A 144,179-nucleotide genomic window follows, 5' to 3' on the forward strand; every position below is an offset into this window, starting at 1 on the left:
ATCCTAGATGCCCCTCAACTGAAGAATGGATACAGAAAATGTGGTACATTTACACAACAGAGTACTACTCAGCAGAAAAAAAAAAAAAACAATGGAAACTTGAAATTCGAAGGCAAATGGATGGAACTAGAAGAAACCACCCTGAGTGAGGTAACCCAGTCACAAAAAGACAAACATGCTATGCACTCACTCATATATGGATTTTACACATAGAGCAAATAATCACCAGCCTACAATCTACACCACTAGAGAAGTTAGGCAACAAGGAGGACTCTAAGAGAGACATACATGGTTCCCCAGAGAAGGCGAGAGGGACAAGATCTCCTGAGTAAATTGGGAGCATGTGGGATGGGGGAGGGGGGAGGGAGCTAGGAGAATGAGAAGGAGAGGAGAGGAAGAGTGAGGAGGACATAAAGGAGCAGGAAGGTTGTGTAGAGGGAAGAATAGAGGAGAGCAAAATAAGAGATACCACCAGAGAGGGGGCCAGTATAGGTTTAAAGAGAAATCAGGTACTAGGGAAATGTCTGAAGATCTACAAGGATGACACCAACTAATCATCTAAGCAAAAGTGGAGAGGCTAACTTAAATGCCCTCCCCTGATAATGAGATTGATGACTACCTTCTATGCCATCCTAGAGTCTTCATCCAGCAACTGATGGAAGTAGAAGCAGATACCAGCAGCTAAACACTGAACTGAATTGGAATCCAGTTGCAGAGAAGGAGGAGTGATGAGCAAAGGGGTCAAGACCAGGCTGGTGAAACCCACATAAACAACTGACCTGAACAAGTGGGAGTTCTTGGCCCCCAGACTGATCACTGGGAAACCAGCACAGAACTGATCCAGACCCCATGAATGTGGGTGTCAGTGAGGAGGCCTCTGAAATCTATGGGGCCTTTTGTAGTAGATCAGTACTTATCTCTAGCATAGGAATGGACTTTGGGAGCCCATTCTACATAGAGGGATACTCCCTCAGCCTAGACACATGGGGGAGGGCCTAGGCCCTATTCCAAAGGATATGACAGACTCTGAAGACCACCCATGGAAGACCTCACTCTCCCTGGAGAGCAGAAATGGTATGGGGTAGGTAGGTAGGGTATTACGGGGAGGGGGCAGGTTTGAGGGGTGGGTGAGGGAACTGGGATTGACATGTAAAACAATCTTGTTTCTAATTTAAATAAAAAGTAAACATTCCTCCAACTTACTTCTGGCACCTTGGTGGCATTCTGGATCCACGTGAGATAAATTAAAGGACTGGCTTTTGGCAATATCAAGCAGATTGGTCATGCCACTAAATTTTCAAAAAGAGAATAAAGAGCAGAGAAAGAGAGAAAGTAAAAGAGGTTCCATGTGATTAGAGCCCTTTAGATGTATTAGGAACTTTTGAACTATTTGGTTGATCAAGGAGAAAGAAACATCATTTATAAAACCACAGCATGTTCAAACACCACCCTTTGTGAGTATATGACTCATTTCTAGCTGCAGGCATGACAAGGGGCTACTTAAGAGTTCTAGGTTCAAGATTTTTTAATTAGTCAACATTATAAAAGATAAAGTGAGAGCTGGTGATATTGCTCAGAAAGTAAGCACTTGCAGAGGATGCCTGGTGACCTGAGTTCTAACCCCGGAACCAGCATCAAGATGGGTGAAAAGACTTTACTAAATTGTCTTCTAAGTGCCGCATGCATTCATGCATGTGTGTGTGAACACACAAACAAACATTCACACATCACATCATGTACATAATGTGGGGGTCAGAAAGATGACTCAGTGGGTAAAAGTCGATGGAAACAACTAACTCCTGTAAGTTGTCCTCTGACCGACCAGCACACACATGCATAGAAAATAAGTATAGTTGTTAAAAAGGATAAAGTAAATCTGTGGCTGGGAAGAGTTATTAATGCAAGGAAACAAGCAAATGAACAAAAACAATGAACAATAAGATAGGGAAGGGTGCATAAAGGTTACTCACAAATCCGATTAAGACTTCACAGACAATAGAAATGTATTTCCATATCAGAATAAGGTATTCTAAGTTATAGTCTTATCCTTAAAACTCATCTTAAGTATCTCCATACTTAAGAAACTCCCCCATGGAAAGAAGGGCTTCAACAATGAGAGTTATTTGATAGGTGGAATCTAGATAATTACTGGATATTGAACTGTGCTCTCAAGACATAGAGTGAAAAAACTGTCAGGGGTAAGTAATGTTGGCAATTAATGTAACAGCACAAATATAATAAAGGGAAATGCAACCATGATGATAGGATAGCATGCATCTTGGCAATGGCAAAGCTACTTTACTCATTAGACTGACTGCAACTTCACATGAGAGAAAACCCAACTCAACATTATTTGGACAACAAGGAAAATTTATTGATTGTACAAAATGTCCCAGCAAAAGAGGACCCAGATCAACAATTTTTAATCTACTAGTTCAATAACATCTTGGGAAATTCAGTTGAGTTCTGTTTATCTTTCTGCTCTATCTTGTCCACACCATCCTTGTCTTCAGATCAGAGCACAGCTGAGAGATGCCAGATGTCAACAACCAGAAGAAAGGATGAATGGGGAAACATTCCTCAGAATTTCCCAACAACCATCCTCCCTCATTTCACAGGAACAAAATGGGGAGTTAGTTACCCATTCACCTACAAATCACTGGCAAGGAAATTTTGATTGTTATGAGTGGGTTAGCATAACATGTATGGAGTTATGTCCATTGTTCTAAAAATGGACAGCTAGATAAACTCAAAGTTCTTAAAGCAAGGCAGGGGAGTATTTGGTACATAGCCAACCATATTTGTTCTACCATCTGTTAATGAAGCTGAAGATGTTATGGGTAGCGTGATTCTGTTGTTGACAGACCATCTGATTATTTTTTTACAATCCAGGAATCTGGATGTTTATGCAAGATCTCACAATTTAAAAATTACTTCTTATAAACACAAAACAGTTTTTTTTTTTTTAAAGCACCGTGTGGTCAGCATTTTGATTGAGATCAAATAAAAACACATCTGTAATCCAAACCCTGCCTGTAAGTCAACAGATTGTAACTTCTGGTTTATGTTCATTTCTTTAACTGAAACATTCTTTATTTAAAAGGGGACGCTCACTTTAACCACATAAGTAATTAGCATACAAATAATCTGTGACTGCAGTTTTTAATAAAAACATTTTACTGTATTGTAGGAAATTCCCAAAATAGCAAGGTTAATAAAAGCTTCAGAAGAAAGGGTATCAAAGATATATTCAAAGGTGTTTGCATAATTTTTTTCTTAACTTGATATTCTGATTTGACAAATTAAAACAATCAACACTGCTACTTATTTAATAATGAATGTAATCACTTCCCAGTTCCTTATGATTTTGTTTTGTTACATTGTTTTAGAGGGAGCATCATCCCCTTCCAAATGAGGAAATTAAGGTCATCAAAATTATTTAAGCAGTCAATATCATGGTGAAACAAAGGGGTGAGGAATCCACTAATTAGAATTTTATAGTTTATATATTTCTTTAGCCATCTTCCTATGAGTATGTGACAGACTATTTAAATTATGACAAAGATTCTCAAAAGTGTATCTTTCTTGAAAGTTTTAATATTTTCAAAATACAGCACAAACTAGGCAATGTTAATCTCTCTGACTCTCAAGAGCAGTAGTAATAAGGAATGAGCGTATCTTTTTTCCATCGAACATATCCAGGTTTCCAATCTGATCATTCGATCATCAACCCTGGCTTAGCTGTTTCTTCAGACTTTTGTGTTTGAGTCCCTTAAAGAAAGAAAAACCTCTCAGATGATCAAAGCATCCTAAAAATTTAGGGATGTTGATAGATGTAATGTGAAGGTAATAAGAAAATTGAGAGCGTTCCCTGAAGCCTGCTCTCTACTTTTAAATTGTTTAACACATTAGCAATGAAGAATTCGGAGCAGCAGAAGGTCAAGACGGAAGGTGAGACAGCTCTCACTCTGGGATTCAAATGCCCGATAGGCAATTAGCATAAGGAGGCAGAGGCAGGAGAAATTATGGGCATAAGGCAGAAGATCATGGCTAGTAGCCTAGGGATGCAGAGGGAGTTATGATTGTAGGTGAAGGGTGTGTGGGATGTTGCATCCAGTCACACAGACCACTAGTATGCACTAGTGCACCATCCAGTGCACTCGTGTGAGCAAATGAGCAACTGAGGTCACCACAGCTTTGTAGCTGTGACTTTTCAGTCTCTGTTTTCTGGGTTATTGAAAAAACTCAATACACTTAGGTCAGTCCCTGCCCTAGAATAAACTCATTAGAAGACATGGTAGGGGCTTTTCTCTTTGGCACCAGAGACAATAATAGATCACTTAAGTGGGTGAAGAAGTGAGCTTATTTTGAAAATGGGAAAATGAAGTGATTCTGTGTCGCTAGGTTGAAACAGAAAAGTAAGGCAGCCAGTAGAGATGACATGTTTTCCCCACCATGCTTATTCCTTTCATGAAATTACTGCCTACATCCTCACTACTCTTTTAAGTGCTACCCAATTTCCTGGCGCCAGTTCATACTTCAAATACAAGGCTAAAGGTCTTCTGCTTCACCAACTCCATTTGCATTGACAGCACAATGACTTCTCATTAGCATCACACACTTTGATACAAGTAATATTTGAGGAGCTAGGCACCCCAGGCATGTATGTCTTGTTTGACCCACTAAAACTGAAACATTGTGACAAAAAGAACTTTGGCTTTTTCTCTTTTATATACATCAGAGGGCTAGGCATGAGGAACTAACAACTCATGAGTAGGTAGATTCTGATTTTTGCTTAAAAACTTAAAAACTTGATTTTTATTCCACCTTGCCTTCATGAGTGTTCATCCTCTATCTTTTACAAAAAAATAACAATCATTTCATAAATATCTAATTTTATATCCCCAAGAATGAGCATCAAGAAACAATTCCTTGGAAGACAGTTACCTTATGCATTAGATATATCAATGATTTCTCAACAGTTATAAAATAAAAGAACTGTTTTGTCCTAATAAATATTCAGTAGCCAAATGAGATCACTATAGAAGGAGGCCTTGGCTTTCCAGGACCTCCAGAACAAATGTGCTATGATGAGGTTAGATTAGCCTCGGGATTGCTGACAAAGACACTGTGGATTAGAGACATCTGACAGAAAATCCAGCATCTCATACTTACAAGGAAACAGGAATTGGTGGTGGTGGGAAATTTGGCTTTGTGGTTAGCTAGTAAGAAGATAAAAAGGGAAAATCAGCTTGCAATAGTTTCTTAAGACGTGTGTGCATACTGAATATGTTTAACTGATTTTCAGCAACAGAGACCTTGGAAACTTAACCATGGGAATGATTTTAAACCCATGTGTTTGACACTTTCATTTCGTTACCTGCATACAGACATAAGCACAGTGTCAACAGCTATGTGATGAGAATGGCTACCGTGGCCTTAATTTATGCATCCACACAAATCATATGTTAATGCCCTAATCCCCAGTGTGATTAGGTTAATTTGGGGCATTCACATCTTGGGGGTGGAACTGGATCAGAATTGGATCAATGAAGATACAAAGAAATGATTGTACCTCTCCTTTCCCTATTCTTGCTCCTCCCCTTTCCTATCCATACCCCCTTCCTTCCAGGAAGGAATTCTCACCAGACACCAAGAACTTCCAGATCTTCAATCTTAGAATTTCCAGTCTCAAGAATGGGCAGAAATAAATATTGTTTGATCTATATGGCCTATGCTATTTTTTGCTGCATAAACCTGAACTAAAAATAGATTCTATGGTGCAGATGAATTGTAATGGATGGTTTTGGGCAACTTAATACAAACCTAGATATATCTGGGAGGCGAAAATCTCTATTAAGAATGTGTCTCTTTAGATTGGCCTGTATCATCTGGATTAATAATTGATGGGGGAGGGCCCAACCCATTGTGGGTGGTGCCACCCTTGGGTGGGTAGTCTTGCATTGTATATGACAGTAGGCTGAGCAAGCCATGGAAAGAGATACAGATATCAGCACTCTCCCATGGCTTCTGCTCCATATCCTGCCCTGGCTTCCCTCAGTGATGAACTTAAGAAGCTATAAGCTGAAATAAATCACTTTCTCCAACTTCTTCTTGGTAATGATTTTTTAACTCAGCAATAGAAAGCCTAGCTAAGACATGAGTATTCTGCATAATCAGTTTCTACCTCCAGGTTCTTAATTTAAGGGATTAATTCAAGAGGAAAAATGTTGAGGCACATATTCCCATAATTTGCATTTAAAAGTTTTGCAGAAGAATTTATATTTTTCATTAATAAATATGCACACAAATCTCAATATTCTGAATCAACAGTTGAGTACTGTGGGTTATGTCTTTTGGGAGCATTTTCTTGAGGTTGGACTGGATTAAAGAGAAGAGAAGTTGCTAACTCACGACATAAGGTGGAGGCTCATTCTCTTCGGTGGGCATATCAGACACGTGGAGCTTCATCTGACTCATCTAAAATGAAGAAGTTAAATTTTACAATGAAACCATCAGGTCCCAAAGTGCAGCCAGCAGGTAAGTTACCCTTCACCAGCCTGCATGCTAAGGATGAAGCTGACACTGGGAGATAAGACAGGAGCAATCCTAGTTGCCCAGTTGTAACATTTATAGGATGATTTCCCCAGGGCTTGCCAGGACAACTTCTGTCTAAACCATCACCACTGATGCTGTGCTATCTACTTCAGCTCAAAGCCCTAAACACAGAAAACACGGAGAAGGCTGCAAATGTCATGCAAGTTATGTGCTACATGGTTGATCATACATATATACACATCACTTTTTTGCATAGAGAAATTTACCATGAGTAATAATTAACTTAGAGTCTGGGTGGACAGAGTGAGAGTGAGTTGGAGGGGTGGACAGAATAAGTGGAGAAAAGGGACAGGGAGGGGAAAAGAGAGAGGGGGGAGGAGGAGGAGAAGCTGTCAACATTTCTCCCCTTTATTCTCTTTGCGTTTCTGGAGCTCTTTCTGCAAGGGCTTTTATAAGATCCTTTTTTTTTTTTTTTTTTGGTTTTTCAAGACAGGGTTTCTCTGTGTAGATTTGGAGCCTATCCTGGCACTTGCTCTGGAGATCAGGCTGGCCTCGAACTCACAGAGATCCGCCTGCCTCTGCCTCCCAAGTGTTAGGATTAAAGGCGTGCGCCACCAATGCCCGGCATATAAGATTCTGTTTTGTATGTTAACAAAACACTAGGGGAAGTGGACTGCATATGTGGGCACAGATCTCACAGTCCATGCTTTTCGCTGACGTGGGGTAGATTTCTAGGCACTGCTGCACACAATAACAGACATATTGTCAGAATAATAAAAGAAGGGGGTAAATCATAAACTCAGGCATCACAAAATAACAGTCCAAACTTGAATTCACCTCCTGGGGTTGAACCGCCTTCACCTTTGGGGGTTTACACTTCTGCTTGTGTAACTTGGCATCCGTGGTGGACAATGGCCTATAAGTAAAAACATGTCCTGTGAGCTGAACAGCACCTTTCAGCATGCCAGGAAGACTCAACAGAGGATGGACAACTTCCTTTGCCTCCTGCATGATGCTCTGCTAGCAGTATTCCATCTGCTCTCAGAACACTCCTCAGCTTTTAGTTGCAAGTTATTCACCATTATTATCCTGTGGTTAATAACTAGACATTTTCTTTTTGTTTCTTGGCAGAACCCTGATCTATAATGACAATGAAGTTAAGCCAACTTTTATCTAAATCATGACATTTAGTGATTTTTAATTCAGTAAGTATTTCCCTGAGTCATTTTGTATGAAATAAGTTCCACCAAAATAATTCAGTCTTGGAAAGTGCTATAAAATAATCTTGTTTGTTAAGATGGTTTATAAGAAAAAGGATTTGAATGCCAATCAAGCCTCAACGTCTCACTTTGGAAGAATGCATAGGCCTTTGTTAACATTTCTGTCTCCTCTAAACTTGCTAAAAGTTAATTCCATAGCCTTAAGAGACCTAGAATTCATATTTCATCCAAAGAGTGGGAATACTGCAGCTGCTTCATGAAGTCCTCTCAAAGATGAAATGAGATGATAGAAAAGCCCCAGCACAAGGTCTACTAGACAACTATCTATCAATGTGCTCTTCTATTCTTATAATAAATGCAAAAGTATTTAATAATGAGGCCCAATTTCACTATTGTTATTAATTATAAAAATAGCCACTTCGAGGAGAAAAAGATGTGTATCTGGTTGTGAAAGTTTGTCCAGTCAAATGGCCACCTATTCTCTCACCTGTGGAAAACATGCCTGTGTGGTTTTCTCAATATTTGTAGTAAAATAAAATTAAACTTGAATGATTAAGTCATAGATTCCAATGTCTAATGAAGTAGGGGTTAAAGGGTCCCCAAAGCAGATGAAGGCTTACCTCTGCTGCTTCCTTCTGGCACTTTGGTGTCGGATCACTATAGCAACCACCACAAAGATGACTGCCAGGGGAAAGAGCACACCAACCACGATGGAGAAATCTACAAAGAAGAGCACAAGGACACCATTAAGACCGAGGAGCTCGTCTCACTCTAGTCTGTCTCTTTCCTTCCATCCTTCCTTTCATCCTTCCTTCCTTCATTCTACCCCTCCACCATTCCCTCCCTCATTTCTTCCTTCCCTCCCTTCTTTCCTCTATCTTTCACTCTCTCCCTTTCTTTTTTCCTCTTGTTTTCAGAAAGGATCTGACCATGTAGCCCAGGCTGCTCTCAAACTTGCCTCAAACTCCCATGTAACAGAATTACAATGGAATGCCATTGCATATGGCCTGACTATTTTATTTGCCTCAAATTTTATCTAGCTTTTAACAAATGAACCTGTCTGCCTGGAAAGTTATATATGATGGTTAACCTTTACTATCATCTTGTCTGTGAAAGAAGACATGGACTGGGTTCCCAGGCTCAATTGAAGAGGGTAACAAGCTGGAAAACCTATGGGTACTGCATTCATCTCTCTCTGCTTCCTGACTGCAGGTACAACATCACCTGTCACCTCTCTGTTCTCCCACTACTATGTGTTCCCTACCATAATGGGTTGTAATCTCAAAACTATAAGCCAAAGCAAACCCTTCCTTCCTTAAGACAATTTTATCCAGTATTTCATCAAGAAAAAGAAAACTAACATAGTTGGTAAAATGTAAACCATGTTGATCATGATTTGGGTGCTAACATTTATAAACAGAAAGTAAAAAAAATCCATAGGAGACCTTACATAGGAGGAGGATTAATGTCTTCTTACTGAAAATTCTTTGAAGGGAGCAAGGGTGGCTGCAGTAATTAGAGAGTGAAGGCTGGGAGGCTACAGGAGGATATGGAGCAAGGAGGATGGCAGAGCAGGAAAACTCCAGCTTTGGAATGGAAGGAGAAAGAGATGGTATTGCCCCCATTGTCAAATAAAGAGCAGAGACATGAGTAAAAAAAAATGAAAGGACATAATTCATGCTTTGTCTTTGTTCTTCACCCCTAGTCTAAGTAATACATTCAGCCTGGATCTTTTGCAATCTTGTGTTCATTTTGCTTGTAACCATCTGAAACCAACAGAAACCATGAAGCACACGCATCTGAAGGTCAGAGCAGCCACTGCTCTTTGTACATAGTCCTGTAGCAAGACTGACAGTTACAAAAATACAAGAAAATCTTGCAAGGGTGCAGACAAAACACAAAACCAAAGGCAGATGCCTTAGAAAGCAGAATTCAAGATAAAAATGACGTCTAATTCTATTCAGCTTCCATAAAATTATTGTTCAAGGAAATCAAAGAAAGACTAGGGGCTTGGCATTTCTGCTAGAAACAGCTAGTCTTCAGAATGGGGGTGAGTGGATGCATTGGAACTAATGTCAGAATAAGAAGCATTTTAAGAACACTGTATCAGAGTACTTGGAATACTGTCAGTGCTTACAAACACTCAAAATCTGAGAGAACAACGTTGTGGTTTGGGATAAAAAAATATTACTAACAGACAGTAAGTGTGCACTTCAAGATAGAAAAACAGTGAATGGCAAATCTAGTCTTTTCTATTGCTAGCAATGATGGTCTTGAACAGCATATAGCATGAAGCTTTTACAAAGCATCCTCCTCAATCCATGAAAATACTAAAAAAATAGAAGATTTTCTTTGTAGGCACTGATGAGGTAATAAAAATTTAGAAGAATGACCCCTAGTAGGTAAGCACATTCCAGGGCAGGCCTTACATCCACTCCCAAGAGTGGACTAGAAGAGGAAGAAGAGAAGAACAAGATGATGACAATGACTGGAAGCTGGATGGATAGGGAGGTGGATGGATAGGGTGAATCTGGGAGGAGTGGAAGAGAGGGGTAAATACTATCAGAATGCATTATACAGGATTCTCAGCGTATTAATAAAAATACAGTTTAAGAAAAGACAGAGCAGGAAATGAACCCAGGAAGAAGTTTCAGATAAACCTTGGTGGGAGAGTGCTTGACTAGTATACATAAGGTCCAGGTGCAGTCTCCAGGACTGACAACCAAAACTGAGAAACACGAGGAAGAAGGATTTGGGAACACAGAAAAGCAGAAAGAGCAGGAACTGTGCCTTCAATGACAATGGCGTCTCAATATGTGTTTATGGACTGTATGTAACTAATGCACCACTCTACAGTGGGGATGCAGGGTGCACCCGGCACACTATGCTCAATGTTGCTATGCATCTACAATTGCTTAAAAGTAATATCTAATTAATCAAATAAAGAAATGTAACATCTAATTAATCAAATAAAGAAATGTGGTAAACTTTGGACAACTAATAAAAGAATGAAAAATGCATACCCTCCAAATTCATAAAAGAAAAAAGGATTAACAAAATGGACAACTTGTGTATAATACTGCACAAATTTTTTTTAAAAAGTAAAAAGAAGCATAGGCGAGGAAAGACACATAGAAACTGCACAATATAATTGAGGGTTTGTATCCCAGCACATTAGTAGTTTGTTCTCCAAAAATTTTGAAAAATAAATCTAAACCCAAAGGTATGTGAGATAGCAAGGTTTTAAAAAATGCATTATTTTCTTAAAATGTTCAAGTTTCAGGAGGATTAAGAAAGGATGAATGTAAATGTGGAGATATTATAGCAACACAAACAGATGGAGCATTGTGGTTCAGACATCCTCATCTCCAGGAACTGTAGACTTTAAAAGACAAGAAGCAACAGAGATGCCTAGTTCCAGTTCATAACAATGACAGTGTTAGTCCACTGTGAAGAACTGACTATTCTAAATATGTATACGAATAACACCTTGATTTCTAATCAATTAGTCACTGACAGTACCAAATTGTAATGTCAAAATTAAGTCAAGGTTTACTTATTTTATTTTTATTTATATAGGTGTGTTTAATTGCATGTATGTATGTGCCCCTTGTGAATGGAGTTCTTAGATTCCCTAGAAATAGAGTTACAGATGGTTGTGACTCTTGAAGCTAGGAATCAAACCAGCATCCTCCATAAAAGCAGCAGGTACTCTTAACTGCTAAACCATCTCACCCACCCCTAATACACCTTTACAGTGGTTCTTTTTAAGATATCTATACAGTAACTGATAGAACAAAGAAAATAAACTAGTAGCTGGGTTTATATATGAACAATGGTACAGACCAGCTTTACACACAGAACACAAATAGGCAAAAGAGGACACAAGTGCATAGTTCATGTTACCATATTTTGATACACAGAAAACATGCACACATGATTATGTACTTAGCCATAAGGTAAGCTTCAATGAATTTCAGCATATGCTCCACATAAAATATTCTCTGATTACCATGCAATTATTCTAAATATTAACTAAATAATAACTAGGAAAATCCCCATTTTTCTCGCATGTTAAGAAGCAGATGGCAGGAGAGTAGTGGTGGGGAGAGCCAGGGATATGTAATAGTCAGCTACAAATGAGCTAGAGTATTACACACTAGGGATAGTATAGGTGGAAGCTCACTGTACAGTGGAAAAATCTGGTACAAGGATTTATGAGTACCTTTTACCATAAAAAAATGATGACTGTACTTTATCTGATAATGTATGTATGCAGCATGGTTACTGTTTTACACACATATTATGGCTCTTTTGATGTGTATAAGAAGTTGGTTTTACTCATGACTTTAGAGTCTATGATTAAGTCCCAAGGTAGAGAAGTTGAAACATGACAACCGTGTTTGTAAAGGAACTAGAGTCTTTTCAGAAACACGCCAGACCCTGACTTTTGCTAAGATGAGAATCCAATTAAAAACAGTGCTTTGCCTGTCACATATCTAACTCTTAAGAGTTACATGTCAAGCTGGAAAAATAATTGTACATTTATGTCTGCAAACCACACTGTTTTTGTGTCCTACTTGTGGACACAAAATGATTCATTAGAAAAAAAAATGTGTGTAGTAGAAACAAGGAAAAGTAACAGTGAATTATAAAACAAAACCGAATTTTCTCGGCCAAAATAAGTAATAAATGTTTGAAGAAGTGGTTGTGTTTATATTTACTTCAAAATTACATAATGTCAGCATGTACCAAACTATCTCATGATGTCCCATAAGCACACACACTTTAATGTTTTTCCCTGTCAATTAAGTAAGGATAAAATAAAAATGTGTCTATTCCAATATAGTTATGAAAGTAGAACTGACTTAAAAACCTAATCTTATTTCTGTGGATTCCATGGTAACATTTCTATTTATTTCTATATAAACAGAAATACTTAGTGACATAAATAAGTGCTCTTAAATACAATTTAGAAAGTTGCATCCAGACAAACTTCCTGAAAGATTACTCATAGGTTTAGAGAGTCTTACAGTCTTAAATTGTTTATTGGGTATGAATTTTACTACAAACATTACTTATATTAATGGTGAAGTGGCGTCGGAGAGTGTTGTGTCTTCTCCAAGCTGATAAGCCACCCCCCCCCAACTGAGTGGTGGCTCTTTTGGCCCCTTCCCAAGGCCAAAGTTCTTGTAGGCTGCTGATGTCAGCCCACATGGACTGGTTGGGTGATCCACTGAGTGTCAGTATTTCTTCTGAGCTTTATGGAATGGATCGATGAGGATAATGTCAAATTTGTACACGGAACCTTCACCAACCCAATAAGAGTTCAGAACTCTCCCAGTTTAATAGGTGAATAAAAATGAAGGTTTCAAGAAGAGCTAAGTCACAGTTTAAGGTTATTTTAGTGAAAATTGGAACCATCAAAGAGCTTTCTAATTAGATAGTTGATTCTGTCCTAAATGTACCCCACAACCCCACCCAAAGAATGATAAACTGCAGATAATAATATATTGTATCTAATAACCTTAAAAGGTAATGGAGTTTAGAATCTCCAGGAAGGTAGGAAGTAAAGGTCTTGGGCAAACAGAAGAAGTAAGTTGAAGCATAAACATTGAAAATAATTATTATTCTTTTCTTTGAAATGCCAGAAAGTATTTGAACTTAGGACAAACAGTTCATACAGGCCCACCCCTAACCACATCTCCATTCCCATCCTCTGTGTACACCGGACAATATTGTTTCATGATCCCTGGGACAAAATGCCAGCAATCTCTCCCTAGAGACACTGGGGCTTGGTACAGGAGTACACAAAGTTCACTGAATCTTGCTCCAGATGCCTATTCTGAACCATGCAGAGAAAGGAGTTCAAGGAGTGCACTCAAGAAAAACAGAAGGGAATTCATAAAGATCTTTCTCTCAGTTTAGAGTATTCTTTGTGATGGCAACCAAAAGCAAAGATTCCCATGCTGGTTCATTCCCTTCTTGATGACCTATAGGGTGGCCTGCTTCCTACTCAGTCTCATGTTCTACACAAAGAGTTATCAGTGAGAGGAACAAACTTTCCAAATGCAAAGAAAACCCATGTGGGCCAGTTTGAGTCATCTTATTTTCTGGTCTAACAAAGATCACACATGCGAAGGAAAAAAGAGTCAATGAAATGTGGACAGCATGGGAGTGAACGGGACAGCCCACCTACAGGCAGTATGTGGGTAAACAGGACAGCCCACCTGTAGGCAGTGTACGAGTGAACAGGACAGCCCACCTGCAGGCAGTGTATGAGTGAACAGGACAGCCCACCTGCAGGCAGTGTCTGAGTGAACAGGACAGCCCACCTATAGGCAGTGTATGGGTGAACTGGATAGCACCTGTAGGCAGTATTTGAATGAATAGAAGAGCATATCTCAAAATGAAGGAAAAACTCACAGAGCAGAACCCAGGCCTACCATCATCATCCAAGTCATGTTCTCAGAGTGGGTCATGAGTTAATATTACCTAATGTTGTTTCTACTGTGGAAATGGAAAAAATACAAAAAACAAGTAAGAAAATATGATTTTTGAAGTATTATTACAAATGAAAGTTTGACGATACCTTTTTGTATGACGATTGACAATGCAAGAGTGTTGAAAATATGATTTGAATGTTGCTAAAGAGACTTTGAGGATGAAAAGTATGTGTTCAATAGCTACAGAACAGGAGTTTGAAGAGGGTAGAAAAAAGACAGTGAAATATATATATACTAAGGTAAAATTCAATACTGTCAACCTGATGGATTTAGGATCATCTAGAAGACAAATTCTAGGAGTGGCTGTGAGTAAGTTTCAAGATTAAAATAAATGAGGTAGGAAAAACCTACCCTAAATGTTGGTGGAACCATTCCCTGGGCCAGAGACAGAGACCAGTTCTAAGTGGGATATCCTTATCAAACTCCCATCTCAAGGCTCAGGGATGCAGAAGAGGATGCAAGAAGACGGTCAGAGCCAGAGGTGATGGATGACTCCAAGGAAATGGAACCATCTAGACACATCAGGACTGATACAAATGAATTCACAGAAACTGTGACAGCATGCACAAGACCTGCCCAGGTTCAAACCAGACAGACTACTAGCAGGGGGAAGAAGGAGACAAAAGTCCCACCCTAACCAAGAAGCTTTGCAATTGATATCTGTTGGGAAAGGGAAAGTCCATTTCCTCAAGTGGAGCCTCACTGGGTATACCAATCACACTGCAGGACAAGCCCCGGGCAGACACAATATGGAATCCATGTGTTTCTGTGCAACTTTTGTGTTGCTGTTTTTCCTTTTTCTGTTTTTCTCTATTTTTTTAGTTTTGAGAGAGAGAGAGAGAGAGAGAGAGAGAGAGAGAGAGAGAGAGAACATAAAGTTGGAGCTAGTAGATTGGGGATCTGGACAGGTAGAAAGGATTTGGGAGAAGCTAATGAAGGGAAAAGAATATTCAAAATGCATTCCAAAAGCTAATTTTAATAAAATAATATTTTCAAAAAGAGAAGAGGCAGAGAGGTGAACACCAGCATTCGCCTGTTTCCTGACTGTGGAAGCGACGTGACAGCTGCCTCACGCCTCCCCTGCTACCGTGACTTCCCCACCATCACAGATGGCATCCTGTGATTCCAAGCAAGCCTCACATTTCTTGAGTCACAGAAGCAGGAAAGTGACTAACACAAACACAGAGGAAGAGCTTGGCAGAAGGGGACAAGTTCTCAGGCCAGAGATGCAGGGTTACCTACGGAAGACTGTGGCAGAATCCTCACAGTCAGGAGGGGCCCATCCTTCCTTGCACTGACACTGCAGCTCATGGTCACACACCTAGTGGAAGAAGGGATGCTGTGTCACCATGAGACTTAGAGCACCATTCAAGGCCCCGTTCTTTCACAGTGAAGGTGATTTCAGCATGAGAGGGAGCCCTGCTCTTCCTGCTTTCATCCCCTCAGGTGAAGTATTAATGACAAAAGATTTCAACAATGGGCACTCAGAGGCAGTATCCCATGCTATATACTCCTGAGTGTCAGGTAAATATTAGTAACTATGATCACCTAGCGCTGAAGGTATTGTTTCAGCTTCACGACAACAGAATTGGGAAATTTCATACGGCTTATCAAAGTGGGAATATCTGCTTTCCAAACTTACTGCATGGCCCCTGCACTTCGAGGAGCAGTTGTTTGATTTGTATGTCTTCTCCATGTCCACACACTCTGCATTAATGCACACCTGAAACAACGTGGAAACATGAACTTGATGGAACATTTCCAACAGTTCCATCTCTGTCAATGATGAGCTGGAATTGAGTCTTCAATTTTTCATCATTTCTATGTGATCAAACTCACCTTTTGAAATAACATTTTATTACTTCCTTGTTTCCTAAGAATTTCCTGCAACATGTTCTAATCATATTTACTCTCCCAGCTCTTTCCAAGTCCAGCCCCTACCTACCCAACTGGTGTCTTTAAGATAAAAAGAGCAGGACCAGTTTGTGCTGTAAAAATATTCTTGAATATGTGGCTTTCCACCAGAGTGTGGTCTGCTTTCCAGGGAATATACTTTTGAGGAAAACTGACACTCTTCCATTAGCCACAAATGCCAAGAATACCTCATATAGGAGTGGAGCCTTGAGTCCACCTTCCCCCTATTTGTTAGGATGTTGTCTGGCTTGAGATTACACTGGTCCTGTTCATCCTGTCACAGTATCTTTGAGTTCATATGTACAGATGTGCTCTTGTGTATATATAATATTTCTTCTTATTATTTTTATCTATGTATCTGTGAGTGAATGCTACAAGTATGCCAGTGGCTGCAAAGGCCAGAAAGGAGTGTGAGATCCCCTGGAACTGAAGTTATATGTAGTTGTGGACTATAATGGATTTGGGGAAACATACTTGGGTCCTATGGAATATCAGCATGTGCTATTAACCACTGAGTCATCTCCCAGCAACCAAACTCAACATTTTATTAAGAAAACACTTTAAGATGTCTTTGCTTTCTTTCTGATAGGCATCTCTTATCATCCAACAGCTCCTCACATTTGGAGCTATTCTTGATCACAGAATTAAGCATTGCTATAATTAACATCTGGAAGGAAGTGCTGGGATTACATTACACATGATACTACTACAGTAACGTTTGTGAGTGAGAAGTAAAGGCCATGCCACTCTTTTATGTATCATTACCAGAGGAGCTAGCATTGATTGAGCACCCACCAGTTTCAAAGCACTGAAATTGACAAAGCTTGCCTTTATGAGACTGAATTAACCTCACTAACAATAGTTTGTTTTAGTTCTATCCATTTACCTGCAAGTTTTGTGCTTTCATTTTTCTTTGCCCTCATATTACATTTTGTATGCATACTGCATCATTCTTATCCATTCATTTGTTGATGGACATCTAAGTTGATTCCATTTCCTAACTATTGTGCAGAGAGTGGCAATTAGCATGGGTATGTAAGTGTCTCTATAGTAGGATATAAATTTCCTTTGTATTTGTTTCCAGAAGCAGTACGGTTGTTTCAGTTTCCTGCACAAGGCTCACATAAGATCAAGCCAATCAACATTTATACATAGATGGAGTAGATGAATTCCAGGCCCAACCTTTTTTAAGGAACTATTGGCAACTGTTGGTTGCTGGAGAAAAGAGAATTGTTCTTCTCTGAGTGTGTGACAACTGGTAGATTTCATGATCCAGTGTATGGCTGTACACCCTTGCACATATGAGCAGCACTAATAATACTTAGCGGGTTATTAAAAGGAGATGGAGGAGGAAAATTATGAGGGTGGGGGAATAATAATGAAGTTATAAGGGAAATGTTGGAAAGGATACTAGGAGAGTTGGAAGGAAAAGTGGGAGTATATCTGATCGTATTTCACTGTATGTACATCTGAAACTACCAAAAAATTTGCAAAATTTGATAACATGATTCTAAGCACATGGTGGGCACTTATTAAACACTACCAAAGAGATGGGTGCAGACATGCATAAATCAGCGGAAAAAACATATTGTGAGCATGGAGTTCTGAGGAAGAAAGGAGGTGGCCAGAGGTGTTGAGTGTGGCTCTGTTCTCATTCTTTTCTTTCATTTAGTTTCCTTGTATGATTGCATTTGAATAAAATGCTCTCTTACAAGCAAATGGGAAACTTTCAACAGTAAAGATCCAAGTGTATTGAAGTTCAAGGGTCATTACTAATTTGAATTGTTAGACTATAGACACCTGACTTTATTAATAGGGTGGGTATCTATGTGCTTCCTGGGCTGACTGAGAACTTCCTTAGTCCTGTGAGTGAGCTTAAACAAACATTGGCCACTGTGGTACGTCCCTGTCCTTTTTCAGGTGCACTACCATCAATTGGGTGATAAAACTCTGGGCAATGGAAACTCATGTCACATTAGTGGTCATGATTATGCTTTAGGCCAAAATTTCTTCTTGTTAAGAAAAGATGTACAAAGGACAGACTTGTTTTTCCTGTTTCTGCAGGGCTGGATGATGAACATGGTGCATGAATGGGTAGAGTAGCACACTGCAGATGGCAGGAGGCAATGACAAACAGCTTTGGTCCTTGGTGGTGGCACTGCATCACCGAGTTTACAATGCAGGCTGTTGTATCTCTGAACCTACCATTGTCTTAGGTAATAACTGCCCTAATTATTTCAGTCTGTTAGTTTTTCTTCTGTTTCTCTACAGCCTGTATATCCTAGCAGCATGTGAACTGTGATTATAGAAATCATTAAAACCTTAGTGAGTTAAAAAGAATCCAGGTACATATGTTGGATGATGAATTGTGGATAACAATTTCAACTTGCCTTTTTATTTCCACACTTGGTTCCATTGGCCACCATGTCTATTCTTTGACTGGTGTCTTCAGGATCAAATAATTTACACGTCAGAAAAGATATTGTAAGTCCTTTCCATGGCAGATCATCTGACCCACCTTCACAGAACAACTTGCCACACATGGCATCTCTAAAAACAACAATGACAACAAAATTACAAACTATATCCCAGGATTCAAATTTCAGTCTTATGCAAATACAAACCAGCCTTTGCCTACTAATATTTAAAAATAATATTTCCCTTATAACAGCGACTTCTAGTTGTACCTGTGTACAATGTCCTTATTCTACATTAACACAATCATTGTGTAATAATAAAATGTATTGTTTCTCAAATACAGATCCCTTTACAACTAATTTTTGCCAGGTTTTTAAGTTATGGCTAATGGGAGTGGGGTAGAATCTTAAGTGTAAATTCTGAAGATGGCCTTGAATAAGGGAACATGCCCCATTCTGGGCATCTTTTTTTTTTTTCTCAGTTGAGATGATGCAATGTGTGCTACTTTTTGTTAACACAATCTGTAGTCACCTAAGAAGAGAACACCTTAATTAAGCAATTGTCCCCATTAGACTGGTTTGTGGGCATGTCTGTTTCTTGATTAATTATTGTTGTAGAGGGCCTAGCTTCACTGTGGACAGTGCTATCCCTGGGCAGGTAGTATTGGGATGTGTAAGAAAGCAAGGTGAGCAAACCATGAGGAATGGAGACAGTAATTAAAACTCCCCCAATGCCTCTGTATCAGTTCCTATCTTCAGTTCCTGTCTTTATTTCCCTCAGTGATGGACTGTAACATGGAAGTGTAAGTCACATAAATACTTTCTTACAAAAGTAGCTTTTGGTCAGAGAGTTTTATCACAGAAATAGAAGGCAAACTAGGACTGAATGTGATAGATGGAGCTGGTCAATCACTGAGAGAAGTTCCTGGGGCTGAAGTTAGAGGATATACAAAGGGCTGATCCCTGACCTTACAAAGGTGCCCCTAGTCATTAGTTTTTATCATTTACTTCCCTCAGATAAACTCTAGAAGAGAACAGCTTCAGTTTTCCACAAGAGTGGTCTGTCTACACAAAACATTAAGTGTAGCTCTCACAGTTCCCCTTCTGAATCAGTAGGTTAAACTGCTCAACACTCAGCGATGCCATTGCTGTCCACAAGCAAATTCAAGAAGAGTCAAAGCCAATAATGTCACAGTTAAGTGCTTTATGCAAAATTCCTAGGAAGCCTGTGGACAAGCAGTCTACAAGAGAGAGAGCGGGACTTTCCTGTTATGCTAGTGGTTAGGAAAAATATGGATGACAAACTTAGGAAGTCACAGCTCTTCCAAACTCTGCTGGATGCTTTTCAAGAATCAGAAGATGATTCGTGACAAGCCTATAAGCTGGGCACACGAAATGAGAGAGCTGCCCATCACAGGCAATGGCCACTAAGTAACAAGACAGTGTCTGGAAGAAGATGAAATGTCTGAGCATCGTGTTTCACTCATTATCCACTGTTAACACAGCTATAAAGGGTAATAGGATTCTCACAGGCTACAGGGGAGGGATGGACCAGCCCTAATACCTTCCCACTCCATGTATTGCTTTGTGGACCCCTGTATATTTCCTTTTCCATAGCTGTTTCATTTTTGAATTTGATTTGAGTTGCTATAAAGAAAAGGTCACACTACACAGTTTGTCCTTTAGGCTCAGATCCCCTCAATGTGTCTCTACAACCCAACTAATTCATTAATATTAATTGTCTAGCAATATCAGTGTTCAACAGGAAAGCTTTGAAAAGTGCTCCTGCTGTTCAAACTTTTGTTATAAGTTCTATCTACAAAATTTGGATGAGGCATCAAACATCTGATCCACCTTCGGGGACAGGGGAGACAATTATTTGTTAAGTGTTCTGCTGTTCTTTCACAGGATGAGAGCTCTCTTTCCAGCCGCACCGTTGTAACTCCAGCTCCAGGGCCTATGATGCCCTCTCCTAGCCTCTAGTGGCACCTGCACGCATGTAGCATCCACACACACAAACACACCTTAGTACACACAACTGCAATGAATTGTAAAGTAACATATTTAAGTTGAATTTTAAAGGTCATCCTAAAATGGCAGAGTAGAAATACATACAAAAACCTCAAGTTCATCTGGTATGATTTTTACCATTCAGGATATCGATTCTGAAAATAAAATGAGCACTTCAGGTGAATTGTTGACCACTTTTCTTAGAATAGTCTTTTTCATGCAAATGTCTTGACAAATTTAAAAGCATATATATATAATATATATATATATAAGCATATATTTGTATATATATAATATATATATATAAAAGCATATATTTGTATATATGTATACATGCATATACATATGTATATGCATATGTATGCATATACATAGTTGCTTCTCTGAGTAGATAAAAATTTCTACCAAGAAATTCATAATGAAAAGCACTAAATTGACAAAGTATCTTTTAAAATATATTCCTAGATGTATTTATTTTATTTTATTTGTGTGTGTGTGGTGTGTGTGGTGGTGTGTGTGTGTGTGTGTGTGTGTGTGTGTGTGTGTGTGTGTGTGTGTGCGTGCGCGTGTGACTGTCTGGCCTGAATGTGTATATGTGTGCCATTTGCATGAGGAAGTCAGTAGAGGGCTTTGGTTTCCCAGGAACTGTAGCAACAGATGGTTGGAAGCCTCCAAGTGGGAGCTGGAATTGAACCTAGGTAATAACAGCAAAAGCTCTTCACTTCTGAGCTAACACAAATGCCATTTTCTGTTGAATTACAATTGGCCAGCATATGTGGGAGGAAACATGCCATTGTCCCTGTGGGGGCTATGGGAGGAAATTCAAACAATCTGGCCACTTACTTCGCATTGCAGGGCATGTGTGTGCCATTCTCTAGGTGACAGTATCCATACTTAGACCCACCTTCATTATGCTGATAACATGACTTATCTGCAACCTTGGTTCCTGGATCAGGTACAGATGAAAGTCACATATGTGGAGAAAAAATAGATAAGAAATTAATAATATAGAGCATGAACAAAATACACAGCTAACATTAAAAGTACAGATTAGATAACCCTTATCCAAAATCCTTGAGGTTAGAAATGTTTTGGATTGCAATTTCTTATACTTTGAGATATTTTCATGTACACCATGAGATAGCTACAGAATGGGACCCATCCCCAAAATAAAATTCATTTACTGTTTCATACATACTTTAAACACACAGCTTCCAGTCATTTTACTTGTCTTTAGAGTGCCTGAAATTCAACCTGTTACATGAGGGTCATAGGTAGATATTGACATTCAAAATAATTCTGTATTTAAAGCATCTAGTATTCTGATTTTTGAGATCAGGGATATATATTTGTGCTATTTTTGGCATTCTTCTATTGAAAATTTGCAGACACACAAGCCTCAATAATTTAATATCAGAGAAGTTAGGGGAAATTTAAAAAGACCTTTTAAATATTGTGTTATAATTGTTACTTAGGTATTTGAAAATATCTATATGAACTGCTGAAGGTTAAAAATTTCATCCAAATAAAAGATTTAGGCGAGAGTTGTTGCCATTGCATCATTATGCTAGAGACCAATAAGCATTAATAATAGATACAAATGCAGCCACAACTAGTAGTTTTGTTTAATCAAATGTTTCCTGTGTGTCAAGTACAGTGCTAAGGATCACACCTTCCATTTTCCATGTAATCAGCCTCAGACAGCATAAGATGGGCACAAAGCTCAGCAATTAAGAGCTCAGGCTTTAAGCACAACTTAGAAACTACTTGAACTACTTAGAACTTAACTACTGAACTTGCTCATCTATAAAATGAGGGTGTGTGATATGGTCCAAAACCCATAGGTTTGATAAGATAATTAATTAAGTTGATATGTGTAAGCCTCTGAGAACAGGGCTTGTTCAGTAGTATGGGGGTGATAAATATTAGCTAGTCTTACTGCTGTTTTCAGGTTATCAATAAGGAAGAAGAGACTCAGCCCAAGTCACACAGGAAGATAAGAAGCCAGCTTCACCCATCTCTCCCCAAAATACAGCCTCAGGCCCTAACTCTAAGTTGCCCTACTTCGTGATGAACAACTCTTAAACTCTGGCAGGCTGAACATAAACCTATGAGGGATAATTAGCAAGAGTAAAACAAGCAGAAGTTTATGAAGTGAGTGTTATGTCTTCAAGAAAAATACATGATATTGATTTATAAACTTGAATCATTTTAATGAATATCATGTTTTACTATTCAGGATGGTAAAATCCTTTGTGACTTTATTTCTTGAATTATTTGGAGCTTAGTAACATACTAAGTCCTTATTATAACAATACAGATATATTCTGGGAAAATAATTTCTTCTATAAAGGAAATGTCATAACCAATATCCCTAACATAATCAATATCCTAAGTTACGGAATCTAATATTTTTCAAAGCATTGTTCATGTACCCACCTTTAGGACCTTTTTAAGTACCTTTCCCCAACCAGTTACATCCCTGTGGTTTCCCTAGACTTTAAACATCCTACAGTATGAAAGAAACACAGGACTGGAGAGATGGCTCAGTGGTTAAGAGCACTGGCTCCTCTTCCAGGGATCCTGTGTTCAATTCCCAGCACTCACATTGTGGTTCACAACCACCTATAGTGGAATCTGATGCCTTCTTCTAGCATAAGGTTGCACATGCAGATAGAGCACTTATACACATAAAATAAATAAGATAAATCTTAAAAAGAAGAACCATTGTTAGATTAATGCAGTATCATCTGTTTAATAGATCCTTATTCTTGGATTTTAATTCCTCTTCAATTATCATTGCCATAAAAAAACAATGCTGGAAGAAAAATTTTCATTGATAAACATTTCAGAGTTCAGCTGCTAGGGCAAAGGAGGAAAAAGCCATGTCTTTGACTGTGTGTGTGTAATTTTCCAAATCTTCGTCTCTGCAAACATTTCACTAATCCATGTTTTGCCAGCAGTGTGTTGTGGTAAGTGAACAATCTGTGCCATCTTTCCTAACACCTGTAGCCAGTCTTTGCTGGCTCATAAATGCAGAAGGTTAAGGGTTAACCTACATTCATTAATACTCTCTATAGAGCTATGGAGTGAAATAGTTTTAGTCTATTGGTTGAGCGTTCCCATTTCCTTACTAAAATGAAGTACCTGCTTATAGCATAATCATATTTTCAGTATTTTTAATTTTGACTTACAGAGATATCTTGAGGCTAAAAGTGTGATTTTTATTATTAATGCATGTTACAAATTTTTTCAGAGGCACTAAAAATAAATATGACCTTGTATGCATCACAAAACTTAGAATTTGAAGACATATCTGTTTTTCTAGTATTTTATGGTGGCTACCTTTGAATGAACAATTTAATGGTCTACTCCATCTAATACCTGATAAATAAGTTCAATATTAATTCAAAATTATCTAATTTTGACAAGGAAAGTCAGGAACTGAAAAAATATGGAGAACATATACTGTGTCCCTGGATGATGAGATAACAAGACCTGAGATGGAGCCAGACAATGGAGTCAGATAGAAGTTATTACTCAGCATAATTACACTCATTTATCACTAGGTAATAAAAGGACATGTTGAGATTCACTTATGCATGTAGGGATTTCTTTCCTTGAGTTTCTCTCTTCTAAGGAAGGATACCCAAGAGCAACCAGCCAGCAGATTCCCTGTATCATGTAAGTAGGAACCTGGAAGCATGCAGGCTATGACAATTTAATACATGGCAACATATACATGCCATCCAGGAAGTACAAATAATTGTATTCTTTTTAAATATTGCTTTTCTTTCATTTTGTAGAATTTTGTGATCTTTGACCAGTAGCTCCCTGTTTCTTCCGCATATCCCCACAAGCACTCTGCTGTTTACTTCCAGGGGTTCAACATCTTTATAGACTTCACATAGAATTGAGCACACTTGTACACTCTAATTAGAAAGGTGAATTTCCAATTAAGCTTTTGCATCCAGTTTAAATTTGGGCTTTCAGCTATCTTCAGATGACATTATATGTTAAAGCCTGTGCTATGATTTCCTTAGAGTGGTCACTAAGCTTTGAGTGAACAAAAATGGTCATTGAAATGTTCTCATGTTTCCTCACTGCTATTCTGCACTCCATGGGTCTTTATTTATTTGTTTCCTGCTTGAGCTCATTGCCTATCCCCCAACATTACTGTCATTCCTGTATGCACAGATGAATTTGATGATTAAAAACTGACTTTTGCCAAGTTTGTCTCAAACACTGTATGGTCAGACAGTTATTAAAACAATAAAAATGTCAATATAAACTTAAAATTTCACTAGAACACCCTTTTTATTTGCTACCTTTAAACTTTTGGTTTTTTTTAAATGCCCCCATCCAATTTGATTCCACTTTCCTGTGTCTGAATGTCCTCAGCAATATGGTTTTACCTTCAGGTTCTTGGAGACAACCAAAGCTATCGGCAAAGCATGTAATAATATGTAAGGGGGTGGTCTATGGAACACCCCTGAGCTATGACTCCGAGGGCCTTTTGCATTGCAAGTCAGTAGCATATTTGATAGATAGTCTATGGTTCCTGGGGGCAAGTATTATCACTCATTGTTACCCAATTGCACACACACACACTTTTGAGTTACATTATATACCATGTGTCTCTATGATCTACATTCCTATTCTCAGAAGTATCAGATGGTGCTTTGCAAGCTGCTAAGGGAGACTAGTTTTACACAGCTATTGTGCATTTAGCCACTACAATGAACAACCCAATAAGATTTCTCTAACAGTGGAATAGTGACACTTTTATCTTGGAGATATACAACAGCTATCTAACTAGACTTTAGCTCAATATGAGGGAATCCATGCCTGGTACTATCAATAATCCATGGCTTGAGAGGTCACAGATACTATTATACTATTATTACCATTTTTCTAACTCAGGACAGCTTCTACTTTTATTTTAAACATTATCCTTATGTACATAAATAACTACAGCTCTCACCCCCCTTATCAATGAAGCTTTTTAAAATGTATTTAACTTTTTTGCAGCAGGCAGAGGCCCCTCCGCAGATGACAATTTTCAGGAACCAATGGTTATGAAGGAAGGGAAAATCAGTTGTTTTCACCTATGTGTACCCTATAAATCCCAAGTGGTCAGCACTAAACACATGTATGTATGAGCAACACTAAATGGAGTCAGTAGTGTGTGTGCATGCGTGTGTGTGTGTGTGTGTGTGTGTGTGTGTGTGTGTGTGTGTGTGTGTTAGCAATAATAATTGTAGATAAAAAAAAGTCATGAGCCTGACAGTAAGTTGGGGGGAAGGAGGAGTTAAAAGAAGGGGTAGAATTGATGTAATTACAGTGCACTCATGTTTGAAACTCTCTAATTAAAAATTTAAAATATACTTATTTGTGACTTTGAAAAGTATCACCATTTCTAGAAAGAATGTGGTAGATTGGCCCTTTGGCCAGGGCCAAACACCATCACTGGAATGATATAGACATGGAGAGGAATTTGCTCCTGGGTTACTCATCTTCATTGCTAATTTGATGTGTGTTAGATTCACCACAGAAACATACTTCTGTGTATATCTGTAAGACCGTTTCCAGAAATGCTTAACTAAGGAGGGAAAGCCTGACTTTGGGGACAGCATTCCATGAGCAGTAGTCCTACACTGCATAAAAAGGAAAAACTGAAGGAGCACAGGCATTCATCTTCTGCTTCCCAACTGGGGATACAGTATAAGCAACTGCTTCCAACTCCTGAAGCCTCAACTTTCCCTGGAACTAAGAGACAAAATCAACCCCCTTTCCTTACGTGTCTTTCTTTATGTATTTTGTCATAGTAGCAAGCAAAGTAACTAACACAGGGTCTTACCTGGTCCCCACATCTCCATGCACTGCTGCTGCAGGGTGGGACACTTGCCTTTCAAGCAATAGCCATGCCCACTTTGGCAAGGGAAGCCATTGACTCTAAATCTGTCAACTGGGCAGTGGCTAGATTTACCATCACACATTTCAGGCAGATCACACTCATTTTTTGCTGTTCTGCACACAACTCCAGCCTTTTTAAGCTGCAAAAGAAAAGAAAAGAAAAGAAAAGAAAAGAAAATATGTGTCTCCCTGACCCTTGCCCTGACACCTCAGGGTAACACAGACAACCCATTTGTTCTTCCGGGCCATGGCATAATTCTAGTGTAATTTATTTTTGCACTACATCCATGCCATGTCACTAGTGTTGGTGTTGGCCAATACTTTGAGTCTTTAAGCAATTAATATTTTGAATTTGCAATACAAACACTAAAGAAACATAGTAAAATAAGAGGCACACCAGGCATGTCTCAGATGGAGAGTAGAGAGTTGTATCTCTCCTTTTGTTGAATGATTCTTTGTCATGATTTTTAAGATTTAAACCTGCAACTTCGGGATTTGCTAGTTAAGTGAACCTTCTGCTGGAAAAGCACACAGCTTTGCAAGTTCCAGATCTGCATATTTCAAGACTTTCCCAGGCATCAAGTTTCCTTGGTTCTTTTCATTACAGATTCAGGTATTTCTTGTCAAGTCTTGTAAAGGAATGTTTCTTTGTGAAGAAAGAAATAACCAAATATGCCCTTGCTATATGAACTCTGTTGCAATAGTACTGTAAATTTCACCCTTACTTCCTTGGAGAAACCTTGATTAAAAACAATTCCTCTGCCAATTCAACAAGTCAGAGGAGGCTCCTCCTTTGCTAGCTGTTTGAGTAGGCACAGACCATCACATTCAGGAAACAACTTACATTGTTTTAATAACAGTTACAGAACCAGACCTAAACTGCAGTTGAAGTTTACTAACTCTGCAAATATAAGTCCCACTGCTCCAAAAATATGTTCTCTTATACCAAACCATACCAAGTCCCTTCTTTGTTCCCTCTCTGGTCATCTAGATAGTCTTTTTTTAATGTCTACATCTAACTCTAAAATCATTTCATTTGTGTTTCCAGGTCATTAGAAATACCGCTTTTACATGAAGTGTCCTCTGACCTCTCCAATATAGATTTCTGCTCTTTTCTTCTTCCATGTAGTGTGGGTGAGCCCTTGTTGAATTTAGATTTAAATACTGTGGTTTTGAATTTGGGTCCTGATTTATGATATAAGAAGCCCCAATCAATTCAAAATACTTTTCTAACATGTGCATCAGTACAGGTAGGCTAAATCAGTTCATACAGGGCAGTTTAGCAAGGCCCTACAGTGTGAGAAGAAGCAGAATGGGGAACTCCCAATGGCCTTGGAGCTGGTCATATTTGCCCATGTTGGTTTTCCTACTAAATATTGACCATGTTATTTTTTATTTCTCAAAAAATATACTGTATGAACTTAAGATAAATAATGTGGCATTTTGGTGTTTGATTGTGTGTGTGTGTTTTTTTTTTGTGTGTGGTGTATGTATGTATGTATGTATGTATGTATGTATGTATGTATGTATGTATGTATGTTAAATCCATGTATTCCAGGCTGTCCCTGAACCAACCTTTCATGCAGCTAATGATAATTTTAAACTTCTGTTTCTGTTACCTCTACTTCCTGGATGCTGAGATTGAAGGCAAGACCCACCCCATACCTTATTTATGCTGTATTGGGGATTGAACCTGGGGCTTCATGCATGCTAGGCAGGCACTCTGCCAGCTAAATCACATGCCCAGTCCTACACTCAGCATTTTTAGAGTTGCATTTACAAGAGATCACACAGCCTCTGTCTCTCTGAGTCTTTCTCTCACTTGATAGAATGCCCTCGTGGATTACCCTGGATATCACAAGTAGGAGACATACTATTTTTGTACATTTTCTGCTCTAAGACCTCTTTCACTCAAAAGAAAAATGAGATAATATCTTCTGTGCATTGTTTGGAGACAGGTTGAATTTGAAAAGTACCCAAAGAGTGACTGAGTCATTATTTACTAGGAAGTAAAACACTGCTCTGCCTGATTAACTGAGCACATTCATTGAAGCATTAATAGAGAAAATGGTCATAATTACAAAATAGAATAAATGACTCTTACTTGGCATTTCTCACAGCATTCTCCCAGAGCACACTGGAAACCTGCTTTGATTTTGCAGGTCTTGGCATCACAGCATTTGTTGGTACATTCCTAGAAAATGTCAACCACAGATGAAAGTGCTATATAATTTTAGTATAATACATAATATAGTTTATTTGCTACATGTACACATTTCTGGGTATCATTTAATTTTTTCCTTTAGTAAAATAAAGGTAAACAGAGACTTATGAGTTTGAGAAGCTGGTGGCTTGCATTTATCTGATGTTTCACTTACATATGTTTTAGTGGACATATACTTTCTATCCTTTTGAACAAATGTATTTCCTTCAAGTCCTTCATATGAATATTCATAATTTCTATTTTTCTTGATAAAATATGAAGGAAAAGAATGATTTTTAGAAAAATCTAATGTAATTAATCCTACTCATTAGTTATTCTTCTATCCCATCTTCAATTTAATTCCATCTTCAATGTAGCTACTGAACATTATACATTAGTCTTCAACATACATATTCTGGCCATTAATTTATTTCTAGCACATATCACAGAATAAGTAGCAATGTGGTCCAACACATTTGTAGGTAACATCTTATTGCAATGGCAAATGGTTGGACACCCATGAAAACAATATAATTTCTTTGATCTTAGTTTTTTGTTTCTGACAGAGTCAAATCTGTTCTCTATAGGTGCTAGAGAACCTAGAATCTCTAGAAGTTTCCATTGTACCTGCCAAGATTCCTACTGAAAAATGAGACTTCAAGAGTTACAACATTTTTATAGTTAAAACTATTTTCCTAAATTGAAGTAAAAACATCATCAGAGGAAGACCATCCTTACAGATAGAGCAAATAAACCTTTAATCTTATTCTGAAGTCATTGCAAAGCCAGTCTCCAGAGGGAATCATGTATCACTTCTATTAAGTGTTAATAGATGGGGGTAGGATGGAACAGTATTTATAGAATTTTGGCCAGACTGTGAATAGGATAAGATCAAGATGGGGATCCGATTGTGATGCCAACAATCTCTGAGTCTTGACAGATATGGGATACGTGAAGTTGCAATCCATTCTGAAAGTGGGTGTGAAAGTCAATAAACAAGACCTGGGTCTAGATTTTGACTCTTGTTCAGACCAGGTCTGTGAGTTTGGGGAAGCAAATTATTTATATTGCCACACCTAAAGGGTTGCTCACTGGTCCACAGTTGCTTGAGCTACCTGAAAATTTTCAACCAGAATGCTAGGGATGAAGACCTTGTGAGGGGTGTTATAAAGTCAGGATGGAAAGGGATTTAGTAGGGAAGATAAAGATATATTAAGATCTGCACACTCATTGGCAGATTAGCCTGAAAACTACCTACCAATCCAAAGTCCCAAGAAACCTTCAATGGTTTTATTGTGGGTGGCATAATCTTGTATACTTTATGTTCTTAGCAATTGATAAATGAACTAAGTTGTTTTAGAAATGGCTAGAAGTACCTCGGGGGTGCCGCAGTCACAGTCTTCACTCACTTCTACTAACTGGTTCCCACAGACTGGGATTGATATGATATCTGAAGGCAATGGAGTATTAGAGAGGCAATGGGATAATTTGTCTTCAAGAAACTTTCCATAGTTAACACGGCTGCAGGAGCTGAAGTCTGTAGGCATATGGAACCTATGTAGATAAAGAAAGAGAAAAGGTAGTCCATCATGCTTTAAATGTGGGAAGTAATGGCTGGTATCAACTACAATGGCATTTACAAATTACCACAGATATCAAATCCAATGCACTAAGTACTAAGTTATACTTATGAGAACATCTTAATTTCTAAATTCACCCATTTGTGTAAACATAAATATCTCATCTAAGTGGGCAAACATGAACTTTCTCAAAGTGTAGTATGCTGACTTCTTTTAATGAAAACAAAATGCTTCTAGGACAGCTCATGTCATCTCTCTCATCCCTGGATCATATTTTATGCATAGACCTTATTCACTTAGATAAGTACCGCTGACATTCTTTTTATCTTATAAATAAAGGGGAAATAAATGTGCATATATATATATATATATGTGTGTGTGTGTGTGTGTGTGTGTGTGTGTGTGTGTGTGTGTGTGTGTGAGAGAGAGAGAGAGAGAGAGAGAGAGAGGGGGGGGGGAGAATATGAACTTCTTCAAGCTTGGAAATTATTTTCCAGCAAGTGAGGAATATAAATGCCTATTCCAATCTTTTACTGTGAGAAGCTCTTTTTTCCTTTTATTGAAAATAGATATTTTTCTCTCATTACATATCCTGATTATAGTTCATCTCTCTACTCTTCCCAGTTCTTCCCCACCTCTCTTCCCATCCAGATCCATGTCCTTTATGTTTCTAATCTTACAAATGAAGGTGGGGCTTAAACATGCAATAACATCTGAAAGAAATGACACTAACTTTGTAACTGGAGGAAATCCAGGTCCTTTGGGAAGGAAGGAGAATGAAAAAAATAACCTAATAACCTAATAATTAGTGTTGGCAGAAAGGTGAGAACAGATAATACTAAAATATAACAAAATATATACTATGACAAAGCAAAAACTATAGCACCAAAGTTGTACAAGACAAATCAACAGGAAAAGAGCCCCAGAGAAGGTACAAGAATCAGAGACCCACTTGTTTGCACACTCGGTGATCCCACAAAAACAGTCAACTGGAAGGCACAACATATATGCAGAGGACCTGATGCAGATCCTTGCAGGCCATGTGAAAACTGCCTCTGTCTCTCTGAGTTCATAGGAGCTTTGCTCATGTTGATTGACAGTGTCTTGTTTTCTTGGTGTCCTTCATCCCCTCTTGCTCTAACACTTTCTTCCCCATCTTCTGTGAGGAGGAATCAAGTGGAGTAGACACCCCATTTAAGGATGAAAGTTCCAAGGTTTCTCACTCTCTGTGTAATGTTTGTGTATGTTCCCATCTGCTGTAGGAAGCTGTTCTGATGATGGCAGATAATATTTGTCTTCCTGGGTCTGGGTTACCTCACTCAGGATATTTTTTTTCTAGTTCCATCCATTGACCTGCAAATTTCAGGATGTCTTTTTTTTTTAACAGCTGAGGAATACTTCATTATGAAAAATGCACCACATTTTGTTTATTTATTCTTCTGTTGAGGAACATCATCAGAATTTTCTTCAAAAACTCTTTCCCTGTGATCATTCACTCTGAGTTTATGGAAAATTTGACAAATACTTTACAAATTTTGGGCAAAATTTGTACAAAAAATTAACAAAAATAATTTTTCATGCCACGTACCATGTAGATAACATGAGCATAAAATGATGAGCTGACCCAACCCCAAAGAGAGAATGTGTTTCTAGTATGACAAGGTTTTAAAAAATATGTATAGGGGCTGGAGAGATGGCTCAGCAGTTAAGCACCAGCTGATCCTCTAAAGAACACTGGTTTGATTATAAGCACCTACATGGCAGTTCACAATTGTAACTCCAGTCTTAGGGGATATTATGCCCTCTTGTGGCTTCCAAGGGTATTATATATAAGTGGTGCACAAACACACATGCAGGCAAAATAACCATTATTTTAAATAATTTAAAAAATACATAGAGGTGCAGGTAAGCTGTTATGGCACAAGTTCACCAGTGAAGAATTCAAATATCAAATTGCTTATTAATTAAATGGAATTAAATGAAATAAATGAATTTTAGTACATTAATATTTGGAAGTCAATATGACTTAGCTTTATGATTTATTTATCTGCTGTTGCCTGTCCAGACTTCATGTCACCGAGGCTGGATGCACTGTGTCTGAGTCCTGAGCTGAAAGGCTCCATGAGCTGTGTATGTTGCTCCAGGACCACAGCTAGTGCCTCAGGGGGTTACACCGATCAATAATGGCTCCTGCAAACTTGGCTTATCCCTTGCTTTCTGATTATTCTCCCATACAAACCTCTATGTCTGAGACATTTTACCTTTGTTTATTATTGGGAGCTATATATAAAGATGTAAGCTTCATGATTTTTATTAAAATTCTTCTAGTTCTAAGATATCAAGTCTTTAACAAGTTGTTGACTGTGACTTTGAGGCTAGCACCAACCACAGTACATCAAAACCAGGGACACACAGCATGTCTCCAACACCCTCACCTTAGTGACTGCTCCATTACACAGACTTCAGATGGGCACTTGCAACTCAAGTAGTCATGGATCATGCCAAGGTTATGGCCCATTTCATGGGCCATTGTTCCTGCAACTCGAAGATGGTAGCTACTGTGGTCCTAGGGTAATAACAAGAAAATGACATGGTGACATACTCTTGAAGATCTCAGTCTCTCTCTCTCCCTCCCTTATCTCTCTCCTTCTCTCTGTCTGTCTCTCTGTCTCTGTCTCTGTCTGTCTCTGTCTGTCTCTCTGTCTGTCTCTCTGTCTGTCTCTCTGTCTGTCTCTCTGTCTCTCTCTGTCTCTCTCTCTGTCTCTGTCTCTCTCTCTCTCTCTCTCTCTCTCTCTCTCTCTCTCTCTCTCTCTCTCTCTCACACACACACACACACACAAATACCAAAAATACACAAGTAAGTATCATTCAAACAGCAATCCAAAAATGTTGGTGTAACCATTTCAACATGAGACAAAGTGGACACCAGAATAATCAAAGATCAAATAAATTGATAAACACCTATTGAAACTGGCCACAACAAAAAGAAAGGGCACATGTGATCAATATAATAATTTAGAATGAGCTTGTAAGTTAACTCCATATATAAAACTTTGTGGGGCTAGAGACATGGCTCAGTGGTGAAGAGCACTGGCTGCTCTTCCAGAGATCCTGTGTTCAGGTCCCAACAACAACATTATGGCTCACAACCATCCATAATGAGATTTTGAACCCTCTTCTGGCATGCAAGTATACATGCAGACAAAACACAATACACAATAATAAAAAAAAGATGGTAAGGGATATAATCAACCAATTCTTGCCCACTTAAATAAATGGACATATTTCCCCCTGAAAGATGAAACTATAAAGGTTGCTCAAATAAAGGTAATATGAACAGTCCAAAAGTTGACTGAATCAATAAAATTTGATTTCAAATTATTTCCATAAAAACCTACATTCCCACACATTTTACTGGTGGATTCTGTTAAACATTCTAGAAAAAACAATAGCAAGTCTACTCCAATAGTGCAGAAAATTAGAGCTGGAAATATATTCCAACTCCTTGAATATATTTATTCTAACAACAAAACCTTTACAAATCACATTATATGGAAATAAAACTCTAGGCTGATACCACCCTTGAGTCTAGAGGCAGAGCTCCTGAAGATGTATTAGTATTGTGAATTAAGACAACATTTTATGAATACTTCAGATTCATCTGAGAATGAAAGGTTAGGTCAACATTTTCTATTCAGTCATTCTATTTACCCAGAAACAGATAGTAGGACAGCCCTAACTATCTTCTCCATAGACAGGGTAGGAAAATTGGGGAGATGCACAGAACCAGCATTTGATTCTTCAAACAGACCTGAATGATGCCAACAGAATGATAAGGAGAACACATTGAAGACATGAAAGCGAGACCCACTGTTGATCCAGAAAAGTCTGTTGAACTATAAGGAAGAAAAGAATGGATTTTAAAATGAGAAAACTGTTTTTTAAAAAAAAATAAAAAATTCATTTAGAACTTTAAACAAGTACTAGAGAAATTCAAATTGCCAGCTGTCACTTAAGTAGTTTCTTGGGGTTTTGAAATCATAGAAAGAACTTTTCTACTACTGTCTTCCACAGAACTTGAAATTCAAGCATTTGGATATAAGAACATCAAATGTTTACCTCATATTCATGACTATTATAACTTTTCTAATTTTCCTTTCAATTTATAATTTATTCCTTGTCAAAGAAAGAAACTGGTTTTTGTTTGGTTGGCTTTTGTTTTCTTGTGGGGTGATTGTGGTTGTTTGCCTTTGTTCCTAAAATAGTGATTCCCTGTATCTAATATTTTGGTTATACGCTAAATGTCATGTTTTGTTTTAATATGTATCTTTCTTATACTTTATTTTAACCACTTATTCTTATGCTCTTTTTGTATTGTTTTTGCTATGTTAAGATTTTAGAAGTATTTATATTATTGAGTTATTTCTGCTACTGAACACAAGCAGGTTTAGACCAGTTGCATTTATTTGCTTATGGTTTTTAGCGAATTTAATTTTGCTTTTGAAGTTTCTTTATTTCTAGTTAGCAATGGTGCCAGTGCCTTCCTTTGCCTATGCTTTTTTGCTACCTACACAAGGCTTGGACCCTTGTTTATATAGTGGAATTTTAACCACTTGTCAAACTATAAATTCCCTAGTTGATTCAACTTGTGTTTTTCCACTAAAAATATCAAAGGAGTAAATTTGATTCTGACATGAAAGATAAGAAAATTAATAGAATCCCCCCTGTCCATTCCCTGTATATTTTATATTTTGACCTAATATGATTTTTCATACATGTTATTTAGAAATTATACTTCTGCATTTTGGCATGTTTAAAGATTTATCACATCAGTAACCAATTTAACTTTACATTATAGAAGATTTTATACTTGATTCTACATTTATATGGTATCAGTTCTCACCATTGACAACATTAACAAAAATAGCACCATCCTCAACTCTATTTTGGCTTCTCTTCTCCATGAGTAGAGTATATTTGGACTTTAACACTCTTATCTGGTTATCCTTGTGTATAGTTATCTTGTTAATCTGTCTAGTAGATGGTAAGACTTACAATTTATAAATGTATCAGTAAATCTTTCATCTAGGAAATTAGTGATTTTTTTCCTCTTTGCTCTGATCTCTTCAAGAAGTATCTTCTCAGGATACCATTAACATTTACCTACCCCTTTAAATCTTGCCTATGACTTTCATCTCTATTGCTTTGTAGTACATGAATATACAGCAATTTTACAGACTTGGGAGCCAGTATAGGAAGAGTTCAAATCACTTAGGTTTTCCAGCAACTGAGGCCATACCTCAGGAACTCATTAAGTTCCTCCTTAAAGAACAGACTCCACCCAAACTGTCTCTCAATCCAGAAGTCACTCTTCCAAACTAAGGAGTTGTGTCTGCTTTTCTCCAGCTGTGACCTTCAGTTAGTCATTCCTTTAGGACTCATAGACCAATGACCTCCTTTATCTTGGAAACTGGTGGGGCCTATGGTATGGGACTTTGGTTAAGATCATATAATCATTGTGGCGAAGAGCATATTTCCATTGTCATTAAGAGCATACATCAATTGTGGTTAAGATCATAATCCAATTGTGGCTAAGATCACACATCCATTGTGGTGTTGTGTGAACTTTAAGGCTAGATCACAGTAAGTCAAGATTTTTCTGGGCTTCATAGAATGCTGGTGTCAGAGAAGCCAAAACTGCTTAAGATCCTACTACATAGGATAATTCCAGCCATACCGGCCCAGGTGTGTGGTGTGTGTGTGTGTGTGTGCGTGTGTGTGTGTGTGTGTGTGTAATATATATGGGAATTAAGCTTATAGTAAACTCATAAGTTTTGAATTTATGTTATGATCAGTACACAACATAAATTGCATACAAATTATAAATTATATATGTATGTATTCATATATATGGGATTAAACTTAAGGTAAACCCATAAGTTTTGAATTGATTTTTTATGATCAGCACAAAATACAAATGAATTCTACAAGACATAAGTCATCCATTCCCATGTCATGCACTGTTCCCTGAGGAAGCAGAATCTTTAGCCATTTTAAATCCATGCTGGCAGCTTCCTCCCGTATGACATCACTGAAACTATTCACGTGTGTATAGGCACATTCTTGGTCTCATCTATCAAAGTCCAATGCAACTTTCATCCATTGTATTTATTTTAGCTCTGTTTTTAAATGGCCCTTCAGCAGAACAGTCTAAGTGTGGAGTTTTAATACAACACTCAATCTTACTTTAACTCTAGAAGTTTCTCCTAACTCATGGCTAAAGTGGATCAGTTCTTCTAAACACAGTCTAAATTTGTCCTTTTGAGCAGACACAATCAAACAGATTCTGATAAATGATAGATTGCCTTATCTTTATTTTTAAAAAAGCCAATACTTAGACCCAAAGTAAAACATATCCAACAAGGACCCATCTGAGTATTTTTAAATCCTTTCAATTCCCCTGTGTGTAACTTCTTACATCTTGCACATCCCCCAAGATATCACTTTAATTGCTGAAGCTCCAAAAATAGAGTCCATGCTTCATGCCTTATAAAGTGCAGGGAGGAAACCATACATACGAGATCAACTGGGCAATGTCATGATGCTTCCGTTTTAGCAAGTCATTCCCTCTCCACTTAGAGAAGTTATTCAGGGTAGTGTTGGCATGTGGGGTTATCTCTATTTTATCTTCATCGGTCCAGATTTCCATTCCAACTAAGGCCACATGGGCATCAAGCTTTTTGTAAAGCTGTTCAGAGAGAATGCATTACAAAGCAAACAGTTATAATAACAAAATTATGTTTTAATATTTTCACTGCACTTTATCCTTGTGTGTGTCATTCCCTTTACCACCATGAGCATAGCTGTACCTTTCCAGATAAAAGTGCTCATCTGAAAATTATATTAAGTAACATCTTGAGGGTCGTTTTCAAGATTGAGATAATGTGGGAGAGAAAGATACCACAGTTCCAGAGATTATGGGTCCATTTTGATTCTTGTTTACTTTAACTCCCTGGCATAATTTTCTATTGGGATTTGGTTATCAGCATTTCCTTAAGTAGATTCTGGGAAACAAAACCCTACCAAATAAAGCTTGTTATTTTTGATTCTAATATGCTAGAGGCCATGTCAGAGGAACTGCAGTCAGTAATGGGGCATATGGAATGCAGCCCAGTGGATGGCAAAGCTGCACTGCATACATCCTGGAGAGAGAAAGCCCTGTGAGCAATGTTTCCAGAGTGCTCTCTGCTTTTGCTGTGCTTCCTTCTGCCTGATGCTGCTGCTGTGGTCCTGTTGTTTCTACATGGTGTGATTACTATGTGAAATGATCCAACTGTATGAAGTATTGTGTGATTGTTTCTTGGGAAACCCCCAGTCCTCACGAGGCAACTTACTTGTAGATCATAATGAAAATGATGTTTTAAAGAGCAATAATGATTGGCTAGATCTGTGATTTAATTGGACTTTCTGAGTTAGCCCAAGAGATACAGATGGTTAGGACAGTTAGTAAAGATGATTAGGGAAATGGTTTAACTTATTCTGCCAATTGCTCCAATAAGAGATACAAAAAGAGCAAAAATAGGCTAGAAGTCACCTTCCCCTTTGTTAGATATGAGATTTTCAGAGGATGGAAAATAAGAACAAGGAAGTCTCATGCGTTATAGACCCATAGATTCTCCCTGTGGAAAACTCGGCTGATGACTAAAGAATGCAATTATGCCATAAGCCCAAGTTTAGGCCTGAGTTCCTTGGTCATGTTACTTACAGAATTAATCACAGGCCCCAGTATGCACCTTGAAAAAACAAAGTTGTGAAAGAATATTAAATGACCCTATTATGTGTAAATAAAATCAGATGACTAGCTGACCACTCGTTTAAAGTTTAAAGTTTCTCTAGAGTAGAATTGAGAATAGAAATCTGCTACACTGAAACTGCAAACAGCTGCCGGCTGGCACAAAAGTAACCGGCTGAAATGTGTTTGGCTTGCTTAAAACTTTGGTAATCAGTAATAAAAGAACTATTGCTTTGACATGAAGATGCGATGGTGGGGAAATCAATACAAACCTGTTTAACTACTTGCGGCTTCTAAGAAAAACACGTAAGTTGTGATCAGAATGTGATTTCTTATGTAAAGATTTTAATTTGTTTTCGGAAAATAAGTAACTTGTGGTTATGAGGTAACCTTTTCTTGCATAGAAATCATTGTCTTAGGTGGTATAAAAGGGATAAGGGAAAAATAAGAACAGAACAAGCTACGGGAAGAAAACTATAATGAAGAATTAAGTTTTGCCCCTCAGAAAAGTCTCCTGTGTGTGTGTGTGTGTGTGTGTGTGTGTGTGTGTGTGTGTGTGTGTGTGTGTGTGTGCAGTTGCACCAATGCTATACCTCCTTGCCAGCCTCTCTGGCCTGCTGGAAGCAGCCCTTCAAGCTACATTAAGGTCTCCTGAAATAGCACAATTAGTTGTCATTCTGCCATACCCCTTTCAGCCTTAGCTCAGATGACTTGGCTTCCCTTCCTGAATTCATGTTCATTCATAGAAACATTCAGGGATATATTTAACAAAGTGTTTAAAGTTACATTTAATGAAATATATCATACCATGTTGACGTAATTGGCCATCTCAAACACTCTTTTTCTTATTTCAGCAAGATTTTTATTGTACTTCTTAAACTAAAAGACAATGAGAAAACAGAAACAGGGGCTGATAGAAATTAATATAATTGGAAGATTTTTTAAAAGACAGTTCAACTCATTCCAGAATGATTATAATTATCAGTTATTAATATTTAAAATATAAAAGCAAATCAACCCATTTTTAACGGAAATTAAAACATTTGGAAAGAAACATTATGTTTTCTTCCTTGAAATAGCCATCGAGCATACAGCTCTTAAAAATTTCGCCATGCATGGTGGCACACCTATAATCTCAACTGTGAAAGGCTGAGGCAAGAGGACCTTGTGTAAGGGAAGGACAGCCTGGGCCACATACCAAGACTCTGTCTCAAGCAAAACTATGACACAATAGAGCAATGATTTAATTTAATGTAAGTTTCATGATTTCCTAACTGTGCAGAATCAGTGCAAAGCACAGCCAATCATTTTCTAAATTTATGCATAATAGTTGTATCCAATACAATGAGGCCAGAGATTGGGGATCTGGGCTAACTAATTTCCTGATAGCTTTGAAATCCAAGCAATTTCTTTTTGGCATTAAACACACTTGTTTAGAAACTCACAATCAGAAAATGTGTTCCCAGAAAATAAATTAAATGTTATCTATAACCAAAGGCTGACCTTCTCCAAAGAGGCTATCCACTGGACTTTAGTATTTATAACTGCTCCCTCCAGAATATAAATCCTACATTACATATTAACTACTTTATCAATGACAACATGATGAGGGAGTATAAATGGAAACTAAATTTGGATCTCTAGCCACAGTAAGAAAAGAGGTTTATAGAGCCAACAATGAGATTTACGTATATTTGTCAGTTGCTTATTTCTCAGAAGAAATATCTGTCAGTTTCATTATAAATATAAATTCAATAGACTTAGAATAATTTCTCTGTATGGTTCATAATCTTGATTTCTAAATAGATCTAGACATTTCTATTTCACACAATAAATTATGCACAAGAGATGCATTTATCTGATGTAATTACCTCACCGTTATCCAGGACCAGATAATATTCGATGTATTTCTTGGGTTCTTGAATCATCCCATCATTCAACTTGTGAAATAAAAGGAAAACCATGACTAAGACAATAGCTTTCTCTGTTGACCTTCTATTTAGCATGTCATCTTAGATTATATCTGACAATCAAGGCAGACAATATTACTGTTTTAACTCTACCACAGCATTCAGGCATGTAGGCAAAGATCAGAAATGCTTGTCTCTTATGTTTCTGTCATCAGAAACAAATCACTGAAGGCAAACTCTTAGATATTATCTGGTGAGATATATGTTTATCTCCCATTTTCTCTAGGAACAGAATATTTACTTCCAGTTTTGTAGGGAGTCACCCTAGCCCCGCCCAATAGTCCTGGGACTCGCCCAGAAGGGCGTGGTGAAGGAAAGCCGGGGTCATGTAAGGGAGCTTCTTAAGGGGCTGCACGTGGGGACCCTCGCTCTCTTTTGTTCTCTATAGTTCATTGACAGTTACATGTTTTAAAAAACAGAAAAAAAAATGTTGCTTTTTGTCAGAATACATGGAATGGAAAATTCGTAGGAGGGGGGAACATACAAAGTAGGGAGTACTAGCCAATCAGACAGACATCTGTAGCTCATGGCAGTGGTTTGAAATTTATGCTGAATGTGATTAATGGAAAGTCATCCAAGGGCTTTAACCTGATGCAGTTATAATGAAACATCACTGAACCTAGACCAGTGAGAGTAGATTCTGCTAAGGTGGTAAGAGACATAGAAAGGACAGATACAACTTGTTGTCATAGTGACCTTGGGACATTATCTGAGAGCCCAGTGAAGAACTGAAATATGTGAAGAGATGAGAAGACATGGATACTATGTAAGAAAAGCAAAGAGAAATCCACAATAATTCCCAGATACGGGCCACAACAAGTAATGAACAGTGGCAGTGTTTCATTGGGGTGGGGAAAATGAGAAAAATATATCATGTTTGGAACATAAAAATGAGTAGTAGTTCTATGTTACGAATTAATATAGTATCAGATATTTAAATGTCTACAAGACCGAATATACATTTTTAATAATAGTCAATACCTAGAGTGTCCAAAAAAAAAAAAAAGCAGGGACTATGTAGCCCAGGCTAGCTATACATTCACTACATATGAGCCTCTTGCCTCCAACTCCCAAGTGCTGGGATTACAGGCATATACCATTGCATCTGGCTTATGAAGTGCCTGGCTTGGACCCTAGGGCTCATGCTAGCAAGCATTATAACTGAGTTGCATATTAGCCATATGGAGTCCTGTTGAAGGAAAGAAGGTATGGAACAACATGAGATTGCCCAGGAAGAATTGACTGACAAAGCAAAAAGCAGGAGCCAAGGGCTTCTGATTTCAAGTGACCAACCAGAAGAGGGGTGACAGAAAGGTGCTCCTGAAAGCCAACACAACAGCAGGTTGGGAAAGCATGGTCATTTCTACATGGGCCCCAAAGAATCAAGATGGAAGAGCAGAGGCTGGTGCCAACCAGAACCAGAACAATAGGAGAGAAACGTGTAGCCAGGACTAGTTCTCCGGGTTCTTAAATAAAGTGGTGAAATTTCAATCCATAGCGAAGAGAACAACCTTGATTTTACTTAAAAGCAGTCTGCCTGTGTCTCAGAGATTCTGGGAACACTTGAAAGAGATCATCAAGCAATGAAAGTAAAAGGATAGGAACATTTTAGTGCACACCACACAGCTGGAAACATCTGGGTTTGTTTTTTCTTCTGTGGTCAAAACAGGATTCCATGAAAGAAAGATTATTATATGGGGCTGAAGAGATAGCTCATCAGATAAAAGGGCTAACTGCTCTTCCAGAGGTCCCGAGTTCAATTCCCAGCAACCACATGTGATTCACAACCATCTGTCATGAGATCTGACTCTTATACATTAAAAAAGACCAATTCTCAGAGAGAGAGAGAGAGAGAGAGAGAGAGAGAGAGAGAGAGAGAGAGAGACAGAGACAGAGACAGAGACACACAGAGAGATAATATTCTGTGTTCCTATGTTTATATTGTGAATGTTGTCTGGTCCTAGCTATCATATTTCAGATTTCTTTTTAGCCTTTGCATATGGCTAATGATAATAGTTTATCCACAGATTCTTATTAAGTAAATTAGTAATGAACAATAATGTTTTCCCATTAGTAAAACTATAAATTATTAGTTTCAGTGTGGCTGTAAAATGTGAATCAAGTGCACTGCTAAGATTAGAACTACAGTCTGGAAAGGTGGTGTGAGCAGATTAAACCCTCCCTGTGTAATGTGAGCCCTGAATTCAGATCCCCAAACCCACTGTGAAAGATCCCTTTGTGTGTGTGTGTGTGTGTGTGTGTGTGTGTGTGTGTGTGTGTGTGTGTGTGTGTGTGTGTGTGTGTCTGCCTGCCTTTAATCCAAGTACAGAATGGGCAGAAACAGGGAATTCCTAGATCAAGCTATCTAGGCAGACTATCAAAAACATCATGCTATCATGCTCTGGGTTCATCAAGAAACTGTGACTCAATACATAAGTTGGGATCATCTGAGGGAAACACAGACATCAAATAGGGATCTCCACAGACACACATAGGATAATATAAACTCATATGCATGCACATACATTTTGAAAAGAAAAGTGAAAGACTAGTACCCAAGTTGGACACAAAACAAAAGTACCATTAACATCAAACTCTACATACAATCATTCTGGTGGCAGGTAGGGCCACATTCTGGTGCAGCCTTCGTTGCCATAGTACATCATCCACGCCACAGCTGCTGTTAGCCTGGTCTTCATTGGGGTCATCCTTGAAGACTGCATGGGCGTGCTCATCCAGGCTCACAGAGTTCAACGGTTCAATAAAATACCTTTCATCTCCTTGACTGAAGTAGCCCCTGAGGAACATAAGCATTCAAGCTTCTTAACAAAATGATATTCCTTTGGAGTTGCACAAACAGAGTCCTCAAAGTCTTCATAACTTCCTAGCCAATGCCAAAGAAGTTTAACCTTATGGTAACAGAGGTTTCTGACCTATGGTTTCTGACACTGGAGATGTTTTTTTTTTTTAACTCAGTCTCCAGTTTTCATCCAGTTCCTATACTACAGGTGCCTTGAAATGACAGGACACTTTGGAGTTTTATAAGGGGTTAAAATTCTAGGCCTATCTCTGATTAACTAAGAATCCAGAGAAACATTCTTTGATTAAACAGCCTCATTTTTTTAGTCTGTAAAGAGTTACTGTGAGGAGAATGGTAGGGGTGGAAAGAGAGAGCAGGTGAAGCATGTGGCCAGGGAAGATTTGTACCTTCTTCATAAACCCTGAGACTGAAGTCTCAGCTGACTCACCGACCAGCCCTCTTGATTCCTCCCCCTAGTGGCTGATTGCTCACTGCATTGTTTTTAAGGCTCACAAGCTTTTGTGCAAGTGATGAGTAATTCCAGTTGTATTTTCATTCCTTAATCTGGAGTTCTGGTCTGCATCATATTTAATGAGACTATGAAGCACTGTACTAAAAGCAGGGAACAAAAGAGATCCACAGTCTCTTCCTCCATGATCCTTACATTCAAAATGAGGAAAATGGATATGGAGAAATAATAAAAAGTTTATATGCCATTATTTAGCAAAGGCATATATCTGTGCCTCTATCTGATTAGTATGGAGTAGAAATGTATGAGTATTCAGTGTCTAGAACTGGAAGACAGCAAGTGTGGGTGTTTGTTTCAAATGGATTAGTTGAAGTACTTAAGTAGGATGTTTCAGTAGAGACAGATGTTGTGAACAAACAGGAAATAACTAGGAGACATGATCACTGGAGCTTGAAAGGAAATGGAGGCTGGAAGGAAGAGGCAGAGAATCCTCAAAGACTTCAAGATGCCTGGCTGGCTAAGTTATTACTTGATTATTCCATCTGCGAGGTCGAGAACACCAGAAAACAATGATCTGTGAGACAACTGATATGGTCTGTTTAGAACACACTGAGATTTGAGTTCTTTAATGTGTCCAACTAGAAGTGCATAAAAGGAAATGGATCAGTTCTTGGTGTTGATGAGATACCATGGGGTAGACTGGTACAAGGTGTTCACTGACAGGCAGAAGAGTACAGAAGTGCTTAAGAAGGAACACTAGAGAGAAATAAGAGTGAGGAGAGAAAGTAGAGGAACCCCTACTCCATTATTGTCTGACTATAAAACTGAGTCTCAAAACCTTCACTTTTAAAAGAGAAAAAAGAAAACAGAAGGCAGAGACTCAGTTGTATAATTTTCATGCTTTAAAAATTGGAGTTTTGATGCACAATTTCAAAATTTGCAGCCTTTAGGAATCACACTTAACTATATTATATAACTACTTATACTTGAGGGTCTTCAGACTTAACAGACATGAACTCTATATCAGTGGGATGTGGAGATATTCCTGAAGTCTCACCTTAGACCTTGGCATGCGCTGATGCTGGCTTCAGAAGCTTTCTCATTTATGATGTGTCCTTGGTAGTAACAGTTATCCTAAGGGAAATAAAAGGTACTTTGTAAGGAAAGTCTTTAGATGTCTTAGAGTCCACGACCAATTACAATTTGAAATCCTAGAATGGGAACAATTTCCTGCTGCACAATCATTAAGTTAGAGACATTTTAAAAATTAAATATAAGCATTTTATGTGTTAAATCTTTCATGAAACTGACTCCCCAAATGCTTACAGTATGTAGTCTACATAGTATATATAGTACTGTAAATATATGCGCTACATAAAATTATATGCTATATAGTGTATTCTATATATTATAATATATTAGTGATGATTAAACAATACAAAATAGTTGAACACTATTTAGAAAAAATGGATTTAGTTATCTAAGTTTAAAAACTGAGTCTCCATTTAAACAACTAAACAACAGAGGAGAGGCTACCTTAAATGCTCTCCCCAGATAATGAGATTGATGAGCAACTTATATGCCATCCTATAGCCTTCATCCAGCAGCTGGTGGAAGTAGAAGCAGACACCCACAGCTAAACCTTGAACTGAACTGGAATCCAGTTGCAGAGAAGGAGGAGTGATGAGAAAAGGGGTCAAGACCAGGCTAGTGAAACCCACAGAAACAGCTGACCTGAACATGGAAGAGCTCTTGGTCCCCAGACTGTTAGCTGGGAAACCAGCATGGGACTGATCCAGACCCCCCCTGAATGTGGGTGTCAGAGAGGAGACCTCAGAAATCTATGGGGCCTTTTGTAGTAGATCAGTACTTATCCCTTGCATAGGAATGGACTTTGGGAGCCCATTTCACATAGAGGGATACTTCCTGAGCCTAGATACATGGGGGAGGGCCTAGGCCCTATCCCAAAGGATATGACAGATTCTGAAGATCCCCCTGGAAGTCCTCACTTTCCCTGGGGAGCAGAAAGCATATAGAGTAGGTAGGGTGTTAGTGGAGGGGAGGGGAGAAGGGGAGGGAGAGGGAATTGGGATTGACATGTAAAACAATCTTGTTTCTAATTTAAATTTTAAAATGAAAAAAAAAAAAAGAAGATGTATGCTCCTACTGCCTGCCTCCCATGAAATGGAAAAGGTTACTGGGGTCCTCCTGTATCATTCTTATGAAAATATAATAATGTTAGAAGATCAATTAAGCAATTACTTCTGTTGGAGAAAAAAAAACAGTACCAAGGCTATAAAAGCAGTTACAGCCCTATTTGCCTGACAAGGACACTGTATATATGCTTGCAGGGCACACTCTAATACCAAGGGACCTGGAAAGCTGTTTTACCATGATTTGTGGGCTTGTGGTGACCTCCTTTCCACTGGAATTATAGTATGTTTCTGAGTAGTCTGGCGATAGGAGCTTGCTGGAGAAAGAAAAAGGAAGAACATGTCAACTGTGAAAGTCCAGCAAACGAATAAGACTTCCCAGTCTGTGCAGACAAATTTCAACTCTTCAGCTTCTCCTATGCACCAGACAAGTCCACACAGGAAAGCACTGCTCACATTGGCCATGCAGGATGGGGCATGCGGTGGAGGCAGGTACATTCCAGAGGGCTGTGGAACGAGCCCCTCTCCACATGGGACTTGGTTGCTATTTTCAGGAGAAACTTGAGAAGAAGCAGAACTGAGGTCAAAGGTAGTAGAAATAAGTACTTGCAACAAGTATGGCACCAAGGTGTACAATACCCCCCCCCCCCCGCCAAGTCCTTGGACAACAGTGTGAGGCTTTCTCTCAAGCACACAGACAAACAAGCAAAACTTAATGCAAATTATATCCAGCACTTGGCAAAATAATCAAATCTGTCTTCCTGTACTTCACTGTTGTGTTTTACTTATAAAGTTTCAAAAGTCTAGTAAACTATTGTTTTCTGCAATGCATTTCTACTAATGTAAGAGAAGAGTATTCACTGTGGGTCAAGTGTTGGAAGCACTAAAGCTGACAATAGGCCCTGGCAGCACACTCTCACCACCTCAGCTTGTTGGGGGGGGGGGCAGCTGGACACATACTCACTTGGTCTTCTTCAAGTACAGCACCGCCACCTTCCCATTAACTGACATCTGGTACCTCAGCTCAGTTTCAAATGCTTCCTGCAAAAATGCAGCAATATGTTATATTTACTTATAATCAAAGAGTGGCAATTTCTGTGGATTTATTCCTCAGAAGGTAATGCTTGCTTTTCTCTAGCAGTGGACTGTGAGACTGTCCAACAGTCTATCTAGACCAGAAGTTCTCAACCTGTGGATCAGGACCCCTTGGGTGGGGTGTCAGATATCAGAGATGTACATTACGATTCGTAACGGTAGCAACATTACAATTAGGAAGTAGCAACATAAGGAACTTTATTAAAGGGTGGCAACATTAGCAAGGTTGAGAACCACTGGTCTCTACCCTGTGCACTAGATCAATCCACCAACTAAACAGACAATTAGTTCTCTCTGTGTGTGTCTCTGTCTGTCTGTCTGTCTGTCTGTTTGTTTGTCTGTCTGTCTGTCTCTGTCTGTCTCTCTCTGTGTCTCTCTCTGTGTCTCTGTCGCTCTCTGTCTCTCTCTGTCTCTGTCTCTGTCTCTCTCTCTCTCTCTCTCTCTCTCTCTCTCTCTCTCTCTCTCTCTCTCTCTCTCGTGTGTGTGTGTGTGTGTGTGTGTGTGTGTGTGTGTGTGTGTGTGTGCGTTTTGAGAATTAACCCCAGAATCTTGAAAATGCTGGCTAAGGACTCCACCACTCAGCCACATTCCAGGCTCCTTATTTGATGTCTTTATATGGTCTTGATATGCTTAGCAAGGTTTTATTTGGGTCACCAAGTGTTTGTGGAAACAAATATTTATATTCCAGAACATAGGTTAGGAGATAGAATGAGGGACAGTTGGGGAGTAAGGATATGCCAAAGGTATAGAAACTACCTTTAACTAGGGCCAGCTTAGTGGGTGGCTTAGTGGGTGAAGGTACTTGCTTGAGAACATTGAAAGCACAATACAACTCCTACCTTTCAACTCTGAGTTCCACATAAGCAGCATGCCATGAGAACTCCACACACATTTGCACTTACATGCATATCCATGCACTCATGCATGCACACACACACACACAGACACACACACACACACACACATACACACTAAAAAAATAACTAAATAAATAAATAGCTGTAATAAATATTTAAAATACACAAGCATGCAACTTCAAACTAGAGGGGAAGGTTGCATTTACTCTCATAGACACACGCAGACATACATCCAATATGTGTACACCACCCTCTATTTGTAAATTCAACATTTTTTTTTTAGAATCATGAACTAAATTGTGTAAGACAAGCCACAAATTGTAATTTCAGGAAATAATTCTGTTAATCTGCACATAAGTATGCCACAATGGCTTTACAGAAAACATAAGATGACCAAGAGAGAGAGGGAGGAAAATACAGTGTGTGTGTGTGTGTGTGTGTGTGTGTGTGTGTGTGTGTGTGTGTGTGTGTCCACACAAGCGCTTGTGTGTAAACATTTAAAGTAGCAGAGAACCCATAAGAAGGAGTATGGAGTCAGAAATAAGCGTTGGTGAGGAGAGGGAAAGACACCACCAACACTCACTGTCAAATAGCTGATGTTGCAAAGAAGTGAAAAGAGCCCATTCACAGGAAATGCTTGAAAATGAGTCATAATGCATATGTCACAACGGGTACCACAGGCAGAGGCAGCATAGCCCTGATCACAGAATATGTATTTTCAGCCTGCTTCACTTTGCATAAGTTAAATCTTCCATTTTCCAAACAGTATAAGCATCATCATTATTATGTGCACTTGAAGGCAGAGTTTCCCACAGAAAAATTAGCAAAGCTAAATGTGAGCACACATTCACCCTTTCCATTAGGTCACCAGGCTAATGTAAGTCTTGTGAGGCTGTTTAGAAATAATCAAGACAAGCAATGTGTCTGCAGTAAAACCAAGCACACCATGTCAAACACATCCCATTCCAAAATCACTCTAAAAATCCATATTGTGAGGCTGGAGAAATGGCTCATCTGTTAAGAACACATGCTTCTCTTTCAGAGGACCCCAGTTAGGCTCCTAACACCTAAGAAGGGTGGCTCACAAGCACCTGTAACTCCATCTCCAAGGGATCTGATGACCTTTTTGGCCTTTATAGGTAACTACCTGTGCTTGGACATAAATACACACATACACATGGCACATACACATAAATAATTTTAGAACTAATTGACTATCTATCACAGCCAGTAACTAATCTATGGTTTCATACCAAAATACAAATTTCAAATAAAAGCTAGATTTGTGAGAAAGTCATTTCACAGCTTTGATAAACTCACTTTATTTGTATTCAAATTTTTCTTAAAACACCCAGAGAAAATATAGCTGGCATTTTTGATACTGAAAGAAATTATTTGAAGAAAATTTCCTTGAAGAAGACTCTGATGCAGACGGATTACATCAGAGTTAGTAGGCTGTTTTCCTGAAAGATAATTTGAGAAAGATACTTTCAGAAATTACTTTTACTATGTAAAGATTTGTTTATGCTGTGGAACATTGCCTTAACCGTGTAAAGGTGTGTTACATTCATTTATGCTGCTTGTGTTTAATTATGAAAAGATGTGTTGCTGTTTCACCTTGCCCATCTAAGGCACCTGATTGGTCTAATAAAAGGCTGGATAGCCAATAGCTAGGCAGAGAAAGGATAGACAGCATTGATTGGCAGAGAGAATAAGTAGGAGGAGAAATCTAGTCTCAAGAGAAAGAGAAAAGATGGAGAAGAGAACAAGGGAGAAAGAGAGGGGCACACCCAGGGCCAGAAGCCAGGCAGTAGCAAAACAAACAGACACTAGAGGAAGCAGGAAAGTAAGACATACAGAAAGAAAGGAAGGTTTAAAAAAAAACAAGACAAAAGGTAGATAAACAAGTTAAGCTAAAAGAGCTAGCCAGAAAGGAGCCTAAACTAGACTGAATATTCAAAACTAATAAGAAGACTCTGTGTCATGATTTGGGAGTTGGCTGGTGGCTCAAAAGAAAAAGCCCGGTATACAGACTCTGCTAAGTATTCTACTAGCACCAACTGGAGTTGGAAGAAATTCCATGAAGAAATTTTCTAGTAGGGGGATATGTTCTCATAGCTAGTTACATTTTAGATTATTCTAGTTATCAGTTATGTCCCATTTATCTCTGTGTTTCTGACTCCCATCAAATGTTGCAGCAGGTGGGTAATTAGAATATTATTGTTGAATGGAACATCATATTTTACTTCGAAAATAGACCCTCTAATTATAGCTCAGGATGGCCTACAATTCACTATACAGCCCAGGCTGGCATCCAAGTCACAAGCATATAGACAAACCTCAGGAATTAGGGTTGTCTGTATATCCATGTGGAGATCTGTATGTCATGTCTTAGCTTTGCTCTTGTGACTAATTAAAAATCTGAGCTAGTGTTGTCTGACAATGTGTTATTTAATAACAATGTAAGAATTGTGCAAATTTTAATGCTTTCTACATAGAAAAAATACAAATTTCATAAAAAATCCTAATTCACAATCTTGTGCAATGTTTTATTTTATGATTCAAGGCAATAATGTGTGTGGATAGATGGTAGATAGATAAACAATAGAACAGGTATATTTCATATATAATTACTTGGAAACATGCAGCATAAATTACTATAAAATATCCAAGTCTGCTCTCTGTGACTAGGGACCACGCATTTCACTTCTTAGATCTTTGATGTATAAAATGAAGCTAGTAGAACTTTGGGCTGTAGTGAAGAATGAAAGCTTGAAAAACAAACTAATGTAATCATTAATATTGTTAGTCTCCAAAGCAATATATATGCATGTATGTGGACATGAATATATGTACATATATTCAGAAGTCATCGAAACACCAGAAGAGTTACCTGGAAAATAGCTCAGTTGATAAATCGCTTGGTGTGTAAGCATGAGGGCTTGAGTTCTGTACCCAGAACCCACCTATTTAAAAAGCCTGGCTTGGTGGCCCAGGCTTCTAATCCCAGTCAAGAAGACATGGAGACAGGTAGGTCCTCGGACTCACTGGCCAGCCTAGCTGTAGATGAGAGTGATCCAGTCCATTGAGAGACTCAATCTTGACAAACCAAATGGATACCATGACAAACAATGTAAGAATGACTGTGACCTACACATTGTCACATGTTTGCACATGTTCACAGGCATACACATAGGCTGCATGCACAAGAAAGAAGACAAGCACAGATTACTAACCTTTTTCTCTGGCTCTTTGACCTCTCTTTTACGCAGTGGATGAAGTCTTATGGGATAAACCACTTCATATTTCTTGGTCTTAGGTAGTTCTTTTGCTGTGTTTGCTGGGGGAGAAAGAAGGAAGAGAAGATGAAATGGCGGGACTGAATCAGTGGTTCAGCAGTGGCCGTCATGATGAGTGATGCCACACAGAGCCCTTCAGCGATTTGTGTCTAGCTGACAACACTAAAAACCCATTCCCCACCCCACCCCATCTTTAATATCTGTTTTTTAATGTTTCCCAGAGGTATTTCCAAGTGCCTTTCTGATGATGCTAATTTTTGTTACTTTTCCCTTTTCTGTTTGCTCTTCTGGATCTGAGCAGTGGCTCCCCAGCAGGAGAATGAGACAAGATAAAAATTTAAGCAGAATCCAGTTCTCCTGAAAGCTCATCATTCCCATGATAATGAAGTAGAAACACTCCAAGATCTCACTGCTATGAAAATGGAGTTGGATACACACCATTTCTGGTTGAAACACATATTCCTTTGAATTTTCAATAGTAATATTTAAAACATAGTCCCAATAAGAAAAGGCTCTGATGCTAGGCTCATAGAAAGGGTTGACATGAGCAATCTTGACAGGTCTTCATTTTTGGCATAAAAATATGAAAATTAGAAAAGCAGAGAATCTAAACAGAGGCACTGATCAGGGCAGGGCTGCCTGGAGGCTGGACTCACACTGGGAGGAAAGTGGAAAGTCACCTCAAACAACCAATTCACATCTCAGAGGCTCATGCCCAGGTCTTTTCCAGAAATCAGGCTGAAGTGAAATCCAGAGCTTTCCAATATTTTTAATTGTATTTTTAATTTTTCTTTCTGCTTTCCACATGGTCTGGCCTCTGCTCTCTGTAGTTAGCTCTGAAGGGAATATAAGTGGCCCCACTCTGATTGCTGCAGGTGACTAAAAGTCCACTTGGGATGAGTTCCACCCTGTGGAACTTGGAGATCAGAGGTAGAATGCTGGCAGCAGTGTCTAGAAAAGCTTTATTTTCTTCTCTTTATTTGGAGTTTCTCTGAAGGTAATCTTAGCTCTCAGACCAAGCACTTATGTTTATATAAGCCTGTACTACTGTGATCCACCCATTAGCAGACATAACTCGAGGCTCACCAAGCAGGATAGCACTTGACAGCTTAGCCCAATGATTTCCCAGAGAATAAAATATTTATTCCTTTTTATTTTATTTTTCTGAGAATCGAAGCAAAAAAATAAAATCTGATGATGTCAGTTTGAAATGGTTTTAAATCGAGTGATCGCACAACGACAATTTAACCCCGGGAGGTTACAAAAACTCATTAAGCTCTAAGTGTGCACTCAGAGTCAAAATGGCAATTAAGATAATGAAGGCAAGAACCTTTCTCTCCATGGCTTAGGCTTACTTTTAGAAAACATTTCAAAAACAAAGCTAAGGCCGAAGAGATGGATCAGAAGTTAAGGGCACTGGCTGTTCTTGCAGAAGACCAAGGTTCTATTGTCAGCACCCACATGATAAAAGAAATTCATAAATGTGGGTAACTCCTGTTAGGGAATCTGATGCCCTCTTGTGGCCTCCTTGGCCACCAGGCTTGCAAGTGCATTACAGAGATACATACAAGCAAAATAACCCTATTCATAAAATTGACACTATATAAATAAATAAAAACTTTTAAAGCCATGTACAGATACTACAATATCTTCAATTTAGATTTGGAAAATTTTGACTGCTTGAAAAATGGGGGCAGATTAAGCTGTCTCTAAGAAGTGTGCAGTAGTCTATAATGTGATACAAACAAACACAAACTATTACAATGTCTTCAAAAGGGCCGTGGTCTCATCAGCTGTGACAAATAAGTCATTGTCCTACTTCTGTAATAATAGTACAAAGTTTTTTTTTCATTTCTTTCTTTTTGTTTTTGTTTAGTTTTGTCCATTTTTATTTAAATTAGAAATAAGATTGTTTTACATGTCAGTCCCAGTTCCCTCTCTCTCTCCCTTCCCTCCATGACCCCCCCAATAACACCCTACCTATCTCATACCATTTCTGCGTCCCAGGGAGGGTGGAGCCTTCCATAGGGGGTCCTCAGAGTCTGTCATATCCTTTGTATTCCTCTATGTGGAATGGTCTCCCAAAGTTTATTCCTATGCTAGGGAGTACTGATCTACTACAAAAGGCCCCATAGATTTCTGAGACCTCCTCACTGACACCCATGTTCATGGGGTCTGGATCAGTCATTACACCAGTAGCACAGACACTGAAATCAATTAATAAATGGGACCTCTTTTTGTGTTTTGGTTTGTCCTTCATTTCACCAGGGCCCCACGAGGCTAGCCTCAAATTCATGATACTTATTCTTCCAAATCCCAAAGCCAGGCTTCTCTGCACGCATCCATTTCTAAGCCTAGTCCAAAAACCTCTTGAGTTTCCCATTTCTTGGAGTCATGATATAATCAATGTGCTCTTTATTTCTATGGGATTTAATATAACTTTACTAAATACATAAGCAATCCATTCTAATGTTGGTGGAGAAAAGTAATAGTATTGGTCACAAAACAACGTTTTAATTTTCTAAAATGGGGGATGGTCATTCTCTCCTGTTGAAACTTTGTGATTACATCAGAACAGTGAGATGCCAAGAGGTAAGAAACAGCTCTTGCCAGAAATGAGCTAATGGCATGCGGGCAATTCCCTGCAGCCTTCTTTAATTCACTGGCACCAAACAAACACACCATACGGTGCCAGCATGCTAGCTGGTGTATTATGGAGCCTAATCATCGCAATTAGCCCCATAAACATTGAGTTATGAAGCCATCACTCACTGATGATGTGGAGCCTCAACAATTCTTTTCTTTAAATGCCACGGCAGGGGAGGAGTGGGGCTGGGGAGATGGCTCAGTGGTTAAGAATGCTTCTGGCTCTTCCAGAGGATCCAAAATTCACTTCCTAACACATATTTTAGGTGGCTCACAACTGCCTGAAACTCCAGTTTTGGGGAATCTGACGCCCTCTTCTGGTTTGGACAGATGCCTGCACTCTGCACATAGGCACACACTCAGAAGCACTCACCCACAATTAAAAAGTAGAAATTATTCTTTTAAATGCCATATTCGAGGGATAGAGAAATGGTTCTTGCTTAAGTTACTCTTCCTAAGGATCCAGGTTCTATTCCTAACACCCACCTGGCAATGTACAATTTCTCTAAAATCCAACACCTTCTTCTAGCCTCTGCAATCAGATATACATACAGATAAAAGACCCATATGCATAAACCTTTTTTTTTAGTTTTTTTAATGACAAAAAGCCATATTGGTGGGGTTCATCTACAACATGTATGATTCTATCAGGAAATCAGTAGAAGTTTCCTTTGAGTCATAAAGTGATGACAATACCCACCTGACACTTCAGATAGAGAAAGAACAGGGTGACAGCCCCACTTCTCTTTCAGGAGAAAGTGAACAGGTAACTAGGTCACCCCATCCAAGATCAAACAGTTTTCTGTGCTGTACGTGTTAAACCACACTTTCAGTTATTCCAAAGCCTAATATTTCATGAAACCAAAAGTCACCAACTAATTGTTAACTATGGAGTCAAACATATAAACTACTTACAAAATTTATTTCCAACTCACTCTTTGGTGGGGAGGCACTTCCAAATAGAAACCAAAACAAACAAAAACATTTATTTTTAAAGTCTTTAGCAACCTCTCTTAGCTATACGAAATAAGTAAGTTTCCAGTCCATTCCAAACTCTTGCAACACAGTCAGTTCTCTAAAGAAAACAGATAGGATTTCTCTTAAAAGGCTCTGATTATCCTGAAAGGTAGAAGGCTCTAGAAATAGGATATCTGAGATGTAGGGGTTTCCACAGCATAGAAATCGTTGGAGTAGACACGGATATTGTTAGGCTCACACATCCTCTCTTCGATGGAGATGGGACAGCCTCCTCCCAGGTGAATAAAATCAAGTTAATTATTTAGAAGCCAGTGACACAAACAGAGCTAACTGCCATCCAGGGATTACACAAATCCAAACCGTAACACAATATGTTTCTATTAATTTATTTTAATGCTTGCTTGCTTTCTCTCTCCCACAGAACTCATGTGTTGGATTAGTTTTGACTAGAAAAAACTGGATCAAGATTATAGAAGATAGTTATTTGGTTAGAGTTAGAGATGTAACTGAGTGTGTGGTTGTGGGTTGGATTTTTCTTTAACTGTTCATTAGTTTGAAATAAAGCAAAGCTCATTAATGAGATTGACATAGCTGACCTCAGTCTAGAATGCTGTTCTATCTGGATTCATTCTGGGACATTTGTACATAATATTAGCATCTATAGTTTGCTCCAAATCTGTTAGAAATTGTTCCAGGGTTGTCTTTTCCAAATGAGGCACCAAACCTTCAGTGCAAGTTTATGCAATGACATTGGCTCTCTGAACCCTCAGACTCTTGTACTTTTAAATATTATTCAGTAAAAATGAATATGGGGGAAACTAGAACCCATATTCTAATGAAGTGTATTATTTGGTTTTATAAGTTAAATTGTGCATAGTGGCTTACTTTTTTCAGTCACCTTAGAAAGACCAGAAATAACTGTTAGTGTAGAATAAATGTATTTTTAAAGCCGCTGCATGCCTGGGCACACTCCTGAAACAGGAAAGCGACTCGACCTTTGTCAATGTACTGACTGACTTCCTCTACCCCCATCCATGTCTTCTTAAACATTTGTTTTTACTTTTCCTATGATGCAATCCCATGTCACTTTCCTCAGGGGATGGTGGAGCTCATTACAAGCATCTGGCCTGATTTTACATATTCCTCTTTTATTTCCAGTGAACCAGGTAAAGGTTATGGCCAGAGGGCACATGCATAGAGTATCCATGATGTGAAGGGAGAAATAAAGAGGAGGAGTTAAGAAAACAAATCTTTTTTTCCCTTGTATTCTGCCTGGAAAACCAATCCCTATGGGGAGTCTAGCAAGGGCACTTCAGTGGATTGGAGGGGGTGTTGAAAGGGTAACAGGGATGGTAAAGAAAGGCAGGGTGGCATCCTATTCACAATGAACATGTCCTCACTAGAGAGCAATCAGAACCACTGCTAGCACATCCTTGAGACGATGTCATACTTCTAAGCATGACTCTAAGGCTTTACATCTCCGGCTGCCATGTTCTGATGCAGCGCTGGAGGTTCAGTAATTGTTTGATTTCTGCTGATTTCTCCCTGATGTCACTGTAATGACAGTGGCATGCATGGGTCCCACCATTGCCCATGAGACTCTGTCACTGGATCTTCCTGATCTTTCTCCCCCTGAAAAGAGCTGGATCACAAGTAGTTCTCTTTTTACTGAGACTGGTGTCCTCATCAGTACTGGGGTCAGTGTTTTCAGAAAATGTGAGGAAAGAATTCCTAGAAACTTTTCAATTCTTGCAAATCAGAACTAGGAATTTAAAGTCAAGAGGATATATTAGTATCCTAACACCCTATTTAAGGGTGTTAAGTACAATTTTCACAAGTCTCAAAAATAAAGGAGAATCCATTTTTTCAGTAAGCAGATACAGAGAGGGTTAGGGAGGAGGACAACCTCTTCATGCTCAAAGCCTGCACTTTTGTCCATAATTCATTCATTCCTGGATCCCAGCAAACATTCTTTGTTCCAAGAAAACATTTGCCATTGAGGGTGAAGATTCAAGCTCCAGACACAGACACAAACTGGAGAAATGTGTCATCAGATCCCAGTCATTCAAACCTAAACTGAGAATTTATAAAATGGAGCCACCTACTTGCTACAACATGCTAGGAAGTGCTATTCAGCACATCTAAATTCTTTGGTGTTTGCTATAACCAGCGAAATGGAAGACTATCCACACACACTGAACTGAAACTCCTCCTCACTAAGAATATCACAATGCTTTAGAACTATAAATCCGAGCATGGCGCCCTGCCAATTAGCTGTATCTATTACCACTAAGCATAAAAATGTGCAATCCCAAATGACCAATCCTTGGTGGTCTTAACCAGTCAAACCTGTTGTTTTATTGAACTAAAAATTGACACAATTAGTTTTGATAAATTTTGTTTCTTGACTCAAAGATCACATTCATGGTTCAAATGTATAAGAGCTTCCCTTTCTCTTTTAAGGTACCGGAGCTGGCGTATAAATATTTCAAAAACCTCTATTTGCTCTCCTTCATGTCCCCCACAGCCCCCAAACCACAGATTAAAGCCAACCCAAATGTCTAGTAAAACTGGTAAAAGAGTAAGAAACAGCTAGCCAATGTATCATATACCATAAGACTAGGAGCAGATGGATACCATGAAGTTCCGTGACACATTCAACAGACCCAAGAAGGGTTAATGCCTACCTGGAACTGGAGAAAGGAGAAAAGAGACTACCAGAAGACTCCATTGCAACATGCTGTGGTCCCAGGAGCAGCGCCTGCCTCCGCTCACACCTGTAAGGCTGCTTCTGCCCCAGCCTCCTCTTAAGGGAGACAGAATGAAACTCCCGGCTTCATTGTGTACGCTTGAGCAAGTATTTACTGAAGGTGTTGCACAACTTGGGAGCTGTGGTCCTGCCGCAATGGCATGGCAGGCGGAAGTCCTGACCGCCTCTTGGCTGGCTCTAAAATTTCCTGCACTAGCAGCTATTATTTCCCTCTCTTTTTTCTCTGTGTTCCCCATTCAAAAGCAAAATAACAAGTTTCCAATGTATTGTTATAGCTCAGTAGGTCACAAGGAGGTAACTGCCTTGACATACCTTGATACATATGCCAGGTGTTATATTATATATGTATTTATATTTGGAACATGCACACGCTATATTGTGTGCACATGTTATATATAATATATTTAAATGTATGGATTTTCTATTTTCAGCTAAATAAAAAAGGTAAGAAGAATATTATTCTTCTACACATATATGTTTTATAAACAATTTCAAATTCCTTCTAATATCTATATGAAATTCTTATTTCCAATTACCCTGCATGGTATTCTCACACAATGATGTCCACAAGAAGCTTGGACTATCCTGAAATAAGATGCTTTTAAAGACGGGATTTCATAAATCCTAGGCTAAGCTCCAACAACTGTGTAGCACAGGAAGAGCTTGAACTCTCCACTCTCCTGCCACTAGCCCAAGTACTGGGATTGCAGGGCATACCTCCACCCTGGGTTTTTACATAGTGCTACAGAGCAAATATAGGGTTTCATGCATGCCTGGCAAGTGTTTTACCAACTGAGCTGCACCCATTCTCCTGAAATAAGAATTTTGACAACACAAGTACAAAGCTCTCCAGACCACCGTGGTGTTTGTACCGTAACTAATGACCTGGGTGAGATGACGTGAGGATGGAGGAGGAGCAGTTTGCGCTTATTACCTCTGTTGTGGGAATAAATTGGACATGTGCAGAAATCATACTCTAAAACTCAAAAACAGATGTATTTAGTTGCTTATTTAATTTTAGGTACCCTCCTAGTCTATTATTCTTGTTATATTAGTCCTACTGACAAATCTGTCTACCAAGAACCATTTTACCTCCATTTTGTATGTAAAAACTGGAGTTTAAGAACATAAATAGGTCTACAAGATTAAGATTCCATTGTCTGCATTATGCAGATTAAGAAGATTAGGCTGTTTGCTCACATTGCTCATGCAGGAACAGAAGGGGTGGAATTTGAACTCAATGCTGTCTGAGCTCTTGCTCACACACCTTCATGTTTCTTAGTTATATGACTCAACACACACAGCCTTATTTCTAATGATAAGATTCCTATGGAGTAGAAATGACCCTGAGAACAAATTGTGAATACATATGTTATAGCTAGGACACATGAGGTATACATCATCTTAATATAAAGCTCAGTTTAGGCTAGAGAAATGTTAGTAAAAAGGAGTGCCTTTCAGTGGCCATAAAAGCACCCCACAACCATAAGAGGATTGTAGATCTGATTGCACAGCATTGCAAAGTGAAGGTTGGGGGTCTACTACTAGTAGAGAGTTTGTCTCTTCAACCCATACTCTCTAGCTTTCCCTTTCCAGGCAATAGGGAGGCTATATTCACTTTTTATGTAGTTCTTTGAAATTTTCATACAATGAGTTTCAATCAAATTCACTCCTTCCCCAGATCCTCCCAGATCTGCTCCCTCCAGCCCAATCTAACTTTGTGTCCTCTTTTTTTTTTTTTAATTTGGTAACCTATCACTTCCAATATGTGACCATATCATCTTGGATGTGTGGCCTTCCATTAGTCTTGTTGAATTACCATGGAGCTACATTCACAAAGAAAATAGACTCCTTCTCCCACCATCTATCAATTGCCAATGACTCATCAGCTAAGGGTGAGACTTCCTGCTCACCTCTTTTGTCTATGATGGGATTTGACCTGGCTTGAGCTTGCCTAGGTCTTATGCATGCTGTCACAATTGCTATGAGTTCACATGAGCCTTGCTGAATCTGCAAGACATAGTTTCATTGCAGTTACTCACCACTTCTGGCTCTTACATTTTCCTCTGCCTCTTCCAAATTGATCCTTAAGCCTAGAGGTAGGAATCCCTGAGAATTCTTCAGTTTCTTATCCTCTGGGTATTCATCAGTTGTGGTCTCTGCTAATCACCATCTTCTGCAAAGGCAATGTGATGAGGCCTGAGAGATACATTGATCTTTGGACATGACAACACATCATTAGGAATTATTTTAATACTATGTTCATTTTATTTTATTTTTCTCCATTTTACTTGACATTAATTAGTACTTAATATGTGTCACACATTGAGGGCACAATTAAAAGACCCAATCACTGTTTTGAGATGCTTCTAGTCTGGTAAGAAAGACAAGCAAGACCACTTCCATGGAATTACAGAAAGTGAGTGTGATTATGTACCCTGTATCATTATAATGCCTCTTCTTTAGTTCTAGAATATACCTATAGTCAGAGTTCTTTATCTGGTGTGCAAGAAGAACTTCCTGGAAGCTAGAACAATGCAGTCTGTGAAAAATTAACTATAAGACACCCTGAAATGTACATATTACAATGTATTATTTTAGCATTGGTCATATTTTGGCATTGTTGGAGCAATGAGGACCTGGAGCAGGAGTCCTGCTAAGAATATAATGGTTCACATCGGATTTTTGCCCTGTGGGTAATAAAGACTATGGTTCTATTAGCTTGTGCATCTGCTTGGTTGTGTTGGAAGAACACCATGATGAAGTATGGTGATGTGGGAGCCACTTGAACTATCAATTGACCTTCAGGACTCTTCAGATTTCCTGTGATCAGCCATGCTTTTGACAAGACTTATTTCCAGCTATAATTCTCACAGTTCCAGGTTAATCTTAAGAGCCTAGTTATATTTATAAAGTCCTTTAATAGCAAAGAATTTTATGGATATCCAAATGAGTTTTGTTCTCCTCTTTGCCAGTTTTTGGCTAGAAGATGTACCAAGTAAGCATAATGAATGATGAGTGGATAAGTTTTCATGGCCAGCTTTGTTTTCCCCTTCTCCTTTTGTTAGTAGAAATAGTTGTTATTACATATTTTGTCATCTTTGTTGGTTAAATTCTGGAAAAATAAATTGAGGAAGAATACATTAAGAGCAGAGACATATTTATATGATCCAAAACACCAAAGTAGAGTAAGGAAAAGCATAAGTTTAACATCCAAGGTGTGAACATAAGAACAATCAGTTCACACCAGTACAGAATGGCTGAAGCTAGTCTACAGCAAAAAGAAAAAGAAAGGAAGAAAGAAAGGAAGGAAGGAAGGAAGGAAGGAACAAAAGAAAAAGAGGGAGAGGGGACCAGCTGCAAGTCAAAATGAAAGGAGCGTGGAAATGAGCAAAAGAAATGGCTGGAAAGGGATGTATTTAATAAATTCTTTAGGAGCAAAAGTAGTAAGAGTTAGCAACTAGGTGTAGTAGAGTGGAAATTAAGAAAAGACATAGTTTTTCTCAAAACACATACTTAGTGTCTACTGTGAACTTACTGCTGCAATCAGCATTAGCGATCGCATTTTGCACATAGAGTTAAAACCTCTGAAAATGTGAAAGCTTAGAATCTGGTTGGAACAAGAGAACAGGCAAAAGAAACAAGATAAGGTGATTCATCAGGGACCGCTTAGAATGTTCCTTTTGAGGGCAGGATATCCAGTGTACACCTTCCCGGGATCATTTTGTCTCTAGTAGCAACAGGGAAATGGAGACCAGGAATTTCCACCCCACTGTTGGTCATCTTTGTTCTCCTAGATCCTGCCACTTCTACATTCACACTTTATATTGAATGAGCAGTCATGAACTATTATTTTATACATGAAGAAGTGTTACTTCAGTTAAATTTCAACATCCCTGATTAAGATCAATACCCATTATTGGCCAATGTCTTATTTACTAAACATTTAAAAAAGATCCATCTACCTCCAACACTAGCACTCAGGAGCTTAAAACAGAAAGACTGCTACAAGTCTGAATCCAGTTTGGGTTGCATGGTGAGTTCTTAGCCATCTTGAGCTAAAGAATGAAGAAGATGATGAGGATGAGGATGATGAGGATGATGATGATGATAAGGAGAAAGAAGAGGAAAAGATGAGGAAGAGAAACAAAACTAAATTTTTATGAAATTTTTTTATCCATGAACCTACTTCAGAGACTGTAACTCTTATATGAAGAATGTGGAGTGAATCATAAATACAGAGGATTGGGAACTACTGCTTTCTTGGCTCAGTATACAGACCTCAGATATGAAGTCACAATTATATTTTGAAATGTGTCAAGCCATACAGAGAAGTAACATTCCCCAGCATTTCTCTGACACAGGACAAACTAGCTTTACTCAGAACAATGACAAAGTGTTCCACAGTGTAAGATGTTGTCAGAGTAGAGCTCCAGACCAAGATAAACTTACCATTTTATAAAAATACAGCGATGAATAAAAGTGAAGGGGGAAGAATAAGGACAGAACTTGTCAGAGTGGACCTTTGGGAGAGTTAAGAAGCACCAGAGCCCAGCATGGTGCTGCAAATGCAGTCTCCCTCCCACACCTCCCCAGAAATCAGAAGGTTGCAGAGGCAGATGTTGTGGCAGAAAGAAAAGGAACACATGCTCTCTTGAAAGGGAGTAAGGGGTTCAATTCCTCACTGTATTACTTTCCATGTTTCCCCGATTTACTTTGTCTTCAATCTCGATAGATAATAGTAAGTTCTAGACTTGCACAAAACATACAATGAGAAGTTGACTCAAAAGACTTTATGGGGAACAATGGCCTTGTACTTTGGGCAAGTATTTGTAAAATGACTGCATTATTCCCTATAAACACCAGCTTCTGTGAGTTAAAGGGCATCTGAACAAAGATCCCTGCAAGATGATCTGTTTTCAAGAATCACATTAAAAGCAGTGGGATGAAACTTGACCTGGATGCAAAGGTCATCAGTGTTTCAACCTCTGAGGCAATTGTACAGCTCCTTGTCTGCTATAATGTGTGGAAGAAATGCTGGGAAAGCCAATCCTTCAGTACGTGCCTAATACCATTTTGAGTAAACTTTTGTAATTTCACCAATTCCTTTTCTTTTTATGTGTGTTATGTTTGCCAGGTGTGTGCAGTGACCACTGATGCCAGAAGAGGGCATTAGATGTCCTGGGGGGTGGAGTTAAAGGAAGTTGTGCATACCCAGGTGCAGGTGTTTGGAACTCAGGTCCTCTTGCAAGAACAATAAGCATTCTTAACTGTGGAGCTAACTCTCCAGTCCCAGGTCACATGCTTGTGAAAGCTTTGTGATGTCAGAAAGCTCAGTGACATATGTGGAAACTGAGGCACTGTAGGAGTTTGAGGTACTTACCCCTGGGACTATCAAAAACTCTGGGCCCCGGCATTGAGGAGGAACAGTACACTGGGATGTCAGTGTGAGACAATCCTTCAGGGAATCTGGCTGAGATGTTCTCTTCTAACACCAAAAGGGAGATATAAATTGAGGTTGTGGATTCATTCTGCCATACCTAACCTAAGAAGCAGCATTTTTTTTGTGTTTTGAAAAGTAGGCTTGGAGCAGAGTCTCTACAGTAGGATACAATACCCCTTTAGGCCCCTTTCCTATTTCTGGTGACCATCTCAAGAAATAAATTGCTGGAGAAAGACCTAGAGATATGGAGAAAGGGTATCCAAGGTCTGCATTGTTTACTTTTCCTGATGTGACAAAAATCCCTGACAGAAACAACCCAAGGGATGGACATTCATTGTGGTTCATAGTTTAGAGTGTCCCGTTCATCCTAGTGGGAAAGGCAACATAACTGGAGCAGCCATGGCAATGAGATTGTAGTGTAGTTTGTTCACACCTTATTAGCTCATGTAATAGAGGGAGCTCAGGCTGAAAGTGGGACTGGCTATACCCCTCTAATATACACTTTGGGGCCCTGTGTCCTAAAGTTCCCCCAAGTTTCCAAATCAATGGCACAAGTTTGCAATCAAACACATGAGCCCGTATAGGTCACTTCACATTGACATAAAACAGGAGTTAAATGCATTGGATTTGTGGTAATCCCAAGAGCCTGGAAGTGGGAAGACTGATCCAAAGGAAAGACTGATCCAATTTGTGCTGACTTCTCATGACTTATAGATTAGCTCTGGCTCCATAAGCATATTGCTGTGCTGTGTTCTCTGTATGTTTACCTTTTTTAAGAGCTTAAGGGTGTTTTTCAAAAGTAATTATATAAGTGTTTAGATCATCTGTTCTCAACCTATGGGTTGCAACCCCTTTGGAGTTAAATGTCCCTTTCATAGGGGTTGTATATCAGAGATCCTACATATCACATATTAACATCACAATTCATAGCAGTAGCAAAATTACAGTTATGTAGCAGCAACAAAAGTAATTTTATGGTTGGGGGTCACCACAACATGAAGAACTGTATTAAAGGGTCTCAGCAATAGAAAGACTGAGAACCACTGGTTTAGATGAATGAAAAATCATGTCTTGACCTCTGACCAACTGCTTCATGACCTGAACCAGAAGAGATGAACCCCATTTTCCCTAAGACAGATGACAGGTGAAGGATTGCACAGCAGGGGATAACACCTCAATATCTTAGTATCCCATGTGTCCTGTTGGTGAGGATGAGATTCAGGAGACAACTGGACACATGACATTCTACAGACTGGCAGATGAGATTGACACAGTCCATGAGTCAACGGATAGTCTTACCTTCTAGAGAAGAGGACACCATGCCATGCAGGGCCACCCAACCTACTTGGAAATGCTGAACAATCAGCTGTGGGAAGAAGACTTTTGGCATCAGAAAGTGAGGTAAAGCCCAGTTCCTGTGACTGACTTACCTGAGTGGTTCTGTAGCTGGCACGGAACTGAATACCAGCCTTCATGAATGAGCAGGAACTGAGAAGAAGAGTTCTTTGACTAGAGAGCCACATTTGTGGGAACAGAGTGGGGATGGAGTACAGCTTGTGGTTAGGCCATCTTGGTCCCTTCCGGATTCAAAAGCACCAAGATACTCATAATATCATAGCTTAATTGTGTTTTTCTACCTTAAGAATGAAGGGAAAGAGCACAAATGTATCATAGCTCTGTGAATGGGCAGTATCTGCCCTCACTCTAGGTAGCAGTGTTTCACCAGGATGTCAGTGAGGTTTCGGCTTGATCACTCACAGAATCTCTGCTGATGATCTACTGAGGTTTAACCAGCATAGTATAAAGAAAGAAGCCTTGTCTTACTTCAGGGAACCCAATGGAACACAGCATAGTTAAATACTTAGCTTTGTAATCCAGGGCTTGAGGGCATGTTGGCTGATCATAAAATTAGAGCCTAAGCAAGAAAATATCAGCTTGTACAAACATAGGAAACTGAAAGCCTATAACAAAGTCTCATGGCTTTCTTTTGTAAAGATGTTTTTTCAAAGCTGAAAATCAAATAGTTTCTGGTTACTACAGGTGGAAACTATATTTGAACAAGAAATGGTAAGGCTCTAAATTGCTTTTGCTAATTCAAAGACTCACAGCCCCTTCCCTGTATTTCTTCTGAGACTCTTCAGCTCTTGACATGTGGCCTTTTGGTTCTACTTTGTTTTCCAATTATCCTTCTTTTAATCATACACCCAGCATGGAAACATTTGTTCCACGTGTACTCCATCCTATTCTCACTTGTTTATGGGTCATGTGTGTCTAGGTAGATACAGTCAATAAAGCTGGGAGAATTCAAATAGAAGAGTGGGCCATCCCCTTCTGATTTGTGTCTAGTTTCTCCAAAGTTGTTCAATGCACTCCTGTCGGTGTGTGATATTTATGTAAGCATTATGTATGGATGACAGAAATTCACATATTTGTAAGTTTATTCAGCTTAAATTGAGCAACAATAAAGCCATTTCTGAAAGTGTTTCAATAGTAGAGAAAATAGATGCAACCATATATTAAGAATTGAGAGAAAAGATCAAAAAATTAAAGTTTAGAATTTAATGCATGAAACTGTGGTGTTTAGTCTCATATATCAACTTGACTGAGTCTTGGTATTCAGATATTTGGTCAAATATTCTTCTGTATATTTCTGTGAAGATGTCTTAACATGAGATTAAGAATTAATTTAGTGGATTATTAACAGAGCAGATTATTCTCTTCATCGTTATTGAGCCTTGTCTAGTTAGCTGAAAGCCTCAACACAACAAAACTGACTTCCCTGAGTCAGGACCTCCTGTGTACCTAAATTAAAACCTTTCTTGAGTTTCCGGTCTCCTGCTAACTGTGAAAGATTTTATACTTAAGTATCTATAATTATCAAGTATGTAAATATCCATGCATCCCCATTAGTTGATTTTCTTTCTTTGAAGTATTTATTGATATAGAGTACATCATGAATATAACAGGCTCCTCTTTATACCACTTAAGATGAAAACCAGTTGTGCAGAATATTTTCACTAATATCCTCCCACCAGTCACATTTAGAAGTTTGTTGGGTGTGAAAATGAGCACACTGCAACAATACTCATGACAGCATCCAACAACTCAAATAATGCAATGAGAGGACACTGAGCCTTGAACGAAGACATAAAAAAGAAATAAGTCACCATGATAAGGAATTAGGGAGAGGGTCTGTAGAATAGACTTCCTATATAAACAGAGTGTTCAGCAGCACCAGAAATCTCCCAACAAATTAACTATAGAACCAGAAACTGAGCATGAGATGGGCACAGATTTCTTTCTCAAAGACAGTTTCCATGGAGAGCTAAAGGCACATTGAGCAGAGACTGGTCATGAATGGATGTGTTTGGAAAGCTGTGCTCTGAAGGGTGGGAGAAATATCAGGCTAATATTTCCCTCTAATTAAAAAATTATTATAGCCTGAACGATTCCAAGAAAGAAAGAGAGAAGAGAGAAAGTGGGAGCATGTAATGAAGAGAGGAGGGAGGAAGGGAGGAAGAGTCATTGCCTCCAGAACAGGAGGTTACAGCTTATCTTACTGGGTTTGAGCTGAACTGGGTAAAATTGTGTCATAAATGGCGTATCTTTCTCTAGCCCTCTTAGGAAAGTCAAAATTCTTGTTTTATAGAAGTTTTCAATATGTAATGCATACATATGACATAAAATACTGTATTTTAAAAGTAAGTTTAACTCTAACTCTTGCCTAGTGGCTGTTACCCCCTAAGAACAATTATTCTCTACCTTCTTAAAGATCATTTCAGAGACAATTCATAAAAATAAGAAAATTAACCGGGCATTGGTGGCGCACGCCTTTAATCCCAGCACTTGGGAGGCAGAAGCAGGTGGATCTCTGTGAGTTCGAGGCCAGCCTGGTCTCCAGAATGAGTGCCTGGGTAGGCTCCAAAGCTACACAGAGAAACCCTGTCTTGAAGAAAAACAAAAACAAAACAAACAAACAAAAAATAAGAAAATTAAAATATATTTAACTGAATTCTTTTCATACATTCATGCCCTTAGATTTGATTGTGACAATATTTAATCCATGTTAAATTTACTAAGTTGTACTTTTCTTTTTGCTATATTGTTCTTAACATTGTAATTTAAGTTTTTCCAACATATTTCTCCAACTTTTCAGGCAGATTTTCAGTAATGCAAACAGCTAGAAGAATTTTACCTGCTGCTTCAGAGATTTGACCATCAACATTTCTTTACAAATACTTGACCACACATATCCCCATCCTTCCATCATCAAGATGATACTGAGGCCAAATTCACTTCCCTAATAGAGCAGGCATCTATAATCAATGTTGTATTATGCATAGTTTGATGCATTGTAAAGTCATTGACAAAGATTTTGCTAGCATAGACCATCCCAACAATTTGGAAGAACTTGGCTTCCCATAGGAAACATGTGAAAATGGATGTTGGCTTCTGAGAGGAGCTTATAGCTAGATAATGATGAAGTCTCCTGATGTCACCCCACACTCCTGAGAGGAGGTCTTGTCCAGTGGGAGTACCCCTCATCACTGTTGCTGCTGCTGTTTAAGGGTTAAATTCCCTCTTTATCACAGTGCCTACCTCTCATCAGGAATGTTTCTGTGAGACTGGAATTTACCTTTCTGTGTTCTACTCCTGCCCTCTGGGGTTGAGATCCTGGCCCTGTTTTTTTTAGTGCCTATTAATACTATATTTGCTAACTCCTTCAATTTTTCCTACTCTTGAAGGCTCTGATGGCTTCTTTCCAGCACCTGAGATTATGTCTATAAAATCACAATGCCCCTAGACTGTGGATCTTATTTGTTGAGATCCACTGAGTATTCTGCTCCATTCTTCTGTGTTTCCTTCTAAGCCGACCCACATGGCCTGCAGAGATGGGCTTTGTTCCTGGCTTACAGGGAGTTGACCAAGGGAGGCAATAGTAGGGGATAGGAAGATGGTGTGAGAGATGATTTTCTATTGTACCTTCCATGCAAGGTCTCTATGAGCTGTCTGCTTCCTTTTCTGGAGACCCCACTGATGGGGAATGTCCTTCTGTGTATGTTTATCCTATTGGTTGTTGAATAAAGTACTGTTGGCCAATAGGGGAGCAAGATAGGTGGAACTAGGCATCAAGGGGGATTCTGGGAAATGTAGTAAAAATATCCAGGCAGGAAGTGACATAGCAGGCAAGCTCAGAATATAAGCAGGGACAAGAAGGAAATCATCCTCTTGCTCTTGCTCCTGCTCTCTGATCTCTTCTCTAAGGAGCCGCCATGTGATCTGGGGAAGAAGATGCCATGGAAGGCATCCTCGATAAGTCATAAAATATATTTATGATAATTAAGACTTAGCTATCATATAAGAAATGTTAGGAATTGGCCAGCAGCATTGTAAACTAATATAAGACTCTTGTGTATTTTGGGGGGGCCGTATATGGTGGGCGGAACTTGGGTGGAACTCGGGCAGCTAGCAGAAAGCACCCATGTGGCAGCAGGGCTCGAGCAGATGGAGTAAAGACTTATTGTTACACCCCACCTCTATGGGTGACTTTTCATTACCCTTCTCTGTGGCTCTCTGCAGTGAACCCTTCTCCTTCCTCATTGAGCTTATTGCATAGAAAGCTTCCATACTTTTACCAAACCATGTGTAGACTTTAGTTGCCTTAATCTCTGCCCATGCTTTTGCCTAAACTTCCCTTGTTAAACTCTTCAGATTTCCAAATGCCATCTGTTGCTTTTTATCCTAGAACTTTAACAGATATATCTGTTTCCTCTGGGTTCTCTTTATTAGTAGGTCTGTTTTCATGTGTCTACAACAAACATCAGACTTCCTTCTTGTCTCACAATTGTGTATAAGGTTAATGCATAAATACTGGAAGATACTAAATCCAATGCTTAAAGTTGTTCTCAAGAAGAAGAGGCAAAGAGACAAGGTGCATGGAGGACATATTCTCATTACCAAAGTGGGAAGCAGTGGTTTGCCTCTAACTTCCTGCTTATCTCTGCTGGGAAGAGTACACAGGGAAATAGAGATGCTGACAGACATCTGAATCTCAGCTGGGAATGCAGAATTTTAACGATTTTTTTTCCTTCTTCTTTAGATTGTTTCTGAAGAGGATGTGACTAACTATGATAATACTGAGAATGTGAAATTGAATGGGGTTAAAGGAAGAAGGCATCATTGACATGGATAAAATAGTATGGAGAGACCAGGAAATCAGAAGATTCAAGTTTGAACACAGTTCAGTTTCCCTTGATATCTGAGTAAGAAACAATGAGGTCTCCTTTGGTTCATAAAACACTTAGAAAATGAGAGGACTTCTGTGGACTTTATCCCATATAAATGCAAAACAGAAAAATAACAGGCTGCTTCATAGACTTCCACATGGGGAGTGCAATGGCCATGAAGGCCATCTGTGAACCCATCTCAACATCAACATTCTGAGGCTGTTGAGATAGATTAGTGGTTAAGGGCACACGCTGCTCTTCCTGAGGACCTGAGTTCAATTCCAGCACCCACATCAGGTGGCTCACAACTACCTGTACCCCAGCCCCAGAGGAGCTCATACCTCTGACCTCTGTGGGAGCTTGCATTTATGTGCACATACCCCCACACACATACACATAATTAAAATAATAAAAATAAATCTTAAAAATCAGTGTTCTGGAACACACTGACTCTGGGTATCAAAGGCAAGCTGTAACACAGGAGGCTGCTGCAACTGGCTTGTAGTTAATCTTACCCCTGCAAACCAGCCAGGAAGATACTAAGGGCTGGCTTCCAACAAGACTCCCACTCTGTTTCCTGTCAGCAAGATCCGCTAGGTCAGGGGTACTGGTCTTGGATCATTTCACCCATTTCCTAGAATGTCCTCTTTCTCAACTGCAGTTATTCAGTCATTTTCATAAGCCAGGTAGCTCCATACAGACAAAGAGAAAGTGAAGAAAGTGGGGTCAAATTCTGACTTGAAGATATGGAGTTCTGCTTCAGGTCAGTGACCCCAGAACTGCAGACACTTTACCTAACCTGTTTGTCCTAAAATTCTCTCTGGATACCAATACAGTGTCCTAAAATTCTCTCTGGACACCAATACAGTGTCCTAAAATTCTCTCTGGACACCAATACAGTCAGATGAAATGAATTTAAATCAGTTTTTTTTCTGAGTAAGTGACTCGCTTTATTTATAGTTTTGTGGTCTGAATGTGTCACACCCAGTTCCTCTTCCCTAAGGCATCCATTGTTATTTGTTTCTTTTAAACAAAGTTTTTTTAAAATATCTATTTTTGTGTATGATAGTTTTGTCTGAATGTTTGTCTGTGTACCACATGCATGCCTGGTGCCCACTAAGGTCGAATGATGGTATCAGAACATCTAGAATTGGAGTTACACAGTTGTGAGCTACCATTGAACCCAGGTCCTCTGCATGAACAAATGATTTTAAATGCTGAACTGTCCACAGCCTTAAGATGGCTTTAAGTTTTCCTTTTTGAATTGTGAATAACTCCAGAAGAGGCCAGTCCTGAGTCTGGAGGTCTCATAGGATTAACCAACAGGAGACGTAGCCAGTGTACTTTTTCATGAGCTTTTGTTATATTTTCTAAAGTGAATTTGAAGTTGGCACTAAATATTTTCAAAAACAGAAACAGCAATAGATACATTTACCTGTCACTCTTTTTTTCCTCTGCTAAGGCATCACATTTATTTTTTGGAAAATACATGCCATATCCAGCTAGAATGACTTCTTTGTCATGTCTCTCCCCATTTTTTGTTCTTGTTATAATGAATTCTGTTTTTTTTTTCTTTTTTCCCTCCTTACCTGTCACTCTTAAGGTGATAATAACTTAATAATGGCCCTCCTTATAAAGAAATATGTATATTACATCCACAGATGTGTACCTAGTGTGTATATGTACATATATGCATACAAAAATATTATATACACATTTAAAATATGTCAACTCTATGTCTTGAAGCCAGTGGCAACAGGATAAAATATTTTATCTCCTGAAAATGGAACAAAGCATGCCTCCTGGCACCAAGAAAGTGGCTGTCTGTATCAGAATTAAGTCATGCCCTGAGCTAATCCATATCACCTAATATATCTATGAATTACACATATTAGAAGGACCCTAAGATTTGCATAGCCATGCATCTTACAAAGCCTTATTGCTAGTTCTTCTTTTAAGTTGACTTAAGTTTGTAGAATGCATCCTTGACAGTAAATTCTAAATTTTGCTCTTCCTGTGTAAGCTAATGGAGGATGAAAATCAGAGAAAAGTCCTCATGCCTGGTCACTTCAATTCCTTTGCTGTCTTCTTTTTTTACTTTATTTCTTGCCTGATAAAATATTTCATATGGCTGGGCATTGGTGGCACATGTCTTTAATCCCAGCACTAGGGAGGCAGAAGCAGGCAGATCTCTGTGAGTCCAAGGCCAGCCTAGTCTACAGAGTGAGATCCAGGACAGGCTCCAAGCAATACAAAGAAACCCTGTCTTGAGAAAAAAAAACAAGTCTTTCATGTGTCCTGTGTAAGTCTAAGAAACAAAAATTCGAGGAGTCAATTCAAAACTTATACAAAATATACATTAAAATGAAGATTTGATTTTTTACATTTATTTATTTACTGTGTGTATGGAAGGTAGAGGAAAACTTTGGAGACTGGGTTCTTTCTCTCCACCATGTGGGTCCTGCTTATCTGTAAACACACCTGTACACTCGTGTGCAGTGTTCAGTGAATTGTAAAAGCCCGTGTAAGTCTTATTCTCACAGTGAGAAGAGAATGCCTGCTTATTGATGGGGCAGTTCATGTACTTATAGCATCACTCACATTAACGCAAGAGACTACTACATTTTCTGGACATTTTTAAGCATGTCTCTAGCATCAAGAGAAACCTATGAAAATGTGTGAAAAGCCAACTATGGAAACCACATGATTCCACAGGAATCTAGTTCCAAAATAAAATTGTACGTACCAGAATTTTCTCTTAAAACCTTCTCAGTAGTTAATTCTGGAACCTCGTAAGGAGATTTACAATGTCGGGTATTAGTCTTCCCTAAGGCTTCCTTGGCCTGGATACCTTTAATGTGTCTAAACTCTATTACTCACAGGCTTTTTCAGTACCACCTCCTATCACATTCCAAACAGCACATGACGCCATCGAACTATTTGGCCTGTTTTGAAGCTTCTCTTTTATTAACTAGTTGTTCCTAGAATCAGTGGTAATTGTGGAGTAGAATTACTCATTTCAAAAGGAAATTTAACTCATGATATTTTTGGAAGAAGGGATAATTAAATCAAAAGCAGGACTTGCCAATCATGAGGAAAATGGATAAGTACAAGAAAAGCATGGTGGAAACATACAGTAGGGTTTACGTATTGTATGAACTTCATTTTCTTCTTGTTAAGGCATCAATATTGTGTCTGAGCCTGGGAATAATGATTAAGTAAACAAAATCATTTCTGAACTCATTTATTCTATTAATAATTCTGCCTCCAGCCACTCAGTTTAGGGAAAATTACTTCAAAGTCACTAAATGTCTCTGTACTTTGGTGGCTGTTTTCTATGCTATCTCTGGGAAATGTGATAGAAAGCATAGAAATAAACACATCATAGGCCTTATTGAGGCTTCACATTTAAAAAAAAAATCAAAATATACAGTAAAAACTGGGTGTGATAGTACTGTAAAAGAAATATATACTGTATTAAATATTTCGCCTGCTTAGTTCCTTGCCAATTGTATGTCAGACAGTAGTCAATTAATGGCTTTATTCCTATGAACACAGTGCAAGAGAATGAAATTTTTCCTTGTAATTAATTTCATATTAATATTTATGCCATATTTATATTATTCTCAAAATAGTTTATATATATATATATATATATATATATATTGTATGTGTGTGTGTGTGTGTGTGTGTGTGTGTGTGTGTGTGTGTGTGTGTGTGTGTATACACACACACTACGGATTTCAGGTAGCTTCTAACATGTTGTTGGAAACAATGTTGGTCCATTCCCATCTAAAAAATTACACTCAACTAATTTCCTAAAGAAATGATAAACTAGTGATATAAATGTAAGGAACAAAGGATTGTTAAAAGAAATATTGAAAGTTTGAGCTATTAAGACCCCAACATCTTGCTAATCATGCTGAACCATATTACTCTAATCCTCCTTCTCAAATTCTCTTCAACTCTACTGTTAGCATACTGATTCCCAAGGCCCTGTAGCCACACCCGGTCCCCACTACTTTGAGCTACAGCACTTTCCCAGTGGGGAGAGTGGATGGGAGCAGCTGCTTTGCCACTTTGTGTACCCTCTGCCACTTGCTTACTTTTGATTTTCATGCTACTGTCTGATTTTGGAAGAACACCCTTGCAGCCCTATGCTTATAGAAGACCATTGGTTATTACTGAAATAACTTCTGTCATGGAGAATTTGAGAAACAGCCTTTAAAGACCCTGCTAAGGACCAACTGCTCAGTATTTATCTAGAGTCCAGAATCATCCTGGAGTTTTATTGTGTTTGGGTATTTAAACGACATCATTTACTGGAAATGAAGGAAGTTAAGGAGCAATTAATCTGAACTTCCAGTAAAAACTCAAATAAAGGGCAGTGGGAGTACATCACATGGTTATTTCACATGAACAATTGAGACAGTTACCAAGGCCAGTAATTCTCACTCCTGAGTGCACATTCTATTTGTCCAGAGAGCTCTTAAAAATATCAATGTCCAGACATCACCCATATTAACCACATCAGAAACCCCAGAGGTGAGGGCCACATTTGAATATGCAATTTAAAGCTCCCAGTGAGTTAAACACACAGCCCAATTTGAGGGTTCTTAATCTCAGCCTTTTGGCCCATCAGTCTACTTAGCTAAAGTATCCAGTTTTTGAAAATTTTATGATGATGGTTTTGCTTCTCTGCTTCTTCACCTCACTTTGTAAACACCCACGGCTCATGGAATCCATTGTCCTTGCTTCTCTGGTTCACACTGACACTCTGTAGAATCTACAGAGACGTGATTCTGAGGGTGAAATCCAATGAGAGCCTTCAACTTTAAACTTCCCTGGGAAAGTCACCCAAGTGGAAACTGAAAACTGATGTGTAAGGGCATCTGTCCTCGGGTACACAAAGACCAGGCTGTTTCACAAGAAACTTTTACTAACATTTTAAAGATTTAGAAAGCCTCAAGTCCTACCATCTGTCACTGATGTGACTATCCGGGTCACTAGGCTTGAGGCTATAGCACCAAGAGAGGACCAGCACAAATAAGCCAGATAGATAGGGCTTCCTGGTACTTGCAATGCTCTTTCTCACTTTAAGAAAGGCTGGTCCTTCTGAAAGGAGTTGAAACAATGGGAGATTTGTATGCAATTTTACTGAAAAATTAATGAAGTGACACTAATTTGATTCTTAAACAACAATCTCTTGTATGTATTTCTAGTCCACCCTGCTACCTGTTTAATGATTTATGTTTTCCCCCTACCAATGTGTTATGAGATAACACACACACTCATACAAGCACATCCTAGACTTTCCTACCCCAAGAAGCAAAAAGAGAGAAAGAAGGAGAGAGGGAGGGAAGGAGAAAGGAACGGAAAGGGAGGAAAAAGGAAAAAGCCCTCTAGAAATTTGTGCTAATGATTATTTATTAGCCTAGTTTGTAATTGTTTGCATAAAGTTAGAAGTCTTTCAAAAATCTACTGGATGTTTTTGGATCAATCTACCAGATTTGAGTCAGTTCCTCATTTTCTTCTATAAGAAGCTTCTATCAAAAGTGTATGCATATGTATATACATGTTTGTGAAGATCAGAAGACAACCTTGACTGTGAGGGCCTCTGGGGAGGAGACAGTGGGGATGAAGCCTGATAATTAAGTTAAGCTGGCTGGCCAGTGAGGCCAGGGATCCTCCTGTCTGCCTCCCAGTGCTGAGATCACAAGTGCAAGCCTCCACATCTGGCTTTTTATGTACCATGCTGAAGACTGAACTCAGGACCCTATGCTTGCACTGCAGGTGTTTTACTGAGGGAACCATTGACCCAGCACCCAACAAACTATATTTTACTAGTGGTTCAATTAACAGCAAGTAGAAATTGGAAGATACTTCTTATTTTTGGTTTTGCTTTGGGAAATAGGGACTCCACTCAGGAAGAACTTCACATCAGTCAGACAAGTGCTCAAGAGCAAAGCAAAGGCTTCAGGTCCAAGTCCTCGCTTTGGATTTTATTCTTTCTTTTTCTTCCAGATGACCTTTGATGAGTTTGTATTTGTTGTTTTTCACTAAAATATGTGTTTCCCTTCTTTTTATATTTAACAATAGAGTTCTGAGAGGGAAACAGTTCAGATAAATCTCCAGTTGCTCTCTGACAACTAGGAGCAGAAAAGGTAGCTTCCTGATACTTGGGGGAATTACAAAGAGTTGGAGAGTACCACCTCTGTAATTATCAGGGGTGGAGAGGAATCAGTAATGGCTTTGTGTCTGTTGACTCAAAAGGCAGAATATCCAGGGTGATTGTCTCTGGAACCGTGTGCTATGGCAATTCTGGAAATGTATGCCAGATTTCTTTCTGGAAAGGTGACATTACAGAGTGGATATCTAGTTGTGACAGGAGACAAGAACACAGTTGTAAGTAGAAAGAAATGTGGAAGTAACTCCCACAGTGACACACTCCATTCCTTCCCTTCCCTGATCCCACTTGGAACACTCTTCACATTCCCCTATGGCCACCTCAACCTCTTAGTTCACCTACTTGACAATATGTTTCTTTGACCCTTGGATGCCAGGAAAACTAGCATGACTATGCTATGCTTCATCACAATTCTGAAATTGTTTCACTTTTATACTTACATCAAGAAACTCCAGGAATCATACTGATTTTTACTACATTTTCTCTTATTTTTGAGATTATAATATAATAACATCTTTTCCTTTTCCCCATTCCTCATTCCAAACCCTCCACATACCCTTCCTTGCTCTCTTTTAAATTCACAGCCTCTTTTTCCATCAATTGTTGTATTGTGTATTGGATAATCAGTTGTGCTCTTCCTTGGACAAGAAATATCTCTCCTACTCTCAGTATTTCTTAATTGCCTGTAGTTTTTTGAGTAGAGCTCAGGCCTCTGGAGTTTTTATAGTCCACTTTGGCACATCTATTGTTGTCCTTGTTCTTCTCATATTGGGTAGTCATGTTGATGGAACATTATCAGTGTAGCTTCTGATATCACCAGGAGACAGAATTTCACAACAAATTCCTTGGTTCTCTGGTTGTTACAATCTTTCTGCCCCTTCTTCTGCTATGTTCCTGAGCCTGAGGTACAGAACTTGTTTTGAATCCATTGGGACTGAGTTCCACAACTCTGCATTTTGATTGGTTGTGGTTTCCTGTAATAGTCACCATCTGTCTCATTTCCTTGAGGAGGGGGTCCACATTTTCTTTATGCAGGGTGTTGATGAACACCTAAGCTGATTCCATACCTTGCATATTACAAATACTCTCTAGTAAACACATATGTGCAAATATCTCTGTAATGTGTAAACTTAGAGTCCTTCAGGTATGTACCCTGAACATGGGCTGTATGGAAGTTCAAATTTTAGCTTTTCTGAGGAACCTCCATTCTAATTCCATAGCTGTTAAATTAACTTATGTTCCTAACAGAAGTATATAAGGGTTCCCCTTTTCCCACCTCCATACTAGCATGTTTTGTTATGTTTGCTTTGTGATAGCCATTCTGACTATGGTGAGCTGGAATCTCAATGTAGTTTTAGTTTTGTATAGATATTTTTAAAAAGCTGAGTGTGTGCTGTTGGGAGGAGGTGACAAAGGAGACAGTCTGGAGACAGAAAGTAAACTAGTGGAAGAGAACAAAGCTTGAGAGGGAGATGAAAGGGGGGAGGCAGAGTGGGTGAACAAAGTCAAAGTATGTGATTCACTAACAATAATTGTCTTTACAAAAGAAATACTATGTGTTGTGAATATGCACCAATGAAAAGGATAATCTGTTGCAAATGTAAAAAGAAGTCAGAATCCTGAATTAATTTTATTTGAAAATTGAAAACTGAAAAAATTAAAATTAACTAAAAAGGTAACGCATGTTACCCAAACCTATTGCGTGAATTAAAGGACTGGGATAAACATCAACATGTTTTACTTCACATAGAAAGAAAACAGTATTATAGATGGTTCTTCCCACCAGTCTGGTCCCACAGCCATGTCTGCCCCAAAGAAACACACAGATGCCATGCTAATTATGAAACTATTAGTCGATGACTAAGGCTTCTTAATGGCTAGCTCTGTCTTAATTATTAACCCACTCCTATTAATCTATGTATTTTCCCATTGTCTTATCTTACCAGAGAAAGGTCCAGACCTCTTACTCCATCCTCTGCTACATGGCAACTGACTTCTGCCACCAGCCCCCAGAATTCTCCTTGTCTCCTAGCCCCACCTATCTTCTTGCCTGGCCAATCAGTCTTTAATCCTCAACCAATAAGAGAAACATATACAGAATAACACTACCCATCAAAAAGGGCTATCAGAAATAAGCCAAAAATTGAGTTGCATGAATATCTTCTCTTTCACTTGGCCATATTCATCTTTTACACCCATTATTTCTTTCTCTTTTGTTTTGTTTGTTTGTTTTGTGAAAAGTTCTTGCTATGTAACCCAAGTTAGTTTCAAACTCAATATCCTCCTGCCTCTGCTTCCCAAGTGCTGAGGTTACAGGCCATGCACCATCACCTTTGGTGAAATTAAACACTCACTTGTGTGCACACAGGCACACGTTTCTGTGTTTTCAGTGATGAGTATGAAATCTAGAGGATCATGCACACTAAGCAGGCACTCACAATGAACTATATCTCCAACCCTTTTAATTATATTTCAATAATGAATATGAAAGATCCTGGTTATGTGCTGTGGGCAAATATAAAATACAACATATATTTTTTTGTTTGTTTTGGAGGTTTGGGGTTGGTTGGTTGGTTGGTTGGTTGGTTTGATTTGTTTGTCTGTGAGGCAGAGTCTAGCTCTGGCTATCCTGGAACTCACTTTATAGACCAAGCTGGCCTCAAACTCACAGAGATCCTTCTGTACTTGCCTCCCAGGTAGGACTGAAAGTGTGTACCACCATGCCCAGCACAACTTTTAACTTATATTTATTAATCTGTCTATTTTCTGATGTCTTCTGTAATTTCTTTCTTTAGAGACTTGATAGGGATCAGTTAGTCACAGTAGGGGAAAACATTACTACTTCTGGATCCATATTCGATTATGTAGATTTACTTTTCTATTGTTGTAGCTAAGACAGTGTCTCACTATGTATCCCTTGCCTCTGCCTTCTGACTGATGGTATTAAAAACCTATACCACCATTCCTGGTCCAAGATTTATATTTCTTTTTATACCAAACCCCAAAGAGAATATAGAAGTGTTTATGGGGAGCTTGATATTTCTGCACAGTCACTCATAATTAACAATCTGTGTGTTGTTAATGAAATTTCCTGGGCACATTTCAGGCATGTGTTTACCCAAGTTCAAAATTATCTTATATTTTTAGTCTTTCAATTTTTATACCTCTGCAAATGTATATTTATATAGACATATATAATATGCATACCTATATATACTGTGTATATATTTAATACACAATGGGGTCCTGCAAAATATTAAAAGAAAATGTTAAATTTACCTAAATCAGATGGGAATATGAGGAAACTATACCTTGAAGACATGAAATACTGCAATTATTCATTTTTATAGTATAGTATAGTTTTTTAAGTCAAATATGATAAACAGGAAAAAAAGATATTTACCATTTTTAAGGAAACTATGGAGAAAAGTCTATGGGTCTGAAGAGATTGTTCAACACTTAAGAGCATCTGCTTCCAAAGGACTAGGTTTGATTCCCAGCACCCACATTGCTTTGTAGTTCACAACCATCTGTAACTCCAGTCCAGGTAATCTTACGATCTCTTCTGACCTCTGCAGGCACCAGGCATGCATGGACTACACAGTCATACATGCAAGCATAACACCCATACACATAAAATAAAATGATAATTTTAAAAGTTCTTTAAGGAGAAAAGACTGTAAGACAAGCTTTACATGGGCTGGGACAAGGACCTTTTGAATGCTGAAGTCTCATGTTTGATTCAACCAATCTGGTGAGGATTGCACTTTCATATGGCTCCAAAGCCTCCTGCAGCAAATAGCAAAACCACTCAGAGTCCACTCAGTTCTAACAACAGAGATGCCAACAAGTTGAAACAATACATGTTAGAAACCATTGCTTTTGTGGCAAAAGTTTTTGTGGGGAAAACATGTATATATGTTATTGTGTCAACTTTAAAACATTAGTCTCTTCAGGTGTTTAGAATGATCCAAGGAAGATATAGTAAGATAACGAAAACTCATGCTCTAAGCTTTCTGCTTACATCCAGTGCAGGACCCATAAAGAGCTGGCCTCAGGCTGAAGAGCAGGGAGATATTGATGTAAATTACCCTGGACCTGTACAAAACTCAAAGGGCCAAAAATATGTCTCAAGTCTTTTGGGCCCTGTAAGCCTATCCCTGGGTGCGGCAGGACCCAAGGGCACACTTTACTTATAAGTCAAATATTTACCAGAAACCCCCAGATCCTAGTTTCTCAAATGAGAATGAGTAACAGAATTTCTAGACACCTAAGAAAGGTATCTCCTTGGTCTCAATATGGTTTGTACTAAAGCTATAACCCTATATTAACCTCCCCAAGTGACCAGATGCACAACCAGGTAGAACCTAGCTTATTCCATGCAGATTTGCTATTTGAATTCACATGTTTCTGCCTCCTTTCTGGTAACACCTGGTGGACTTCCACAAAACACATTTTCCTAGAAATCTCCATCCTCAACTCTACTTCTCAGATCTCAGACTATCTGAGAAAGGGATTGTTTTTCTCATACATCATCTCAATAAGGCTAGACAAGGCTCTTCCTTTACTTTTTTCTATGTACCAAAGAGGAAAATGAGTAACTGGGTTAATAACCTTAAACATTAGGCTATGAAACAAAATTAAGTTAAAAAACAAACTATATAAAGAACAAATAAGGGGCTGGAAAAATGGCTCCATCAGAGATATTCCTCTCACTGATAAATGAGACCTGAGTTCAATTCTCAGCACACACATACCGAAACCAGATGTGGTGGTGCTTACTTGTAATCTCAGCTTGCAGTATGACTTTTCCTGGGCACCTGTGAACAAATATCTACTCATTGAAAATGGGGCAAAGTCCACCACAATCTTTCTTTTCTAACTAATCAGTTCGTCGGGTTACTTACAGGGGTGTGGGTGAAGGTTTCCTTACAGGGACATGGACAACTTAAAGGCAGTCCTAGGAAGGGGCAATTGTGTTTTCTGTCTCATAATCTACAACTATAAACTTCTCTGTAGGAGATGCCTATGTCTTGTACATTATTTAGCTGTGCCTCTTGCCTTCAACCCCTAGATGTCTGCACTACCATCATTCTCATTTGTGAACTCAACATAGATTCTACACATTGTTGATAAAAGAACAATATCCCTCTTGGGAAGTATTGCTGTAGACTTAGGACCTTATGAACAGTGGTTTTAGCTGTTAGCCTTCATATCTTAGGTTTCAGAAATCCCCTCTCCCAGACTTGAAAGTACCAAGAGATAAAGCCAATAGTGAGCAATAAGGCTCTTTCTCAGTGGATGCTCGCTTAGTGCTAGGGGTACTTGGAATTATGTCCTAGAAGGGCTCAAGTGAAGTCCTAGCTATTTTGATTGACCTGGAATGGATGTTGGCAGTGCTTCCATTCCCACTTAGTGGCTGTCTATGTGGAAGAAGGTAGCAGGACTACTCCAAGTTGAGAAAGTCATTGAGGACAGCAGGCTTAAGTGGATGCAGTGCTTTCTGGGAAGAAATGTTGTCTCTAAACCCATTAAAACCCATAGGATGCTCTACTGGAGCATCACTGCCCAGTGTGTCCTCTACAGTCCCTGAACAGATTGGGAATTATCTGTAAGGTACTTTTAGGGTTCTTCATAATTCAAGTAGTTTAAGATCAATTGTCTATTCAGTAATTATGTCCTTGGTGAACAGGCTTAGGTCCTCGTTAGTAAAACCTAGCATATTTGATATGGTTCCTCTTGAAATGTCCTGGTAATGAGGGAAAAAAAAACACATGTTTTTAAATTCCACTGAAAATGCAAAGAGGGAAGGTTATCTATGAGTGAGCAAACATGAAGAAGAAACAACTGGCGGGAAGTATTGGGAAACTCTGAAATCAGAGGCACAGGAAAGAGGGCACAGTTAGCTGACTTCTTTTGCTTAAGGTGTTCAGAGAATCCTTAGTGCCCTTATTCTAGCTTGTGACTTAGAAGGGATCAGTCCCTTGCATCTGTAAGAATGGCATCAGTGGCTCAAAGCTAGTCAGTAAATCCTACATCCTGCTTCTGGATGCTTTCAGGAGCAGCTGTAACATTTAGTTCAAACCACAAAGAAAAAATGAATCCCAAGATTTGTTTACTTCCTCCTTAAAACGAAGCTGCATCCACCCCCAAATGATACACTGAGCATGTATGTGATGAAATGAGAGTAAAACTGTGTTAAAGCAAAGATGATAGGCAGAAATAACTTCACCTGGAGCAGAGGAAGATGTCCACACTGCATGCAGTGGGGGAGAACATCCAGACTGAGCATCTTCTGAAATTTTATTTAGGAGCCACCACAGTTTCATTAATGTGAAAGCCAAGGTGGCCTGAATTTTCAGTACAACCTTTTGTGACAAAGAATATGACAAGGGTATGCCATGAAGGTCACTTGTGGAAACTTTACAAGTTTCTTTTTATAAGATATGGTCTCTGACAAAACAACTGGATTTGTTTTATTCAAAATAGAAATAAGACAATGTAATCCCAACACATGGGAGGCAGGGAGATTGTGAGTTGAGTTTGAGTTTTGGGGGTTTACAGAAAGTACTGTCTCAAAGACAAGAATCAAAACCTCTAAGAAACATCCTCCTTAAGAGCCCATGATAGAGCTATAAAAATAAATCAACAATGGGCAAGCATGCCATGTCAAATAGAAGTGTTCCATTCGATAATATGTTAAAACACCTGAAATTCCCAATGGCACACTGGCACTGCTGTTGAAGTGTTAGAGGGACTCTGAGGGCATCTGCCAGGAAGTGCATGCCCACTGACAGTAAGTACTGGGGTTGATAGCAGGGATTGGAAGATTGATAACCTGACTGCTTAGACAGAAGCAGCCACCTCCCCACCGCCAGTCAGATCTTCTTCACGTTGCTGCCACCTAGTGTGCAAATATTTACAAGAAAGAGAAATGTAAAAACTGCTAAATCATCTTTACTTTTATTTTTATGTGAGCACACCAAGTGGGGAAGGGGGATAGTGTACTGAATAACTGTTTACCTACATCACACATCTGGGTTCTTTGGAACATGCACAGATGCTACCCAAATAAAACTTGCAACTCATTGTTTTAATTTTTTTTAAGTGTACAGTATTAATAGCACAAAATTACTGTTTTTGCCTTACTTTGTAAGGGTTCTTATCAATACATGTAGGAATGACTCCCATCTGCCTATTGTACATTGGGGGTGGCAGTGAGCTTTGTGCTTAAGACAAATTACATTTGTAATCCTCAAGTCTCACTTTGAAGGAAGACATTATTGGGTTGGAGAAATGGCTCAGTAGTTAAGAGCACTTGCTGCTCTTCCAGGAGCCCAGCACCCAGGCCAGGTGGCTCACAACTGCCTGTAACCCCAGCTCAGGGAATCTGATGTCATCTTCCCTGACATCCAAGGACTTGCACATATGGCATTCACTCACAGAGACATATACGCACAAGTGAAAATAAGTCATTTTGTAAAGTAAGACATATTTACATTTTTAAGTGTGATAAAGTTTATTTTTCTGGAACTTTCTAAAGATAACACAAGGACTGACACACATGCAGACTCAAGTAAGTAGCTGAGTTCAAATTTGTAATATTTTGAACAATACTACTGTCTTAGGATTATTATTTCTGTGATGAAACACAGTGGCCAAAGCACCTTTCAGAGAAAGGGATTGTTTGGCTTACACTCCCACATCTCGGTTCATTATTGAAGGAAGTCAGATCAGGAACTCAAACAGGGCAGGAACCTGGAAGCAGGAGCTGATGCAGAGGCCATGGAGGGGTGTTGTTTACTCCCCATCGCTTTCTCATGTTGTTTTCTTACAGAACCCAGGACCTCCAGGCCAGAGATGGCACCACTCACAATGATCTGGGCCCTCCTCCATCAATCACTAATTCAGAAAATGCACTACAGCAAGATCTTGTGAAGGCATTTTCTCAATTGAAGTTCCCTCTTTTCTAGCTTGTGTCATGTTGCCATCGAAGTATCTAGCGCAACTACATTGGCAAATGTTTTAATAATTATAGATATTTTGTTTCAAACCCATCCTGTCTTCGACTTTAACTATGTTCATACTCCTTTCTTCACTAAACTGCAAGTTTTCATGTCTCCCCATTATACTTCATATGAATCTCATGGTAAATGCAGTAGGCATGCCACAGCCTGAATGCTACGCTGTCTTCAAATTTTCTTCACCAAACAATTTAGCCTGTTACTTTTTAATTGAGCTTCACTCGTGTTCCAAGACAAAAAGCAGGCTGAACTCATTAGAATAGAACATGAATGGCCTCTAGCCCAATCCTTCAGTCCTTCTACGAACAATTGTGCTAGCATTCTTGTTTTCAAAACTCCCACACACCTCAGGGACTTTGATGAATGTCAGTTCTATGTTCTTTATTCTTAACATCATAAGTTTATGAATAGAATCTTGGAAGATGTAAGTGTCCAAAACCCCAAAACTTGATAAAAATCATGAACGTTACCATCCAAAGATTAAGTTCGTTTTCAAGAACAAACTTTGAAAAAGCATAAGCTGTCAATCCAAGATAAAAGCTGAAATTGAATAAAAAGTTATTTTTAACTCATCATGTAGAAGGACTTGTTAATGAAATTATCCATTCATTTTTTCATCAAAACAGAAGAGACTGGAAGATGAGGCTAACACATCAAAAGTACTAAAAAAAAAACACCATCAATCAAGAATTCTGCATCTGAGAAATGCATCCAAAATGCATGAGAAACTAAAACATTCACAGGTAAGCAAAACCAGAATGTTTTCAATACTTGAAGTGATTTATAAGAAATGGGAAAGATGGTGTCTTGGCAAGATGTCTCAGAAGATAAGGGCACTTGCTACCAAGCCTGATGACCTGGGATTCATAGTTTGATATGTGAGATTTGTGGCTAAATGAGAGACCTGACTCCTTCAAGTTGATCTCTGGCTGGTGCACATACACAAACACATACATAGACAAGCCCACACAGACACACACAATGCAATCAAAATGAGAGTCCTAAAATCAAAGAGAACCAAGTAATTATTTACAAATTCATGTAGAATATCAATAAAATGACATATAAAGGAAATACAGAAATAGAACAGATGAGTGGGACAGGCCATGTTCATTCCCACAAGAGATTCCCTGGACAAAGCTGGAGCTGAAAGGGATCATTTTTGAAAGGAGATCCTAAGTGCCAGGATGCCTTCCATGACCATACCCTCCACCCATCCTTGTTCTCTGACATAAACTCTTTAGTTTTTTGTTCAGAATAATGTTTTATTGGATATTCCATGTTATAAATTGGATAGTCAAGATTACAAGTAAAGTAATACACAAATTACCACTGGAAATGACTGCAGCCAACAACTTTCCCACCAAGGAAGGTGGTAAAGTTTAAGATTTAATACATGGCATTTTCAGTACTGTTGACTAATTTTTAAAAGACAACATTTATTCACACAGTTAAGGGCTGGATGCTATGCATGGGCTGTTAAGGTTCCCTGTGACCTTCGATCCATTGAACATCAAGTTTTAGAGGTGGAGCACCTGTAAATTTGAGAGAATAAAAGCTAGAAATCCATAAGCATTTTAATGTAGACTACTTACTTCTCATAGTAGATCATCTAAACATAGGGTGACTGAAGAAAAGCCCCAAGATGGAAGGTTTTAGCTATTAAAATAATTTATCATTTGCACCCCAGAGATGAGGAGGCAAATTTTCCATGTGGCATAAAGACTTGGCCCCATGAGGGTATTTTCTTACTAATTTTGTCCTTCGGAATTATTTCTCTAGGATGGGATCCAATTATTAAACAGTTTTCTGAAACAGATTTCATAGGATATTCTCCGATTCACATTATGAGCTCTTGCTGCTTTCATAAAGAGTATCTACCAATTTTTATGTACAAGTATTATATAATTAAACTAGTTCTTAGGCCGGGCATTGGTAGCACACGCCTTTAATCCCAGCACTCAGGAGGCAGAGGCAGGCGGATCTCTGTGAGTTCGAGACCAGCCTGGTCTACAAGAGCTAGTTCCAGGACAGCCCTCAAAGTCACAGAGAAACCCTGTCTCGAAAAAACAAAAGAAAAAAGAAAAACAAACTGGTTCTTAACAGTCATCAAATTTCTTTTTTGTTGATATTGTTTGCTTTTTCAATCATTTGTTTGGTTTTTGTTTGTGACAAGATATCACTCTGTAATCTAGGATAGCCCTGTATGCACTATGCAGCTTAGGCTGTCCTTGAGCTACTGGCAGTCCTCCTGTGTCAGCCTCTGAACACTGAGATTGCAACCATGAGCTACCGCATTAAGCTCCAGTAATTTCTTGATTTTCCTGCTATATATATAATCTGTGTGGAATAATAACTAACTGTTCTCTTTTTAAATATTTAAATATCATTATATATTATATGTAATTTGTAAACATTTTCCCCTAGAAAATGCTTATTTGAAATGTATTTTAATTCCAAGTATACTAAAATATTTTTCATCTGTGAACACTGAGTTTTTTTCAAGTATCTTTCTAGAACCTTTGGGATGACCCTATTTGTGTTTCCTTTGGCCTAACTACAGTGTTAGACATGAACCAAAAACCTTCTACCACTGTTTTTTTTTTTTTTTTCCCTCAGTTTGGAGCACAGTATTTTTCCAAGACAAGTCAGGGGACTAAACTGCTGTAAGCAAATATCAGGAGATGACATGAATTGACACCTTCATGTCCTCAGCACTTCCTAGTGCTGAGCTGGGAGGAAACAGGGTGGGCAGAACAGTGTTTCCTGTCCTTGGTCCACTCCCATCCACTGCCAGAGGCATGTGAGCCAGGACACGAAATGAAAAGTGTAACCATGGCAACTAAAGCTGAGCAAGATATTGAAACTATGTTATCTGGGCACCATTGTGTGTGTGTGTGTGTGTGTGTGTGTGTGTGTGTGTGTGTGTGTGTGTGTGTGTGTGTGTACTCCCTCACTGGAAAAAAATTAGATCTATGTTCAGTCATAGGGATTAATTCCCTTCCACATTGCCTCTTACATGTCTGAGTGAACTTTGTTCCTGAAGGAGGCACATGAATAAGAATACAGGATGAATATTTTTTAGAGTTGCTTTTACATCTTATAAAGTTTGGATTTTGCTTCTTGGGTGTTCAGTACCTGGTAACAGATGCTGTCTTTATAGACTAGTACTGACCTGGAAGGCACAGTGCCATAGACATATGTACCTGGCAGAGAGATAGTATTCATAGAATAAACTCACTCACATTTGAATATAGTTTAGCAACACTTAACATTGTATAGCTAATAGTAAAATAGAACTATCTTCCAAAAATTATATGCTCATAGTAAAGGTTGAAACTTCAATAACAAATATAACCTTCCACCTTTCATGTGTCAAAAATAATATAAATGGATCTATTTTTTCTTGATATCACCATTTAGGGGAAGAAATGAATGGGTTTGGGCATCAGATTGTCAGTGTCTGAACATTCTTTTGCAGACTCTTCATGAAAGTTCATAGTCCAAAGCCCTTTCCTCCTCTTGTACACACAGCTCCACACTGTCAGGCCTAGACCTGCTCTGGTTTTGTTAAATGGCTTTATCAGACTCCCATACTCAATGGGCATCCAAAGCCTTCAAGGCTTTGGTCATGTCACATTGTCCTTTCTGTATAAAACCTGCCATTCCCCACCCTCTAAACAGCTATCAAACTCCAAGTAGCTGGATCTCAGCACTCAGGTACACTTCAGTGTCATCTGCTGTGCTGTGTGTATTGTGAGGAACTACATGGCCTTGTTTGAACTAGCTGCTGATATCATCCTGCCCACATCAAGTTTTCACGGTCAGCAGAAGCGTCTGTATAGCCATAAAGAATCAAAAGAATGAGCAAAGAGGGGACTCATAGTTCCTTTTACTGCTTCATTGTCTGTATCACTGATGATTGAAATGATATAAATTTCCTAAAGAATAATAGAAAAATTGATATCTAAATACCCATAAGGCAAAGTTATAAGAAGCATTTTAATTGGGTCTTAAGTAAAAAACAAAGATAACTAGGCCAGTGACTTTAAGCTGTTTTTCACAAAACCGTAGTGTTTTCCAAAGAGTTACCATGGCCTTTGGGAGAAAGCAATACAGACTAGCAGGGCAGGGCTCAGCCTCCTAAGCCCCAAGCCACAATGGCTGCACTGTCCATTGATGAAAGGAAAAAAAGAAAAAGACCCTTGCCTGATGAAAGCAGTGAAAAGCTTTAAAACCCCATTCATTTCAACGCTTTCCTGTTAAGAATTTAAGAATCTCTAGGGTCAGTGGGGACCAGTGGCTTGTTAGGTCTCACCCAGCTGGGTTATATTGGATGAGAGCGAAGACAAAACTCCAGGAAACATACAGAAACATTATTTCTCTGACAAGTACCTTGTGTCTCCTAAAACTGTGGGTAGTGCAGATTCTTATTTAAAAATGTAATCATTTGCCTTAACAATCTGAGTAGTTAGATTACCAAGAAAAATGTCTGTGCCTTCACCTCTCAGAAGGCTGGCAATCTATTTAAAAAATTGTGAACATTGTTTGGCATTTTCACATAAAATAATTTTGTTTTAAAGTATTGATCTATGGGACTGAAGAGATAACGCAGTGGTTAAAAGTGCATGTGCCTTTTGCGGGGACTCAAGTTTTGAGAACTGTAGTTATGGGGCTCACCACTGTCTGTACGGGCTGGCTCCTTCTGATGTCATCTGGCACCTATACTCATGTGTGCATAGCCCAAACAGGGACTCGGACACACACACATAAGTAAAATTAGAAACTAGACCTTAAAAACAAAAGTATTGATCTAGGACTAAGGATTTAACTCAGTTGATAATTGCCTAACACGTGCTTCTGGGTTCAGTCTCCATCGTCACTTAAACCTGGTGTGATGGCACAGTCCTAAATGCCTCCAGCTCCCTGGAGGTTGAGGGAGGAGAAGGTAGGAAATGAAGATGTAAAAACGATTTAGACAATTTTTGTCAATCTTTCCCCCTCAAAAGTAGCATGTTTTAGGAGAATAATTTGTCAGGTTCCCGCTACAGAGAGGATACCACTAGGGGGCAGCAGAGGTACTGCTTATAATCGTGTGGTGAAAGGAAGAGGCTGTGGTTGCAGTCACTGTAGAGGAAGTGGGTGGGAAGCCCAAGGTCTGGGAAAATGACCATAATAACAGTACCTAGTGTTTACATAGCACCTTTCTTCAATTAGCTCAGCGTGTTTGGATATGATTATTCAGCTGGGAGCTTCCAGTTGTGGGAAATGAGGCACAAGGCAAACACGTGGCCTAGATGGGACAGAGTGGAAGACTAATTCTTACAAATGCCCGTTCATTATTCTTACGCGGAAACGCTGATGTGTGGTCCTTCCTGGCCATTTCCTTAGAGACAATAAGGTTAGAAGTCAAGAGCCCCAAACTGAAACGGGTTAAATCGAAAGATTCCTAAATCCTACTCGCTAGGGGAGGGATCACCTGCGTCAGAGCCAAGAGAAAACTAAAATAGAACTGTATAAATTGTGTGTCTGGCTATCAGCTGTCAAGCTGAATATACCACTTTCCAATGTACATCATAAAAAGTGTAAATAATCCTTATTCTTAAGCATTGTTTTTATTTTTAAGCAAATCTACTCCACTTTAAATGTAAATTACCCATTGTTCATCCACACTCTGCCAAAACAGACCCCCCAAAATAATTAACAACAACAAAAAATAAACTTATATTTTAAAAGCTAAATAAATCTTTATTGCACAGAGAAAATGCTCTGTGTTAACATAGTTTAGTAGAGGAACATTGTGACAGGTAACCCAGATTTGATTAATACACAAATAGGTCTGTGCTTAGTCATTGTGGGCACATTGCCTAGTGAATGCTTCCAGTGAGAATATTTGTGAGCAATGGTGTATGATGTATGATTACAATGTCTCCTTTTCTCCCGAGTCATTTAGGGCATCATCTACTGTATTACATACCTGTTTCCACAGTATGAAAGGCCCACCCAATGCAGCTGGGGAAGGAAGGGTTGATTTGGGCTCGTGGGATGGGACATCAGGAAGAGACAGATAGATGGTCACAATACATCCACAGTCATGAAGCAGAGAGATGGATGCTGGTGTTGATGCACTTTCTCTTTTTATCCAGTCTGGATCCCCAGTTCATGGATGGGTGATGTCCACATTTAGGGCAGGTATCCACACATCAATTCAACTGGAATTAATCTAGACACTCCCTCACAGTTATTCTCAGAGTCTTGGCTCCCTAGATTCTAGATTTCATAAAGTTGACAATATTAGCCATCATACCTGCTAATAAAAAGTCTACCGTTTTTCCCCTCATTTATTAAAGCTCCAGCTGTGTTTCCTTCACCTCACAACAGGGATGTCATACGATGACTGCCCATTTATAGACTTAACCCGGATAGATTTACCCTCTGATTTCACCAATATATGCTTTTCTTTAAATTTCACAAGGTACTTTACAATGGTTCCTAAATAGTTCGCAGGCTCTTCATACAGTTCTGTTCTGAAAAGGGTTTGTTCAAAAGTGGTAGACAAACTGTGTCCAAGGGAATTGAACTTTGCTCCGTGGAATTACACAATTGAGAGACTCCGTGCCCTAAAATAGGAACCATGTGTCATTCTTTACGAGTTATCTTTTTCCTCCTCCATGTTCACTGAATTTCAGAAATTCCAAAGATTTATTGGATTTTATATTATTTATCTGGATGATTACCTCAGATGTCTGGTCTTATTTAGGAAGAGACTGACTCCAACTTAAACTGACTGTAGCAATTGCTCCCTCCCTCTCTCTCCCTCCTTCACTCCTACCCTTCCTCCATCCTTCATTTTGTATCTCTCCTTCTTTTTTGCAAACAGAATATATAGGAAGATTTGACTTGGAAAGATAGGACAGGTATCCACACATCAATTCAACTGGAATTAATCTAGACACTCCCTCACAGTTATTCTCAGAGTCTTGGCTCCCTAGATTCTAGATTTCATAAAGTTGACAATATTAGCCATCATACCTGCTAATAAAAAGTCTACCGTTTTTCCCCTCATTTATTAAAGCTCCAGCTGTGTTTCCTTCACCTCACAACGTTAGACCCTGACAGCTGAAGAAACAGTGCCACTGTGTCAGCATCTCATTGCCACCCAAACATGACTTAAAATCACAGATCCCACAAATGTTAAAGCTGGAAAACCAAGCCACAGCAAGTTAAAGTTGTCCAGATGCAGCCAATAACAGATCTAAATCTCTCACCCAAGTCTCTCACTTCTTAAAGAATGTTGAATTATGAATATGAGTGTGTGTCTGTATGGGCTTATGTACATGTCAGTGTGGTTGCCCATGGAGACCAGAACAGGACATTAGAGCACCTGGAACAGGAATTACCTAGTTATTGGAATCACTCTTGCTCTGGACTTTGTTCCTGGGAGTCAGACTGGGGTCATCTTTCCAGCCTGCAAGTCTCTTTAAATAATGCTTTTTCATCTTATTTGTATTCTATATTGACTTCATTTTTTTAAATAATTCTTTCAGATAGGGTCTCACTATTTAGCATAGCTGGCATGGAACTAACTATATAGACCAGAAAGACATCAAATTCAAAGCAATCCTCTATACTGCCTCCTATGTTCTGGGATTACAGGCATATAACATCATGCGTGGCTTCCATATGGATTTTCTTAATTTTTAACTGATATATAACATTATGTATGTTAGTTATATCTATAGAGTACCATGAAAAGTTTGACATATATGAACATTGTGCAATGTTTTAGTCCAGTTCCACACATCTACCTTCTCAAAGAAATTTATTATCATATAAATAAATTGAGGGTTTTTAACACACAATAACTCAGAACAAATTGTTACATCTTCAATCGAGAGAAAATTGAAATAAAAACTAAACCTTGACATCTGTCATTTCAGATTTACAGATCTGAACATTTCTTCTCAGCTGGGAAATATCCACATGCTATTTAAATCAAAATAAAAATGTCTACCTCCTTGGGCCTTCCTCTTTGTGATGGCTTCCCCACCTGCCCTGCCCCAGAGTTCTGATGTGTGACTATGTATAGATCAAATCTCACCAGAAAGTGACCACACAAACGATTTCATTAAAGTTTCAAGAGCTCACACTATTATTTTTTCATATTTTCAGTAGAGTTTTATGAGAATAATTTTGAATTGACCAGATTTCAAAGTCTTTGCTTATTGCATGCACTAGAATTTTAGATTCTGGGGAAGGACAGAGTCTCACCCCCATAGCTCAGGCTGGCCACAGACTCCCAGTGATGTTAATGCATTAGCTTCCTGAGATTTCCAAAGCTGTCTATCATATATCATACAAGTTAGAACATGCAGCTCTTTTTGCCAAATGTGTCTGACTGTCATCTTTCCAGTGAATCTGGGACTTCCCTGGAGGGAGGCCTGTGCTTCTTCTCATGTTCCTTTGAGCAAATAAGACAAGTGATGTAGAGTCAACCAAGGATGACTGGGAGGATGTGTGGATAGCTGAGTACAATCATAGGGTCATTCGAGGGCAGAGAAAAGATGAAATGAAAAACGAACCAGGATGGAAACTTAAAAATCTATTGCACTTAAGTCATGGCAAAAAGAGAGGGCTTGGGGGAAATACAATAAACAAGCATTGAGCTAGACAGAGAAGCCATTGGCATTTTGTGTTGTGGAAAAGAAAGAAAATCTTTAGAGGTTTGGGTTGGCAGGATTGCAAAGGTTGAAAATGATAGGAAATGTGGTAGCTATTAGAATAGTCCGTAAATACTCAAGCTAACTCCTTCTCCTCCGTGGCACATTAAAGACAGTGTCTCCCTGAAAATCATGTGTGTCGTTTCCTATTGAAAGCTTCGAGGGCCAGAGAAAATGCCTCCTTTTCAAATTCCCTCTGCCACGCTGACAGAAGGTTTAGTGTATGGTTTAGGACTAAGGACTAAGAATGACACTCCGTATGACACGGTCTCTGCTGCCATCCACATGAGGGCAGGCACAGAAAGTAAAAGATATACTGCAGCTGTCCCACTCTGCTGACTGCCATGTTGATGACTGCAGCATACACTCACTTATTCTGACACAGGAACTAAGTGACTAACTTTATTGTCAGAATGGAATTGGAGAAAAAGGGGGGATCAAATTTTTAAATTCTATCATCATTTATTAGAAATTAAAGAAAAGACCATCAATAAATAGCATTTGAAAATATTTAGTGTAAAATGGAAAGAATCATGTCTTACCCATCCCTGTCAAACTCCTTTTGGGGGAAAATATCCTGACGAATAAAATTAAGTGGAAATGTGTGCTGACACTCAAAACCAGGGAGTAAGTCCATTCACATGCCGACACTGAGTGGCAATAAAGGCGACTCGAAATAAGCTCACAGCTGAGTTAGAAAGGATGGAAGGAACTAGTCTTGTCACTGTTCACCTCGTAACAGAAAAAGTGATAAAACAACACTTCCTGCAGGGCGTTGGTGGTGCATGCCTTTAATCCCAGCACTCGGGAGGCAAAGGCAGGCGGATCTCTGTGAGTTTGAGGCCAGCCTGATCTCTAGAGTGAGTACCAGCATAGGATCCAAAGCTACACAGAGAAACCCTGTCTCGAAAAAGAAAAAAAAAAAAAAAAACCCACTTCCTACCTAGCAAGTACAATAGCATCTTCCATTAAGACAATAAATCTTCAGAAGGGAAGAAATCTGTGAGGGAAACTATTAAAAGTCAACTTTAGTCAATCTTGGGGAAGACAGAGACTGCTATTTTCAACTTACTCCTGGAGTAGCTCAGTAAAGTCAAAAATGATACCCCGGCAGGCTGCTAATGAGGTTAGTCAGTCAGAGAAGAAACCAGCTAGGTCATATTCAGGGAGCCATAATACCTACATTTAAAAAAGAAGAATTTCAGCACTAGAGAAAACTTGCCTACAGAGAATTTCCCCCCTTTATTTCCACCAAAGGTTTAGGATGCATGACCTGGCAAAGTTACAATGTGATAATTTAGTTTTCCCCACTTGCCATAGAGATGTGGTAACTTAAATCAGGACCTAAATGATCTTTAAAAGCCTCTATTGAAGGATCCAATAGGAAAATGTGATCTCAGTCCAAAATTACCAAATGGAAACACTCAGTATCTATTGAGAGCAGAAGATGTTCTTAGAATCCCTGTAGTCCTGGAAATAGTTCTCATGAGTTATCTATGAACTCAGGAAAGGAGAAATTTACAACAGAAGATAAGTCATATGCAAAATAATTTTAAAAAGAAAAAAAAAAGCTTTCCTCACCTCTTGTCTGCCAGGAAGGAAAGAGAGATTGCACACAGTATATCTTATATATTTCTTTCTCTAGACTCCATCTCCTAAAGGTTTGACTACCTCCCAGGAGCACCGAAGGCTGGGGATTAAGAGTACTGAGCACATGGACCATTGGAGGACACTCACTCACTCTCCAAACTGTAGCACAAAATGAACATCCATTTCTACATCTTCTTAATGGAAGGCCTTAGTTTCTTGCCACAACAGACATAGTCCTTCCAATCACACTGTTTCTGTTTTTCTTTTAAATGTACCTTATTTTAATATTGATATCTAGAATCCAGAACTTATGTAAATTAAAGTTATATTCATTAAACATACTATAAAATACAGCATTAATTTTATGTCAAGCTGGAATCCAGAAATTTATGAAAGTAAATATAATTACATATAGTACACCAAAGTGGTTTTAGAAATCTTTTTTCTGATTTTCTTTTGTAGTAGTTTCTTTTCTGTTTTTTCAGTTACAATTGTTTGGCCAAGGGCTTAGACTTCTTACTGGCTAGCTCTCTTTTAAAATATTAACCCATCTCTACTTATCTGTGTATTGTAGGTTGTAACTTACTGGCAATGCCCTGGTATCTTGCTTCTCTGATGGCTACATGGTGCCCATTCAACCCCTCTTTCCTTCTCTCTATGTCTTTGTTTAGAATTCCCAACTAGGTATATTCTCCCTGGCCATTGGCTGAAACTGCTGTATTCATCAACCAATAAAAGCAAAACATATGTGCAGCCTACAGAAGTACATCCTACGTCATCTCCTCTTTTCTGTTTAACTAAAAATGAAGTTATAACATAGTAAAATTATATGCAAACAAAACAGTTATCAGGCAAGAATTACTGTTACAATATTCAGTCCATTTACATTTGGCAAAATTTAAAGAAAATACTTTATCATCTATCCTATCTTTATGAGCCTAAATTTTACATCTAATTTGTCTTTTATCATAACTAAGGAAAACTATAACTATCTGTCTTCAAATCCATCAAAGATGTCAGAAGGATATAATATTATCTAAGTAAACAGGCAGTACATTGTAACCAATTTCCAAAACTCTAGAATTGACAGAGACATCTCACTGCCTGGACAGTCACCCAAAGTTCCTCTGCAACACTGGGGCATTCATCTTCAGCCTATAGGCCCATAGTATATGGCAGACTATTTAATGAATCAAGACATTTGAAGATCTGTTCTGCCTTGCATTGGCAAAGTTTCTCAGTTGCTTTCTTCTATGTCCTGTAGAATGTCTGGCAGTTTCCTCTGTGAAGCAGGAATCCTGAAGGACTATCCTGTCTTATCTTGACAAGTTTAGCAGTCAGTTTCCTATGGATCTTGTATCAAGCAGTCCAAGAAAGAGCAGTTTCTTGCCCAAATGGCTAGCCTTGTCACACTGAAGGCAAATTCTATAAGGGTTTCTTCAATGACCATCATCCTCTCTGAAGTAATTGGTGCTGCCAGAAGCAGACATGTCTCGCCATTGAGAAAAGTCTAAGTTCTTAAAATATTTTAAATGTCATATAATCACACTCTTTCTCTAAGAACCTGGGAACACTTATCTTTCTGATGATCAAGGGCTGCCACCCCCAGGCCTACTTAATCACTGTGCTCCACACACTAGCTGTGGCACTAATACATCCCCAAACCAAATAAACATTTACATGAGCCATAATTTCTAAGGAAAAGGGGAGAGTGTCACATAACTGACTCACCTCAGCCACAGTGTTAAGTCTGAAACTGAACATTTTGTTGCATGAATAAAGTGGTCTCTATGAGCAGATAACTAAAGAAGAATTGTTCAAGACAAGTAATTTAGAGATTGGTTGAGAGAGTATAGGTAAGTCTTGGAGCAATACCTGCAGAGGATCCTGCAGGATAGATCACTGGACAATTGTTAATGCAACCATTAAGGAAAATGTGTGTAAATGCCTGATAGCCTGTATGTGAGACTATCTTTAACAACTGAAAACACATAGAAATCAGAATTGAATTGCATGTAGGTGTCAAGGGGAAAAAAGAACCTGAGCACGTTCAAGGACAAGATATGGAGGGGCTGACTTTGGAATCCCAGAGATAATAACACAGATGATAACGGTGCTGGTGTGTGTTTAAACTACCCTGAATGGGCCAATCTCATTTAGCCCTAGAGGCTAAGCAGGACAAGCCTAGCTAGTATTCCATAGCAGAGGGGAATAATAATAGTAGCAAATGGCTACTAGTCACAAAAATTTCAGAATTCTTTCTAGTATGGGTGTTGAAGCAATGACTTAGCATCTAAGAGTGCTTACTGTTCTTGCAGTAAAAGCCTGAATTAGATTCTCAGCACTTACCCTGGGAGACTAAACACCCACCTGTCCCTCCATCTCCAAGATGGAGAGCTCTCTTAGGCTTTTTCTGGCACCTACAATCAAGTGCACATCCCGCCCTCCACACACACATACATGTACACAAATTTTAAAACAAAGTATGTCTTTGAAAACACACAACTGTATTCTGGGAATTTGGAAGTCAAATGAAAAAAAGAATAAAACATTCAGGTGACAAAGAGAAAATTTATTTTAGTAAAGAGAGCAGGGCCCAGGCCACTGGGCATATGACAATGTTTTGCCTTGAAGTTGGGTGTGGTGTCGAGTCTGAAAACTGTAATACAGGGGTGAAAGAGTTTGTGGGTGTGAGGAGGCTGACTCTGTGTGTAGGAAAACAGCAGGAATACTTTTCTCCCTCTCCTCAATCCCATCTCTTTCTTTTCCATCTTCCAATCTTCTCCCACTTGCTGCTCTCTCTCTCCTTTTCCATCTCCCTTCCTCTTCCTCCTTTCTTCTTCCCTGCCCCTTACTCTGCACCTTCATTTTGAGCTGAAGATTTAGAGATCTAAATTATAATTCAATTGAGACAGGATTTCATGTAAAGGTCACCTCACTCTCTTCCTAGTCTCTGTTCTTGCCTCTTCAGAACCCCTGTGCTTTCTCATCCTCAGTTTTCCTCCATGTTTCCTGGATCATCTGGTAAAAAGCCCTCTTCACCAGGTTAGAATGATTAGGATTTCCAAAGGCTGCTCACATTAAAGCAGCCCAGTCAATGACAGTTTTTAGGTTTTTGTAGAGGACTTTGTGGAAATCAGATACAAAGCCTAAGGAGTTTGGGGGTTGAAGGCCGACTTCCCCAAGAGATGCATTTGAATGCCTGAAGTTTTGTGACTGTGATTGTCACTACTAGCTGTTCAGAACAGCTGTGAAAATGGGAATATCATCCACAGTACCAGTAGAGGCCACCGAAGGTTCTATCCTAAAATGAGGTTGTGGCCACTGGCACGTTGTTCATGCCAGTGTTGATGGCTTCACACCAGTGTGTATATAGTAAGCACTAATGAGATTTGGGGAGTTATTACTACTAATAATAAAATGAGGATGTGAGGTTGAGAGAGACTTGGGTTGGGTGTTCTGGTAGGAGTTGGAGGAAGGAGATTTGGAGGTGGATACGGTAAAAAAAATATGTTGTATACATAATATGCAATTCCCAAAGAATAAATTTTAAATATTATTGTTGTTAAAATGCAGCCATGCCTGGCTTCTTTGGGTGGGGATTTTCACTCAGGTCCTCATGCTCACAAAGCAAGCATTTTGGCCCACTGAACCATCTGCTCAACACAATGGATGCTCTGTAGTTGATAGATTTGCTTTTTTCCATGCAGTTTTAATTGCACCAAGGCTGTTGGAATCATGTAATTGAATATCAATTGACAGATCTTTTTATCTTCTCAGGAACATACTCTAATCCTGTCACCATGGTGATGCTTTTGTACTTTTTTCTGTAATTCTGTCATCTTTTCTTTGTACAGGTTGAAGTTTTATTCTTAGTTACAAACAAATTTGAGTCTTGCTAAGTTGACCTTTCTATAATATGTGGGCTTTGTCTGGGAATCTGGAAGCATAGCTACTCACCCCGGAGAGTTTGCCAACAACAGAAACAAACCCTTCCACACAAGTGCAACTTGGAGAAGCCATGAGTTTACCTGGGGTAACTTACAGGAACATGAGCTGCACATGAGCAGCAATACTAAAGAAAGGAGCTCCTCCCAGCAAGCACTAGCCTAGCTGCACATAAATCCCCCAGAAGGGGTCTTTTCTGCTCTGTGATAAGTGTGCAGGTCTCCAGAGGGGTAATCAAAAGGATAATGACCACATCAACCCTGAAGGAGAATGCATGGTTATAAGGTGATAGTTTTATGCTCTTGAAATATTTCCCCTAACAGTGCTACAACTGTCCTGGCTTCCTTGTGATTTGCCCAGGGAGAATCTTTATGTTCGCTTTGCTTGGGGTGTGCTTTTCAACAGGCATTCTCTCATTTCTTCCTATCACATTTGCCAGGTGTTTAGCTAACATTAGTGCTTTTTGCTTATGATGGTATTTCCAAAGGAGCTTTATATATTTATTATTTCTTCTAAGTCAGTAAATTCAACATTTATGCATTCTATTTCTGTTGCTAATTGCCCCCAAATTAGTAGCACATTTACACTAAACAGAGGCTAATCTTTCTGGGTGTTTAGAAGACCTTTTTCCTTCTGAGGCCTTGAAGTTCACTATAATGTGCAGACCTAAATATACTTTTATCTACCCTTCATTGGGCTCCAAAGACTCCCTGAATCTGACAAGCTCGTGTCTTCTTTTATTTCTGAGACAATTTCATGCACTTAGTGAGCATTTTTCTATTCTCTTTATCCTGTTCTTCCATAACTATAATCACCAGTGTAGCTGAGACACAGTCAGAAGAAGCTCTAGATTTGGTTTCTGTGCTTTAGAAGGTCCTGCATATCAACCTGTACACCACACACACACACACACACACACACACACACACACACACACACACAGGAGCACATGAGCGTGTTTAAGAATTATTGTCACTAGAGATTCCATATTCAATGGTAATACTATGTAACCTATAATTAAATATCTGATCTTAAAATTAATGACATTCAGTCATCAAGAAACCTTTATGTAACCTTTTTGCCTAAGATCATATCTGAACCCATGGTCCTATCACAGTCAGGGTCTGTATTGATGTCCGTGGTCCATGTTGCCACCAAAGTCCACACAGATGCCTTGGGTCTGGGCTGCAACCTGTGGCCACAAGGGTATTCTGGGGCATGGTGTCATTAGGTCCAGGCTTGCTGTCAACAGCTATATCTGGGTCTATGGTCCCACTGCAGGTGAGGTCTGTAATGATGTCTGTGCCCTATGTTAGCACAGGGGATCATCAGAACCAGGCTGTGCTGAGCCAGTCCCACCTTCACAAGCCTTGGAATAGCTGGCCCTACATCAAGAGAGTTGGCCACGCCCCTCAGCGGAGAGATCCCCCCACTTCAGAAAGATGTCCACACCCCTACCACAGGCATGCACATCCCCTGGGCAACACACTAACGCTGCCCCTGTGGTTGGGGATGCCGGTGAACTTACCCTGAGGGTGTGAGAGCAGAAGAGCTGACCCCATTCCCTATCATCTGCCATGCAGAAAACAGAGGCAAGAGAAATTTCACACAACTTTCCAAGCCCCTTTCCTCCAAGAATGGTTATAAAGGCTTCTTTCATTGCACAGCACATTCCCAGTTGACACCTGGGACTATTCTCTCTTTTCCTGTTCCCAGCATGGTTCCTAGGTACCTAGCACTTCCTGCGCAGCGCCATTTGCACACAGTGGTGGAAGAACACCTACAAACATTTTTGTGTGGTTGTTTGTTTTAAGTAGTGACTTGACTGGGATAAAGAACACTCAGATTACTGGCCAAGTGGTATTCTGCATGTATCTGTGAGAGTTTAGAAATCACATCAGTTCCCTTCTACCCCGGCTCATGGCTGCCAAGATTCTCAGGCCTCCAGCCTTGAACAAATTATACCATTGGTTTTTCTTTTTCTCCAACTAATAAACAGCATGTCATAGGCCTTGGAGCTTTCACAATCCCAGCCAAAGATGATAGTAAACCTCTTCTATGGATGTTTCTGTTTAGGCTTCTACCACTTCCTGTAAATTCTTATACTATTGAAAACTCTTGACTAGTCAATATATTATTCTTCATTCATACTCGCATATGTAGATAGATGAGCCCTTACTATCACTGTACTGCTTAAAAAGTAACTTTAAGAAATAGAGAATCTCATTAGTGAAATAAAAAGTTATCAGACTTAGTTAAAATCTTTAAACATTATTTGTCTACAAAACCAGTAAACAATCACATAGGACCTTAAATATACTATAAGCTTAGTAATTTCTCAAGATGGGGAGTTTCCTATTTCCAAATTTTATAATAATTTCCAGACTTTATAAGATGGAGAGCTGCCTAAAGACAAACTTTTATGACTTATTTTTATTAATAAACTAGTGAACCTTTGAAATAAATAAAAGAGAAATAATGTTGTGAACCAACTATAATTTATAGATTATACACATGAATATCATGCATCTAAAGTATTTAGCTCATAAACAAAATATCAAGACAAAGTAATAATTTTTTTCATCATGCTTGATAATCTGCCAACATCTAGTCCTATGAAAGTCAGAGCTTTGCATATTTTTGTATTGCTATAAAGGTGCTTCTGTGCAGAAAGGAAGGCATTTATTGTTAAATAACAAGCCTGTTGGCTTTCTTAGTAACTTTAAGGCATTTAGAAATTCATCATATTGACATATTATTCTTTGGGTCACACAAATGTATGCTAGACAAGATAATTATTTGGTGTTATTCCAAAGCAGTGTTTTTGAACTTCTTCAGTTGATGCATGGGAAGATTATTTTCTGAAGCGGTAATAAATACTTTTATGACAGCCTCCATGGCTCTAACACACACACCCATTTTTATTAACTCAAAAGTCTCCTTTTAAATCAGAAATTCTATTTGATTTCAAGTCTGTTACACATTTTGATACTGATTTTGACTAGGTGGGAGAAAGCCCCCAGCCAAAAAGTGAGATTAACTACAAAATGGAGTCATGTTATTTGGTGGCATGTGGCAGCATCTAGAGGGAAGCACCCGAGTGCTACATATCCTTACTCTAGACCACTACATGTGCTTACCTTTCTGTGACCAAAATAACCAAGAGACTTAAGGAAAGACTGACCTGTGCTTTCAGAGGGCTTCAGTCTGTCATGGGGAAGGGAGAACAGAGCTGCACAGCTCATGGTAATGGGAGGTGTGGTGATCAAATGTTCACATCACTGGAGATTGGGAATCAGAAAGCAAGATAAGGACTCAGGGCCTGGCATTCAAAGCCCACCCCTGCTGACCTCCTTCTATCCATCCCTTCCCAAGTTCCCCTAACAACTCAAAATGGGGCTACCAGTTAGGGAACAAATGTTCAAAGCATGAGTCTGTGGGGCCATGTTATATTCAAATCATAACAGTCATCTTTTTGTTTTGATTCCTTTAAAAATGGTCTTCTTATTGACTGGCTGTCTTGTGTAATATTGAAGACCTAATTTTATCATTGTCTCTCAATAAGGCAATTTTCTTTCTGGTACTTTTTCTCTGGAGAAATTCAGGGCTTAAACTAGATACTACCAGATGCTGTTGTGGTCTACCTTCCATCTTGTCATAAAATGCTGGGATTATAAAGATGCTTTCACATCTGGCTTTACATGGACACTGGAGGTCTGCAATCAAGTCCTCATGCTTGCCAGGCAAGTGCTTTACCCACTGATCTATCTTCTGAGCCCCTGTATAATTCCTTTCCATGATAGATATACATGGGCTGGTCTATTCATTGTATGAAATATTGGATTTCTCTTTTGCTTTTAAAAAATCTATATTTTTAGTTTGTATATTAGTGAGTGTACATAATGACTTTCCCTATGTTTTCATATATATGAATATACACACGTATATTATTGTACTTTATACCTCATATTTGCTTCATTACCCTCTCTGTCCGGTGTGTGTGTGTGTGTGTGTGTGTGTGTGTGTGTGTGTGTGTGTGTGTGTGTGTGTTTCACTCTGGGTTTTGCACATGAAAGACAATATTTGATATCTGTCTTTCTACCCCATTACTCTCTCTTGTTCCTCTTTTGTAACACTCCCATTCTACTCTTATGTTTTAGGCTTAAATTTAGATTCTTCACTGAGAGAAAACATGAAATATTTGTCTGAGTCTGCCTTATCCACATATTACCCCCAGTTTCACCCATTTTCCTGCCCATTTCATAATTTCATTCTTTACAGCTGAATAAAATTCCAGTGTCATACGTTACACTTGCTTCAATCTGTTCCTGTTGATGAGCATCTAGGCCGTTTCCATCCTTTGGCTTTTGTGGCCAATGCTACAGTACACAGAGACATACATGTATCTCTGTGGTATGTAGATTCCCTCGGGTAAATACCCTGAAAAAGTATGGATGGATCATATGATAGCTGTGCTTTCATTTTATGAGGCACTGCCATACTGGTCCCTCCCTCATTTGTATTCCCATTAGCTGTGTATAAGGGTTCTGTTCCTCCACATTCTCAGTAGCACTTCTCATTTGTGTGACAGTCATTGGGACGGTAGCAGGATGAAATGCCAATGTAGTTTAACTTTGCATTTCCCTGATGACTAGTGATGCCAAAATGTTTTTCATATATGTATTTACTATTTGTATTCAATTTTTTAAAGAATTTTACTTATAATTTAGATTTGTTGTTAAATTATTCCATTTTCTGTTTTCTAGATACATATACTCCATCATATGTAGACTTGGCAAAGATCTCTCCCATTCTGTAGACTGATTCCGTGCTTCTGTTTCCTTGTTTCCTTTGGAATGCCACAGAATCCTGTCTGCCCATCCTAGCAATTGGGGTTTCTTTCAAAAAGCCCTTGTCTGTGCCTACACTTGCAGTGCTTTCCCACAGGTTGAGAGCATTGGGTCTTAAGCTTTTTGGTGCATTTAAAACTGAGTTTTATACAGGGACTTGGCATCATAGGTGGTTAGCCAGTTTTCCTAGTATCACTTGTTATAGAGGCTTTCTTTAGTTCTTTTTAGTCAATGTTGCTAAAATCAGGTGGCTATAGGTGCCTGTGCTTAATTATATGATAGTTCCAACATTGCCCTTTTTTAGTTAGAATTGGTTTAGCTTTACGGGAGTTATTTCTGTGTTTCCATACCAATTTTAGGATTATTTTTTTCTATTTCTGTGAAGAAGATCATGTGAGCATTTGTGGGGATTGCACAGAATTTGTATTGCTTTGGGTAGTCTAGTCATTTTCATGTTAATTTTGTCAACGCATGAACATGGGGGCCTTCCTGTCTTCTAGTGTCTCCTTCGATTCTTTTCTTCAATGCTTTGAAGTTTCCATTGTTCGGTCCCTTCACTTCCTGGTTAGGTTTATATGTAGGCATTTTTTGTTGAATCTATTATGAATGGTATTTTCCTGACTTTCTCCACAACAATATAACTGGCAGTACTAAATTATAGGCTAATTTTGTATGATGGGATTGTTGTCGTTGAGATTGCTGTACCCTTACCCACTCCAGTCCTCATGTTTTAACTTCTATTAGAAATTTCACCTCCACAAAACAAGATACATCATACTTGATCTCCATTGGTGTCACCTAGCTACATCTTGTGTATTTTTCCAAATATATTCTATGCATTTACATATTCATGTACATCATTCCATTGATACAGAGGCATGTGAATCATATACTACTTTATTTTTTCTTACAAAAATGAAACTTTGGAGGTAAATCCCTGTCCCTTTCCAATAAATAGCTTTCAATTTTTGTTATAATGAGATATTTTGTTCCATTATATAGACATGCTGTCTGCTATTCACTCTTTTTCCTTGCATGTTCTTGATCTTTTGATATTATAAATATATTCTTAATTGGAATCTTGTATAAAACTCTCCTTACACATGGAAGTACACTGTAGATTAGCTCCTAGAAATAAAATCATTGTTCAAAAACTAAATGTAGTTCAAATACCTAGATTCGAATTTTTTGCTACATATACTTTTGTGGTGATATACTATTATGATTTACTAAAGATTGCCTGAAAGATCAGAGAAGCAAAGCAGCCAAGCCAGCAGCTCTTACCTCTACCCAAGCTGAAGCAATCCTGTCCTGTACATGGCTGGAGACTAACTGCCTGCATGTGGATGGAGACCAAAATGCCCAAGACTGAATATCGGCTCCTATTTTATATACCTCTAGTGCCGGGATTAAAGGCATGTGATCCCAAGTGCTGAGATCACCTTTGTGTAAGCTGTTTCTCTTTTAGAATGGATCAATTTCATGTAGCTCAGTGTGGCCTTGAACTAACAGAGATCCATTTGTTTGTCTCTTGAGTCCTGGAATTAAAGTTTTGTGTCACCACTTCCTGGCTGTATGACTTGTGGCTAGCTTGGCATTCTGAACCCTCATGCAAACTTTAATAAATCATACATAATATACCCAACTTAAAAATGTATTACAAATACAGCAGGTTTACTGTTTTCTTACTCTCAAAGCATGATAATATCTGAATCTCTAGTATCAGGTTAATGTTTCTTTGAAATTTTATCTTCTTTTTTATAAATGAAGTTGAGTTTTAATACATCGGTGGGAAGTTAATTCTGTTTCTTTTTCTGCAAACTTTGGGCTTATATACTTTGGCTATTTTTACAATAATCTTTGGTCCTCTACAGAATTAGAGATATCTATCCCCCAGCCTATGAACCAGTGCCCAAGTGAAGTTCTGGCACCTTACCCAGATCTACCCTGTACGTGACTTTATATCCATTGATCTGTTTCACATTTACCATTTCATCAACATCACTGAACTGCTTGGCAGTCACTGAATGTATCATGTTACTTCCCCTCTCCAGTGTCCTAACTCTAAATTGCATGATCCCACCTATTCCTCTTCCAGTCACCACGTCTTGTTACTATATTCCATTCTCATAGACTTGTCATAACTAATTGCACTCAACCTGTCAGTTGCAGTTAAGTCATCACTTTTTCTGGAGTGTAAACTCTGATGACTAAAGACAGAATGGGATGCTCTCCTGTGTACCTAACAATAAATAGAACTGTTGAAGGTCTGCTGTTTTGTTGCAGACCCTCATGAGTAGGCTAAGAACTTATTGCCAATCACTCTAACTCTTGAATTACTAGAGTCTAGCTTAGCATCTAATATAAAACAAACACTTTAGAGCTCATTTTTATTTCTTATTATTTTTTAATGTAAGCTTATTGCATTGGAAGAGATAGTATGTCAAATTACCCATTTCAGGGCCATTGTGATTTTGTAGGTACATGTGTTAGCTGCCTAACAACCCGAGTTAGAACCCCAATGTCCTTTCTTTTTAAAATAAGTGAGTATATATGTCAAAGAAACCAAGCTGTCCCATGGACATAGAATCAGAACACAGTGATAAAATGATGCCATTTTCTCTGTGGTTACACTAAGAAACACAGAGACTGGTTCAAAAGGGGAGGGGACATACACATGTGCACTCCACATAGAACATAAACATCTGCTGTTCAAATGATCATATGTGTTGTTTTAGAATGTGTCAAATGTCTTAGGACTTCGGGGAATGCATAATTTTAACGAAATGACCAATATCCTCATCCAAGATGCACTAATCTAATAAGTGTGGATTAGACACTCACTACCACCCTTACCACAAAGTAATTGTAATTTTGAGCAATATTTAAAAAAAATATTTCCAGCATTGAGATGACGCAGATGTTAAGAAACAGAAAAGTACAAATGAGTGAGTGTGCCCTGAGAGACCTCAGCAGATGATGACAGCTTCAGCCATTTCAGTCATTTACACAATGCCACATGCCCTTCATGAATGCTGTACTGTGAGGAGCCTGCCAGCTGGTCTTTGCAGGCCCTTCCTCTACTTGAGCTGAGAACCCCAAAAAAGAGAAGTGTCAGGGATCTGGGCATTCTGGTCTCAGGAAATGGTTAATATTATGGTTACAGTAACAGAGAGTGATAGTCCACGGTCCAGGCCTGAGCCTCTGATGTTAAACTCAAGTCCTGATGGGGTCTTTTCTTATACTATGCACTGGGTAGGCTTCTCAATGTCAGCCTGTGAAGTCTCTGCAAACTGAACAAGTATTTCTTAGGAAGAGAACTTATCTTAAAGAGGCAAAAATACCATAAAAATAGGCTTAAGAAAAAATAGAGACAGGGAGTTAAGTTTGGTTTGTTTTTGAGACAGCCTGGGGCTTCTGTGCTAGAAGTTAAAACAGTGAACATGGGAAAACAGGATTTAACACTGGTCTGGTCCTCAGGCATGAGAACCCAGGGTCCATGTGGGCAGCACACTCCCTGCCCTTCCTCTCTTATCTATGTTGCTCTTGGCCTATCAGTTTTATTCTTCCTTAAGATAAGCCAATGTCTTCACACAGAAGACTCTGACAGCCAAGGGTTCACAACCTCACAGCTTCACACCCAAGAAGGTGGGTGTATCCCCCCACAGCTCCAAGTCCCTGTAACTTAATCCACCTGCTCAGCACTTAATAAATCATTGTCACCAAGGGAGGAACTATCACGATTGCCCCAACTTGAACTGAGTCCATTCTTTTGCCCAGTCACTGAACTTAGCAAAACAGCTGAGGTCAGGGATACGGAGGCAAGATATGGAAAACACAGGGTGGGAGGCAGAGAAGTAGGCACAGTCTGCAGCAGATAAAGGGAGGGGTTGAGGCAGAAGAAAAAGTCATCATCAACCTTAGTAACCACCAGCACAACACTGATTTCATGGGACGTTATGTTCTGAGTCCTTAATGAATGAACTTGGTGAACTTACAAGTTGGGGACCGCCTATATCAAAGTAATACACAAGGGGCAGAAAAAAAGACAGACAATGGCCACGGGAGAAGGTCCATCATGTCATTCACCATCTGTTTTTCCCTTGGAGAACAGGCGTGCCTTTCCTCTGAGTTTCTGGTTGTCCTAACTGAGGCTGCTTCCTTAGTTGATTGGCCAAAGCTACTGCCCTTTAGCTCCAAAGCCCAAAGTCAATATGAGCATCAGCACTACTGGTGGATGGGTAGCACAAGTCCTCCAATGTTGAGAGAACTGAATGAAGATAGCATTTACTTTTAACAGAATATAAGATGTTTGTGTTCTCTTATTCACATGTATAATATCAACACTTTAATACTATACATATGTACATATGGCATGCATATCACACACACACACACACACACACACACACACACACACACACACACACACACGTATTCTAAGATCCTTGGTCCCAAGCTCATATTAGGGCATTCTCTATAGTGAAATTTCTGTGTGTAATTATCCCTGTATTATACAGACATATTTTATAGGAGAATAACTATATAGAAACAATATAGTATATCGTTTATTTAATTTTAGGCCAATGCCAAAGTTACATAAACAAACACATCTAATAAATCTTTCTACATTTGCCTGGACGCATAGCCCTGCCATGGTGCAACTGAGGAAGTCCGTCAGCTCTGAAGAAAGACCTTTAGAACAACAGTGGGAAAAGTTGCTTGGAGATTCTTGGCAGAGGCATCTGGAAATATTTTTAAAGCTATTTTGTGCAATTCTTTTACAAATCTTAAACAAGAACTATCAAGCACCAAACAAGGTTTGTTTCTTAAAATGCAGACCCTCACCAAACCTAATATCACAACCGAAATAGAGTCTCTCACAGCTGCAGACTTCCAGGCACTTCTTAAGGAAAATGTTTGCAGGAAAAGAAAAAAAAACATTTTTGTTTGTTTATAAAATTTTAAAATGTCCTTCCTTTTTGCTTTATTTTCGTCTGTTCTCCCACTGTGGAAGAATGCTAGATTTCCTAACAACAGACAATCAGCTCGCTTTCGATTGAGTCACTTCATGCAGATATTTCACTATGCAAGAAAAGAGAGTTGAGAAAGAGAATTACTCTTTCTATCTCTGGCAGTGTTCAGATGCTCGCTGGAGCATCTGAGGTGACAGCATGGCTGACACAGACTGGCATGTTCTTTGATTCACACGCAGCCATATACTTTCAAGCCACATTTTGCTTGGGAACACTTTTTGCACCAGTGTCAAATAAGTCAGATTTCTTCAAGGAACAGTCAGCATTTACTGGAACTGGCCTCAGCCCTTAGCTGAGAGGAAACAAGTCACAAGCCTCACCCTGTCTTCAACCTTTTTTAAAGCTGCTGTGGGAGGCAGATGTTTTGTTATTTTCTTAGCTGCCGGTGAGAACCCCACTGAGATTTACATCTGCTTTGTTGCAAAGCTAAATTTAGCCTCATTTTGACAGTTTACTTTGGCCCCAAGTCATTTCTGTTAGTCAGATACCTTTACGTGTCCAACTCATCTCATTGGCATTGATGGGGGCCATAGATGAAATTAAAAGATTCATAGACCCGTGTGACTATAATTTGAATCCAAAGAGTGACCTCTGGGAACCTCAAATGGGCTGAGTCTGTAGAGACAGTAGGATATAGCCTTGCATATTGTCAATAATTGTCTAACATCTGTATGCACCTTACTTTTCTAGCAGTGTCCCTTTAAATCATCAGTTAGAGAACTTATTGAGATGGTCAGCACCAAGTGCCTGGCAATTCATAAATCATAAAATGCAGAAGAGAAGTAATTGAGTGGAATTACTATATATCAAATAACCCAGTGGTGGTTTCATAGAATTAAGCACTTATCTTTATTTCTAGCTAGCTGAAACCAAAGAGAGGGAAAGGTATTCTAAACATAAAAGACATTAAATTGGGGACCATGAGCTTGTACCTTCAATCTTGGCATGAGGAAACAATTCAGAATAGATTATTTAAGCGATCTGCAATTTATTTGTCTACCATCTGTATGTAAATTTAATGATAGCATCAGTGACCACCTTAACACCTACAAGAGTTCACCTAATAACAGTTATTTTGTGAAATACAAAGTCCTGGGAATTTTCTTCAAGTAGTAGTTCATAGCCAATCTCCTTCAGCACTGTGGTAATGGCTTACTTGTATAAGCCTCATGGCTTTAGTTTCAGAGAGGAAGAGCAAGGAAGGTCTTCCTAGATCCAGAAATAATCTACAGTTGATGTTCTTTGGAGACAGAGTGGCCTCCAACTCCTCACATAGCCAAAGCTAGCTCTGAACTCCAGAGCCTTCTGCAATCACCTCCCTTCTGCTGGGGGGAAATGATTCTTTCATTTTTTTATTCACATTCTACAGACTAGAATCCAGTCATACTCATTGAGTGGATAACTTCTGGCTAGCCAGACTTTTTCATTGCTATGATCTAATACATAAGAAAAAAATTAAAGGGAGGCCCGCAGTTTTAGTGGCCACCATCTATAGTTCACTGTCTTCGTTCCTATGGACCTGAGGAAAGAATATTACTAGAGAAGATGTCTGTGGAGCTCATTGAAGAGAAGTGACAGCAGGGGCCAGGGTCAAGTTCTTCCTTTCTAGGGCATGCCCACAGAAATCCGTTTCCTCCAATGAGGTACCACTTGCCACAGTTTCCCAACTGCCAATAGTCTGTTCAAATTTGGAAAGTATGGTGTGAAACTAATGATTTTGTCCCTGGAGATGCTTTCACAGACACCCTCAGAGATGTACTTTATTAATGTGCTAGGTGGGCTCATAATGTGACCAATCTGACAATAAATAATAACATGGCATACCTCCATTTACTCTGAATATTAGCAAACCATTACACTTCATAGATGTAACATGAAATGTTGCCAGTTTTCCATGTACCTATGAGCAGTTATGAGATTTTTGTTCCTGAGCAGATTAGCAGCTGTAGAACTGAAGACTCCACAGAACCAACAAGGAAAGCAATGAAGACTAGACCCCGGGGAAGGTAAATTTAAACCTCATGTTTGATTTTAGTCAGTCCTGGCATGGACAAAGACAGTGCCAATATGGAACCATTCAGTTCAGGGTCCTAAACTCTTCAACCTTTCTTCACAGGACATCACCATTGCTCTTCGCAGACCTGGGTCTTGTTTCCAGTCATAGTGATACAGTTGTGTTTAATCATAGCAATGAAGAGGATAGGCCCTCAAAGTGCCTCAAAATTTTTACTTTGCAGTTCTGTGTTGGGTTTTCTTCCTTTTAATTTTTTATGTTAGTGACCAGTTTTTTCTTTGTTTTGTTTTTAAAATGAAAAACAAACACATGTGATCAAAGTGTTATTTTTATGGGGAGTTTTCCAGAATCTATAAACTATCCATGAAGATAATTCTTCAAACACAAAATAATTCCAACAGAATTAAAACAAAGCTTTGGACTTTTACCCTTGTTGTCAGGGACAAAAGCACGTCACTTAGAAAACTTATTTCTATAGCCTGGGGTCATGACTTGAAAGTGCCTGGTGACTTATATCAGTCGCCAATCTTCCTGGACTCTAAATTCTAAAGTAAGAATTCTTAAAAATATGCTAATACTCTCACAAGAAGAAAGAAACATGCATTGATTCCTGGACAATTAATAGCAATCACTATTCACTAAAGATTTCTTTTCATGAAGCAATGTTATATTTACATGTAGTGCATATAACCGATTACATGAATATGTGATGCTCCCTCCCAGATAAAAGTTACCTCATTTACAGATGGAGACATAAAGAAAGGCCAGGTGAAGCATTATGTCAAACATATCTAGAAAAATAAACCATTCTTCAAACCTTCTATTTTTGGCTATAGAGACAAGTGGTAGCATAAATAGCACTGCCAGTTACCTGCAAACAAAAGGAAAAAAGCTGAGAGGAAACATTTGTAAAGAGAATAAAGCATTCACCCTGGAAATTAGCAAATATAAAACCACATCACTATAGCCCACATATCAAGATGTCCCTTCCAAGTTCTCTGACATGAAGTTATCATTTTATCTTTATAATAAGAAAAAACAATAAACTGTAGCAAAATGTGAACAGCAATTTTGATAAATTGGTAGAGACTAATCTGCACAGACTATTAGAGAGGGACTTTTAGTGGCAGCCATCCTGTAGACCTTCCATGGGCTTTACTTCTTAACAACTCACATTGTTCTGGTGGCAATGAGTTCCAAGAAGAAAGAAAACTCTCTTCCTAGCACTTGTAAAGAAAGAGGATGGATAGGAGCTAGGAATATGGGTCCATTGGCAAAGTACTTGCCACACAAGCATGACTGTGAAATTTTAAACCCTGTAACTTATATAAAAAGATGAACATAGCAAGCTCCTATAACTCCATCACCAGAGAACCAAGTACAGACAGTTGGATTCATGAGTACTCCTGTAAATCAGTGAGCTCAAGGTTCCGTGGAAAACTCTGCCTCAAAAACTAAAGTGGAGTGATATAGGAAGAAGTCTGATGACATCAGACATCAGACTCTGGCTTCCACATGTGTGGACACACACACACACACACACACACACACACACACACACACACACACACACAAACACGCACACGCACATGCACACGCATGCATGCACATGCATATACACCAAAAAAGACAGAGCAAGACTAGAGATTAATTGTGCTTAAAACATTCTCCACAAAAATCTGTTCTATTCAGCAGGGGCAAGTAAGCCTTCCCCAGAGCCTTATCCCTTAAGAGAGAAGTGTGTTTTTCTTGCCCTGTCACCCTCTAGATTTCATTGCACTTAGGAGGACAAAGATTGCTGATACCCACAAAGATCATAGCCCAGAAACACAGGCATACCAGAGAATGGAATTGTGTTAATGGAGGAGGCTGTGCAAGTAATTTGTGTGACTGCGTGGGTATGCAATTTCTTTCATGGGCATGTTGAGGCCAGAGCAGGATATCTGATGTCTTCCTCTATTGCTCTCCACAGGATTAAAAATGGATTATTTCCCCAAGTCATGTGTAGTGGTACATGCCCAGCCCTATGAAGGCAGAGGTCTGTAAATTCAAGTCTACCTTGGTCTACATAGATATTTCCAGGCCAGCCAGGGTTAGATTTAATTCAACAAAGACAAAAAGAGGAACTAGAGAAATGATGGTCTGTGGGGCCACAATAAAAATCACAGCACTATCTCTTTAAAATGAACATAGTGTGCACACTGATGAACTGTTTAGCAGAGTTTCTCTTTTTAATACTTCATGTTAGTCTTTCAACAACAGACTCAAATTCGGCTTAAGTTATTAAAACTCCAGTCCAAAGAGACAACACAACTCTCAGAACTAGACTCAGATACTGCCGAGATTTTGAAATTATCAGACAGGGATTTAAAAATAACTATGATTAATATGCTAAGGGCCTTAATGGAAAAAAGTGGATAGCATGCGAGAACAAATGAGTAATGCAATCAGGGTGATGGAAACTCTAAGAAAAAAACCAAGAGGAAATGTTTAAAATCTAGAACACTTTTAGAGGAGTGAGGAATGCCTTTGATGGACTCACCAGTGCAGGGGCCATGGCTGAAGAAACAGTGAAATTACACATAGGTCAATAAAAACAAACAAAAAGCTTTCCAGACTGAAGTGCAGGCAGAATGGGGGGAAGGGGATGAATAAAAGGCCCAAAGATGACATTCTGAAGGACCCAATGAATGTATCTCCCTACCCTCACTCATAAATACAAATCCTCTTAAGTAAACTGTTTTTTAAAATTGACATTTAATTTAATTAAATGGCATTTAAAGTCCTTTGTGTTACAGTCTGCTCCCTCCTTCCGCTCCCAAGCTCAGCTTGATGGATCCTCCATCCTGGACAAAGAGGTCAAGCTGCTGGGACTCCTTTCCCACATCAAGGTTTACCCTGTTCTAACCAGGCAAGGCCCATCAACAGCAAGTCTTGTCTTCTACGATCCAAGTAGAAGAGGATGCATTGCTGATGAGTTTAAGCAGTACTTTTAGAGCTATCTATCCATACTCTACTCCAAGGTCTCAGGCACTAGAGATGAAAACAGGCCTTGACCACCCTCCATATTCCATTTGTAGGGAAGACTTTCATTACAGAAGAAGTGACAGGCAAGGCTGGAGGACATGTAAGGCTGCTGGAGGCTACCCCCAGCAGCACCTAGGACAGCTGCTCACAGACCGAACAGCTGTAGAAGAGGCTTCTGGGGGAAATGTTTCATAGCTCTCTTTTGAGGAAATTAATTTTGTTTGTTTGAAATTGTATAGGAAGTTCAAGCATAATGGGATAATTCAACCTACCAGGACAGCCAAGAACATACCAGCTCTGTAGAGACAGAGAAAACACAGCTAAGAATACTGAGTTAATGTCACCCAGTAAGTAAAGATATTTTCCTCAGTGGTGTGATATTCAGGCTTCTTGTAAACAACCTGGTCCATGCTGCCGCTGCGAGACATCCTGATTAAACACATTGAGACAGACATCAGACAGACATAAGAGAGAGAGAGAGAGAGAGAGAGAGAGAGAGAGAGAGAGAGAGAGGAGAGGGAGGGAGGGAGGGAGAGGAGGAGGAGGATGACGATGACAAAGGAGATCGTAGACATAGGCAACAAACATGAAGGCAATGCTTGGAGGCTGTGAATAGGATCAAAATACATTATAGACAATGTGTATATAACAATAAACTTTGTAAAAATAGTTTGTTTTTTAAACTGTCTCTGTGTGTACATGCATGTACATGTGAGTGCAGGTATCCAAGGAAGCCAGTCATTAGATTCTATGAAGTTGGATCTATAGGTGATTTTGAGTCATTCATGTGGATACTGGGAATAGTATAGCATGTTATCTTGACTTCTGAGCCATCTCTTCAGCCCTACATATTTTTTCAATAAAATATACTAATCCATTCTTAAAATATAGGATGGTTTTAGTGGCTATACAACCAACTTCAATCATCAGCCCTGAAACCTATCCTTGACAAATAACTGTATTTGGTCCAGACTGTTGAACAACTATTTACCAGGAGGACTTTTAAGCAATTAGAAAAGGCCACCTGTTATCCCTGCAGACAAACAGGTGAAGGGTCATACCCAAGGAAGATTAGGACAAGATGATGAGGAGAAAAGAGACAATCAAATAAAGCCATTGCTGAAACTATTATCCTCACAGAGACCTATACAAAGCCAAGACTTGGCTCTTCCAGTAAACATATCAAAGTCTTCGCATTGTGGGAGAAAAAAGAGCTCACTAACACTGATTAGACACAGCTCAAAACAAATAAGCAAGAAAACAACAAAAATAAGCTCTAGAGAGTGGAAAGTTACATCATACCCGTAAGTATTATGTTCAGTTTTTAAGAAAGTAGGACACAAAAAAACAGAGGTTCTCAATCTTCCTAATGTTGTGACCATTTAATACAGTCACTCATGTTGTGGTGACCCCAATCATAGAATTATATTGTTTGCTATTTCAGAATTGGAACTTTGCTACTGTTATGAATCATAATATAAATATCTGATATGTGACCCTAAAGGGGTTGCGATCCATGGGTTGAGAACCACTGCACTAAAGGAAAAAGTATGTGTTATCCACACAGAGCTATGAGTAGAGATAGGTAGCAGAAAGAGGCTGAGACCTGAGAAGGTACAGATATCAGGGTTACCAGAAAGACTTCTAAGCAGACAACCAGTATGTTTAAGAAACTGACAGAAGCCAATACTGACAGAAATAAAGGAAGATGTAACTGTTATGGTTCATGGAACACATGATGTTATGGTCTAGGTGCTTGCTCCTTCCACACCCTGTGACAAAATCGACTTCCTGAAGTCCTATGTTAATGGTTTTTGCAGGTAGAACACTGGATAGGTGATTAGGTGATCCCTGCTATGGGGCCCTCATGGCATTAAGGACTTGGTAAAGAGAAGAATAGAAGCCTGAATTAGCAAGCTTGCTCACCTTATTCTGTGTCCTATGTACCAGCAGATAGGCCAACATCTATCAGTGTTGCTATCAGTGTCATACTTTTGGACTTCTACAGAGATTAGCTACATAATCCCTCTTTCTTCTTTATAAATTTACCTACATTCTAGTATTCACTTACAGCAACAGAAAATGTACTTAGGTGAATGGCATCACTAAAAAGAGAAAATTTATAAGAAAGAAGAAAATGGAAATATCGGAGTTAATAACCATAAAATAAGAGTTCGTTAAAGGGGCTCAATAATAGATTAGAAATGTTAACAGAAACAATCAGAGAAGTCAAAAATAATAATACATGCATGCAATACAAATATCAAAGAGAAAAATGAAGAAAAAGTAAGAGCCTCAGTGTAGGGGACACTGTAAGCATGCCTGCTAGGGGCTGGATACAGGTGTGCCTGACCGTGCCTGCAAGGGCGTGATCAGGGTGATGGAGGGAAGGTTTAAGAGTGAGGGATGCTCACATGGTGGCCCTTCCATTTCATCTTTGGCTTGCTGTAATTACTGCTGCCCCACTGGCTGGCTAGGCCACTCTGTAAGTAAGGCTTTTCCCTAATAAATTCCCTTGTATTTTTTACCTGGGTCCGTATTGGTAATCCCCCCATTATCTGGTGTCAGGAGTGGGATACTGTAAACCTAGACCCCATTTGGGAGTGCCCCGAGTGTCCCACTGGGATGGCAGACTAGCTTGCTGGGAAAGCACTTCCTCTCTCCACAGGTGCTCCCACTCACAGCCGCCCCTCTGCGCCACACAAGCACATTCCAACTGCCGCTGAGCCACTCAGAACAGTCCACCCAGTTTGAAGAGTTCTCCAGACCTTCTCAAGGATTTACCACCACAGTTTCTAGCTGCCTGCACACAGGAACGGCCTGGACTGATGCCCTTGAGCAGAATAGGCCTCGGGAGTAGGCTTCAGCTTTCAGCAGGGTCTGCGGCTTCCCCTGGGTGACCATAAAGCCCCGCCTTTCTCAGCATTTGCGGCTGCAAGGCTGTACACTCCCAGCTAAGTGCAGCTGCTGCCTGTGTGACCTCAGCTCCGCTACCACCACCACCATTTTGCCTGACCGACCACTGCCAAAAGCCGTGAGGACTAGCTGAATGCCTGCTCCACCTGCTGGTCAAAGATAGTTACTGCATCTGGAGTAGAAATCTCAGGTAAAATCATGTTGGAATATTTATCATTTGCTAAAATTGGTAATATTTTTGCTTATTAAATGAATTCAATGTTTGAGGAGGATGCTAATTTGCAAATTACCTGCCTATATGCAGTAATGGCAGTTAGCTTGCTGGTACAAATAACATTACTAGCCAGAGGCCTCAGAAACAGGGACAAAGATAACCTCACCATCTGCTTTCAGAAAATAACAGCTTTATGCAATGAGGTTTTGGAGAACAGATTAGGTCAGGCCACAATTGTGCAGCAAGGCAAACAGAAGTTGGATGATAAGACTGGCTCTATGTCCAATACGCTAAAGACAGAGCTGTCTGTTACCCAAGATGAGATGCAGCGTATTTATGATAAGATAAACACAGAGAGATCCTCCATGTCTGAGGCGTTAGAGGCTAGGCTGTCAGAGGACTGTAATGAACTAAAGAATATCTGTAGCCTGGAAGAAATTCAGATAGGCTCTGTGTCCCAGAAACTAGATGCAAAGGTGCAAAATACCCAGAATAGGGTTGAAGAATTGGACAATGCCATTCAATCAATTATTGAAGCATCTAAGGCAGCAGATCACAAATTTGATTCTAGATTTGAATGTTTGGAAGATAATTTACAGAACAGGGCTGACAGATTAGATAGGTCCATACAGTTGATTGCTGAGGACTCAAAATCAGCAAATCATGACCTCCAATACCTAGAAGTCAGTTTCCATTACCATCCAGGTGCTGTCTAAGGATGAGCATATTAAAGACCTAGAAAAATGTGTGGAGGAGCAGTTAGAGCAATTTACAGATTCGATAACATGCTTGGAATCTTTAATGATGCAGGAAATTGAAATTTTTCATTAGGATATAATTACTAGGCTTAAAGATCATTGGGATGCCTCAGAGACAGAATCACTCCAATCCGAGGCACCTGCTCTCCCCAGGTATCATGACTATTTTTCTAAGGTTGTTACCCGAACACCATTAGTGTACCCAGATACCATGGTAGAAAAGCCAGCTTCTAAGAAACACCCTCAGGGACAGATGGCTTATGTTAGCAACCTATACAGCTGAAGGATCTTAAGAATGTTAAAGAATCAGTTGTCTCAGATGGTCTCCATAGCCCAGACATAAAACAGCTATTACATTCATGGGCAACCTTTAACAGGGTGATGCCCACAGACTGGGAACCATTGGTGGCAACTGTACTTGAGAATTCATGCCAAATCCAGCGGAAGGCATTGGTCAGGGAAGGAGTGAAGATACTTGAACATCAAGGCATAAAGGACAGTTATGAAGCCTCCCTAGATAAGATGCTTGGTGAGGGTATTTATGCTAACCCACAGGCTCAGGCTGAATATGACGACCATATACTCTCCCTATGCAGGAAAGCAGCATTAAATGCCTGGGATAAGGTTCGTGAGCCAGGAAAATGGCTAGAAGCTTATACCAGAATAGAACAAGGACCTACAGAACAGTTCCAGGACTTCTTACAAAGGTTAACTGGGCAACTAGGTAACAGATCTGAAAACAAGACAATCAATTATATATACAATAGCTTATGAAAATGCAAAGCCAATAAGCAAAAGAATACTTTTGCCTCTACAGATCAGATCAGCTCTGCTAGAAGAATAGGTTTTGCATGCAGCCAACATCGAATATACTTTGCAAGATACTGGAGGTTGGATAGGAGAAGCCATCTAGAAAGATTTAAAAAGGCAACAGGAGATTAAAAGTCCTAGAGGTGAGGACACAAGGGCTTGGGAAGGAGAAGCACCTCACAGAGGTCAAAATAGGTACCAAGAGGCCAGAGTTTATCACTATTATGAACTAGAATGTTGGGTAGGAAGAGCCTTCCCCGGGAGACCATGAAGGCACCAGGAACCTACATGTTTCAGCTGATGGTAGAATGGGACATATCAAGAGAAATTGTAGACAAACAAATTCTAACAATGCTTCATACAGAAGGCCACTGCCTTCTGGATTGTGTAGAAGATGTGGTAAGGGCAGACACTGGACCAATGAATGTAGATCGACCAGGGACATTCAAGGAAACCTGTTAAGGCCGGGAAACCCCGAGGGGGGACTCAAGAAGGCCCCCACATCGAGAAAGGTCTGGTCATTCCCAGTAGCAGTGGAAGACAATCTTTCCCAGGACGAATAGATAGATCTTTGCCTATTGAAAAAAAAATACTGCCCTAGATGGTAGCTTGGCTAGCAATGAAGAATCAAATGTGACTAGACAAAATGAGAAACGCATATTTTGGCAAACTTCTATTAATGATAAAAGGCCTCAGTTGAAAGTGAGAATTAATAACAAAATTATTACTGGTTTAGTAGACACTGGAGCAGATTGACTATTATTATGCAAAAGTCTTGGCCTCAAAGAAAACCTCTTAGAGAGGTAAATATCCAATTATTAGGAATTGGAACTCTATCTAGAGTTCGACAGAGTGTTCACTCAGTGGTCTTCATTGGACCGAAGGACAGAAAGGGAGACTGAAATCATATGTGGCAGATATAGTTATAAATCTCTGGGGTTGTGATCTCTTATAGCAATGGAATACTCAGATTAATATTCCTCCAGTGTTGGATACAAATTATGTAAATCTTTAGATTGTAGAAAAGATCTGGTAAGACATTATGGGAAACGGTTACCAACCATCCAGGCTGTACAGAAACTAAATACAAATAATAGGCCTTCAGAGGAGCCAAAGGTCCTGACATTAAAATGTCTTACAGATGAACCAGTCTGGGTAGGACAATGGTCTATGACCTCTGAGAACCTAGAGGCATTAGAAAGACTAGTTCAGGAACAGCTAGATGCTGGACATACAGAGGAATCTACCAGCCCTTGGAATTCTCCTGTATTTGTTATCAAAAAGAAGTCAGGTAAGTGGGGAATGCTGACAGACCTGAGAGCCATAAATAAGGTAATTCAACCAATGGGGTCTCTGCAACCTGGAATGCTGTTGCCTTCCTTGATTCCTAAGGGATAACTGATCATAGTCATCGATCTGAAAAAGACTGTTTTTTCACAATACTATTACAAGAAAAGATAGAGAAAAAATTGCATTTACTGTACTAACTCTTAACAATTCACAGCCAGTTAGGAGATGTTTTTGCCACAAGGAATGCTAAATAGTCCTATTTTGTGTCAACACCTTGTACAGCAACCTTTGGAAATAATTCGTAAGAAATTTTCACAATCTCTTGTTTATCATTACATGGGTGACATTCTTTTATCAGATTCTAATAATAAGGAGACTTTGGAACATATGTTTGAAATGGTGAAGGAAGCTCTGCCTTGTTGGGGGTTACAGATTTCCCCAGAAAAGATACAAAGAAGAGATTCTATTAACTATTTAGGTTAAAGATAGACTTACAAAGAATCAGACCTCAAAAGGTACAAATTAGAAGGGATTGTTATCAAACTCTTAATGGTATTCAAAAGCTGCTAGGGGAAATTTCTCAATTAGAGATGATTACTGGGGTAGAAGGACATGACTTCAAGCATTTAAAAATGGCCCTTAAAGGTAATAATGACCTAAACAGTCTGAGAATATTATCCACTGAGGCAGAAAAAGAATTACAATGGCTAGAAAACAGAATATTTGATACCCATGTAGATCAGATAAACTCTAATTTAGACTGTATTATGGTTGTCGTGCAATCCAGAGAATACCCTTCTGGAATTCTGATGCAGAGGGAAGACATCATATTGGAGTGGATATTTCTGCCACATGAACAGAATAAAAAGTTAAAGACATCTATAGAAAAGATTTCTGATTTGATTTTAAAGGGCAAATTAAGACTCTGTTAACTGGAAAAGATCCAACAGAAATATAGTACCTTTAACTAATGAGAAAATTTCCTCCTTGTGGAAGGATAATGAATATTGGCAAATAGCTCTTACTGACTTTTTGGGAAAAATTAGCAACAATTATCCCAAAACTGACAGAATTAAATTCATAAAAAAAGACAGTCTGGATTCTTCCACGTATTGTAAGACAAACTCCCATTTCTGGAGTTCTTACCTTCTACACTGATGCCAACAAATCAGGTAAGGCAGGTTATAAAGCAGGTGAGGTAAGTAAAGTAGTTCAAAGTCCATATACATCTGTACAGAAGGCAGAATTATAAGCAATTCTCATGGTACTCATGGATTTTTACAGAACCTCTTAATATAGTTACTGATTCTCAATATACAGAGAGATTTGTGTTACACATTGAGACTGCAGAATACATTCCTGATAATACAGAATTAACTTCACTGTTTATACAATTACAGATAACAATGAGAAACAGAAGTAATCCTATATACATTATACATATCAGATCCTGTACGGGTCTGCCAGGCCGGCTAGCACAAGACAATGATTAGATTAATCGTTTATTAATAGGAAGTGTGCTAGAAGCCTCAGAATTTCATAAGAAACATCATGTAAATAGCAAAGGTTTGAAAAAGGACTTCTCTATCACTTGGCAACAAGCCAAGGAGATAGTGAGAAACTGTCCTACTTGTTCCTTTTATAATCAAACTCCATTACCAGCAGTGTGTAATCCTAAGGGTATTTGGAGAAATGAGGTTTGGCAGATGGATGTCTTTCACTTTGCAGAATTTGGAAATTTGAAATATGTGCATCATACTATAGACACATTCTCAGGGTTCCAATGGGCTACTGCTCTTAACTCTGAAAAAGCTGATTCTGTTACTACACACCTGCTAGAGGTGATGGCAGTTATGGGTATACCTGCACAAATAAAAACTTACATTGTCTCCACATATGTCTCCACAAAACTGGAACAGTTTTTCAAATATTATAACATAAAGCATGTCACCGGTATACCACACAATCATACAGGACAAGCAGTAGTTGAGAGACCTAATAGGGCACTAAAGGAGATGCTCCATAAACAGGCTTGGAAGACTAAATCCCTAAACATACGTTGCATAATGCTTTATTAACACTAAACTTTCTTAATGCCAATGAGAAAGGACAAAAAACTGCAGAAAGACACTAGGCTATGGAAAAAACTGCTGAATTGAATTAGCCGGTATATTTCAAAGATGTACTAACCTCTGTATGGAAACCAGGACAGGTGTTACGATGTGGTTGGTGTTTTGCATTGGTTTCCACAGGAGAAGAAAAACTTTAGATACTATCAAAGTTGATCAAGATTTGAGTTGAAAAGGAAAAACCTCTCGTTGAGGAGAAATGACAGGTATTCTACTAAGGTATATCTCATAAGCTAAATAGAAACCTCCCAAAGGAAAGGGAAGTGTTTTGCTTTTATCTTCACAGGAAAACTCATCTCCAGAAGTCAAAGGACACTGCATGGGTAGATACTTGAGAAGATAAGGTAGCTATAATCATCAAACAAAAGGAACATGCCATACGGTAAACTTTACAGCCATCTCTCAGAGAACTCTATTTCTCTTTCTTTCCTAGTCCCTTTCAATTAAACCAATGCTGGTTTTAGAGGTGGATTTGTCTTTCCTCCTTTAAAATTCAAGCATGTTGTTTAACTAAACTTTATAGAGTTTTTGTATTATATTATTTAACTAAACTTTATAGAGTTTTGTATTATATCAAGAAGCCAATTGATACAATCAGAATAAGAGAAGAATTTGGGGACTGTCTTTGTCTTTTCTTGGCCCTTTTCTTCAAGGTGTACACCCTCTCATAATCGTTATTCTCCCTTGGTTGCCTTTTCTAGTATGCATACTTACACATGCAAACATTTCTCTGCTAACATTTATGTTTGAGTCCCACACAGCCAATGAAGACCTGCCTGACAGCAATCCCTGGACACCCCAGAAAGAAAATGGGCCACATCTCCTCGACTGCACCACATCCAACTTGCTCCATTTTAACTCACACTCCGGGCAGAGGTTCGGGTACTGACTTCAATCAAGTTGAGGATTTCAAGCAAGATCTTCAATCAAGCAAATCCCATCTAACATGGACTGGATACAATCCATTCAAGACTTTCACTATACTAACGTTTTCTTCCTACAGGAAGGTTATAAACCTTCCCATGAGGTTATAGCCATCCTTGGAGGATGCTACTCCCTGTTTCCTCCATTGTTGTCACTTAGGATAGTGTATACACCTAGTTAGGAATAGCTTACTATTGTTTATGGTTGGGATTGGAAGAGGGTGTTCAGGCTTGGACAACTCTTTTCAGATGACTTTAGGGTTTAGCTAATATAGATGCAGTTAGGATGTGTCATAGCAGATTATTGTATCTTCTTGTATTTCACCATTATGATTGTTAATTTTGGATACTTTACACTGTTAAGTTTTAATCCTCTTTTAGACTAACAGGGGAATTGTAGGGGACATGGTAGCCCCTGCTAGGGGCTGGCTACAGGTGTGTCTGCCCATGCCTGCAAGGGCGTGGTCAGGGTGACATAGGGAAGGTTTAAGAGTGAGGGACACTCATGTGGTGGCCCCTTCTTCAGTTTCATCTTTGGCTTGCTGTACTTACTGCTGCCCCGCTGGCTGGCTAGGTCGCTCTGTAAATAAGGCTTTTCCCTATTAAGTTCCCTTGTATTTTTACCTGGCTCTGTATTGGTAATTCCCACATTAACTCAGAGAAACAGACACCCCCAAGTGTTTTATAGCAGACACTTTACAAAAATAATAAAATAAGAGAAATGTCCATAAAATGTGTGAAATATGAAATATTTACAAAAAACCTTAATTCTGTGTACACATATCCAAATATATCATAGAAAAAATACTGAAAGAAAATACTTCAAAAAGGAAAAAGAAGGAGCCCCCACATGGAACAGAACTCCATAAAACTCACAGCTGAGCTCCCCGGGAACAATGGAGGCCAGAAAGCGAAATAACATGTTAATTCAAAGTAGGGGAAAGAACTTTTACCTAAAAATGAATAAATAAATAAATAAATAAATAAATAAATAAATAAATAAATAAATAATATTGAAAGCACAATGAAGTTTCTTCTTGCTGCTGGTGACAAAATGTACAAGCAAAGTGACAACCAGAATGTGAAAATTTGTAAATTCACCTTGTTTTTACTGTACGAAATGAAAGGACTTGTGTGGTCCAAATACAAGAGCATGGAAGAAGACTACAATTCTCACAGCACTTACTGCAGATGGCACTAAGAACTTCTGCCATATCTTCCAGTTTTTCTGCAGATAAATGCAAGAATTGGTTGCCAAACCAAACAAGCTCATTGCCCTTGGGAATTACCTCACTGTTATGTTCCTGACCAACACCTGACTTCCAAGGTCAAGTGAGTGTAACTGAGCAGATTTGGCATATGTTGTATAAAACACAGACCATTTTAAGTTCTGACCTGATACTGAGTAGAAAAAAAGATTAACTATTTCTTTGAAATCTCTGTTTCTATCTTTATATCTGTATGTTTCGGGCATGAGAGGAATTCTTTGTCAAAAAAGACAATACTCTTCAGTTTAGGTGTGTTGTCCTCATTGGTTTGTAGGACACTCACTGCTCTCTGGCTTTTTGAATCATCTATCTATCCATTCTCCATTTGTGTGTTCACTCAGTCCTCCCCATATCTTTCTATATCTTGCTTCAACTTGCAACCTTTTAAAAATGATGAGCTGACTTCACTTGCATTTGTTCTTATAAAATGTTTACTGCTGTTTTCTAGATAGGTAAATTTTTGAATTTATATCTTTTACAAATGGCATCCTGTTTTATAAAGCATCTTTTTAGTTTTATACCCACTCATTATTTTTAAGATCTGCTGACTATTATGTTATTTTCAACTCTTTTCAATTACCACGTCTTACTAACTGCTCCCTCTGTGATAAACATCTTCATTATTTTCATACCCATAACACTGCTGCAGTAAATACCACTGGGTATGTGAGTCCCTCTGGGATTACATGCCTCAGACCAGGATTCTTGGCTCATCAGGGTTAGATGGATTTAATAAGACTAAGATATTAGCTATATAAAGAATTGTGTTTCATACATAACCGACCTCTCTCTCTACCTCATCCCTCCCTTTCCATTTTCCTGACACCTATCCCTAGTGGTCCTCTTATGTTTTCATCTCTCCTCCCTCCCTTGTAGCAAATTGTTTCCCCAAATTCCATATGACAGGAGACATGATACACTTTTTTTTGCCACCTTTGCTCTCTCTATTCCTCTTTAGGTCTTTATCTTTCTCCCCATTTCCATTTCCCAAGTATACTCACATGCACACACATAGGCACGAATGCATGCATACCTAAAGTTAGATTTCACATATGATAGGAAACATGTAATATTTGTCTTTCTGAGTTTCAGTTTATTTAATGTGATAATTTTCAATTTCATCTCTTTTTTTGTAAATTAAATAATTTGCTTTTTCTTTATGGCCGAATGAACCTCCGCTATGTTTTTATGTCACTTGATCTTTCTCTGATCTCTTGTCAATGAAAATTTAGATTGGGCTTCCTATCTTGGCTGTTGCCAGTGGTACAACAGGAAACACGGATACACAGTTATCTCTGTGCTGTGTTGACTTTCAGAACTTTAGGTACACACTAGGGAGTCACATAGGTAAGTTATGTGGTAGCCTGACTTGTGGTTTGTTAATGAATCTTCACAATGAATTTCATGGTGGTTTGTCAATTTATATTCCTACCAGAAGTATATAAAATTGTGTTAGTTTTAATTTCTCTAGGCTAGTACACTGCTTGGCAAAGTTTCTACAGCAGTCCTACTGCAAACCCATCTTGTCCTATGCATTATTGGCTCTGATCAGAAAATTATCCTGAACTGTACGCTTTGCAAGAACTTCTGTAGTAATCTACCTTTTCCCAATAAAATATTTTATGTGTACAGACCTAATTTGGATATTTAGCATTTACAAACTCTACATAATATACTCAAGGGAGGCTTTCACTTTGAGACAAATGCATCATAGCGAGAAAAGATTAAAACAAACATACCAGAAGTCTGAAGTATATTGACAGCTGAAACTGCCCTGGGCTCTGCCTGAACACAGGGCCAGACTGTGTGTATGGACTGAACCACAAAGATCCTTGCAAGGGATCGTGACTTTAAGGGGTGCCCTAAAAAAGGTCCACTGGCTTTTTTCAGTCAGAGTAGGATTCTTAAACCTGAAACTTAACTGCCAATAAAGAAGGGAACCTTGGAATTTGCAGGGGATATCTCAGACTTAAACAGCATACCACAAATATTATTGATGTTGTCTTAGTCAAGAGTCAAAAACATCCAAACCTCCACATTCACTCAAAGGTTAAAACAGTTTGCTTACATTCTAACTTTGACAGATTCCATTCTCATGCTTGCCCTCCAGTTCTTGGTCAAAGCAGGTTAAGGCTAAGTTGCTCATGTGTATGCCTTCTCTTATACACATTTACAGAATAAAATAAATCGCAACTACTACTGAGGTCATCTGTATCACTAAAGAGATGTGTATACAGCTTTAAAGAAACATTCAATTTATCAGCACTTCCAGAAGACTCCAGTGCAAACTTGTCAGTAACCTTTCTTCACCTTAGCAATCATGTTACCTCCTTCTGCCACTGCAATGGCAGGAAGGGTGTCTATGGATTGATTCAGTAGAACAATCAAGCCATAAGTAACTAAATGTAGGGCCTACTCTGCCCTATCAAGTTTGGTTGAAAAACCATCTTATAGAGGTTCTATGTTAATCTACTACATTTGATGATTGTCAATATCATCATGAGTTCTTTTTAAAAATTCCCTTGAAGTAATCACATTAATTGTACCTGTACTACATTGTAAAGCAATTCAATGACTCCTGGGTGAGGCAAGTGGAGTCAGAGACAAGAGCTGAGGTGGAATTCAAAATCTGACAAGATGGCTCAGGCTGCACCTCAGGATCATTAAGGAAATCCAGTATTTGCTGCCAGAACCAGTTCCTGGCATTAAAGCAGAACTGTATGAGAACAACACCTGCTATTTCCATTCAGTCATTGCTGGGCCCCAGAATTCCCCCTTTGCGGCAGCAGGGCATGGGGCTTTTAAATTTGGACTATTCCTTCCAGAATAATGCCTAATGGCAGCATCTAAAGTACATTTCATGACCAAAATATGCCATCCTAATGTAGACAAGTTGGGAAGAATATACTTAGATATTTTGAAAGATAAGTGGTCCCCAGAAATTCAGATCTGCACAGTTCTACTATCAACCCACACTTAAAGTGCACCTAATCCAGATGATCTGTTAGCAAATGATGTAACCAAGCAGTGGAGCCCAAGCTGTAGAAACAATGAGAGCACGGGCTAGGCTATGTGCCAAAATATTGAAGTCGATCAGATCATCAAGTGTACATCACTTCTCCTGTTCTGCCAAGACTTACTCCTTTTGTTTGCATTTAATGAACACTACAGAATAAAACATTACAGAATCAAAGTCCAGGCATCTTCATCTAGCAAATCCATGCCTTGCTGTGATTCACCAATGTAAAGCATGAGCAGAGGCTAGAAGTATCATCCGGGTTGCTGTGAAATGTTTAAAAGCAGTGACTCTGTTCTTGGCTTCCTTTCCCCATCATGGATTAAGTATAAAGCAATGTGAGTGAAGGTAATTGTAAGAATTAGCTACCAGGGTATGGATTTTTTATTTAATTGTTTAGGGGGAAAGTAGTTTCATTTTATGATCTCCTTCCCCCTCCCCCATCTTATGAGATCTAATTGCAGTGGCTAAATGCAGCTAATCTGTTTTGTAGAATATACTCTCTAGCTAAATCTAGCTTTAGATGATATAGATGGACAGGCTTGATTGTGTGAACCAAAATGGGAACATTTAACAAACCTCATGGCCCTCACTAATAGCATTGTGATTTTACTTTCAAGTGTAGATTCTCTGCCCACCACTCCCCCCAAAAAAAATAAAAAGAAAAGAAGAAGAGGAGAATGAGGAAGAGAGAAGAAGAGGAGGAGGAGGAGGTGGAGGAAGAGGAGGAGGAAGAGGAGAAGAAGGAGAAGAAGAAGAAGAAGAAGAAGAAGAAGAAGAAGAAGAAGAAGAAGAAGAAGAAGAAGAAGAAGAAGAAGAAGAAGAAGAAGACTAAAAGGAAGAAGAACGCTTGTTACCATTTTATATGATGTCTGGAAACGTCTGTAAATCATGTTTCAGTAAAAAAAATTTTGTTATTCTACAAAAAGGCAATTCAACTACAAGTTCCATTAGTATTACAAAAGAAGCCAGAATTAGAATAGTATTCCTTGGTCTTCCCAGACACAGTGGCCCTACATGCATACCTCAGGGGTCAAGCCTCTGCTGATTGTCCAAGACACTTGTGAAACTAGCTGTCCATTGTGTATTGCACCACAAGGCTTTATTGGCATAGGTCCTTGATGAGTTTTATTTTAATGAAATAAACGCTCATTTTTTCCTTCTAGAGTGAAAGCAAAGTGAGTTTAATAGGCTTCAATGTAAGTACACATCTATTTTTTATCTATGCACCAGGCCTTGAGAGTTAAGAAGTACATAAGTGTGCTTTTTTTTTTTAATTTGGGAATTCCATTCATTAAAGGAAATCATAAGTATTCAAAAATCTTTCTCTGTGCTTCTGCTACCAGGATTCCAAGCCATGTTCTAGAGCTTCCACTGTTTCCATATGAAGACACAAACTGAATTTTCCTGTCTGTTTAGTAGCATGCCCTTTCCCGTCCATATTTCCTAGTGGACTGACCTGCTGCCTGTAAGGCAGACTTGTCTACTTTACCAATGTTTATCATCTATCAGGGCTTTTTAATTGTCTTTCCCTATATCTATAAATAAAGTCCCATTTAATGGACAAATACAGGCCAATAATTATTTACTTAAAATGTTTTTCTGTATTTTAATGAAAGAAGATCTTACTTGTCCTAAGCATGATCAAGCTAGTTTCATTGAGAGATCTTGCTGAGTGTTTTGGCATTGTTGGCTTGTACACTAAATGTGCTGTTGACATAAAGTAATCAATGACTGAACTTTGGGTTCATATCTTGGACATATAATGGTGTATTTCTGAGGACAAGAATGAAGCTAATAGGGTCATTACAAACCCCAAATTTTAAATTAGTTTAAATGTTGTCATTGTAGATTTAAACAGCAGAATACAGTGCTTTGAATCTCTGTTGAAATAGATTCTTTGGTTGAATCATGCATAAATGTATAAATAGAAATCTTAAATTGAAATAATGATCTGTTCTAGACCTCTATGGTGTTAAAATAAGTTGCTTTAGGCATCAGATAAACAAATCCAAATCAAGAAAGAAAATCTAAACAAAGACCCATTGGTTGTAAATCCATTGTCATCTCTAGGTGGGCCTGGACAGGTCATGGTATTAGGGCCTAGATATGTATTAGTCTCTGATGTTTCTGTGAAACATTGAATGGTTTTAAGCCACAGTTTGGCCTCTGAAGGAGACAATTGTCTCCCTTTTCCTTTCTCAAATCACAATGAATGATAGTTTGTGGCTGTTTATGATTCTCTTTATGAACCCTGAAATACAACCCCAAAGTGAAGTGAAGATGGGTCCAGGTCCCCTCCAAAACCATAGGAAGGCTTTAATGGGCATAACCACTTCCTACTGTACTGTCCTCTTGAATTTCACAAAGTTATTTTTATAACAGAATAGAAACAAAGTTACTTCCATCTTGCTGTCATCTAAGGTCCATTTTCCAAACCAATCCCTCAAGGTCTACTCCAAAATCTTCCGGGCTGTGGCCACTGGGTGGCAGTAACAGACTTTTGTCAGAAAATCCTTTCGCCTTCAACTGCCACAAGATCTTCCCATGTTACCATCAGTCAGTTCAAGCTTGGATCATGAGCATCCAGGATGGAACAGCTTGGTTCAGAGCCCATACTTGGCCTCATGTGATAACATAAAGATCTGGACATTAGAGCTGTATTTAAAGAGATTTCTCTAGATGCTTTCCAGTGTATCTAACATGGTTGTCATGTGAACAGGGCTAGAAAAATCCATAGATCTCCTCTCCAGAGTGTTTAGTCAAATGGGGGGAAAGGAGGCAAAACCCCTTTGTCACTGGGTTTGAATAAGGAAATAAGGGCTAAAGCAATGGCCACACATAATTTGCACTTAGGACTTTCCCCTTTGTAGTCCCCTATCATTTGCGACTGACTTCACCACATCCTGCTAATGTAATTACAATGCCCATTAACAGTTAGCTTGTAGGTTTAAGTAAGAGTGCCTAGCAGTCTGCAAAACCTATCCCACAGGCTATTTCATCCTTACCAGTACAAATGGCTCCATTCCTAGCAGAGTAATATGAGGGAAGGGATTGCAAGAGGCTCTCAAATCCAGTAGAGTCAGAATCCAAACTATGAACATTTTAGGTTGACGTGGGCTCTGAAGACATGTTAGTTTCTTTTGTGTAAAATATGCAGATGTTTAATCCATGAAGTGTGAGAGCCATTCACACTGCCATGGGCACTTTATAATCACAACATGGGATTTCAATAACCTTTATAACAACACATTATAATCTCCCCCTCTTTTCTTTTTCCTATAACTTTTTGTTTGTTTGTTTGTTTGTTTTGGGGGGGTTGAGACAGGGTTTCTCTGTGGCTTTGGAGGCTGTCCTGGAACTAGCTCTTGTAGTCCAGGCTGGTCTCCAACTCACAGAGATCCACCTGCCTCTGCTTCCCAAGAGCTGGGATTAAGGCGTGCACCACCACTGCCCGGGCTTTCTTATAACTTTTAAACAGCCCTAAAAATGAATTTCATCTGTTATACATGAGTTGTCCCACTTCTTCTAAAACACCTAATATTTTTCCTGTCATCATATCAACTGCAAGGAACTAAGCAAGGCTGCCTTCCTAGTATCACACTGTCTTTCCAACAGCATAGGCGGTCAAGATGTGTACAGTCAGTCCCTGACAAAGCCATCAGCTTGAACCAGAAAGCTGCACAAGTAACCTTGCAGGGAAATCCCTCCCAACCTCAGTAACCATCTCTAGCCATCTATGTCCATCATGTATAGCTATAGTGACTAGCAACTTTAGCAGGTTGCTGCGGAGTATTCTACACAATATCTAAGAGTCCAGCAGTTACTACTTTGGGAATAAAGCCAAATATCTCACTTTTATGTATCTTATTGGAATCAGAGTTTGCCTCAAAACGTAAGTGTATGACAGCAGCAAGCAATTTAGGACTGCCAAAAGTCAGTGTAATGTCATATCTGATCCCCTCCAATCTAACTACCCTTTCAGAAGCAGTTGTAAATGGATTGCAAGGTGGATGTAAAACAGTTTTCAACTTGTAGCTTAACTCCTTAGCAACCAATCCAATGCCAGACCAAGCATGTGGACACCATCTTTCATGAGCAGATACAAGCCTTTGTAACTGACTATAGCAGCTTCACCCTTCCTCTGCATGAGCTGTGCTCTTCAGTTAGAGCAGACAGGAGCAGCTGCCTATGTACCTAACCTTGGCTGGGTTCCCTTACATTTAAATCTCTCTTGCTACCCATTTAGTCACCTTCCCTGTCTCTGGTCCACAGATACTTTTCTACCCATCAGCAGATAGAAGAATCTTGTTACCAGAGACTAGGTGTGAGGAGTCAGAAATAAGCAATGTGTCTATCCCCTAACTTGTTTCTTCATCTTTCCCCTAAAGGATACCTTACTTATTATCTAAATTACATGAGGAGGGTACCTCAAACATCTCAACTGAAGAACTAACTGCATGGTATTTCTTGGTTTGGGTGTTTGGTGTCAAGACTACTATGAGCTCTGTGTGTGTGTGTGTGTGTGTGTGTGTGTGTGTGTGTGTGTGTGTGTGTGTTAAGTGCAATGGAGGCCCAGGAGGGCATCAGATCTCCTGAAGGTAGAGACACTTGTAGTTGTGAGCTGCCTAATGTGAGAGTTGGAAACTCAATCCAGGTCCTCTGCAAGAACAGCAAGTGTTCTTAATCTCTGAACCAACAGTCAAGCACTTTCTAAGCAGTATTGGAGAAGAATGAAAACTTCAACAAACACAAGGGTTGGAAAGACAGCCCCCCCCCATGCAAACTCTCCAGCCCTTGTCTCTGTGTACCAGGAACTGACTGACCCTCAAGTTTGAACTACAAGATATATTCAAAGAATCTTAGAGAAAAATTACTCCTCAAAGCTCTCAGTGGCTGGTGAACTAGTCAAGACCAGTTATCAAGCTGGGTGTGCCATTTGCAAAGCATTAGTGAAGAAACTGACCTGATAGGTCACAAGGTGGGGGTGGGGGCCTTAATAACTCACCATAAATACCTCTGTCATTGTCTTGGCAAAAAGTTAAACCAGGCATCCAGGTATTCCCAGAGATAAAGAAGGAGCATTTCTGTGTCTCTGTAAATCACTTCTTTACATACCACTCCATCAGAAAACCTCCAGCCTGGCTCATTATTGAATTACTACACCATAGCTAAAAAAGTAAAATAAAAAAGTAAAATTTATTGTTCTGTGAGTGAATATGCCTTCTCTTCCCAGTTCCATAATGACCGAATCCATTTGTTAACTGATAACTTAATATTTATTGAGTGGAAGATTTAAAATGTTTTAATAATAAATGAAATGTACTGGTTCCAATGTATTAGAAATAGTCACTACAAATCCAGAGTGGAAAAAAATGCACTCTGTAATTATCACATGAGAAATGCCTCCTGCAGTTCCTGTCTGAGAGAAGTTAGCATTTCAAATTTTCTTCTTAGGCTCTTATCACTGAAGCAGGATCCAGAGCACAGATCACCAACTAATTCAGTCATCTAGGTACTATATTGCTCAGAAGGAGGGGGGATGAATGACCAATTATACCAAAGAATTATTTTAATTTTGAACAATTTTAATTTCTACATAGAAAATCCAGGTGAATCTTATGTAATGGTATCCTGAAATATACCAGTTTTCCCTATCACTTTCCTAAGTTTAGGTGGTGGTTATGTGGTTATTTACTATAGTTATTATTGTACTAGACGTTTTTGCTGTATTTTGGAATGTGTGCTATAACACAAAAATTTGAAAAATAATCTAAACATCTGTAACAAGTATAATAGTATTTGAAATAAAGAAATCAATACTGTTTCTGTATAAAGCAACAATAACTCAGAAAATATCATTAAAGGATAGAAAACAAATCTCCATCTATAAGAAAGTAGCATAGGACTAGGGAGAAGAATGATGGAGAGGAGGAATTAGATGACTCCCTACTTGGGGAGATAACTCAGAAGAAAGCAGATTCCAATCTAATATTCGGGAGCATATCTAGCATATTGGAACTATGAAGATGAGAAATAACTGAAAATATTTTCTTCTGTTAAAATTTCCCAATGCTAAGGTTATAATTCCTCTCTAAGATACTGTTGATAAGGCTCCAAGAAAATCATTATGCTACCATTTTCTAGTATCACTAAATGACCCACATTTATCAAAATGGCATTGTTTTCTCTTCACAGATATTATCATGAGACAGATTTGTTTAAAATGGTTATCTCTCCCTACCCCTTGACCAATCTCCTTTAGCAATACATGCAAATCTTTCCTTTGTTTCTATTTATATTCTTTTTGATCAAATATCAATTAATTGCCTAATTATGAGTTCAATTAAACATGCTTGCTTAAAGTCATTAACTATACTAGCAAAAATTAGAAGTCATATAAAAATGTTCTTCAAATGAAAAATAATCTAGTTTCCTGTGGATTCTGAAGTGTGTGTGTGTGTGTGTGTGTGTGTGTGTGTGTGTGTGTGTGTGTGTGTTAGTGAGGTAAAGTGCATGAGTATGCATGTGTGTTGAGGCCAGTAGTCAACCTCAGGTGTCTGTCTCAATCACTTGCCACATTGTGCCCTTCTACAGGGATATTGCCTATTCCAATAGGCTGACTAGGCAGTGATCAGGGATAGCCTGTCTCTACCTCCTTAGCACTAGAATTACAGATGCACACCACAACATTGTGGGTTGGAATTCAAGTTTTCATAGCAAGTGCTTACCAGTGGAACCATCTCCATGGCTTTGGAATCTGTATTCTGTTGTGATTATCAGAGCTTTGTGTATGTGATACAATCTGTTTCTCTTTTTAGATCTCTTAGTTTTTGAAGACAGATTCCATTGAGTTTATCTTCAGAAATCTTATCATACTAATCAAGTATCTTGACTATTCTAAGCATTCAATAACTGTGTGCTAACATTCTATTTTAGTGTTCACCTGCAGTTATTCACTTATTTGTGACAAATAGCCACAACATAAAGTAATTTCATAAGAAAATTTGAGGGTTATTTTCCTTCCAAAAGATTTTTAAGTAACCCCACACATCAGTGCTATCATTTGGGAGAGTGGGGGCAAACCTTGACTTCCTTTTGACTGCATGATTCCCAAGTCATCATCCTAAGGTCAAATAAAGCCGTGGTAGAACAGAGCTGGGGAACAGTTCAAACTGGAGTTAACAGCAATGGTCAAATGATAATCAATTATAATCATGGCACCATCATACATTTGTATAGTATATGAAGTTTCCAAAGTTCTTCCACATTGTCTCCCATAGCCACTCTTCCAGACACAGTCACAGCTCCACAATGTACCCACAGCACAATAAGGAGTTTTCTTTTTGTTTTTGTTTTCAGAGTCCTCTACAGGTGAGAACAGACTCCTGATCACACTGTGCAAAAGAATACCAGGAGATCCAGTGTGAATCAAAGTTGGGGTTTATTAAAAATAGAAAGATTGTTCAGATAAGGAATTGCCACAGCCAAGAACATGACTGTGGGCTTCTCAAAGAAGAGTCATTATTTAGTGTCCCAGGAAAAAACAACGCACCATCTTAGTGACTTTCAAGTTACATCTTAAAGAGTTACTAGGAAAATTGTTCTTTTCTCCCCTCATGGATAAATGAGATTACAGGCTGGCTCTTGGGGTACCTGGAGTGAGATTATAATCCATTAAGATAAAAAAGAATCACTAGAGTTGTGCATGGGGGATGCCAGAACCTATCCTTCTACTGAACATGGGGTGCTGGTGATTCCCAGAAAAGTGAATTTTTCCAGGTCTGAAAGGAAAGGGGTTGTAAGACAATGTTATTGTCTTGGAATTTGTAATTCTCAGCTGGCAAGAGGCTCCAATCAGCCTCTGAGGTGAGGGCCTCTGCTAGCTTCTCATGTTCCATAATTTTCTTTGTCTTCTGTTCTTCAGTTTTTGAAGATGTTGTCCTCTTTCTACAGATAAGGAAGCAATTCTAGGGAAGTATCTACAGGAGCAGTCAGCCTGGAGATTATGTTTTACTGAATGCTAAGCATTAGGCTGAATAGAGTTAATATCCCTTAATCCTCACAGTGATAGGGGTTAATATTATTATTTCAGGTAAAATGGGAAGTTTAAAACTAGTGGAATGACATTTGACTGTCAAATGTCAAAGCTGGAATTTGAACCTGGGTTAGCCTAGACTGTACTCTGTACCCCAAGTGGCTCTGCTAATCTCAGCCTCCTGGATGAAGAGGAGGGGGAACTTTAGGACATTCTGTGTTAACACCACTGCTAATCAGAATTCTATCACAAAAGCAGAGCTACAAGACACTTGAGTGTATCCGTCAACTTCCCACCACTGTGAGGGCTGCACAAAAGGACACATGGAGCCTACGAGGGGTAAAGAGACTGAGGGCAGGTCTCAAAGGCAAGATCCAAGATAGAAAAAAGTTAGGAGAATCTACTAGAACATACTTTGTCAGAAAATAACAATTTTATCTAATACCTTGGGCACTAATTTTAAGATTTTTTTTCAAGTATTTTAAGAGGAAAGGTTCATTGAGGCTCTCGATTTTCAGATGTTTAAGATCAAGGTCAGTTACATTGTTATTTGGGGCCTGTGGTAAAGCACATGAAGAAGGCAGATCATCTCCTGGCAGCCAAGAGGCTGAAAGAAAGCAAGGAACCAGGGACAAACTATATCCATCAAAGACAGAGTCTACAGTGACCTAGTTCTGTCAGTTTCCTTCACCTAGTATTTCTGTCACCCTCTAACAGACCCCTTCAACAAAGAGGCCATCAGAGAACAATCAAAATCCCAACTATAAGAGTCAGAGCAGATTTCAAATGGAAATCCTCAAGCACAGGCTGAAGGACAATGAAACCTGCAGCTGCCCACAATGGGTTGGATGTCTCCATGAGTGCAAAGCCAAATAGAGCATAGCCAAGAAAGTAGGAATGGAAGATGTATTATCTACAGCCAGAGAGCATGGGTGTCACTTCCAAAGCCATGCTCTTACAGAATAATGACATGCATCGGGATTTTATTCAGCTGCCTATTCATATTCATATAGAGGTTGGCCTAGTCCTGAGCATGCTCAGTTCAAGATAATAACTTGAAAAGAAAGCCTAGAAGGCACATTTTGAGGTGTGCTTAGCTCAGTTACTGAACACATGTGAAAAATGGAAGAGATGGGTGAAAATGCCAAAAGCCTTGTTCAGTTTGTTAGTAGAAAATAATAGAAAGCATGCTCTGACAATGCATTGGCCCAGAAGCTTCCCCTGAAGATGCTAACAAACCTGTACCAGTTTTGGCTGAAACTGGACTTGTTGATAGAGACAAGCACACGTGGTCCAGGTGAAGCAGACCAGGAGGATCCCCATGGCAATTTGCCACAACCTTATATCAATCTACTGCCTCCTACCAGCAGGGTGAGTCAGCAGATTGGGGATGACATGCTTGGTCTGCAAGATGGCTCCTGCTTCACTTCCTTCTTCCTAATCTCCCAGGAGAATCTTTCTGCTGGCTCATACCTAACTAGAAACACACAGGGAAAAAAAGAATTCTGAGAAATGCAATGTAGCCCAGCCAAGTTGACACATCACAGAATCACACCATCTATTGTTTTACAGCTGTAGAAAGCAACTCTTAGACAGTTTGGATGGAAAATCTCAGACCCCAGAGTTGACAAAAAAGGAATCTTACTCCCTGCCGCCACACACACACACACACAAGTTCATTTAGCTTTGTATTGTTTCTGATAGGACCACATGACAATATTATGTGATTCTTAATACCCACGCTAGGTTAGTGTCATGTTCTTTCCTCAATCATTCTTCACCTTGTATTTTGGGACAAGCTCTCTCATTTATTGATTGGGCAGTTAAGGGTGCCTGCTGCTCTCCCAGAGAAGCTGAGTCTGGTTCCCAGGATTCACAAGGAACAGCACACAATTGCCCGCAAGCCTAGTTCCAGAAGCTTTGACCCCCTCTTCTAGCCTCTGCAGGTTCACTCATACAGACACACACACTCACACACACACACACACACACACACACACACACACACACACAAAGCATGAACCCATACAGACTGACACACATACACACAAATAAGGAAGACTAAACAATGGAAAGAAATGCTTAAAGCTGTTGCCTTGCTTCATGAGGGAAAGGTTTTTGTCTCTTTCCATTCCCTTTGTGTAATGGGGGAGAGGGAAATGTTGTGGGGTTGTGGTGGAATGTTTTTAAGTTTCTAGCAAAATTCTATCTGTGAGTGTGTGCATCTGCTTCCATATTTGCCTTAGCTTCGACAGAATGTGTACCTATTGAAGCAACATGTGAATTTAGAAAACCAAGTCTTCACTGAATATGCAAGCGGGAAACGGATTTGTTCTTTGTACTCAAAACCAGAGCGATTGGCAAGGATGTGCAAAAGGAACTAACATTTTCTCTTCAGTCAGAGTCTAGAACTCGGAACTTTAAAACTTACGTGTGTGTGTGTGTGTGTGTGTGTGTGTGTGTGTGTGTGTGTGTGTGTGTGTGTGTCTGTGTGTCTGTGTGTCTGTGTCTGTGTGTCTGTGTGTCTGTGTGTGTGTATTACTATGCTACATGTGCGTAGTACCCAAAGAGGTCAGAAGAGGGCATCAGATCCCTGGAGATGGAGTTATAGGCAGCTGTGAGCTGCCCCATATGGGTGCTGGGAACCAAACCCTGCCCCCCTGTAAGAATGAAGAGTGCTCTTAAACTGCTAAATTGTCTCTCCAGACCCCAGAACTCTGAAAAAAGGAATCCTACTCCCTGCCGCCACACACACACACACAAGTTCATTTAGCTTTGTATTGTTTCCGATAGGACCACATGACAATATTATGTGATTCTTAATACCCACGCTAGGTTAGTGTCATGTTCTTTCCTCAATCATTCTTGATATTAGGTCCTTCCAACCCGGCTCCGAGATTTATCTCATCTTTCTGGTTTATAAATAAAGAAGTGAGCTTTAGAAAGCTGATGAGAACTGCTTCAATGCTACTGTTAACCATTATTCTCACAAAAGATTTTTTAATGAATGTATTTATACAAGGTTTTTTCTGAAATGTCTTTTGTATTCAACTGATCTTTTCGTCTTTGTTTCATCAATAGCATGCTGCCTTGATTAGTGTAGCTTTATAATGTGTGAAGTTAAGAGGCACAAACTGCCAACTTTGTCTCTCTCTTTTTTTTACGATATTGAGGTAGTTTGTCTGAGTCTTTTGCCTCCCAATATAAAAGTAGAATGAGTTAATTAAGAGATACAAGATTTTGGCATTTTGACTAGATAGGGTTTTCTCTCCAGGTCTAGTTCAGATGAATACCTATGATAATATTTTATCTACCACATCTCTACATTTTAGTTCTTTGATTTCTTTCACCAGAGATTAGTAGTTTTCCTCATGTAAATTTTCTGCTTTTTCTAGATTTAGACCTAAGTATTATTTGTAGAGTATTAAAGCAAATGATAATATGATTTTAATTTGAATTCCAGCTGTTTGTTGCTGGTGCAGTGGAAAATAATTTGCCTTGTTTCCTGTAACATTATTATAATCACTAAGTCTGAGAGGAGGGAACTGGTTTTTTGTTGTTGTTGTTGTTGCTTTTGTGTATTTGTTGTTTACTCTTACTAATTTTTCTGTATAAAATCACCAGCAAATAATTTAGTTTCTTTCTTCTGCAATCTCTATCTCCTTTATTCTTGGCAACCTTAAATGTCTTGAGCTTTTAGGCCGGGCGTTGGTGGCGCACACCTTTAATCCCAGCACATGAGAGGCAGAGGCAGGTGGATCTCTGTGAGTTCGAGACCAGCCTGGTCTACAAGAGCTAGTTCCAGGACAGCTTCCAAAGCCACAGAGAAACCCTGTCTTGAACCCCCCCCCCCAAAAAAAATAATGTCTTGAGCTTTTAGAACAATTTTGGAAAATATCAAGGTAAGATATTATGGGGGAAGTGTCAATTTTTTTATCATTAATTACAATGTAAGTTGTATGCTTTTATAGACATTCATTATCAAGTTGTGGATGTACCCCTACCCTAATATTTTGATTGGAAGATAATCTTTATCATTAGTTGATGTTGGATCTTGGCAAATGTTTTTCTTTATTGATAACATGTGATTTTTTTCTTTAGTCTATTGATATAATTATGTCGTTTCAAATGCTCATCTAGCTCCCCCTTTCTGATGTAAAGTCTATCTTGACTTTGTATCTAATTCTTTGTATAAATTGTTGACATTTTATTTGCCAATTGTTTATTTTGTGTCTATTTTGTGAGAGATGTTAGTCTAGTGTTTCTTGAAATACCACTATTTTATGATATTAGGGTAATCCATGCCTCATAAAGTTTAGAAATAACCTTTCTGCTTCTATTTTCTGGAGATTGATAATTTCACTAAAATGATTGGAAGAATTCACTAGTGAAAACACCTGGCTCCAGTGTCTTTACAGTTCAACAATTAATCAATTATTGATTTAATTGTTTTACAACAATAGTGGCTTATTGAAGTCATGTTTCTTTTTTTTTTTTTTTCTAGGCCTGGAGGACTCCGAGGAATGAGCACAACTCTGCCCCAAGTCTCTAGATTTGGGGTGGGAAGAATTTTACCCATGAGCCTGCCCTGGGCCTCTGTAACTGAGCAATTGGGCACCATTATGGTGAGTGAGTACAGGGTGGCAAAATGGGGTGGGGGTAAAATGATTCATGTGCTGGGAAGAGAGGCAGATCAGAAGAGGCAAGACCAGTGAGGAATGGCTGAGGTAGATGCCCTACTTGCTACCAGAGCCAGATGTCTAGGTCTGGGCTGTTGCCAGGGACCATGTCCATGACCCTAATGCAGTTGGGGGGAGGTCTGTGTTGATGTCTGTGGCTACCTTTACTACTGAGGGCCCTGTGGATACCTAGAGTTTAGGCAACTATCTGTGACCAAGTTGATGTCCAAGGGATGTGCCATGCCAATCCAGAATTCCTATGCCATTCACAGGACCATTGTGATGTCCAACCTAGACTACTGCTGGGGGCCGCATGGTCTGAGGCCCTGATGTGGCTGGACTCCAAGTTGATATTCATGGCTCCTGTTGCCACTGAGGGCTGTGTGGAAACCTACAGTCCAGGCCAACACCTGCAACTATATTGATCTTAGAGGGTCAAAGTGCCATCAAGGCCATATAAACCTTAGTGGCACATTATGCCATCTGGGGCCATCTTGCTGTACAGTCCCAAACTGTAGAAGTAGACAATGTCTGGGTCCATGGCCTTACTGCCTTCAGGGTCTCTGTCAATGTTGGTGGCTTCTATTACCATCAAAGGCCTTTAGGCCCTGCACCTTGCCAGGGCAAAACAGTAGAGTTGGCCCTGGTTGTGTGAGTGCTGGTGGGCTGGACCTGAAGGGGTGAGAATAAGAGAACTGGCCCCACTCCTTGCTGCCTGCTGCATTGGGTGAGCTATCTGGAGTAGTATAGGAGAGTTCTCCTGGGTGGTGTTGATGAGGGAAAACTGGAAAACTTATCAACCCAGCTACCACCCAGGCCCAGAACCAGGACCATGAGGTAGCCCACCCCAACACTGACCTTTTCTATAAACTTCTGAAGTATGTGAAGGGGCAGTACCTACATATCCAAAGCTATAGGATCTCCAGGACACAAGGCAACAATAGGATATCCAAGAGGAGCCCCTGTTACAATAAATCTTTCTGCCAAAAGCCGCCAAGCCCCACCGCCATGTGTGTGCTTTATACCACTTCCTGTTTCTCCTTTCTAAAATATAAGTCTCTTTGCTATGTCACTTCCTGCCTGGAACATCATTTCTCTACTACATTTCCCAGAATCCTCTTTGATGCCTAGTCCTGCCTAACTTGCTACTTCATTGGCCAAACAGTATTTTATTTATCATCCAGTAAGACAAACACACAGAAGCACTTCCTCCATCAAGCCCCAGTGAGAGCCCACTATTGACAATATAGCAGAAGCCAGTGGCCTCAGACCAGACCAGAGGCCTCAATCCAGACTTGAACTCATTGCAAAGAATACTTACAAGTAAAGATGCATGGAAAGTGTGTGCTCTGTGTCTCACTGGGTCACACTAATCTTCCATGTGGAGAGTTTTGTTTTGTTGTTGGTGGTTTGGTTTTGGGGGTCTTGTGGATTTTGGGTTTTACTTTTAAATTTTGTTTTGGGGCAGGGCAAGGGCAGAGGGTAAAAGCAAAAGGACAAGGAGATGAGTGGAATTGGGATGCATGTGTGTAAACTCCACCCACCAAGAATCAACAAAAAGTTAAAAAAAATCATCTGTTTCTGCTTGAGGGAGTTTATCTTTCAAATAATTGATCCATTTCATATGGTCATCAAAGTTGTAAGTATAAGTTGTTTATAATATTCTTCACCTATGCTTTTAGTATCTGTGAGATCTGTAGTGATGTCACTTTTTTTGTGGGCTGTATTGTGTCTTCTTTTTCCTGTTATTTGAGGTCCTGAGACAAACTTAATGATGTTTTGTTGTTGTTGTTGTTGTTGTTGTTTTTAACTGAGATGGCTTTGGTTTAGGTGATTTTTGTATGGTTGAGTTTTGCTTTCAATTTCAAAGATTTCTGCTCTAATATTTGTTAATTTTCTTCTGCTTATCTTAGATCCCATTTGCTCCTCTCTTTCCAGTTTCTTGCAATGGACAACTGAAGTGTTAATTTTTAAGTCTCTCTCATTTTCTAATATATGTATTATATCTTACACCTTTCCCACTAAGAACAATGATTCTTACTAATTTTAATAAATGTTATTTTTATTTTCAATTCAAATATTTTATTAATATTTTTATTAATTCTTTAATGATTTCAAGATATTCCAAAGGTTCTCCTGAAAGTTCATTAGTGACTTAGGTCACATAAAAATGTGTTTAATGCTTTAGCATTCGTGGGACTTTCCTGATTTCAATCTTAATTCTGTTGTGGCCTGGAAATAAATTATATACCTTTCAGTCTTTTAAATAGATCAAGGTTTATGGCCCAGAATGTGTTTTATCTCAGTGAATGTGCCATGAATTCTTGAGAAGAATGTGTATGGTGCTGTCAGAGAAGGTCATTTATACATGTCAACTGTATGAAACTGATTTATGATATTGCCCATCTCAGCTATTCCTTTGCTGATTTTCTGTCTAATAGGTATGTCGATGTCTCATAGAAAAATGTAAGTCTCCCATTCTAATAGTGGATTCATCTACCTTTCACCTTGTAGTTCCTTAAATCATTATTAACCATATACACACCCAGCACTAATATGTCTTCCTGAAGAATTGACAGCTTTGTCATTTTATAATGTATTCTTTATCCTTGAAAGTAATTCTCCTTGCTCTGAAATCTAGTCTGCTTCAAACTTATGCATATATTCTCATTTCCTTTTGTGTAACACAAGACAGTGATCTGTATCATTTTGTTTTTAATTTATATACATCTTATTTAGAGTGGACATTTATTATTTATTAAGGTATTATGGGTTAAACCTAGGACATCAGGCATGCTAGAGAAAGCTCTACTACTGAGCTATAGTCTCACCCCTCTTTTGACTTTTTGACATAGGATTTTTGCCAATATGACCAAAATGACCTTTAATTTTTTTTCCGTAACCCAAGCTGGCTTTGAACTTGGATTCCTGTGGCCACCATGTCTAGTTTTAATGTAGATCCTGGAGATTGAAACTCAGGTCTTCTTGCCTTTGCAAAGGGTACTTACCCACTGAGCCATCTCCACAGACATTTCACATAAAAGCACATACAAACACCTGAATGTGAACAATGGTTTGCATAGTTAAAGAAATTATTGCTATTACTACTGTGAACTGTTGTTAGGTTAAAATGCATTTTATCGTCATGTGTTTATTCACTGGTGTCCTTCCTTCATGTCGATCCAAGATTCTGCCCATATTATTTTTCCTTCTTTTCTGAAATGCAAGTTTCTGCCCCACACAGTTGTGATCCTCCATGCTTCTCTTCCAATCTAAAGGGTAGCTGTTTGTCTCATATCATCAATCATTGATTATTCCAGCTTTTTGCCATCTTTTAGGTTACACTAGTAGCTTCTAGTTTCCCTGATAGCTAGAAAAGACTCCTGTTGCTGTAATTATCTTTCCTCTCCAAAGAAACAGAGGAAAACTAGGACAAGTCAGAAAAGGAAGAACTGAAATATATTGCCAATTAACTTACTCTGAAGAACACAAAACATCTCAAGAAGGGGGTGGTGATGGAAGGCATCCCAGGGCTTATCTTTCACAGCACTGTTTCTTCTTCACTGTGACATGTTTACAGCCACCTGGTTCATTGAACTCTGGTTTTGGTGTTGTTTATGGGCCTTGAAGGAAATGCTCTCAGAGCCCTAGAAGCCACACAGTTGAACACCAGGTAAGGGTGTTACTGCATTGTGAAGCTTAGATCCTGAGCTTTGGCAGCTCTAGCAACCTAGGCTCAGCCACCCATCCTTAATAGTCCAACTACAGAGACATGCCTAATGACATGCAGAGGAAAGAGACTTATCGAATGTGACTACATTGCAAACAAGGAGTAAAGAGATCCAGTGACCCTCCACTACTGACATGAGGATTATTACCGAAATGGGCAGCAAGAAGCATGTTTAACTGTGCAGTTCTGGTCCTTCCCATTGCTGACACATTATTATATTATAGTCTCTCCTCAAAGATGGTCGTACAAGTTGTCAGAACTGTTTGAAATCTTTTCCTGGGAGACTGGTTCCTCCTCCACCTGGCACCAGGGCTTCATTCTTTCCTCAGCAAGAATTGTAAGAATCCTGGGGGAATGTCCAATTCCTTGGTAATGCATTTATAATAGTCTGATATCAGAAGGGTGGAGCACAAGTATCTCTTTAGAACATCTTTTTTCTAACCCTTTGGTGGTTATCTATCTAAGATCAAGAGCATGATAACATCATACCTGCCAGGAAAGTTATGACAAGTCATGAGAATTTTAATGAGCACATAATATGCTTGTGCAGAAACTACAATAAAATAAAAAAGAAAACTGAGCAAGGGGACAAGAACAAAGTTAGGTACAATTTGATCTTATTCTAGTTAATCTGTCACTGTCATAATCCCCACCTTTCTCCTTTACTCCCTCCTAACTTTTCCTTCAACTGTTACCCATTCTCTTCTCCATCAACACAGTTGGAATTAGTAAAAAGGCAGCCCTCCTTACCTCTTTGACATCCCAACACAGTTCATCTCACTTTTTTAAAACAATAAATTTTATTTAAATTAAAAACCCAATCACAAAAAGACAAACATGATATGAACTCACTCATATGTGGATTTTAGACATAGAGTAAAGGATTACCAGCCTACAATCCACACTGCCAGAGAAGGTAGTAAACAAGGAGAACCCTAAGAGAGACATATATGGTCCCCTGGAGAAAGGGAAAGGGTCAAGATGCCCTGAGAAAATTGAGAGCATGGGAAGAGGGGGGAGGGAGCTAGGAGAATGAGAAGGGGAGAAGAGGAGAGATGCAGAGGACATGAGGGAGCAGAAAGTTTGAGTTAGGGGAAGAACAGAAGATAGCAAGAATGGAGCTACCATAATAGAGGGAGACATTTTAGGTTTACAAAGAAATCAGGCAATAGGGAAATGTCTGGAGATCTACAAAGATGACACCAGCTAACAATCTAAGCAACAGAGGAGAGGCTACCTTAAATGACCCCCCCATAATGAGATTGACAACTGACTTATATGTCATCCAATAGCCCTCATCCAGCAGCTGGTGGAAGTAGAAGCTGACACCCACAACTTATCACTGAACTGAACTGGAATTCAGATGCAGAGAAGGACAAGTGAAGAGCAAAGGGATCCAGACCAGGGTGGTGAAACCCACAGAAACAACTGACCTGAACATCGAGGAACTCTTGCTCCCCAGACTGATAGCCGGGATACCAGCATGAGACTGATCCAGACCACAGGAACATGGATTTCATTGAGGAAACCTCGGAAATCTGCAGGACCTCCTGTGGTAGTTCAGTACTTACCCTAGCATAGGAATAGACTATGGGAGCCCATTCCATAAAGATGGATACTCCCTGAGCCAAGACACATGGGGATGGGCCTAGGCCCTATCCCAAAGGATATGATAGACTCTGATGACCCCCTATGGAAGGCTTCACCATCCAGGGGGGAGCAGAAATGATATGTGATAGGTAGGGTTTTAGTTGGGGGGGTGGTGGTAGGAGAGGACTGGAGGGAGAAGACAACTGGGATTGTCATGTAAAACAATCTTGTTTCTAATTCAAATAAAAAATCTGAAAGAAAAAAATTTTCCCTATGGGTCTTTTGTTTACATATTATGGTTTCTGATTTCATGTCTTTTTAGTGTTTCTGTGTGCATGAATGTGTGTGTCTGTATCTATGTTTCTTTCCTTTTGGCTCCTTTTTTCTCCCTGTTCATCTGTTTTGTCCTATTCAGGTTTGTTTCTTCATATTTTGCCTTATTTTATTATTATTTTTCTTTTCTTCATCATCTTTTTAATATGTTTGTTTCTAATGAGAGAGACCAAGATTTTGTATGGATTTTGTGGATGACAAGATGGGGAGGACCTGGGAGGAAGTGGGGAAGGGGAAACTGTAATCACAATATATTGTATGGAAAA

General features: G+C 39.0%; 1 protein-coding gene and 1 pseudogene across 1 annotated transcript; one reads left to right on the top strand and one right to left on the bottom strand.

Annotated features, from left to right (window-relative positions):
* Positions 1-5,171: 5,171 nt before the first annotated feature.
* Positions 5,172-57,122, bottom strand: Adam28 (ADAM metallopeptidase domain 28). Its single transcript, XM_035453370.1, has 23 exons — positions 57,071-57,122; positions 50,697-50,800; positions 46,473-46,549; positions 45,747-45,825; positions 44,413-44,489; positions 42,682-42,883; positions 39,988-40,056; positions 38,924-38,995; positions 36,903-37,072; positions 34,136-34,220; positions 32,760-32,890; positions 30,121-30,298; positions 28,646-28,735; positions 26,486-26,681; positions 21,469-21,571; positions 18,589-18,748; positions 15,927-16,007; positions 15,527-15,605; positions 8,399-8,498; positions 7,552-7,563; positions 7,396-7,474; positions 6,415-6,480; positions 5,172-5,222 (listed from the first exon to the last, which is right to left on the bottom strand). Exons 1-23 carry the CDS (start codon positions 57,120-57,122, stop codon positions 5,172-5,174), a joined length of 2,313 nt encoding a protein of 770 aa, XP_035309261.1.
* Positions 57,123-111,051: 53,929 nt separating this feature from the next.
* Positions 111,052-125,703, top strand: LOC113832714 (annotated as a pseudogene).
* Positions 125,704-144,179: the final 18,476 nt, after the last annotated feature.

The sequence above is a fragment of the Cricetulus griseus genome (genome assembly GCF_003668045.3).
Source record: "Cricetulus griseus strain 17A/GY chromosome 1 unlocalized genomic scaffold, alternate assembly CriGri-PICRH-1.0 chr1_1, whole genome shotgun sequence".
In the NCBI taxonomy this organism is placed as follows: Eukaryota; Metazoa; Chordata; class Mammalia; order Rodentia; family Cricetidae; genus Cricetulus; species Cricetulus griseus.

Coding starts and splice junctions, on each gene's coding strand:
- Adam28 (XM_035453370.1), bottom strand. CDS start 57,122: ATGTTGCAATGGAGTCTTCTGGTAGTCTCTTTTCTCCTTTCTCCAGTT. Junction 45,826..46,472: donor CTGTACTTGAAGAAGACCAA/GTGAGTATGTGT, acceptor TTCTTTCTCCAG/CAAGCTCCTATCGCCAGACT. Junction 8,499..15,526: donor GGATTCTGCCACAGTCTTCC/GTAGGTAACCCT, acceptor TCTTCTTTGTAG/ATTTCTCCATCGTGGTTGGT.